Here is a 112,609-nt window from a genome sequence, read left to right as displayed (position 1 = left end):
CTATAAAGTTGCCATGAAAATCCTAACAGTTCTATCCAAATTTTATTCAAATAAGTCACGATTCCAGTTTTTTTTATAAGAGAGATGAATCCAAAAACTAATGATAATTCTAATCTAAGTCCAGTTCAAATTTGCATCAGCAATGTAGAAGATAAAACTCAAGGCAAATATATTTTAGATTAAAATGTGTGACGAATAGTCTTTCAATACTATTACTCCATAAAAATGATTAAAATAAATCTAAAAGCATCTCTGATAATCCAGCAAACTCCATAACATCTCTGCAAAACGAAGTGGTAATGAATATGATTGGAATATGTATTGCACAAAATTTCCAGCTCTACAATGCATTTGCCCACTTTTGTTTTGCGTTGTCTTCCACCAAAAATACTCACATCAACCTCATCGGATCCATCTACCAACCAAATCCAGGTTCCGCTGAATGTCACCACAACTGCTGAGAGCATCATCTTCTTTCAACGCTGCCATAACCATATAATATAATCACATTTCCAGTTCAATTCCTCCGAGTATCGTAAATAACTGGAATGGCGGATGCTATGTCGTGATACCAAATTAATTTATTTACGTTTACATCTTTTGTATGGTGGTCTTCTCTACCACAATTGATACCTACGTATTTTACGTGAGAAGGTAACGCATTGCAAAAACAAAACAAACGATTTAAGCATTTAGGGATGATTATCCAGAAGGTAGTTCTGAGAAAGAATTTGAAACAGTTAGTAGAGCAACTTGCTTTTTAAAAAAGATCTCTACATATGCAGATAGTATGAGCAGTTCAGAAAAATATTTAGATGCACATACATAAGTTTTTTTTTGCCTAGTATAGAACTAAAATTTGTTTTTGATTTCTTCTAAACGATTTCGAACCTTCACCTAAAATTATCGAAAAAACATCAACCAGCAAGTGTTCTCAAACATTGGAAAAAAGAAGCTCTCAATACCATTGGGGATTTTCACATAACAAGGTTCCTGCGCATCATCACCAGAGCCATCATGTACCAAGACACAAGACGATGACAGTCACTGCGTCTTCCATCGTAATTTAGTGCCCCGACCTAGTCAGCACCATCTCATAAAGCAACGACCGTCGACATGGCAGGCGCGTGCCAAGTCCCACTGGATCAAGCCAGCATGAAACACTGCTGTGGGCCAAGGCAATGCAATGGTGCCGTGTTTGTTTTGAAGATGCGATAATATTATGGGACAGCTCCAATCCCCGAACGATCATAATTATTTGGAACTTACCTGCCCTTGCACGTGATAGAAAATGAGCTATGGGATGGGATAAGATGATGTCATATTTTCCAATGATGGCAACAGCAATCTCAAGCAGTGGGATGAGACTTTGGAATCCTGTTCGAAGGATGGTTACGGTTCTTGGGGAATCGGTTGTAAACTTTCTAATGCACCAATTGTACAAAGGCAAGAACAGATAATTCATTGCTGGATTTTAATGAGTTTTGTTGAAGATGTTCCCGCCACAGCACTCTGGTTCAGGATTGATTAAATATATTCTTCTTTTTCTTCAACGGCTCTATATTTCAACTGGAACATTGAATGGTTTTCAACTTTAATTCAACATTTTCAGCTAAGTGTTCTATTAGCATTTTCATTATTAGTTTAGAAAGCTTTTAGAGCCAACCTTTGCATAAATATTTGTCTTGCATATGAGAAAAAAGATTGAACAAACTTTGCTCAGATAATCGAGAATCTTTTTTAACTGAACTTAATTTGTTTAGTTTTTTTTTTTAAATTGTTTGCTCCATTCATTATTGTAATTATTTTAAATGATCTGACAAAAAATATCATCGTGGTTCATCCCATGCAGTATCATTGAGCAGCATCGGGCACCACTTGTATAGTTACCAACTCACGTATCCTTCGTTTCACAGATAAAATCACAACCAGAAAAGATGCCCCACACGTGCTCAAAATTTAAAAGAATGCAAATTCTTTCACCTGACAGTCACACGTTGGTGGCCACGATCGCATTGCACAGCGATGATGATTTGACACATGAATAAATGCATGAGAAAATAAACTGCAGTCTCCAGCAACTCCGTCAGACTACAGTCCCCTCTGGAATAGTCTGGCAAATGCAATGCTGAGAACAACAGAGTTTTGTCATTCTTGGGACGAAATCGAGACTTACGTGACGTAATATGGTGAGAAATTTGGAAAACATTGGAGTCAAATCGAATACAAAATTGATGAATAAAGTTTTTTTGAGCTACGATCAATCCCAACGGTAAGAGTTTCAGGCATTAACAATTTGAAACCGTTTAAAAGAAGTTTTCAACTTTATCCTGTTGCATTCATCCAGATGAGAAAAATAAACCCTCCAAAAGCCATGAAAAATACAAAACCTCCAGCAGCCATGAATATTTACTCGACCCGTCGACCTCATGTCTACGGTGACGATGCTGACGACTGCACCACGTCTACGTCCCTGCGATTCTGCGGGCTTAGTGAGTGGTGGCAAATGTGGCATGATAAAATTGTTGATGCATTTCTGCCACCTCCATGCCGGCTGTGGCTGAACCTTCCGAACTTATGCGCGGGTGAGTATGAGCGGGTGAAATTGAATTCAGGAGGCAGCTGCACGCGCGAAGTGAATAGTGATAGCGGAGTGTCAGATGTGTGACACGCGGTGCCAAGCCAGCCTGGTGACTGAAATCTTAATTGAAAATCATCCCTAGAGGGTTCATCGGAATGGACATTTCGAAAGAGTTGAGTCTGTATTTGGTCAGCTTTGCACTCGTCTTCTATGAAAATTTTACGCAAATAGTGAAGCCAGCGTCTACGTTGTGTCATTGCCTGCTTTTACTATCGAGTAGGAAAAGTTCGTAAAGTCCTTTTTTTGGGGAAGGGCTATTTGCCATCTCACTGTGAAAAGTGAAAATTGAGAAGTTAGAAGTGATAAGTAAGAAATGAGGATTGAGAAGTTAAACTTCTGACTCGACTCCTCATCTCATACTTTTCACTGTAGAAAGTTAGTTTTTTAGTATCTTCCATTACAAACTTTTCACAGTGAGAAGTAAGAGAAGTAAGAGAAAACGTCTCACTACTCACTTCTCACTCCTCATTTCTCAAATCTAACTGTGAAAATTGAAAAGTGCGAAGTGAGAAGTAAGACATCTCACTACTCACTTCGTCATCCTCACTTTTTACAGTGAGATTTGAAAAACGAGGAGTGGGAAGTGAGACGTCTCACTTCTCAATCCTCATTCCTCACTTCTCACCACTCACTTTCCACAGTGAGAATGCGGAGTGAGTAGTTAGACGTCTCACTCCTCACTTCGCTCTTCTCACTTTTCACAGTGAGAAATGAGAAATAAGGAGTGAGAAGTGAGACGTCTAACTTATCACTGTAAAAGTGTGAAGTGGGACGTCACACTTTTCACAGCTCATTTCTCACTTTTCAAATGACATACTCGGCCAAATTTCTTATTCCGCCAAATGTCCCATTCGGCCAAATGACCTATTCGGCCAAATGACCTATTTTGCCGGATGACCCATTCGGATAAATGGCTTTCGGCCAAACGATTTTTCTCCTTTTTTAAAACGTGGTTTTCTGAAACAATCAGAAAAATCAATATGTATCGTGAAAATTTGGCTAAACTTATCGGCTGTATGATTCATGACCCATTTTTCTGTTAACTGTTAACCACAATCTTTTGATGTATTCTTCTTTCAATTTTGACGGAACCAGCAAATGCTAGTCGATTTTTTATTTTTGTTCTTTTCAGTTCCCCCACACCACACTCATTACAAGGACCATAAAAATTTGACAAATTACAAAATCAAACCAATTCTACAACTTTCAAATACACAAAAGCAATTCAGAAAAAAAAAAAAAGGGAAAAGCTGATTCTAAAAACATCATTTAGAGTCATTATTCACTCCTCCGTAATAATTCTGCACCCATTATATTTAAATAACGCCTAAAACTTTTTCCCTTCACAATCAACTCGAGACAAGAAAGTGTCGTCAGTCCACCGTCCAAAAGCATGAAGGAAACGAAGGCAGACGAATTTGCGCGCCGCCGTCTTCTTATGTCATAAAGCAAACTTGATACTTGAACTTGTGAGAGAAAAAACATTGATTTATCCACCTAGTGGTTTATTAACCATTGTGGATCAGAAATTCAATGTTTCGTTATTATATAAATCACTCGCTACCAACTGAATTCAAAAACTCACTAATGTAACTTTTCCGATGTAACAAAAGCTCATTCAGACATCACTTGAATTCGACGAATTCAATCAAATAGTACAAAGGAACAATACCGACGGATGTTGCGAACATATTACTTTTCAGTACAACTTTAATGTACAAGAAAAGCAGCAGTGCCCACTCTCGAAACAAACAAAAAATCCGAAACTGGAAAGAACAAACGGAAAAGATTTTGTCATAATTTCCGGTTGCACGCTCAAGTATTTGCGGCAGGACCTACTATCACAAGTGGAGGTGGTGCCGCTATTATTCGCGATGGGTTGCGTTGCAATTTGAGCACCCTCGAGCAGCAGCGTTTTCCTTCAGACAGTGGATGTAGGACTATAGAAGTGAGTGATAATAATGTGGCAAGTTGTTAACGTTTGAAATCGGACACTCCTTAGGAATGCTATGTTGGTTTGAATTTCAGAATGCGTAGCAATTTAGGCTTAGAGAAGGGATAGAAGAAACAGCGAGATGGAAGCTCGATTTTGGTTTGAAGTAATTATTTTGGGGAACCTTTTTGTCATATGCAAGGGCACATTACCGAAAGGTAATACGAAGATATTGTTTTTAATGCTTGGCTATCATTATTTTTGGAAAAAAGTGTATCGCTCTCTTATTAACGTCGATAAAGCTATGATAACAAATTTGCCGTTATAATCACAATGTGTAGGGTAAGACGGTATAATATGCCCCCCAAAGGCAATACCTATAATAACTTTTTACTTTTCAACGCAATTTATGCCAACTTTGTGTTATTTGGTAGTCAAAAAGTCGCAAATGCATTGCTTGCGAGCAGTCATATAAAAATATCACAAAGAACACGCAATAAAACTTTTTTGAAAAGTCGTGAAAAATTTGATTTCCAAAAGTGCCTGGCCAATATGCCCCACCGTAACCAAAGACGTTTCATAGCTCTTCATTAGTATTTTAGCTATCACATAATAAAAAGGTTACAAATGATTATGTGTTTGATGTAAAAAAAAAAAACAACAAAAGTCCATTTAAGCAGGTGTGAATTACATTTCAATATTTTTCATATCATTTGGAAGCAACTGCTGCAGGCTCGCTGCGCTTGTGTTCAGTTGGTAAGGGCATATCGTCCTGCCTACACTACTGGGGCGTTTTGACCAGTGAAACATATTTTTTAAAATCGTTATATTTTTGAAGATGGAAGCAATTTTATATCATGTTAACTACTGAGAAAAGTTATTTTGTTGCTCAACTGAGTGTTCCAGTGCAAATTTTGCGGACAGTATGCTAGAGTCGCTTGGGGGCAGCAGGGACTATGTCCAAGGGCTTGACGATCCCTCCCCAGGCCATCTGCGAGTTGTGGCGCCTGTCTAGGATGTGGTGGGGTTTGACAGTGGGCCCTGTTAAACCTCTATAAAAAGCTGCATGTATCCGCAAGTAGGCTCCGCCAAAGCGACCGTGTGCCGCTCAAAGCGCACAAGCCCAAGTCCTGGTGTTAGGTGGGACGCTAAACAGCCCTGACACGACGGCCCTCCGACGAGACAGGAGTTTTGCGCCAGCCCAATAATCCGCCTTCAAAAACAACAATTACGAACGACATAGAAGATAATACGACTCGATACAATCGGCAAAGACCTAGGCGACGAATAAAGGATCACGATTGGAAGCTTGGAACATGGAACTTCAAGTCGCTAGGCTTCGCAGGTTGCGACAGGATAATCTACGATGAATTACATCCCGCAACTTCGATGTCGTAGCGCTGCAGGAAATCTGCTGGACAGGACAGAAAGTGTGGAAAAGCGGGCATCGAGCGGCTACCTTCTACCAAAGCTGTGGCACCACCAACGAGTTGGGAACCGGCTTCATAGTGCTGGGAAAGATGCGCCAACGCGTGATTGGGTGGCAGCCAATCAACGCAAGGATGTGAAAGCTGAGGATAAAAGGCCGTTTCTTTAAACTATAGCATCATCGACGTGCACTGCCCACACGATGGGAGACCCGACGACGAGAAAGAAGCGTTCTATGCACAGCTGGAGCAGATATACGATGGATGCCCACTGCGGGACGTCAAAATCGTCATCGGTGACATGAACGCTCAGGTAGGAAGGGAGGAAATGTATAGACCGGTCATCGGACCGGATAGTCTACATACCGTATCGAACGACAACGGCCAACGATGCATAAACTTTGCAGCCTCCCGCGGAATGGTAGTCCGGCACTTTCTTCCCCGTAAGAATATCCACAAGGCCACATGGAAATCACCTTATCAAGTAACGGAAAACAAATCGACCACGTTATAATCGACGGCAAATTCTTCTCCGACATCACGAACGTCCGCACTTACCGCAGTACGAATATTGAATCCGACCACAACCTCGTAGCAGTATGTCTGCGCTCAAAACTCTCGACGGAGTACAACACGCATCGGAGTCGTCCGCCGCGCCTAAACATTGGGCGGCTACAAGACAATAGACTAGCCCAAGACTACGCGCAACAGCTGGAAGTGACAATCCCAACGGAAGAGCAGCTAGGCGCAGTGTCTCTTGAAGATGGCTGGAGAAATATTCGATCCGCCATTGGAAGCACTGCAACCGCTGCACTAGGCACGGTGGCTCCGGATCAGAGAAACGACTGGTATGACGGCGAATGTGAGCAGTTAGTTGAGGAGAAGAATGCAGCATGGGCGAGATTGCTGCAACACCGCAGCAAAACTCGACAAAACAGACAGACAAAACTCGATTTCCGGAGGAAAATGCGCCAGCAGGAAGATCGAGACCGTGAAGAGACGGAGGAACTGTACCGCGCTAATAACGCACGAAAGCTCTATGAGAAGTTGAACCGTTCACGTAAGGGCCACGTGCCACAGCCCGATATGTGTAAGGACATAAACAGGAACCTTCTTACAAACGAGCGTGAGGTGATCCAAAGGTGGCGGCTGCACTACGAAGAGCACCTGAATGGCGATATGGCAGACAACGGTGGCGGTATGGTAATGAACCTAGGAGCACGCGCGCAGGACATGCGACTTCCAGCTCCGAATCTCCAGGAAATCCAGGAGGAGATCGGCTGGCTGAAAAACAACAAAGCCCTGGAGTTGACCAACTACCAGGAGAGCTGTTTAAATACGGTGGTGAAGCACTGGCTAGAGCGCTGCACTGGGTGATTACCAAGGTTTGGGAGGATGAGGTTCTGCCGCAGGAGTGGATGGAAGGTGTCGTGTGTCCCATCTACAAAAAGGCGATAAGTTGGATTGTAGCAACTACCGCGCAATCACATTGCTGAACGCCGCCTACAAGGTACTCTCCCAAATTTTATGCCGTCGACTAACACCAATTGCAAGAGAGTTCGTGGGGCAGTACCAGGCGGGATTTATGGGTGAACGCTCTACCACAGACCAGGTGTTCGCCATACGTCAGGTATTGCAGAAATGCCGCGAATACAACGTGCCCACACATCATCTATTTATCGACTTCAAAGCCGCATATGATACAATCGATCAGGACCAGCTATGGCAGCTAATGCACGAAAACGGATTTCCGGATAAACTGATACGGTTGATCAAGGCGACGATGGATCGGGTGATGTGCGTAGTTCGAGTTTCAGGGGCATTCTCGAGTCCCTTCGAAACGCGTAGAGGGTTACGGCAAGGTGATGGTCCTTCGTGTCTGCTATTCAACATCGCTTTGGAAGGAGTAATACGAAGGGCAGGGATTGACACGAGTGGTACGATTTTCACAAAGTCCGTCCAGTTATTTGGTTTCGCCGACGACATTGATATCATGGCACGTAACTTTGAGAGGATGGAGGAAGCCTACATCAGACTGAAAAGCGAAGCTAAACGGATTGGACTAGTCATCAACACGTCGAAGATGAAGTACATGATAGGAAGAGGCTCAAGAGAGGTCAATGTGAGCCACCCCCCACGAGTTTCTATCGGTGGTGACGAAATCGAGGTGGTTGAAGAATTCGTTATAAGACCGGTAGTTCTCTACGGACACGAGACCTGGACGATGCTCGTGGAGGACCAAAACGCACTGAGAGTTTTTGAATGGAAAGTGTTGCGTACCATCTATGGTGGGGTGCATATGGCGGACGGTACGTGGAGGAGGCGAATGAACCACGAGTTGCATCAGCTGTTGGGAGAACCATCCATCGTTCACACCGCGAAAATCGGAATACTGCAGTGGGCCGGGCACATGTGGCCAGAATGTCGGACAGTAATCCGGTGAAATGGTTCTCGACAACGATCCGACAGGAACAAGAAGGCGAGGTGCACAGCGGGCAAAGGTGGATCGATCAGACTTACGGACCCTCCGCAGACTGCGTGGTTGGCTAAGGGCGGCCATGAACCGAGCTGAATGGAGAAGTCTTTATGTGCAGCACAGGCCACTCCGGCCTTAGTCTGATGATAAATAAATAAATGCTAGAGTCGCCCAAAATGTTGAGCAAACAAACATAAAAAGTTACATCAAAACTGTCGCTTTTTATATTTTGCTATTATTTTTATTATGTAATACAAGTATACTTCCACATTCACTATATATCATACTATATATTTTTACAATATTTGTTTTTTGACAGTATATTTTTCCATGGGAAAACTGTCAAAACGTACGCAAACGTACCTATTCTGCACGGTTCTTATGCACTGGCATACAGTGGCTGAATATGAAATGCTCGGCCATTTTCTTACGCTCCACATAAATAAAAAATATTTATATGGAAAAAATCTTACGGAGAAGGGGTATTGAAAAGCCCAGAAAATTTTGCTTACGTAATTAGTGTACCGCCCCTAATCACTGGGAAGGGTGCTACCAGTTTACCACACTGGGTACCTTCTCTGCCAGTTAACCACTGGATGCTACTGGGCCAATAACCTTTATTGAGAATATTTCTTTAAAAAATAATACTCGCATTATTCTCTGGTTATAAGATTTCTTTTATTGAGTCACAAATCGTCACATCCTTAATACTATAGTCTCTCTACTCTATCGATGGCTATATCTAATTACAATTTTGTTATGCTATATTCTCACATTCCATATCTTCCAATTGCCTATAAGAGATTGCACACATTTACATATCTCCAGCAGGTTTGCAAACAATACGCAAAGGTTTCCCACGAAAGCTCTCTCTCGTTGAGACTGGGCCACTATTTGCATGAGATTCTTAAAAATTCCTAAATGTATTTTCATTCGAAGGCACGGCAAATGCTGGGTAAAGCGTACCATTGGTACTTCGCGTACCTGAAGGAATAAAATAGACCCCATCTCGCGGTCCTTAGCCTCTTACCCAGCAACTCCTATCCCTACCTCCCCGCGGTGCTGGCCGGGATACGAGCAACCTTAGGGAAGATCGGGAACTATGGTCGTATGCTGACAGGGAAGGGGGGGGGGGGGGGTGCTCCTCTCCGGAGGTGCAAATCTTATTGAGCGTCTGTTCTCCATGTCAGGATCGGCTCACAACAGCGTCTGTTCTCCATGTTAGGGGCGGCTGATCATCGTCCGAGTGCCAGCGAGGGAAACTGTGCACCATGGTCCACCGGAAATAAGGAGGAATGGTCCTCCGGAAATTTAGGGGTTTGGTGTCAGGCCCTGCAAGCCAGCCTTTAAAAATCTTAAGCAACGAACAATCAACAAGAGAGTACGGACCGGAACCATCGGCGAAGACCACTGCGACGAAAAGGGACTAGCGATTGGAAACTCGGTTCGCGGAACTGCAAATCTCTCAACTTCATCGGGAGCGTACGCATACTCGCCGATGTGCTCAAGGACCTTGGATTCGGCATCGTAGCGCTGCAGGAGGTTTGTTGGAAGGGATCAATGGTGCGAACGTTTAGAGGTTATCATACCATGTATCAGAGCTGCGGCAACACACACGAGCTGGGAACAGCTTTCATAGTGATGGGCGATATGCAAAGGCGCGTGATCGGGTGGTGGCCGATCAATGAAAGAATGTGCAGCCGGTTCTTCAAGCATAATCAACGTCCATAGTCCACACTCCGGAAACACTGATGATGATAAGCACGCATTCTACGCGCAGCTGGAACGTGAGTACGACAGCTGCCCAAGCCACGACGTCAAAATCATCATAGGAGATTTGAACGCTCAGGTTGGCCAAGAGGAGGAGTTTAGACCGACTATTGGAAAGTTCAGCGCTCACCGGCTGACGAACGAAAACGGCCTACGACTAATTGATTTCGCCGCCTCCAAGAATATGGCCATTCGCAGCACCTACTTCCAACACAGCCTCCCGTATCGGTACACCTGGAGATCACCACTGCAGACAGAATCACAAATCGACCACGTTCTGATTGATGGACGGCACTTCTCCGACATTATCGACGTCAGGACATATCGTGGCGCTAACATCGACTCTGACCACTATCTGGTGATGGTTAAACTGCGCCCAAAACTATCCGTCATCAACAATGTTCGGTACCGACGACCGCCGCGGTACGACCTAGAGCGACTGAAGCAACCTGATGTCGCCACTGCATACGCGCAGCATCTCGAGGCAGCGTTGCCGGAAGAGGGTGAGCTCGATGGGGCCCCTCTTGAGGACTGCTGGAATACAGTCAAAGCAGCCATTAACGACGCAGCGGAGAACAACGTCGGATATATGGGTCGAAGTCGACGGAACGATTGGTTCGACGAAGAGTGCAGACAGATTCTGGAGGAGAAGGACGCAGCGCGGGCGGTCGCGCTGCAGCAAGGTACCCGGCAGAACGTGGAACGTTATAAACGGAAGCGGAGACAGCAGACCCGCCTTTTTCAGGAGAAGAAACGCCGCCTGGAAGAAGCAGAGTGCGAGGAGATGGAACAGCTGTGCCGTTCTCAAGATACACGCAAGTTCTATCAGAAGCTCAACGCATCCCGCAAAGGCTTCGTGCCGCGAGCCGAAATGTGCCGGGATAAGGATGGGAGCATCTTGACGGACGAACGTGTGGTGATCGAAAGGTGGAAGCAGCACTACGAGGAACATCTGAATGGCGCTGAGAGTACAGGCAGTGAAAGTCAAGGCAGCGGAGGAGATGACTACGTCAGTTCAGCGGACGATGGAAGCCAACCAGCCCCCACCTTGAGGGAAGTTAAGGATGCCATTCAACAGCTAAAGACCAATAAAGCAGCTGGTAAGGATGGTATCGGAGCTGAGCTCATCAAGATGGGCCCGGAAAAGCTGGCCACTTGCCTGCACAAACTGATAGTCAGAATCTGGGAAACCGAACAGCTACCGGAGGAGTGGAAGGAAGGGTTATATGCCCCATCTACAAGAAAGGCGACAAACTGGAGTGTGAGAACTTTCGAGCGATCACCATCCTTAATGCCGCCTACAAAGTGATATCCCAGATCATCTTCCGTCGTCTGTCACCATTAGTGAACGAGTTCGTGGGAAGTTATCAAGCCGGCTTCGTTGACGGCCGCTCGACAACGGACCAGATCTTTACTGTACGGCAAATCCTTCAAAATGCCGTGAATACCAGGTCCCAACGCACCATCTGTTCGTTGATTTCAAGGCGGCATAGTATCGACCGCGTAGAGCTATGGCAAATTATGGACGAGAACAGCTTCCTGGGAAGCTTACCAGACTGATCAAAGCAACGGTGGATGGTGTGCAAAACTGTGTGAAGATTTCGGGCGAACACTCCAGTTCGTTCGAATCGCGCCGGGGACTAAGACAAGGTGACGGACTTTCGTGCCTGTTGTTCAACATTGCGCTAGAAGGTGTCATGCGGAGAGCCGGGTGTAACAGCCGGGGTACGATTTTCAACAGATCCAGTCAATTTATTTGCTTCGCGGATGACATGGACATTGTCGGCCGAACATTTGCAAAGGTGGCAGAACTGTACACCCGCCTGAAACGTGAAGCAACAAAAGTTGGACTGGTGGTGAATGCGTCAAAGACAAAGTACATGCTTGTGGGCGGAACCGAGCGCGACAGGGGCCCGCCTGGGAAGCAGTGTTACGATAGACGGGGATACCTTCGAGGGTGGTCGAGGAATTCGTCTACCTCGGATCCTTGCTAACGGCTGACAACAACGTTAGTCGTGAAATACGAAGGCGCATCATCTGTGGAAGTCGGGCCTACTACGGGCTCCAGAAGAAACTGCGGTCGAAAAGATTCGCCACCGCACCAAATGTGTCATGTACAAGACGTTAATAAGACCGGTAGTCCTCTACGGACATGAAACATGGACAATGCTCGAGGAGGACTTGCAAGCACTCGGAGTATTCGAGAGACGGGTGCTTAGGACCATCTTTGGCGGTGTGCAAGAAGACGGTGTGTGGCGGCGAAGAATGAACCATGAGCTCGCCCAACTCTACGGCGAACCCAGTATCCAGAAGGTAGCTAAAGCCGGAAGGGTACGATGGGCAGGACATGTTGCAAGAATGCCGGACAGCAACCCTGCAAAGATGGTGTTCGCTTTCATTCCGGCAGGTACGAGACGGCGTGGAGCGCAGCGAGCGAGATGGGCAGACCAGATGCAGAACGACTTGGCGAGCGTGGGGCGTATCCGAGGATGGAGAGATGCGGCCTCGAACCGTGTATTGTGGCGTCAAATTGTTGATTCAGTGTTATCTGTTTAGATGTTAACTAAATAAATGAATGAATGAATTTTCATTCGAAAGCTTTTGGCGAGTATATTAAGGATCCGAGTTAAATTCTTCAGAAAGATAGACCCCTCGATAGTTATACACGAAATCACGTTTATGGACCCCTCGATTTTTGTCAATTCTTGACTCACCAAAACTGTCATAACTCCAACATTTCTCAACCGATCTTAGAGATCAGCATATCGTTGGAAAGAGGAAGAGTGTATCCTCAATTTGCAATAATAAAAATAGAAGCAGCCATATTGAATTTGGCCGCCATCTTTTTTTTTTCTTTGTCTGTCATATCGAGCTCGGACCTAGTTGATCCATCTCGCTAGGCTGCCATCTTGGATTTCTTTTTAAACACTATTTTTCGACAGGTTCGCAACCACCGATTTCGAATATTAATAAATCGATGAAAAGCTTAGCTTATATTATGCATTGTGTCTTAAAATCTCAGGTGTATGTTTTTCTATCAAAAGTTATGTACGACTTACCAACACTAAAATTATTGAATTATTTAATACAATAACTTGAATACGGCTCCGTTATGCTCAAAACTTTTGACCCCTCCCAATAAAACACTGTTGTAGATATGCTTTTCATTTTTTAAACATATTTGGCTTAGAATAGTGTATGAAATCAAAGAACTGACGTCGTAGTATCATATCTTCTTCTTATCATTGGCGTAAATAAGGGGGCCGAGGGGGGCCTGGACCCCTCCAGAAAATTACAAAAGTAATTCCAAAGTCAGTTTTATTTCATTTAGATATTTCTTACATATTTCTTAATTTTGATTATGAATTCTATAAACATATTTTTGTTGCGTTATCACATCTATGACCATTTGTTCAGCAAAGCATCGAAATATTTAAGTTGGACCCCCGGGATTATTTTCTCGATTTTTAAGCTTTTAAGCTTCTAATTCAGTTGCTAGCTTAAAATAATAAATTTGTTCTGCATTTGTTTGACTAGTATCCTGGTCGCAGAAACATAAAAACATAATTGTATTAAGATATAAATATTTCTGTTCTATTAAACTACCATCCGCTTCAAAAAAGACTGAAGCAACTACATCAAAATGAGCACATGTACACAAATCACCGGTCAATAAAATTTCGAACGACCATTCTTTCGAAAATCTTCGAGTTAATCGCAAGGTATGCTGCAAAACAGTTGATCAAATTCCTATGGAGCTTTTTGCTCTCGCTATATACTGCCGCTAACCGCAAGTCGAGCACATCTGTATATGGGGCTCCATATACAGATGTGCTCGACTTTCTGATTAACTGTAATATAATTCTAACTGAAAGATATAAAATTATAAAACTTAAGAATCTTTGTTACAATGAAAGAAAATCAACAACGCATTCCATTGAAAGTATTAGGACAAAACTTAGGCAACCTTCGCACTCACAACAGAAATTGCATTAAAGAAATATTTTTATAATCCTCAAAAGATCTTGTTCCTTTTTTGGCGATTTCATAAGGATCATCGGAAAACTCTTTTGTGCCTGCTTTAGTTAGAATTTGTTTTTTTTAGGATAAAAAAATATATTTAGAAACCAGTTCGTATCAGAAAACATTTCTTTTGCAGCACAATTCAGATCGATTTGGTTGCTTCTCAAGTCTCTTTGATTTTTGCAGAGAAATCTCTCACCTATTCAGAAAACCATAATAAAGCCTCTTCCTAACGTCAGTAACTACAAAAACCCTATGTTATTCTGGAATTTGATTTATGACTCATAATTTTATGACTCATGGAATTTATGACTCATAAAAACACTTAAGGATTCCAAATTTGTGTTCATCGGTACTTAACTATTTCAGCACATAGCATACATTTTGGAATTGCATGAATACTTATTGATTATGACAAAATTTCGTGGAATTTATTCCAAATCTAAAGAGTTTCAAAATTTCAAGTTTCAAAATTCTGAGATCTTTATGCATTAAGTAATCATGGAAATGCTTGAAAACTTTCAGAAATATACTCATATCGAATTTCATTTATAGATAATTCGAAGAAGATTCTTGAATCTTAGATTACACACTTATCCACATTTAGTAACATGGAGAAGACAAGTTGACACAGACACAGCGTTTTAAAGCAATCACAGCATCATTGGAAATCAATTGTATTATTCGCGATTTTTTTATGTTAGTTCTAGGACTAATGAGCGATAAACTTAGTCAAACAATTTCTATTGCAATCCATGCGCACAGTGCTTTAAATCGCCTTTGAAAATTACATTCCACCAGGTGGTGCCATGGCCCCCCCTAGACCGAGACTCTAGTTACGCCTATGCTTCTTATATATATAAAACAAAGTTGGCATTTGTACGACCGCGCATAACTCAAGAATAGACAGCTCAATTTTTGCTAATTTATATCCCTTTCTTTTTGAAAAAAAATGACAATCGAAAAAAAATCTCTCCGATGAAATGGTTTGTCGTGCATTTTGTATGATAATTTCAAATCATGTCATCTAAGTTGACATTATCATCAGATAACGGAAGGATCGATTTTTGTTAATTTTGGCTACTTAATTATTCGAAAAGTGTCATGATAAAATAATGTCAAAAAAAAAGGAAAAATTATTTTGAAAAACCGGTTTGTTTTTCAGATAAATTGTGTACGTAAAAAATATATCAGCAAATTGATCCGTTTTGGGCGAGACAAAGTTCGCCGGGTCAGCTAGTTAACCTTAAAAATAATGTGCGTTGGTCAGATGTGCCTTCAAAAAATAATTTTGTAAATCGTATATAAGTTTTTATAGAAAAAACATACACCTGAGATTTTCAGACACAATGCGCAATATAAGCTAAGCTTTTCATCGATGTATTAATATTTAAAATCGGTGATTGCCAACAAGGCGGAAAAATAGTTTTAAAAAAGAAATCCAAGATGACGGCCAAATTTAATATGGCTGCCTCTATTTTTATTATTGAAAATTGAGGATACACTCTTCTTCTTTCCAACGATATGCTGATCTCTATGATCGGTTGAGAAATGTTAGAGTTATGACAGTTTTGGTGAGCCAAGAATGGACAAAAAACGAGGGGTCCATCAAAATGATTTCGTGTATAACTAACGAGGGATCTATCTTCCTGAAGAATTTAACTCGGATCCCCAATATACTCGCCGAAAGCTTCCGAATGAATGTAAATTGAGGCAATTTTAAGAACCTCATGCAAATAGTGGTCCGGTCTCAGCGAGAATTACTCTATTGCTATAACTTGTATACGATTCATCGTTGTATACAACATTCCTCTTGTGTCTTGTCATCTTGCTTGTCAGTAGCTGAGATGAGATGTGCCAACTGGCTTCTTATTTTTCTTCTTCATTCTCGCTTTGTTCCCTGTTGTGTTTTTCAGCCACTACCATCACCGTCCCGGCAAGTGTTGTCAGAAATGCTGATTTTTTGTTGGAATCATTGAATTTTATTTTTATTGAACCATATGTAAACAGAGTGGCTTCAATACACATTAAATGACTTTGTTGAATTGTCATTTAAGTTGAGTACTGTAGCGTTGTGAAATGACGGAAATTAATCTAAGGAAATATATTATTTCAAATTGAAACGCTCATCGCCACTTTCATACTAATCATCAAACAACAAACTTCAGTTTTCTCTTAGTTTAAGATGGAATAGTACTGTAACGAACTATTTGTGATTTGATATTTAACAAGTCACTTAAAAACTAGGCTTCGTAGAAAAAGATTTCGATGGGCCATTAATTCCAAAAAATTTCACTCGTTTCATTGGCAATTTGAGTGCTTTTTACAAGTTCTCACAATTATGCTAACTAATGGTACTACTCAAAATAAGTTGAGGAGTGAAATAATACATATTTGAACTTTTGTAAATAAGTTTCCCCCAAGTTTTCATCGTGCAGAAACTATAATCATTCTTGACAACACTGCCGATGTCAGAAATAGCTTCGGTAAACAAACTGGTACGTACGCAGTTGTCAGCCTATCAGCAACTGGTTCAAAAATGGTTCCATTTCGAGATACGAGAAGGCACATCTCATCTCAGGTCAGTAGTAGTTTGCCATTTGAATAATGTGACCATACGTCCCGCATTTTCACTATTTGTCCCGCGCTGAAAAGCGTCCCGCGAAACGTCCCGCATTCAGCTTATTTCTAGATAGTGTCCCGCGAAATACAGAAAAATAGAATACATTTTTAGTCATTGCTTAGTATTTTTAAAGAAATTATTAGATTTTAAAATTTATAATTTTGACTAATACTACGTTTTGTAAGAAAATCTTATGGATCATAGAAATCAAGAATAAAATGTTCTGTTGTTGTTGTGAGCAGAGTGTAAAATAATCGAACATTTTTGGTGAAGTTCACCTTTCTTCACTTTTCCGCTCACTTTCACACATTCATAGTCGGATCTGGGCTGCAAATATTCGGTTGAATATTAGTCATTGAATATTTACGTACATTCTACAAATTGATAAAAAAATCTGAAATCTGAAACGTTTTAAATGAGTAAAGTAATTGATCACTTAGAACTGAATCCGTATTTCATCCGCGAGGCACTTTCACCGGTAAACATCAATATAAACAATGCTAATTATGTTTTTTCTGCACATAGCTAGCACACTCAGTGACAGTCGAATGAATGAGTTGATCGAATAGTCGTCTGACTATGTCATTCTATGTTTTGAACAATCATGCGATGTTTGTCAAAATTCGGACCGAAGTAGCTTCATGAAAATGAATATTTCAAGCTCTGGTTGTGAGCAGATTTTGCCTCTATGTATTTCCTGCTGCGTAATTGCTTGTATTTCGACACGGAACATCCAAAATATCACTTCATTTAAATGTCATGCGGAGCAAAATCTGGAAAATCTACTCCAGTTAGAAGATGACCTTTATTGTGTTGATATTGGATATCGATAACAGTGTTGGAAAAACTCAAATTCTTAGATCTCATCCAAAGTTCAAATCAAGCGCAAGTCAAACACCACCACCCGATTCATGGCAGAGAGAATCGTTCATTATTCGACTTGTGGTTTGAATTAGCAACCCTATAACCAGAGACCGGCGGAGTGAAAAACTGTCGAAATGGCAACGTATGAAAATACATGAAATCGTGGAAGTAATACTGGCAGCACTTGAACTTTTTGCTTGCTTCTTATGGATGCAAAAAGTAAACAAGTCGAATTGGAACCGTTTTCGACGGTTCGATTGGAAACAAGATGGCCTGTTCGCCGATCTCTTATTCTAGTATTTCTAGTTTGAATCATTGCTTGATTTCTACGTATCATTCTCAGTTGAATTAATCGAATTTACTTTCTTTGCTTAAAACAATGGAAAATAAATCCATAAGTAACCAAAAAAAAACGCGTTTATTGGGTTTTGGTTCTTTTTGAAGCGAAATCCTTTTTGGCGAATAAGCGGAACGATGCGATTCTGCATGCAAAACTCAACCACGAGGCTCTCCCTGTAGAATCGCAAGCGATCTGAAATGACCTGATTCCTGAAGGCGGAAGCTTCAACCAGAATAGACTTTTAAAAAATATTATCCAATTAGTTCTTAATCACCGTATCTACTTTTGTTAGGTAATTTGAAAAAGGTTATTAAGGTTTTTCAGGAAATAATTTATGAGATTCGATACCATTGCTTATATCGTTACAAAAAAAAATCTAACTAAATTCTGTACACTGGACGATCAACAGCTGTCATTTAATTGCAACGCTTTTTAACTGCAATTCGATAATTGCAACAGTTTAATAGTTATCGGATAGGGAACCGCTAAACCTACACAAACCAACACCACCAACAGGTAGCGGAAATCTTCACCTACACTCAGGCAAATGAACATACGAAATACATAAGGCAATAATTATGAAGGTATAAGATTTTCGAGAATCGTTGAACCATAAGTCACCCATGCTTTTCATTGGGAGCTCTTCAAATTTCATTATGGGACGTACGTGGTCCATTCGTTTCATATGATGAATTTCATAAGACACTTTTTGGTATTTCGTTCACAACTGGTTTGAAGGAAATCGTAAGGCATCTTATGAAAGGCATCATGCACCTTAATCGGATAGGGAACGCGTTTCAGTCAAGAGAACCATGCTCCCATATTGTAAAGCATTTCAAGTCGTGCGGTTGCGTTTTACATCGAGGTGGTTTGAAACAAAGATTAAGTTAAAGTGTTCAAAAGTGTCAAGGGTGAAATATATGAAGTTTACACTGAATATAAATGATAAATGTACCAACATGTACAAAAAAACAGTTTTAATTCGAATATGAATAGTAACAAGTAAATGCAATCAACGACTCGAAGACATTTTGGAACGCGTTTGACACCACATATTTGTTCATGTACCCCCTCGATGCCATGATGCAACCAAAAACGAGTTTGAAATGAATGCATGTATGCCTGAATGAATCAGAATCTGTAATTACTTTTTGACGTTAAGCACATTGAAGAAAATTTCCATTATACACGAATTAGAAATTCATAATGCAGCATAATGAATGCATATTTATACAGTAAACCCCAATGATAAATTCATAGATCTGCATTATGAATTGATTAAGATTCAATATACAAATTACGAAGTTCATAAGGCACGATTGTGGCCTCCAAAGATTACATCCGCAATTCATAAGGATTGGATTAATGTCTAGCGGATTGGATAATAATGGATTGATTAATGTCTAGCGTACAGCGTTCATAATGCTTCATGGTTATTTCATAAATGAGCCTTAGGAAAATGTTATGTTTTGTATTGACCACGAAAATCTAATTCATAATGAGTCCTTTTGAATTTCAAGCTCAAAACTTGTGGCAAATTTCCAAAAGGCAGCATTATGATATTCGATAGCCAATTTGCCTGAGTGTACCTATTGATGGTGTTGGTTTGCGTGGGAAATCTATCAGATTCGTCAAATCGTCGTTTGAATCTTTGTTTACAAAAGCAGATAAGTCGTTTTGAAAATTTTGTCTTGATTTGATTTTTTTATGTACGCACAGTACCAATAACACTAACACACATTACCGAGTATTTACAAACGAGAATTAACGAGAAAACTGTTTCGCTGCCTTTTACGTTCAAATTGTTTCAAATTAATGAGATAAGCAAAGTCAATAAGTTAATGAGTTATATTCCGAATCCCGTTAAAATCAGGAATGGTCAACTAGCAAAGTTTGATTAAAGTCATATTTGTATACTTGAAAATAGACATAGTATATGCGTATATGCGTTTTCAGGCATTAATTCTTGGTTTGGTTTAATTATCGATGAGCTACAACCGTCAACACGACTTACAATTTGTTAATTGGTGTTGTTTTTTTGTCAATTTTTCAGTTTATCAAATTGCTAAACCTAAAGCTCTCCATATTCAGAATTACGAATGAAACCTCTTTTCTGTCCTTTTCCGCTCTCCCGAAGAGTTGTGAGCTGTTTCTTCTGTTAACAAGTGAGTTTTCGAATTTTATTACTCGCATCACCTTCGGCATCCATATAATTCATGTTTTTCCGGATCCTGTAAACAATCGTTGCATCAGATTATGGGAGTCGATGATGATCGTGATTCTACCATCTTCGTTATCTTTCTGTAGAATTTCAGTGAGTCACCTTCAACGTTTGTTCATAGACTCACACCCCAGAGTTCCTAGCCCAGCGTGACAATCGGCGAGCAGCAAGCCATGACTTGCCCTCTTCTTGTCAGATCTCCGTAGCGTGCTCACACATCCACCGGAGCCGTTGCCATACTACTTCGCTTCGGTCATTTTGGATCGCACATTTGGGCGATCATGCCAGGCTATTTTCTGGATCCTGGCTGTCTAAAAATGGTTTGTACTTTGGAAAATAACAAAGTGGTTATGAAAGACCACCGGAAAACGGTTTTCGATCTTGAAAATCTCAAGGTCAGTCCTACGAGGATAAATTTAGATTAAAATTTATTTGGATTGAAATGTTCCAGCTTGGTGCCGTAAGGATACATGAAGGAGAATGATCGTATGCTACAAAGTTGTTAGGAAGGCCTAATATATTATCTTGAAGTTTATCTTGGAATAAACGGGCTTGGTAGTCATAGCGGGATTACCTGTTGCATCAGTTGTCTTGGAATTTGCAAAATCAATAAAGTTGCCGATTTTCACAAAGCTATTCGGAAGTTCGAATATTTTACGCGTAACTTATCCAGTTTACAAGGATTTCGACTGGATTTGTTGCTAATAATCAGGATTTTAGGCTTTCAGTCACATGAAAATGTTGACCAAATGGGTCAAATGGGTTGGGGTAATCTTATAGTAGGAGAAAAATGACTGCTTACCAATATGACAGGCAAACTATGAACATTGTTTGTTGGTCTATGATCGACAAACAACGAGCTGGAGTGTAAGCTTGACAAGCAGGAATAAACGAATAAAATGACAGGGGTTCCAGTATTCGTGTCGTGGTTCTGTTATCCATCAGAAAAATGGAACTCACTTCATAATTCTTCGTGTTCCTTTTTCCCCTCATGGCGTTAAGACTTCACCCATAACTGCAAGCATTGCTGCAATGGCACGCTGTTCATCCGTTCGAGTACATCCAGCACCCTTAACTACCCCGATCCATCCGAGTGATGAAAATGTTGACAGAGTCCCAATTTAATTTAAACTTCTTCACTTCCTTCTGGCAAGCCAACCGAAAGATGAGAACACCACCTTGTGGCGGGCGGGAGGACGCTTCTGGACTCGTTAACGAGCACGGTCCGACATCGTCATCGCCGTGTCTTGAGCGGTCTCGTTTGGTTTGGTGTATATTGGAACGACCAGAATGGGCAGACTCGCGACGGGTTTTTGGGGCGGCTGCGAGAGCACTGGGACTGAAGTGAATTTGAATAAATACAAACGAAGCACCCGCGTTGTCGACGGCGTTGCACAGTGTAGTAAATAACTAGTTTTAATCCGGAAAATCGGTTCAAACTATCAACGAGTTTTCGAAAGGCTTTGCAAAATAGTCGAATTTCTTCTTGATTTGAAAACACTTTAGTTGGAATGGCTAAACGTGATTTATGAAATGTTTAGAAGTTCGATACAAATAGATGTTCTAGGATTCCTTCTGCAGACCACTGTGTGCCATCGTACTCTTCTAAGGCGCCATCACATCGTTCTCGTTGATACACCGGAATTGCCATGGACAAAAGACACCGAAGTTACAAAAAAGTGTCGGAAAGCAGATGATGAGACGTGCTTGAAGAAAAGAACTTGTCCCGTCGGCGAAGGCTACGTCTTTGAAATTCGTTTGACTTTGTTATGTTGATGGAGTTGGAGATGTCTGCAAGCTCGTCTATATGTTTGCGTGAAATAGCAGTTGGTAACGAAAATGCTAATGGTTCATCTTATTCTCTTTTCAATTCCAGATAATCCCCACTGATAGAACTCCCCATGCGGATTGAACCAGTCAAGTGGAGCTGTTTTCCAGAGAGCTGTTAGATATCCCGGAACCAATATTGACGACACCCGGCTATCCTTCTTCCCCCTCCAATAACGTAGGCAGTAGTTGCAACTCTGCTGGAACAAGAAAAGATATGAATGTCGTCTGGCGAGTGTTGGTCTTCATCGGAGTCCTTTGGAGGTTTCACGACTGTGAGCAGTTTTCGCTAAAACGGTGCCCGGGAGGGTGCATCTGCGTGTCTCAAACTCAGGTGAGTAAGGAGATTCGATCCATCAGTGGAATAAGCTCCATAACATGGGAAAATCGCAAAAAATTAGGCCATAGAGAGAAAAAAAATGAAAAAGGGCAAATTAAATAAATTAGGTTAAAAATGTACTAGAATTGGAGAAATAAGACAAAAAAGGAGAATCTAGTGAAAACATAGGTAAATTTGTCAAATTAGGCTATTATTTTTTTAAAAGAATGGATATCAACCATTGACGCCAAAAAACGGAAAAATTATATTGATCTGGAATGCCGCAGTAAAAGTTGAAGTCGTTTTTTCAACTTCTGTTTGTTGAAGGGTCCTGACCTCATAACCAATCTTTTGAAAGTTCTCTGAAGCTGTTCTCGAAGCAATGCACACGGGTAAAAATCAATAACTCATGTTTCTGTGAGATAGATCCATGTAAATGTAATAGATCCAGATTGGGCAAATCAAGCATCCGAAAGATATTCAATTTGCAAAAAAGAGAGCTAACCGCGGTGGAGGTTGGTACTCGGATTCTGATGGCTTTTCCGCAAACGTGACCTTTAAGTGGTCTTGTTGTGTAGGGGTTATCACGCCTATCTAGAGAGTAGGAGGTTGAGGGTTCGAGTCCCTCCAAGACACGTGGATTCTTTTTCGCAAATTTCATATCAATTTGTCCATTTCGAAACATATGCTGTGCATATGCACAGCCAAGATATTTAACAAAAAATGGTTTTCGTACAGCCGAGTTGCCGAATAATATGCAATTAATTGCACCACAATAAACTTTTTTATTTTATTGTTAAAAACCGCGATGAAAAAATTATTTATTATTAGCTCGCAGAACTTGAGGCAAAAGGAGTTAATATTTTGACAAGTTTCAAGAATATTATTAAGGATATGAAAATCAATTTATTGAATATATTTCACAAAACATTACAATGCTTAAAATAGGGCATATATTTTAATCATTGGAAGAATAAAATTTGAAAAATCTCAGAAAGGATTAAATAGAAAGCTAATTATCTTTTCACTTTTATCCGTGTAACTCAAACATTTTGGCTAGAGGCCTGAATAAGAGAAACGCGGATAGAAAATATGACTCTGCCAACACTGCATTTGATCTTCTTCATCAAAGAACAACACATGAAAAAGAAGAAATGGTTTATGTAGATAAAATCTCACAATCCGCTATTTTATGTGTCCACATCACATAACATTAGAAACCAATAAACAATGGAATTTCATTTCATAATCTATAAATGACTTGCATATATTATTGCAAACTACAGTATACCCCCGCTGATCCGACAAATGTATGGCCGGATTATCGGGGTTTCTCTCGTTAATCCGACTGTCAGATCCATACAAATGAACTAAAACAAAATCACAGCCCAAATTTGAAAACTGACAGCATAATGTGTTTAAATGGGTGTTGATAATTTTTAATCCGGAAAATTCCGAATTAACGAGATCCGGACTAACGAGCCGTCGGACTAGCGAGGTCCGAAAAAGCGGGGGGATACAGTAATGTAAAATAAATTAAATTTTGTTTATTTAAAAATGTCATAAAATCGAATTTGGCCGTTTTCAGTATCTGAGCCAATATTTTGGCTGCTTGACAGGTCTCCTGCTCGATTGGCTGCTGTTTTTTGACGGTTCGATTGGCGGCACATACCTATCCGCGTTTCTCTTATTCAGGCCTCTAATTTTGGCTAGCCCTATTTCGGCACTCATCCACAATCTTATATATAAAAATGAAATGGTCTGTGTTCGTATCCGCATAACGTGGAAACGGCTGGATGGATTTTCTCCATTTCTTCAGCAGATATGTTGGTTATCGTTTCCGAAGGGTTTATATGTTATTTTCTTATGTGAAAATCACATGTAAAGTTAAGTAAATCGTGAAAAAGTAGAATTGTATGCAAATTTCCCATGGGAAGTTCACAGCGCGCATTTTCGCCTACTATGCAGGACAACGTCTGATGGGTCGGCTAGTACTAGTTAACAATAAGACCACTAAACTTCAACATTTATAGTTACTGGTCTTGTTATATCCTAATCCTGTACAGATTTCGACACTCGTCATAAAGACAATTGGCAGTTGCTATACATATTTTTGACAGTAACTGTTTCCAACGCTGATATTACCATTTCCGCATTTTATTTATTGAACTTTCATTGATTTAACATAGTATCAGTTTAACGTTATGGGCTTCTTAATTTTCAGAACAATTCCAATTATAAAGCTGATTACTTGGCTGTTTAGTGCTAACAGGTTCGAGAATTCTTGAATATCGACCCTACATGGGAACGATACCGAGACAAGTTTTCCTATTTTAAAGACGGAAATGCTCCGATGACAATCCGTCACTACGAAATAAGCAAGGATAGCGTTGGACCGAGCCCAACACAATGCCTAAATTGTATTGCTTTGCAAAGGTGTATAAGAGTAAGACTGTATAGATAAAAAAACTGGATCCTTTCTACTGATTACACCTGTTGGAGTGAATCCACTTGGTCTAGTTTAGTTTTCTCAAATTTATGCACATCTCTCTTCAGTTTAGGCAGATGATGAAGTTTGCATCACCTCGTTCACCAGAAATTTGGACGTAATTAGTTCAGTCATAAGTTGGCAAGTACAGAAGTTAAACAAAACCCTATTTTGACGCTGAAATAAAGATAGCAACCAATAAAATCCCCTAAACTATCGACATTATAATCCTTATTTGGTTCAAAAATTCCTCGAAAAATTTTTTGGAATATTCATCCTGGTGTTATTCATAAATTTTTCCAGAGATGCTTCGGAAAGTCTTCCAGGAAATATTTAAAATAATTCTATATGAAATATTGCGCAGTTTCCGCCTTATTAGACTCCTGCGCGAAAATTATTTGCGTGAATATTTTTCCCGTGTCACACACTAATGAATTGACACTGTTTATTGTTTATTTGAGTAAACAAAAACATGTGTGTTCGATAAATAACAACAACAAAAAACAATTACGAAGATAGTTTGAATGTATTGGTGTGCACGCTAAAATTCGAAGCAAAACGAAGTTGCGCCAGAGTCTAAAAATGGATGCAACGGGCAATACCCCAGGAATTAATTTGGTAAGTCATACACAAATTTGTACCTTAATTTTTTCCAGGAATTCCTTCGGCGAAAATTAAGACGAAACTCTATGAATATCCGAACGAATTACAAAAGGAATTTCTAAAGGATTTTTGTAAAAGAATTTTCAAAATTTTTAACCTTCCGGGACTCGCATGGTCCTGGATCGGTCACGCAGTTCCGCCTCCGTTGTAAACGACAAGCGAGCTTTTTTGGAGGTGTTGTACTTTTTACAACGGTGCGAGTCCCGTAGGGTTAATGTTTTTCAAAAATTCTTCGGATATTCAGCTGAGAATTCTTTCGGAATATCCTCCAGAGATTTCTTTGGAGAATCCTCACGAAATTACTCAAAAAATAAATCCTGAGAATTCTTGGGAAATTCCTCCAGATGTTCATTTGAAAGTCTAATAATTTGGGCATTCTCTTAGAACTTTCTTCAGAACTTCCACCAGCATATTTATTTTAGAAAACCTCAGGGAGTTTTATATGGATTTCTCAGAATTTTCAGAGGATTTCCCGTAAAAACTTTCGAAGAAACTTCTGAAAAAATTCACAAAGGATTTCCCGGAGGTATCCCAGTAAAAATGTTCCCGAAAGTATTTCTGAAGGAATTTACAAAAGATTTTCTAAAGAAAAACCCGAACGGATTTTCAAAAAGTATTCCTAATGAAATTTCTGAGAAAATTTCTAAATAAATTTTGGATGAAGTTTCTAAAAGAATTCCTTGTGCAACTTCTGGATGAATTCCTGAAGGGATATTTTCCTAGAAAAATGCCTAGTTTCTCCAGATATTTCTTCGAGAATTACGTCAGGATTTCCTCCAGGAAAATTATCTGTGTGTTCTTTATTTATAAGTAGTTAGAATTAAATTAAGGAAAAATCAATAATAAATTAAAAATCCCAGATGTGTACTCCAATTGAAATTAAAAGCGCACTTTAAAAAAAATCCGTAGATTTCCGCATACATTTTCAAATTTCCGTAGTTTTTGCCTACGGATCCGTAGATCCGTAGAAAGCACTCAATTCCGTAAATATACGGAAATTTCCGTAGATCTGGCATCGCTGTTCATAGTGCTGGGAAAGATGCGCCAATGCGTGATTGGGTGGCATCTGTGGAATTACTTTTTGGATCGTTATTATGTTTCTTCCTTTGGGTGTGGTATCGAGTATTAAAGGACTATTCCACTCAGTAGTTAACACATCAATGGTTGTGTTTCCAAGTTCTTAGTTTAATCTAGCTCTTATTTACTGGAGGTTGCCTATATATTGTGTAACTAATCAGTGATCGAAGTACTGATTGGGAAAGAGAGAGTGAGAGTATGCTAAAGAGAATCCGCATACTCGGCGCTGTCACGTCACACGCGGCGTGGGAACAGCCTTGCCTGGAAACAGTCATAAAGTAATGACCCTTGTAAAATGACACTTTCTTATGGAAAGTGCTTATGCAATGCCGAGGCCAGGACCATCGACTCAACGAGGTACTGACTAACAAAAAATTAGAGTTCTGTAGGACTTAGGCGTGGTTCGATGACAAGTGTGATGCACATGCCACACATCCAATCAACGCAAGAATATGCAAGCTGAGGATAAAAGGCCGTATTTTCGACTATAGCATCATCAACGTGAAATGCCTGCACGAAGGGAGATCCGACGACGTGAAAGAACGGTTCTATGCGCCGCTGGAGCAGACATACGATGGATGCCCACTGCGGGACGTCAAAATCGTCATCGGTGACATGAACGCTCAGGTAGGAAGGGAGGAAATAAATAGACCTATCATCGGACCGGATAGTCTGCATACCGTATCGAACGACAACGGCCAACGATGAATAAACTTGGCAGCCTCCCGCGGAATGGTAGTCTGATCCGAAGCACTTTCTTCCCCGCAAGAATATCCTCAAGGTCCCATGGAAATCACCTAATCAAGTAACGGAAAACCAAATCGACCACGTTCTAATCGACGGCAAATTCTTCTCCAACATCTCGAACGTCCGCACTTACCGCAGTGCGAATATTGAATCCGACTATACCTCGTTGCAGTATGTCTGCGCTCAAAACTTCCGACAGTGATCAACACAAGTCGAAGTCGTCCGCCGCTGAACGCCGCCTACAAGGTGCTCTCCCAAATGTCATGCCGCTGACTAAAACAAATTGTAAGAGAGTTCGTGGGGCAGTACCAGGCGGGATTTATGGGTGAACGCTCTAAGTCTGGTATTGCAGAAATGCCGCGAATACAACGTGCCCATACATCATCTATTTCTCGACTTCAAAGCCATGATATAATCAATCAAGACCAGCTATGGCACGAAAACGGATTTCCGGATAAACTGATAAGGTTGATCAAGGCGACGATGGATTGGGTGATGTGCGTAGTTCGATTTTCAGGGGCATTCTCGAGTCCCTTCAAATCGCGTAGAGGATTACGGCAAGGTGATGGTCCTTCGTGTCTGCTATTTAACATCGCTTTGGAAGGGGCATAACGAAGTGCAGGGATCGACACGAGTGGTACGATTTACACAAAGTCCGTCCAGTTATTTGGTTTCGCCGACGACATTGATATCATGGCACGTAACTTTGAGAGGATGGAGGAAGCCTACATCAGACTGAAAAGCGAAGCTAAACGGATTGGACTAGTCATCAACACGTCGAAGACGAAGTACATGATAGAAAGAGGCTCAAGAGAGGTCAATGTAAGCCACCCACCACGAGTTTCTATCGGTGGTGACAGAAATCGAGGTGGTTGAAGAATTCGTTATAAGACCGGTAGTTCTCTACGGACACGAGACCTGGACGATGCTCGTGGAGGACCAACACGCACTGGGAGTTTTTGAATGGAAAGTGTTGCGTACCATCTATGGTGGGGTGCAGATGGCGGACAGTACGTGGAGGAGGTGAATGAACCACGAGTTGCATCAGCTGTTGGGAGAACCATCCATCGCTCACACCGCGAAAATCGGGAGACTGCGGTGGGCCGGGCACGTAGCCAGAATGTCGGACAGTAATCCGGTGAAAATGGTTTTCGACAACGATCCGACGGGAACAAGAAGGCGAGGTGCACAGCGGGCAAGGTGGATCGATCAGGTTGAGGACGATTTGCGAACCCTCCGCAGGCTGCGTGGTTGGCGAAGTGCAGCCATGGACCGAGCTGAATGAAGAAGACTTTTATCTAATGTTGATAAGATAGCATAATGAGATATTGACATGATTGATATAAGAGATAAAAGATCAGACGATAATATCAATATTTTGCACTAAAATATCACAAGGAGATCAAGTTATGCTATTTGTAAGAAGTGATCAATATCATGTGCCATTAGTTTGTTCTTATCCATAGCATATTTTGATATTCAAATGATATTTCGGTGCAAATTTTTGATATTGTTGTCTGTTCTTTTATCTCTTATATCAATCAAAACCATATCATGTTTTGTTATTCTGCTCATGGCTTCTGCCCGGGAAGTGCAGCACAGGCCACTCCGGACTTAGTCTGATAATAAATAAATAACACCCAGCTCGCTCACTGCGCTAAACGCCTTCTTGTACCTGCTGAGTGGAAAACGAACATCAACTTTGCAGGGTTGCTGTCCGGCATTCTTGCAATATGCCCTGCCCATTGTACTCTTCCAGCTTTAGCTACCTTCTGGATACTGGGTTTGCCGTAGAGTTCCCGACCAGTTAGTCATAACAAAATTGTATCACAATTATATCAATGTGTGTTACAAATAACAAAACTTGCAATAATTTTGTTATAAATTCTCTGTCAAAGATGGAGGGAAGAAAAATCACGATCGTGATTAACATGGATATAATCATTATGGTTATAATGTAAACATGGTTATAATGTGTTATATTTATTTTTACCGAAAAAAATGGTCCACATATCTGGTAGATAGCAATTGAAAAAAAACGAAGGTAGCGGCTTCAGTATAACTTGAACCTACATTCAAAGTTGAAGCAGCTGGACAAAGTTATTTGCCTACATTATGGATAATCATAATCTTTTCAATAACATAATTTGTTATATTGTTTGTGCTAACAACCACGCGTTTACTAATTAATTAATCCGCTAGATTGGCTTTTCTCGGTAATATTTAAACTTCACAGCATTATTTTTCGTGACGCGTTTCGGCTTAAAATTCCCACTCCACATTAGGGTAAGACGGTATAATGCGCCCCACCTGGCCAAAACGCCCCCCTTTGATTTCTAGAAAACTATAACTAATTAAGGATCAAAATCAGTTGGTACCCATAAGTATTTGTGAACCCATCATACTATGTAAATGTGTAAGTATTTTGTATTACACAATGAAAATAATAGCAAAATACAAAAAGTTATAGTTTTGATGTAACTTTTAATGTTTGTTTGCTCAACATTCTGGAGCGACTCTGGCATACTGTCCGCAAAACTTGCACTGGAACACTCAGTTGGGCAACAAAATAACTTTTGTCAGTGGTTAATATGGTATAAAATTGCTTCCATCTTCAAAAATGTAACGATTTTCGAAAACATGTTTCACTGGCCAAAACGCCCCAGTGTAGGCAGGACGATATACCCTTACACACTGCACACAAGCGCAGCGAGCCTGCAGCAGTTGCTTCCAAATTGTATGGAAAATATTGAAATGTAATTCACACCTGCTTAAATGGACCTACGTTGGTTTTTTAATGTCAAGCGCATAAGGATTTGTAGCCTTTTTGTTATGGGATTGATAAAATACTAATGAAGGGCTTTGAAACGTCTTTGGTTAAGGTGATTAATAACTTTTTTGCTTTTTTACTAACTTTTTGAAATTAATTTTTTCACGACTTTTTAAAAAAGCTTTATTACGTGTTATCTGTAATATTTTTATATGACTACTCACGGGCAATGCATTTGCGACTTCCTTGGCTGCCAAATAACACAAAGTTTGCATAAAATGCGTTGAAAAGTAAAAAGTTATCAAGGAGTTGCCTTAGGGGGGGGGGGGCATATTATACCGTCTTACCCTACTGCTTTGCTTTCCCCTTTTTGACGTAGAGCTACGTCTGTTTTTTTTTTCATATATTGGGGTAAACTTTACGATTTCAAAAAAACGTCACGAAAATATGATAGACTTTGATCATAATTATCTCAGGCGTTTCTCGATGAATTTCCAATTTTCTTGGACCATTCAGGGCCCTCCTTATCCGTGCGGTAAGACGCGCGGCTACAAAAGCGAGACCATGCTGAGTGTGGCTGGGTTCGATTCCCGGTGCCGGTCTAGCCAATTTTCGGATTGGAAATTGTCTCGACTTCCCTGGGCATAAAAGTATCATCGCGCTAGCCTCATGATATACAAATGCAAAAATGGTAACCTGGCTTAGAAACCTCGCAGTTAATAACTGTGGAAGTGCTTAATGAACACTAAGCTGCGAGGCGGCTCTGTCCCAGTGTGGGGATGTAATGCCAATAAGAAGAAGAAGATTCGATTAAGGAAGAGTCAACGCTTCATACCCGATGTACACTGAAGTCGTTTTTTACGCGGTTTTTATTACACAAATTGTTTTTATGCGATTTTTTTCACTCGACGTTCGACACTTATGCGGTTCTTTTAGTCATATTTTGGGATTTCCGCGGGTTTCTACGTTACTTTAATTATTAACGCTTCCCATATCCACCGCGTAAAACCCTACTCCAGTGTTGCACAATATTTATGTATGATTATTTACTATTGAAAACTTGTTTACAGTTTAGCAATCGGTTTCAGTGAATCAGTCAATCTCGTAAGTACATCGCAAGCTACTTCTTCCATAACACTACATTCCAACTAGAACTTGGGCTGCTTTTCAACTTATTAATCTTTTAGCATTTCTTTTGTTATTAATTGAAAGCTTTCTATGCCCGCCTGTGCATTAGCATGTAGTATATCTTGTGTGCTAAAAACAATGGATACACTATGCTCAAGGTGTCGAGAATGTTTCCCACCCCAAAACATCCTAACTCGGATCAAGAATCGATCTCGCCATCTCCGGATTCTGCTCCTTTGTTCGCAAAGCGAACTGGAAACTCTAGCCAGCATAGACATCAAATTAATGCAGCCAGGCTTAAGCTGGTGCAGTCCATTTCTGCTAACATACATGCACGTTTTGTTTAGAAAGCTTGGGGCGATTGACAAACACGCGCCTAGAGAAACTCCCTCGGGCGTACCCAATCGAATACGCACGCTGTTGAATTTTGTAGTACACAAACAATACCCAGGCTACGAAATGGTGAGTTGACATCCGGGAAGGAGCGCCTAAAATAGCTCTGGTCATCACAAGTTCCAATACTCACGCTTCCAAGGGTCTTCCGATGACAATTGACCGCCAGCTAAGGGTTGACATCAGCTAGAGTGAGAGATAGTCCTTTGGGGTCTGTCTAGGATGTGGTGGGGTTCAACAGTGGGCTCTGTTGAACTTCTATAAAAAGCTGCATGTGTCTCCAAGCAGGCCCTATCAAAGCGACAGTGTGCCGCTCAAAGTGCACTAGCCTAGTCCTGGTGTTGGGTGGGACTTTAAACAAATTTGACCCGACTGATCGAGCGTCTGTTCACCAAGGAGGTGCGGCTCCAACAGCGTCTGTTCTGGCATCCAGCGGCTGAGTATGAAATGCTATTCCCCGGAAGCTATACCTAAGATGGCAATCCCATCCCGGTGGCTAGGGAACCTTGGGCCAACAATCTACTGTTCCCGATACATCATTTTGTTCGAAAATCAGATAATGAAAGAATACGGACTGATTTTACAGCGACGACTCTTAGCGCAAAAACGGACACGAATAGGAACATGGAACGTTTTAATCCTAGCCCAGCAGGGTGAATTGGCACAACTTGACAATAAGGCACGCCGCATGAAGCTTGAGATCATGGGACTGAGTGAAGTCCGTTGGCCAAACTTTGGAGAACACAGAACGCCGCCGGGACAAGTTCTGCTGTACTCTGGTTTACGAGGTGAACACGCTCCCCGGCATCGCGGAGTTGGCTTCCTACTAAGCGCTCAGGCACACTCTGCGCTTATGAAGTGGGAACCTATAAGTGAAAGGATAATCGTTGCCAGGCTTAGAGCACGGGTCCGAAACCTTACTATAAGCCAATGTTATGCGCCAATCGATGCTGCCGATCTGCAAGACAAAGAGTCTACAGTCAACTCAGTGCCGTCGTAGATAGTATTCCGAAAGGTGATATCAAGATCTGTTTGGGCGACTTCAATGTGAAGATCGGATCCGACAACTCGAACCATGAGCGCATTATGGGACGCCATGGTCTCGGAGAAATGAGCGAAAACGGAGAGCTGTTCGCAGAATTTTGTGGTAATAACGACATGGTGATCGGGGGATCGCTCTTCCCTCATCAACCGGCTCACAAAGTCACGTGGGTCTCCCGAGACGGCTTTACAGAAAATCAAATCAACCACATCTGCATCAGCCTAAAATAGAAACGGAGCCTTCTTGATGTACGGAATAAACGTAGTGGCGATATTGCGTCTGATCCTTATCTTCTCATCGGCGAAATAAGCCTGCGCTTTGCGCGGATTCGCCGGCAAGAGGAGAGAGTTGGACGACGGTTTAACGCATGTCGATTGGAAGACGCCATGGTGAAACGGTCCATCGTTGATGAACTGCAGACGCGTGCTGCAGATATTCCGGAAGGAGGCCAATGGACCGCCATCAAGAATACCTTCATCGGCGTCAGCGAGAATAATCTGGGCGAACTGCGCACCCAGAGAAAACAATGGATCACCGATGAGACCTGGAGGAAGATAGAGTAGCGAAATGAAGCCAAAGCCGCGATAAAGCGATCAAAAACCAGAGAAGCCAAAGTCTTAGCCCGTCAACGATACTCGGCTCTTGAGAACAGCGATGCCAGATCTACGGAAATTTCTGTATTTTTACGGAATTGAGTGCTTTCTACGGATCTACGGATCCGTAGGCAAAAACTACGGAAATTTGAAAATTTATGCGGAAATCTACGGATTTTTTTTTAAAAGGGCGCTTATAATTTCAATTGGAGTACATATCTGGGATTTTTAATTTATGAATGATTTTTCCCTAATTTAATTCTAACTACTTATAAATAAAGAACACACAGATAAGAAAATGAAATTTTCCTGGAGGAAATCCTGACGTAATTCTCGAAGAAATATCTGGAGAAACAAGGCATTTTTCTAGGAAAATATCCCTTCAGGAATTCATCCAGAAGTTGCACAAGGAACTCTTTAAGAAACTTCATCCAAAATTTATTTAGAAATTTTCTCAGAAATTTCTTTAGGAATACTTTTTGTAAAATCCGTTCGGGTTTTTCTTTAGAAAATCTTTCTAAAAATCATTTGTAAATTCCTTCAGAAATACTTTCGGGAACATTTTTACTGGGATACCTCCGGGAAATCCTTTGTGAATTTCTCCAGAAGTTTCTTCGAAAGTTTTTACGGGAAATCCTCTGAAAATTCTAAGAAATCCATATAAAACTCCCTGAGGTTTTCTAAAATAAATATGCTGGTGGAAGTTCTGAAGAAAGTTCTAAGAGAATGCCCAAATTATTAGACTTTCAAATGAACATCTGGAGGAATTTCCCAAGAATTCTCAGGATTTATTTTTTGAGTAATTTCGTGAGGATTCTCCAAAGAAATCTCTGGAGGATATTCCGAAAGAATTCTCAGCTGAATATCCGAAGAATTTTTGAAAAAAAAATTAACTTTATGGGACTCGCACCGTTGTAAAAAGTACAACACCTCAAAAAAAGCTCGCTTGTCGTTTACATCAGAGGCGGAACTACGTGACTGATCCAGGACCATGCGAGACCCGGAAGGTTAAAATTCTTTAGAAATTCCTTTTGTAATTCGTTCGGATATTCAAAGAGTTTCGCCTTAATTTTCGCCGAAGGAATTCCTGGAAAAAGTTAAGGTACAAATTTGTGTATGACTTACCGAATTAATTCCTGGGGGTATTGCCCGTTGCATCCATTTTTAGACTCTGGCGCAACTTCGTTTTGCTTCGAATTTTTAGCGTGCACACCAATACATTCAAACTATCTTCGTAATTGTTTTTTGTTGTTGTTATTTATCGAACACCCATGTTTTTGTTTACTCAAATAAACAATAAACAGTGTCAATTCATTAGTGTGTGTGACACGGGAAAAATATTCACGCAAATAATTTTCGCGCAGGAGTCTAATAAGGCGGGAACTGCGCAATATTTCATAAAGAATTATTTTAAATATTTCCTGGAAGACTTTCCGAAGCATTTCTGGATAAATTTATGAATAACACCAGGATGAATATTCCAAACAAAGGAATTTTTGAACGAGGAATTTTTGAACCAAATAAGGATTATAATGTCGATATTTTAGGGGATTTTCTTGGATGCTATCTTAATTTCAGCGTAAAAATAGGGTTTTGTTCAACTTCTGTACTGGAAAACTTATGACTGAACTAATTACGTCAAAATTGCTGGTGAACGAGGTGATGCAAACTTCATCATCTGCCTAAACTGAAGAGAGATGTGCATACATTTAAGAAAACTAAACTAGACCAACTGGATTCACTCCAACAGGTGTAATCAGTAGAAAGGATCCAGTTTTTTTATCTATACAGTCTTACTCTTATACACCTTTGCAAAGCAATCCAATTTAGGCATTGTGTTGGGCTCGGTCCAACGCTATCCTTGCTTATTTCGTAGTGACGGATTGTCATCGGAGCATTTCCGTCTTTAAAATAGGAAAACTTTTCTCGGGATCGTTCCCATGTAGGGTCGATATTCAAGAATTCTCGAACCTGTTAGCACTAAAGAGCCAAGTAATCAGCTTTATAATTGGAGTTGTTCTGAAAATTAAGAAGTCCATAACGTTAAACTGATTCTATGTTAAATCAATGAAAGTTCAATAAATAAAATGCGGAAATGGTAATATCAGCGTTGGAAACAGTTACTGTCAAAAATATGTATAGCAACTGCCAATTGTCTTTATGACGAGTGTCGAAATCTGTACAGGATTAGGATATAACAAGACCAGTAACTATAAATGTTAAAGTTTAGTGGTCTTATTGTTATCTAGTACTAGCCGACCCAGCAGACGTTGTCCTGCATAGTAGGCGAAAATGCGCGCTGTGAACTTCCCATGGGAAATTTGCATACAATTCTACTTTTCACGATTTACTTAACTTTACATATGATTTTCACATAAGAAAATAACATATAAACCCGTCGGAAACGATAACCAACATATCTGCTGAAGAAATGGAGAAAATCCATCCAGCCGTTTCCACGTTATGCGGATACGAACACAGACCATTTCATTTTTATATATAAGATTGTGGATGAGTGCCGAAATAGGGCTAGCCAAAATTAGAGGCCTGAATAAGAGAAACGCGGATAGGTATGTGCCGCCAATCGAACCGTCAAAAAACAGCAGCCAATCGAGCAGGAGACCTGTCAAGCAGCCAAAATATTGGCTCAGATACTGAAAACGGCCAAATTCGATTTTATGACATTTTAAATAAACAAAATTTAATTTATTTTACATTACAGTATCCCCCGCTTTTCGGACCTCGCTAGTCCGACGACTCGTTAGTCCGGATCTCGTTAATTCGGAATTTTCCGGATTAAAATTATCAACACCCATTTAAACACATTATGCTGTCAGTTTTCAAATTTGGGCTGTGATTTTGTTTTAGTTCATTTGTATGGATCTGACAGTCGGATTAACGAGAGAAACCCCGATAATCCGGCCATACATTTGTCGGATCAGCGGGGGTATACTGTAGTTTGCAATAATATATGCAAGTCATTTATAGATTATGAAATGAAATTCCATTGTTTATTGGGTTCTAATGTTATGTGATGTGGACACATAAAATAGCGGATTGTGAGATTTTATCTACATAAACCATTTCTTCCTTTTCATGTGTTGTTCTTTGATGAAGAAGATCAAATGCAGTGTTGGCAGAGTCATATTTTCTATCCGCGTTTCTCTTATTCAGACCTCTAGCCAAAATGTTTGAGTTACACGGAGAAAAGTGAAAAAGATAATTAGCTTTCTATTTAATCCTTTCTGAGATTTTTCGAATTTTATTCTTTCCAATGATTAAAAAATATGCCCTATTTTAAGCATTGAAATGTTTTTGTGAAATATATTCACTAAATTGATTTTCATATCCTCAATAATATTCTTGAAACTTGTCAAAAATATTAACTCCTTTTGCCTCAAGTTCTGCGAGCTAATAATAAATAATTTTTTTCATTTTTTTTCGGTTTTTAACAATAAAATAAAAAAAAAAGTTTATTGTGGTGTTTATTCATGGCGTTACACATGGTTTGTGATAATATGGACTCATTACCAAGATGCTTCCTCGGATGCTTCATATATGAAAACAGCAAACCGTTGGCGGGTGGAACGCACGAAATGACAACGGAGTCACGCCGGCTTTCGTGTTCTGCCATGCATTCTGTGATTGATAGGTAGTTTTTTTTAGCAGACTTGTTTCGATATTGAAATTTTGTTTAATAACCTCCTCCGCAGGCTATAATTCGTCATATCGGTCCTGGTTGAGATCCGTTTAAGCAACGAGAGTCATAATGAACAGCATATTGGTAGCTTCCTGATCATTCTTCCGGGAACTGCAACCCCAGCTGGTAACTGGCAATGTCCGCGGTAGCGGAACTTTCGAAGTGGATCCTTGGAATAATATTTACCAAATCACGGATGATATAAACTATTATAAGGGAGTGCTACCATGCTGCCCTTTCCATCGTACGGTAACATTAATCGCAATATATTGATTTAAATTGAATAAAATTCTTTAAAATAATATAGCTTCTGAGTTTCTTGTTGCCACAATGATTGAATTGAAACATTGTTTTGTTTTGAATAGAACGCTTTACAGAATAAAACGCATTTATTCTTCATTCGATTATACACTGAGTAATCATTTTCAATGATTATATTTGGATTAATCATCAAAAGGTTATTTTCATTTTAAGCATTGCAATGAGTGGATAGATCGAATATGGTTTTAGATTAAATTTTAATCTATTTAGCTTTTATATATTTATCCGTGTAATCTACGGAATTGATGTTGAAGCAATCTGGCATCGCTGCTTGAGAAGGAAGTAAAACGCTCATGTCGACGGGACAATCGAGCATGGGCGGACTCTCTGGCCGACGAAGGAGAGAGAGACGCAGCAACCGGGGACATTCGCCTCCTCTACGATATCTCACGACGCTTAAGCGGGGTGAAGATGAATGCAACGATGCCTGTGAAAGACGCGAATAATCAGTTATTGACCGACCAAACTGACCAGCTGAAACGCTGGTTCGAGCACTTCGAACAACTTTTTCAAGTGCCAGCTAGGCCACCAACACCTGGGCATGATCTGCCGAGGATCAGACGTCTAACACGCGTCAATAGCGAAGCTCCATCACTGCTAGAGATTCAAACAGCCATCCAAAGCATGAAATCGAATAAAGCCCCAGGAGTCGATCGCATATCAGCCGAGATGCTCAAAGCTGACCCCATGACATCCGCTCAACAACTGTATCGTTTATTTCGTAATATCTTGGGCACCGCAACTTTTCCGGTCGACTGGATGCAAGGTATCTTAGTGAAGGTGCCCAAAAAGGGTGACCTGGCGAAGCATTATGTTGCTGTGTACCGTTCTCAAAGTTCTATGCAAAATTATCCTAGCCCGGATTCAGGAGAAGATCGATGTGACTCTCCGGCGGCAGCAGGCCGGATTCCGTGCCGGAAGATCCTGTGTGGACCATATTGTCACGCTCCACGTAGTTCTGGAGCAGGTCAACGAATTCCAAGAGTCCCTTTACTTGGTATTCATTGACTACGAAAAAGCTTTCGACCGTCTCAATCACGAGAATATGTGGGGCGCCCTGAGACGCAAGGGGGTTCCTGAGAAAATCATCGGCCTCATCGAAGCACAGTACGAGGCCTTTTCGTGTAGAGTGCTGCACAATGGGGTCTTGTCCGACCCTATCCGGGTCGTAGCTGGTGTAAGGCAAGGATGTATTCTATCACCGTAATCGACGAGATTCTGGTAGGTGCCAAACCGCGGGCTGTTATGGCAGCCTATAACCATGGAGCACCTAAACGACTTCGAATTGGCTGATGACGTTGCACTCCTCGCGCAGCGGCGCTCTGATATGCAGAGTAAGCTCAACGACCTTGCCGAGCGCTCCTCTTCGGCAGGCTTAGTGATCAACGTCAACGAAACTAAATCGTTGGATGAAAACACGGTGACTCCTTCCAGTTTCACAGTAGCCGGGCAACCAGTGGAGAATGTTGAAAGCTTCCATTACTTTGGTAGCCAAATGGCGTCAGACGGCGGTACCAAGATCGACATAGGCGCACGGATCAAGAAAGTAAGGGCTGCCTTTGCGAGTTTAAGAAATATCTGGAAAAACAGGCAAATAAGTGAACGAACGATTATCACAACGATAAATCGATTAATCCAAGTAATCAATTAACTTGCGGCATCCTTATGATGTCGTAAAATACTAATTAATCGATTATAGTAACTAATTGATTACTCTCGATTCTTCTCGATTATTGAATCAACTAATTGTTGGGTAATAATGGATTCAAAATTAATCGATGATGTCGATTAGTCGATTAAACGTAGTAATCGATTAATTTGCGACATCTCTATACCCACATACTCGACGCTACGAACAAACACACAAACGATGCCTACCCGGTAAAAATCGTTTACTCATTGATGGGTAGTTTTTCTCTGCTATATCTTTCCCTCTCAGGGATTGAATCCTAAAGAGAATGAACAAGTCTCTCACTTATCATCTCTGTATACATATACGATATGTAGCATACCGCGAGAGACTTTTTTCGCAAGCTTTCGCAAGCTGATTTGGGGGCTATACCCCATGATAAATTTCTTTTAGAAAGCTCCAAATGCAGGGAGGACTAGCTCTGATGATGCATTTCAACTTATTCTACACAGCTGTGCAGTAACCAACACGAAATGAGTAAAAACAAAGCGAGACTCACCATTTTTCTGTAGGGCTGTCTATCCGATTTTGTTTTTCGCACTGTATACAAGTTTGATAAATTTGTTATCATGGCTTGTTATGATTCGGAACAGTTTTTGCCTCTCTTTTATCGTTGTTCGTTATCTATTGAGAGCGATTTCTGCAAACCCTGTTCTCTCTGCTGAAAAAATACCCATTTTGGGAGAATAAGTGGATTTACTCATTTAAATGCTTGTCATAAGACGAGTTAATACAATCCCATTGAATTCCACAACCTAATTGTATCTTGATAGATACGTATTTCGACCTCAACATTAAGGCCGTCTTCAGTGTCTCGTCTTGACTCGATTTAGTCGAGTCAAGTACGAGACACTGAAGACGGCCTTACTGTTGAGGTCGAAATACGTATCTATCAAGAAGATACAATTAAGTGGTGGAATTCAATGGGATTGTATTAACTCGTCTTATGACAAGTGAAGACATTCCACTAAAAAGCTCAAAATAATTTTCTTATCATTTAAATGAATAGATCCACTCATTCTTCCAAAATGGGTTAATTTTTCAGCAGATGGAATAAGATAGCAAAGAAAAAGTACCCAGTAATGAATAAACGTGTTTCTCCGTGTGGTAGTGCGGTAGCGAACGAAACGTACCAAGCAAAAGATCCGAAGATCCGAACAACTCTCAGTTCAGCTCATGTCGTCGTCCAGCTCGAAATTGCTGCGACATGGAAGCGAGAGCTACGCTACCAGCTCAGAACCGTGCGACACGGATCTCGATTCGGATCAGTCGCGACCTGAGATCGATTCGGATCTCAGGTCGCGACCGATTCTAGCAATCCGTGTGGTTCAAACGAACCGAACTGGGAGCTGTGCACGAATTGGATCTTTTGCTTGCGACGGGTTTTCCCGCTAGCATACTGCTACATGTGCACTCTGTTTGTAGCACCGTGCTCTGTATTTTTTACTCTCTTGTTTTTAGTTCTCTCGCATTTCGGGAACCAATATAGATGAATGCGCTCGCTTGTATGAAAATTTCAACTACGCATACGTTAGAAGCACTGCATCCAGTCAGTATGAAAGAAAACTTATGACACGTGATTTGGTTAATATACATATCAGAGACCAGGGACTGAATTATTCAAATTAACGATTTGAGAAACGTTAGCATAGCATTAGCATTAGCATTGTTACGGTGTAATTCGTAGATTGGACACTAGTGATACTCATGTTTTACTTTTGAGATCCTTATCTAGAATGCTATCAGAAATCAAAAAGGGGAGTGGTCCTTGATTCCAGTCTTAAACAAAAATAACAAAAGCATGAGGATTACTACTCCTGGCCACGCCCATCTTCACCGTAACTAGGAAGAGGAAGGAAGTGTTGATGTAGTACTTACTTAACGAGAGGCCACCGACTTAGTGACACCCTCATAAGTACCACGGAGTTGGATAATGAGGAAGGTATTCGTTGGGTCAGGATTTGCCTGTAGCTGGCAATGTAACCGTGGTAGATCTAACCCCGTAACACACCACGTAAAGGTGTCTACCCAGCATTACGGGTAGAAATTAAAGATTTGAGAAACGTTACACGCTAACTTCCATCTACTCAGTAACTGAGTAAAATTGTATTGCTCTCTCTCTTTCTATCCCTCGGAAATATTACTCAATTTCCGTCAAAAGCAAGACAACTCAAAACCATGAGTAAAGTAATCCTGCTTTTGACGGAAATTGAGTAAAATTTTCATGGGAAGAAAAGAGATGGCAATACAATTTCACTCAGTCACTGGGTAGGTGAAAGTAAGAGTGTATCAAGGTAACCAACAAAATGTAACTTAGTAACATAATTTTAGTATAGAATTAAATGTGATGATTCTAAATGAACTCGTAGACTTCAGAACTAGACGGACAGAAAAAGGCAATAAATGTTATGTGTGTGTGTGTGTTTCATCCTCTATCCCTCACCCAGCTGGGGGTGTTGATCAAGTAGTACTACGAATAATTTGATCATATCTCAAGATCCGCAATGGTGCCCTTTTTGTTACGAATACTAGTACACCCGATTCTTTTTTACACGGGGGATGCGTTCCGTGTAAAAAAAGTTTTCAGTTCAAAATTTGAAAATCCGTGTAAAAAAAGTTTTATGATTTCTCGACAAATCATGCAAAATGGAGCAACTTTGCAAAAAAAATTATGAGATTTTTTTACACGGCCGTGTAAAAAAATCCGTGTAAAAAAAGAATCGGGTGTACTTACAAAAGGATGCACATCTGAAGCAATAAAGGTTTTTCAGGTAGTGCGGAGGATGGGATGTACTAGTTACTCATAACAGGTACAGCAAAACTTCACAAGGACGCCCTTATTCGTACTAAATACTCAGGGAGTAGAAGGTCGAGAAGAGCCACCGCTACTTACTAAAGCGTGAACCGGATATCTGGGATTCCCACAATATCCGCGGCAATAGCAGCAAACGATGCCCTGTACGTATTTAGTGTTTTTTTTTGCAATTTTAAAATTCATGAAGCAATTAAAGATAGAAAGGTAAGAGTTAGAACTTGCTCGCCAGTTGAGTTCATCCACAATCAAAATAACTTCAATTTTACTCAGGATTTTACTACGCATAATTGTTAATTTGATTTATCTCAAGAATCAATAGTAAGAATATAATAGTAGAATTAGCTAATTGAAAAAAAAAAACAATAAATTAAACTAACATATTTTTTTATGGTGAACGATTTCAACTAAAATGTTATTGAACGGTTTGACGACTTGAATATGAAAGCAAATTACAAAATACTGAATTATCTCGAACGTGTGTACTCTAATCATGGAAACGCCATATCAGTCTATGAAGAGTATAAAAAAGATTTTTCTAAGGGAAGTACAATAATAGACAATGCACACAAAAACGTAACGCGGAAACGCAAAGTCTGCATCGGAAGTCGGCTGGAGTGCAAGTGCAAGTACAGTAGACTTTTAGTAAAAAAATTACTTTAAGTTAAAAAATGTAAATGTGGATGAAGGATCAATTCTGTGGAGGTTCCGAAAAACCGAAAATACGACAGTTAAAAGGCACAGTTAAGAAAGACAGCTAAAGATAATTTAAAATAATATTGGGTTGATCTCACCAAATTCAAACTGGGGTCCGATGAAAATAGTAGATTTTATACGTCCTTCAAAAAACGGATGATCTTTTTGCGGGACAGAAACCAAATTTGTAGCACCAACAACCCTGCTGGAAACCGGGTTCATAGTAGAAGATGCGCCAACGTTTTGATGACATGTTCAACTCGGATTCAATCTTGCATGCTCTCCACTTCCACATATTCCTTCATTGCTTCATCCGATCCGTGGTGATTTTACTTTATTTGACTTGCTCTTCGTTCGCATCAGGCCCGGAGCCGCTGATGTTTATTCCGAATGCTTAGTCAGGATATCGGCATCTTCCTAAATGTCCACCTGCAATAGGGATCCGTACACGTTGGCTGATTGGATGCTTTGAGCTTGACCGATGTACCAAATGGTGTCGTGATATTCAGCAGTGTTACTCTTGGACTTCACTTTTCTCACCGAAATTGAATAATTATACTTTTCCCAAACACGAGAAACAATTAAATTTAAATATAGGCGAAAATCTCAAAAGAATAAAATATGACGGGTATTTTTTCCCGCATCTCTTTTGCATGACAACCTCAGAAAAGGCAATAAATGTTATTATTTTAAAATTATTAGTGAGGTAACATTTAAAAAATTTCAAAGCAAGGCAAATAGATTAATGATGAATGGAATGAATGAATGATTCTAATTTTTGAACAATAATTTAGCATTAAAGAACTGAAGAGCTGATCTAAGGAGCTGACTCTTTTCAATGAGCTGAACGGATCAGATCCGCTCACTGCAATGAGCTGTTTTGCCTATCTCTAATGACCACCAAACGCCGTTGACAGCCCAGCTTTATCGTTGGGCTTTTCGGAGCCACCGGGGCTTAGACTAACAGTGTCGGGTGCTTAAAGCTCAAGACTCCATCTCAATGTTTTGAAAATTAACGACTGTATCGCTTGTTGCCAGACTTGACGAAATGTTTATTTTATATCATAATACTTGTAAACGGTGCACCACGGTGTATCAAATATATGGGTATTTATCGGAACTTGGACTATCGGACTTGGAATGTAACAGAAGCTTTTATAACATGTTAAAATATTTATTTCTGGTTTATTTGTTCAATACAACAAACAGCAATGATTTTTTCCAATAAATAAATCTGGCAACGGTGAAGAGATGATTATTATTATATGAATCACAGTCGAGCCTATCCAGCCAGCGATCATCAGCCGTCCCGGCCCTGTGTTTGAGGCAGGTGAAGGGACCTTCCAACAATGTTAATCTGGCAAGCTCCCATTCAACGTGTTTAGTTCATCTTCTGACAAGATTCCTTATTCTAGAGAACTCGCGACCACGCTTCTTCCGTTTGAAAATGATGCTCCCCAACATTCCAGTACTCGTCACTCCCACATCAGCAACGAAAACGGTGGTCTGCACATCTACTATCAGAATGTTCGCGGGCTTCGTACCAAAATCGACGATTTCTTTTTGACGGTATGCGAAGAAGATTACGATGTTATTGTATTAACCGAGACTTGGCTCGATGACGCCATACAATCAGCACAGCTTTTTGGACGCCACTAACCAGTGTTCAGAACTGATCGCAATCCTTTGAATAGCCGTAAAACCCGGGGCGGTGGTGTACTAATCGGAGGTTTATCAAAGTTCAATTGTGATTCTGCTATTGTTAGTGATACCCTCAAACAGTTATGGGTTCGAGTCATATGCCTGGAATTATAAACAGCATTGGGGTTGTGTACTTGCCACCTGATCGTATGAACTGAAGACAATACACAGAGAGCTGGATTGATAACGTTCTCTTTATTGCGTGTCTCGAGATTGTCTGACATTACATTTATTGATTGCTGCTGTCTAACCCTATTCAATGCCTACTACGAATACCTACAGCTCGGCCATCCTGACATCCACATCGTCCCGATGTGCATTCAATTCATTTTTCATGTTCCATAATTTCATATTGACAGGGTCAAATATTCCGGTAAAGGGTAATTGTGTCAGCTGAATACCATCAACATCACTAACAACGTAACGATTATTGGGAAGTATTTTTTAACTATATATGGTCCTTTGAATTGTGCTTGTAACTTTGATGAAATACCAGACGTAGGGTATATATGATTAGGTATATAAACTAAGTCACCCTCTTGATACTCAGTACAAATTTTGCATCCCGCATCATATTTCTTTTTGTTATAAGATTGTACTGCCCTGTTAATTGCAATAGCTTTTTCTCTTATCTTAATCAAATCTCTTTCAATGTCCGTATTTTCATTTATATTTCTTTCGATTATGCTAACTGTAGACTTCTTTTTGTTGCCTTCCGAATAGTACTTGAAAAGGTGTATTACCTATTGATCGACAAAAAGTATTATTAATATAAAGCTCTGCATCTAACAAAATAGGTCCGAAACCTTTGGATGGATTACTATCAATAAGTTTAGCTATAACAGGTGTTAAAACTCGATTAAAACGTTCTACTTGTCCATTTGCTCTTGGACATGCTGTAGCTATTAAAATATGCTTAATTTCATGTTCACTATTAAATTCTTTAAAGCTATTTGAAGTGAAACAACTTCCACGGTCAGAAATGATTTGATCAGGTATTGAATATGCGTTAAAGTAATGTTTCAAGTGTTTGATGACCTCACTTGTATTTGTAGTTTTGCAGGGAAAAAGCTTTAAAAATTTTGAAAATGCATCTATTATTACAAAAATATATTTATAATTACAGTTTCTTAGTGTCAATGGTCCATAATGATCAATATGTAATGTGTGAAAAGGTATATTTCCTTTATCTATAATGTTTAAATACCCATCCTTTTTATTATTTTTCTTTGAATAAACAATGCATCTTAAACAATTACCAATGTATTTTTTTATTCGTTCTTTTATATTTGGAAACCAATATGATTTGTTTATTACTTCGTAAATTTTTTACACACCAAAGTGACCGAAATCATCATGATACATTTTCAAAATATGGTCCACCATATTTGATGGAACATAAAATAATAACTTATTTTCTTTATTTTTCTATAAACTACTCCATCTCGCAACTCAAAATATTTGTTCTCCCTGTTCTCCAACTGAATCCGTATTTCTTCAACTTTTGAATCTAACATTTGACTAGCCAATAATGCTCTTTCAAAATTATCATTTTCATTTCCTAAAGCACATATAATAGGCATACGAGATAAAGCATCTACATGTTTCATGTTAGAAGAATTTCGATGAATAATTTCGTAATCGTATTCAGAAAGAAATATTTCCCATCTAGCGATTTTCACATTTATGTCTTTTTTCTTCAAAGTTTCTTTCAACGCTATACAATCAGTTACTATAGTGAATTTGATACCTTGCAAATATATATGAAACCTCTTAATGCTATGTACAACTGCTAATGTCTCAAGTTCAAAAGAGTGCAATTTTTCTTCGTGAGACTCCGTTCTCTTACTAAAATACATTACTGGATGTAAAACTCCATCTGACTGCTCTTGCAATAAAACTCCTCCAAACCCTAATGCACTAGCATCTGTATGTAGTTCTGTTCTGGCAGAAGGCGAATAAATTTTCAATACAGGTTCTGCAACAAGTTTTTCTCGAAGAATTTCAAATGCCTTCATTTCATCTTTTCCAAAAGTAAAATCTTTTTTATCTTTTTTAACTACATCATATTGGTTTAGAAATTATTGAAAAATTTGGTATGAATTTCCTGAAGTAACTGGCCAATCCTATAAATTTATGCACATCATGTATATTTTTAGGAATCGGAAAGTTTGTTATACTTTCTACATGTTTTCCGCTTGGCTTTATTCCTTCTGAACCAATATTGTATCCTAGATACTCAACATTAGTTTTCAAAAATGTACATTTTGTTAGCTGTGACTGTAAATGATTCTCAATTAAAATTTTTTAAACTTTTTTTTACTACGGCTAAGTGTTCCTCAACTGTTTCAGTTGCTATTAGAATATCATCTATGTATACTCTTATAACCCCTTCAGCAATTAAATTCTTGAAAATAGTATTAATAAATCGCATAAATGCTTAAGCTGCATTGCATAAACCAAATGGTACCCGAGTGTATTCATACTATTCCCAATGACTTACAAAAGCTGTATATTTTTGACAATTTTTATCGATCATTATTTATTATTTAATCAGACTAAGGCCAAAGTGGCCTGTGCGGTATATAAGAGTCTTCTCCATTCGGCTCGGTCCATGGCTACACGTCGCCAACCACGCAGTCTACGGAGGGTCCGCAAGTCATCTTCCACCTGATCGATCCACCTTGCCCGCTGCACACCTCGCCTTCTTGTGCCCGTCGGATCGTTGTCGAGAACCATTTTCACCGGGTTACTATCCGACATTCTGGCTACGTGCCCGGCCCATCGCAGTCGTCCGATTTTCGCGGTGTGAACGATGGATGGTTCTCCCAACAGCTGATGCAATTCGTGGTTCATTCGCCTCCTCCACGTACCGTCCGCCATCTGCACCCCACCATAGATGGTACGCAGCACTTTCCTTTCGAAAACTCCAAGTGCGCGTTGGTCCTCCACGAGCATCGTCCAGGTCTCGTGTCCGTAGAGGACTACCGGTCTTATCGATCAATAGATGATGATATCCACTTTTGAGATCTAGAGTACTGAAATAGTTCTTATTTCTCAAACTATCTAGGTGGTCTTCAATATGAGGAAGTGGATACCTATCTTTTACTGTTATTTTGTTCAATTCCTATAGTCTACACACATCCTCCAAGAATTATCTTTCTTCTTTACTAAAACTATTCTACTAGCATATGGTGAATTACTTTCTTGTATTACACCCTCATTTAGAAGTTTTTATTTGTGATTCTATTTCTAATTTTGAATATTAGATAATCGACGAGGTGAAAAACTGAATGGTTTATTTTCCAACAATTCAATATTCATACTATAAGATTGTTTCGGTTTCAGCGGACGACCTCCATTTTTATATACTTCAATGAAAAGAGATTTGATTTTATTAACATATGCAAAAGGAATAGTACTATCGCCTATATCTAATTTATCTTCATAATTATTCAAGAAACTTTCCGCACTTATTTCCACATCATAAATGTCTGGTCGAAAATCATTTCCGTTTTTGGCCACATTCAAGAGATTTTCATTTAAATCATTCTTCTTTCCAAAAACTATTGAATTACCATCACATTCAGCGAACAAATTATTCCTTACCATGAAATCTGACCCAAGAATGCACATCGGTTCCATGGTTGAATCTGGTACAATTTTAAACTGTGAAGTGTAAATAAAATTATTAATAACAATTTCAGTCTCAAATGTTCCTAAAATATTAATTTTTGAATGATTTAGGCCAGAAAATGATTGATTTGAATATTTGACAATTTTAACTGAATCAGGAACAATGCTATTGCGTATCAAACAAATTGGACTACCTGTATCGAAAAGTGTTGTGCAGTCTGTATAAAAATATGAAAATCTAACTAATGCATTGAAAAATGATTTTTTTTTAAGTAAACCTTTTCTCTAAATACTACGCTACCTCGAGACCGCTGTTGATCGACTGCTTCAGCTCCTAGCCGGCTATAGCTCGTCTCCACAGCTGAAATATCATCGGTTCGTCCTCCAGTGTAACGAGTATCTGATCTTGGATTTCCACCGCCGCCTCTTGGATATGGATTCTTTGGAAAACGAGCATCTTTTTGATAACACATTCTTGCCAAATGTCCACTTTCTCCACAATTGTAGCAGCAACCATTCCATCGCATACGATCTTGATAGCTGTTTGAATAATTTCCTCAATTCACCACCATCGCCCGCATTTGTGATTGATTTTCATGGCGTAAAATTGCATCCAATAACGTCTCTACTGTAGTATGCCCTGCGGTACTCAACGTCAGCCTCAAATAGGGATCCGATATTCCATTTATAACATATTTCATTACAGCTGCATCACCTAAATTGATTGACCTTGCTTTTGCTACAATGTCGCACACAAAGTGTTCATAAGTTTCATTTGAAGCCTTCACCCGTTTCATCAAAGCGCTGTGAACATCTACTTCATCAATTCGCGTTGGAAATGCTCTCGTGATTCTTTGTTTGAACTCATTCCAACCATTTATCGTTTCTTCCACACCTTCAAACCAGATTTTTGGAACTGCTCCTAATCGCATCGTCGCATAATGAAGGACAGCTCGATCTTCCCAGCCATATACATCTTTTAAACGGTCGAGTTTTCTTATCCATTTTTCAACTGTAATTTTCTCCAGATTGAACTCGAGAATAAGTCCTAATTTCTTCATAGTGTAGAAGCATCTGTTCGTTTCGTGGACCCATTCTGTCACTTATATTCGATCTTAAACTATTTGCGTTTCCATTCTGCTTTTCTTCACCGCTCATCTCAATTACATTAACTCCACGTAAGCCAACAACCGTACAAGTACCAGTTTAAAGACACATTTCGATTTCATTATCATTCATTTCCTCTTGGTTCGTAACTTCGATTTCAGGTTGGTTCAGTTTCCTCCAACGCTCGAAGAATTTTCAATTTCAACTCTTCGTCTTGGAAAGTCGCGTAAGATCATCATCCCACTTCTGAATTGAAGACAATACAGAGAGCTGGATTGATAACGTCCTCTTTATTGCGTGTCTCGAGATTGTCTGACATTACATTTATTGATTGCTGCTGTCTAACCCTATTCAATGCCTACTACGAATACCTACAGAACAATTTTGATGATATTCAACGCCATCTAGAATCTATCGAAACGGTTAATTCTACACTCAGGGCTAACGACAAGGCCCTGCTGCTCGGTGATTACAATCAATCTGCGATTCGTTGGTGTTCGGCCGAGAGTTCTCACCCGACTGTTGACTTGATACGTTCTCGTCTATCAGAATCCAGTTGCGCATTGTTGGACGGATTCAGCTTTCATGGATTGACCCAGATCAACTCAATCGTTAATTCAAATGGTCGTGTACTTGATCTCATTCTGGAAAACGATGCAGTACTGCCTAGTTGTGCAATACGCCCTGCTCTTGAACCGCTGACACCTGTTGATGTCAACCATCCTCCGCTTACCTTGGAGTTGTCGTATGTACCGCCAATTACCTTTGAGTCTGGACATGATTCGAGCAGTTGTAATTTCCGAAAAGCAGATTCCTCTGCATTGAATGAAATGCTACTTGCAATGGATTGGGATTGCATCAATTCATTTGATAACGTCGACGGTGCTGTGGACTTTTTCACCGACAGTATCGTTCGTGCATTTGCTATCCATGTTCCGATTGTTAGAACTGCACAAAAGCCCGCGTGGTCTAATCACAGATTACTAATACTTAAACGTCGCCGGTCCTCTGCACTTCGGAGATACAGCAACTATCGTTCCACTTACAACAAGCAACAGTTTAATAGTGCCAACAGTGTATACAGAAGTTATAATCAGTTTTGTATTCCCGATTCCTCAGTCGCTCACAACGAAATCTGCGTCTAAGTCCCAAGCAATTCTGGACATTTGTTAGGTCCAAACGGAATGAAGATGGTCTTCCTACGTCAATGCAACTGTATGGTGTTTCTGCTGACACTCCAGCTGACGAGCTCTTTGCTGAACAGTTTAAGACCTCCTTCAACGATTTCTCAGCTCCGCTATCTCTTGTCATCGAGGCTTCTTGTGACACTCTTCGAGACGCACTGGACTTAGGCATCTTTGCCATCAGTGATGAAGATGTGTGCCGAGCGATACGGAAACTGAAATTTTCATTCTGCGCTGGACCGGACGGAATACCGGCTGCTTTGCTGCGCCGGTGTTCGAGCGCTCTTATTAAACCGTTAGCAAAAATCTTCAATCTTTCGCTTCGAACCAGAACGTTTCCCATGCGCTGGAAATCGTCATACCTTTTCCCAGTTCATAAGAAAGCAAACAAATGCGACGTGAGCAACTATCGTGGAATCTCTCCGCTTGTTCGAAAGTTTTTGAAATCATAATAAACGACACGCTCTTCACCTGCTGCAGGCAGTACATCTCTACGGACCAGCATGGATTTTTCTCTAAGAGATCAGATCGGTCGCGACCAACTTGACAGAATTCACAACAACTTGTATTGAGGCTCATGAAAATGGGCGGCAAGTGGATGCGGTACCTATACTTAGATCTTAAGCTGCTTTCGACCGAGTGGATCATCGTATTCTACTTGGCAAACTTGAGAAGTTGGGAGTTTCCATTGCGTGTGTTGATTGGTTTCGATCTTACCTGACGGATCGAAAATTGCGTGTGAAAGTCGGATCATCTCTTTCGGATCCCTTCGTCACGCCATCTGGTGTACCACAAGGGAGTAATCTAGGACCATTATTGTTTTCGATATTCGTCAACGATGTGACACTGGTGCTACCACCTGGTGTGAGACTGCTCTATGCTGACGATGCAAAGCTTTACATTGTTGTCAACAGTCTTGAAGACTGCATTCAACTACAAATGCAAATGAGGGGTGGTGCGTGCGTAACTGTTTGTCACTCAGTATCCATAAACGTCAGAAAATAACGTTCAGCAGAAAACATATCATCTATAATTACACGCTGTCTGGGACAGTTCTTGAGCGAGTGAAACACATCAGGGATTTAGGAGTTATACTTGACGACGCACTAACCTTTCGTTTCCACTACGATAACGTGATTTCTAAGCAAGGGGTGTCTCACCCAGATTAAATTGAATTTATCTGCAGAAATTAACGAAGTAACCAAAGCGACTTTATTTCGATATCAATCGATTGCTGATTGCTGATTTTAGCAACGTAACGTATGAACCATCTGTCAAATTGAAAGATGACAGTAATAGAAAACAAGTATTATGGAAGGAAACTATTTATAGGCAACTATCAGAGAACGTCTATTAATTTCAGCAAGCAAGAAAACATGCTCATGTAGCAAGAAAACATGCCAGCCCTGAGTGAGAGTGATAGTCCCATTTTAACGAAAATAAGACTCTAGTTCTTCCTGGGTTGTTTTAGACGGCGTTTCATATCAGTGAGCTTCACCCGAAGAGATTAAGTACTCACTTAAGACTTAAGACTCACTTCACCAAAGTAGATGTTGCATATATGTATGTACATATATTTCGGAAGAATTCCAATAAACGAAACATATTCAATTTCTTGAGCTTAGTCAATAAATCTTAATTTCAATCTGGAGTTTAAACTGTGAAGGCCAGCTTTCACATCCCACATCATACGCATTTCGTCAGACATAGACGTTGTGGTAGGAAGTGCAGAAGCCCGGAAATGAACAATATATCCTCGGGTATCTAATAGGAGTTAAGAACATGAACATCCAAGTATTTCTTCATAGGACCACAGCATATCAATAAAGTCTTTTACAGGCATACGAATATGAAAGTTGTGCTGTAATTATTCAAATCAAAGTTCGAGGTCAATAGAATAACACATATGTAGACAACGGGATACAACATAGTTTAGTTTTTGTTAATATTGCTGAGCGTAATGCAATTCCCAAAGTTTTTTTTCCGCTGTTTCCTTGTGAGTCATCTCGGCAAGGGTTAGTTTACAATCTGAAATAATAAATAATAAATAAAATCAAATCAGAAATCATGTCCATTTTCTTGTTGATAGAAAAATAAACAACTTGATGTCATTGGTAACTTACATATAAAACCACGCTTGCTTGGACAAAAAATACAGTTCAGAGTAACAGAAGGTGTGTTGCAAAATTGATCAAGCAGTGGCTACGAATGCCATTCGCTTTGAATCGAATTTATTTCGATTGAAATTCGCTGCGATTGTTAGCAGTGAGACACCCTTGTTTCTAAGGCAAACCGACAACTTGGCTTTATAATGAAAATCGCCAAAGGATTCCGTGGCCCTTATTGCCTGCGATCACTATTTTGTGCGCTTGTACGATCAATTTTGGAATTTGCTGTCACTGTCTGGTGCCCTTACCAAACCACTTGGATTTCGAGGATCGAATCTGTGCAAAAAAAGTTCGTGCGCTTTGCATTGCGCAATCTCCCTTGGCGTGATGACCAACATTTCACTCCGTATGAAAACCGCTGTCGGTTGCTTGGACTGGATACCTTAGATGTTCGACGCCGTGTGGCACAGGCCATGTTCGTAGCGAAAATCCTGAATGGTGCTTTTGACTCTCCAGCAATACTTAACAGGATGATTTTTTACGCTCCTATGCGTCCGCTGAGGAGGAGGGATTTCATTCAACTTGGTACTCGAAACAGTCGTTATGGTCAGCATGATCCAGTTCGATATATGTCGTCCAGTTTCAACGAAGTGTTCCATCTCTTTGATTTTAATCTATCGCCAGCTACTCTACAGCGAGTTTTTACAGCATACTTTCGTGACACAAATTGACACTACAACACCATAGATTACTTAGTTCAGTTTTATTATAGTGATGTATTTCATGTGTATTATGATTGATGTGTTATGTGTATGTTTATATAATGATTAGATAACGATAATTTTTACCCTTTTACCCTTATAGTCATTGAGACAACAGATGTCAGATGACAATTGTTATGAAATAAATAAACAAATTTTCCCTGGGCTTGAAAAACGATTGCTTTGGTCCCATCGAACAGAAAAGTCGAAAACCTGTACATTACATACAGTTACGTTGTTCAACGTTACCTTTGCGTACAACCTAAATGGGCTGCACCTTTGAGTTTTTAATCATATAACCTTATGTGAGGCCCCTTTAGATTGAAGTACCGCTATTTATACCGTTCGAGAAATCGTTTACACCAACTCTCAAAGACGCGCCCCTCATTCAGTTTCGACTTCAACAATAAGTGGGATAATACTGATTTTGAACATGCATTGGACATATTTTTGCTTCTTTTTATGAGTTCCGAATTCGTTTTTGAACAGCAATCTAATTTCATTGCGTTTGGCATTTCGGAATCACACTTTTATTCAAAGCTCTAAACAGTCAGAGGGTTCAACAGATCCACCAAATTCGTATCCGCTTTTTTTTTTCTTATTGATCAGCATGGTGTTTCATGTCGTCGGCTTCGAAACCAGCCTAAGATTGAGTTACGTTTTTACAATTTTCTCCATTGATTGCATCCAAGAGGTGGGGCCATCTAAAAGCAAATTATAGTCATTCCATACTCTTCCGACCATCACTCATAAATATTAACAAGAATAGTAAGAACTAGAGCACTCCGTAATGCACCACGAAAAGCTGTCTACTCAGCATTACAGGCTCCATAAAATGTCTGGCTAATTGTTTCACCCCCCGGCACGGATCGCCTGACACCTTTGGGATTCGGGGTTAGGGACGTCATATTGTCAGCTTCAGTGTTGTACCAAGTCTGGCGATATGACCGGATTTACACCGTTACGCACTACTTCAGAGTATCCATATCCCAGCGTAACGGTAATGTTTGATAATTAAATAATATGGTGGACTTTGGTCATGCTGCATATTTGCACTACACTACGCTTCCAATGTGTTCTAAATAAAAAAAACGGTTAGAACACAGGTAACCAATAAGCATTAAAGTAAGCACTATAGTAGCATTATACTGGCATTGCATATGCTCCATGCTGTATATAAGCATTTCGAAAACCTGGCTGTTCTGAATAAGCATTCTCAAAGCAATCATGAGAGGCATAGTCTTAAAATAGCATTTTGAATGAACAATGTTGTTTTTCGTTAAGTGCAATGGAACAGCTACATTAGTGCCACTTCAAGGCCTTTAGTGTTCATACGTCAATCGTTTTCCAATATGGAACCATATAGCGGGGACTATTTGTCCAATGAACTTACATTTGAAAATAGAAATCGGTACGTGCAGAATGTTTTTTTCTATTCCGACCATTGACAGGAGTACTTGTCGTAAACCTGACCCTATCACTTATTACATAGTTTAGCTACATTTTATTATTCCATTGCACTAATTTCGATGGATGCATTAGAGCAGCACTACTGTAGCTGTTCCATTGCAACTGGGTATGACGTTTGTGACGGTTGCTTCTGAGATGAGTTAGATTTATTTTCAATGTTCCTGAAGGGGATTTTGTTTATGTTGGGCAAAATTATTCTCAGTACCATCTCTCTCTTATGGGCCAGCAGGTAAGGTCGATGACAACTACAGCGTCGAATGGCAAGAGCCGCGAGTTCGAATCCCGCTCGAAGAAAGTTAAAAAATTATGTTCCATTTCAAATATGAAAATACAATAACGATATAATATGAAAAAAAAACTATGTAAAAACAAGAATTAGAAAAAAAATGCCATTAAAAAACTTTTTATCTTGTTTTAAAAATTAAGCATTAATTCAGCATTGCGGATGCTGAATAAATGCTATTCAGCAAAATTTCTACTTTATCGATAAAGTAGGATTGAGCATTTAAGCAGCCATATATTGGGCCAAAACCTGCATTGAAATAGCATTAAAGGCGACTACAGGGCTTATTGGCATTTAATGTTTTGCAGTAAAGGCGCATATAATGCCACTTAAATGCTTTATATAATGCTTACTGGTTACCTGGGAATCAATCTAAATTTACAAAAAAAATTCTCGATGACTAGGTATTATGGTTTCAAATTGATTCAAATGCAATATATTTTCCTTACAAAATGGTTAAGAGTTGTTACAACTTTCTACCAAAAATACAATGTCCCAAATGGTCACTCAACAAACATCATGGAGATTTAATTTTAACCCGGAACCGTTAACCTCACATGTTCAATCAATGCGCCATTTAATGGGGGAAGGGTCATTTAGCCGAATACCGTTCGCCCGAATGCTACTAGGCCGAAAGTCATTTGGCCGAAAGGGTCATTGGCCCAAACGACCCTTCCGACCAAATGACCCTTTCGGCCAAACAACCCAAACAACCCGAGATGGGTTTCGGCCTCATGGTTCGGACTAGTAGCATTCGGCCAAATAGGTTTGGGACGAATGGGTTTCGGCCAAACGACCCTTCCCCTTTAACCCGTTTCGGCCCGGGCTACGATTTCAAATTGTAAAATCCACCGTTCTCTTGTTTTTTGACCGATTTGCATGAAATTTGGAGGAAAGATGCATTAAACCCTATATTTTTGTGTGAATGTATTCATTTGGTGATTGGGTCCTTGGGGACGGTTTTATCGAGGGGTCCCCTGGGTCAAATGGGGTCAAAAATAGGTCAGCTTCCTTTTAATAAAAGATAACTAGTAGTGAATGCTCTTTATAATGCTGTAATCGTTTTTATTCGTCATTTTGCAATAGTGGGAATGAAAACTGCACGTTTGGACCTCAAAAATCCGGTTACAGATGTTTCGGGAGCCTGGTTCCCCTAAGGAAGTGGTCATTTTTGATTGCTTCTGAATCCCAGCTTGCGACACATCAAACTTCATGATTTTGTAACACAAATATAATAGAAGACATTCGCAGAGCATCTGAGCACATTAGCCACTTCCGGAGGTTCCCTGGGAACCTGGTGCCCCAAGGGAAGTGGTCACTTTTTGAGTGGATCTGAAACCCAGCTTGCGACACATCAAACTTCATGATTTTGCAACACAAATACAATATGAGACATTTGCAGAGCATCTGAGCGCATTGGCCACTTTCGGAGGTTCCCTGGGAACCTGATGCCCTCAGGGAAGTGGTCACTTTATAAGTGGTTCTTAAACCCAGCTTTCGACACATCGAACTCCATGGTTGTGCAACGTAAGTAAAATAGAAGACATTTGCAGAACATCAGATCACGTTGACCACTTCCGGAGGTTCCCTGGGAACCTGATGCCCCAAGAGAAGTGGTCACTTTTTGAGTGGTTCTGAAACCCAGCTTGCGACACATCAAACTTCATGATTTTGCAACACAAATACAATGGAAGACATTTTCTCAGCATCTTTTCACAATGTCCACTTCGGAAGGTTCCCTGAAAACATGATGCCCCAAGGAAAGTTCCCACTTTTTGAGTCGATTTGATACCCAGCTTGTGACACATCAAACTTCAGCTCTTTTCATTACAAATAGACATTTATAGACATTAGAGCCATTTACAGAGCATCTGGACACATTGGCCACTTCCGGAGGTTCCCTGGGAAGCTGTAGCTCTCAGGGAAGTGGTCGCTTTTTGAATGTTTCTGAAACCCAGTTCACAACATATAAAATTTTCTGATTTTGCAATACAAATACAATAGAAGACATTGGCAGAGTATCTGGGTACAATGACCTATTGCGGAGGTTTCCTGTAAACATACTGCATTTCACAACCTGGGGGGGTTATGAAACCCAGCTTGCGACACATCCAACTTGATGATTTTGTAAAACCCGCCTCCCCCCCCCCAGAAAATCTGCTTGCAATATATCATACATGATTTTGCAACACGAATACAATAGACAACATAAGCAGAACAGCAAGACCAATTCGCTTCGCGAGATGCCTGTGCAGCCGGAAAAGTGATTACTTTTTTATGGTACTCCAGCTTGCGACATATCAAGTTCCTCATGAAACCTGGTGCAAAGCGCAGCTAGAAAATTGTTTAGGGGGGGGGGCCTGTTCTGAAAAAAATATTGTTTGAGAGGGTTCGAAAATAAAAATTTCTTCCGAAAATTTTGTCTCTTCCAAAACTTCCCTTCCGTGGCTTCGCCACAGGTAAGTGGATATTGTTAGGTGGTATTGAAAGCTATCTAGCAATACATCAAATATCATGGTTTTGTAACACAGATTCAACGAAAGATACTTACGCATCTAGATACATTGGCCACTAATTTTTAAGGGTAAATACGCTGTATGATATTTTGGGGCCTTCCTTAGCCGTGAGATAAGATGCGCGGCTAAACAGCAAGACCATGTTGAACAAAGCTGGATGAAATTCCCAGTTCGGTGCAGAAAAGAATGCTCCAATGTAGATTATTTGGAGAAAACAAAATCTTTCAGTTTGATGTGTCGCAAGCTGTTTTTCAGAACCAATTAAACGGCCACTTCCCAGGGGTCATAAGGTTCCCAGGGAACCCCGGAAGTGACCTATGTGCCCAGATTTTCTGCAAATGTCTTCTATTGTATTTGCGTTGCAGAATCGTGGAATTCGATGTGTCGAAAGCTGGGTTTCAGAACCACTTACAAAATTACCACTTTCCTGAGGGCACCAGGTTCCCAGGGAACCTCCGGAAGTGGCCAATGCGCTCAAAAGTTTTTTAAATGTCTCCTATTGTATTTGCGTTGCAAAATCATGAAGTTCGATGTGTCACAAGCTGGATTTCAGAATCAATCAAAAAGTGACCACTTCCCTTGGGGCATCAGGTTCCCACGGAACCTCCGGAAGTGGCCAATGTGGTCAGATGTTCTGCAAATGTCTTAAATTGTATTTGCGTTGCTAAATGGGCTTCGTGGCCGTGCGGTTAGCGACGTCAATCGTCTAGACGCATGTGCTGTGGAGTGTGGGTTCGATTCCCGCCCCAGTAAGGAGAAAACTTTTCGTAAAGCGAAAAGTTCTCCACTGGTCCACTGGGTGTTGTGTGAATGTCCTGTCCGTTGTCTAATGCTAGATGTTAAGTGTTCAGTCTGTGCGACCTCTGGTCAAAGACGGTGACCCTGTCTTTTTAAATCATGATGTGCGTCGATGTGTCGAAAGCTGGGTTTCAGAACCACTTACAAAGTGACCACTTCCCTAAAGAAACCAGGTTCCCAGGGAACCTCCGGAAGTGGCGAATGTGCACAGATGCTCTGCAAATGCCTCCTTTTGTATTTGTGTTGCAAAATCATGAAGTTTTATGTGTCGCAAGCTGGGGTTCAGACCAACTCAAAAAGTGACCACTTCTCTTGGGGCAGGGCAGGGCAGGGTTCCCAGGGAACATCCCGAAGTGGCCAATCTGGTCATATGTTCTGCAAATGTCTCCTATTGTATTTGCGTTGCAAAATCATGAAATTCGATGTGTCGCAAGCTGGGTTTCAGAATCAATCAAAAAATGACCACTTCCCTTGGGGCATCAGGTTCCCAGGGAACCTCCGGGAGTGGCCAATGTGGTCAGATGTTCTGCAAATGTCTTCTATTGTATTTGCGTTGCTAAATCATGAAGTTCGAGGTGTCGCAAGCTGGGTTTAGGAATCAATCAGAAAGTGACCACTTCCCTGAGGGCATCAGGTTCCCAGGGAACTTCCGGAAGTGGCCAATGTGGTCAGATGTTTTGCAAATGTCTCCTATTGTACTTGTGTTGCAAAATCATGAAGTTTGATGTGTCGCAAGCTGGGTTTCAAAACAACTCAAAAAGTGACCACTTCCCTGGGGGAACCAGGTTCCCGTAACATCTGTAACCGGATTTTGGAGGTCCAAACGTGCAGTTTCCATTCCCACTATTGCAAAATGATGAATAAAAACGATTGCATCATTATTGAGAGCATTTACTACTTGTTATCTACGATTAAAAGGAAGTTGACCTATTTTTGACCCCATTTGACCCAGGGGACCCCCTCGATAAAACCGTACCCAGGGACCCAATCACCAAATCAATACATCTACACAAAAATATAGGGTTTAATGCATCTTCCCTCCAAATTTCATGCAAATCGGTCGAAAAACAAGAGAACGGTGGATTTTACAATTTGAAATCGTAAACTGGGCCGAAACGTATGATTACGACTTATAAAAGTTTCAAACTATCAGTTGCAAATCAAACAAGCTGCGGCAAAGGATAAAACTTAAGTTGGAACGCAAATCAATCCAATGCATTGGCTACTTCCAATACGTTATTTGAGATTTTTGAATGGCCCGCATTCCCCTGTCTATAAGAACTATATAATGCCATGTTTTTTTTTTCAAATGATTTTTATTCGACGTATTTTGACCAGTACTGTAATTTATCATTTTTAATGAGAGGTGTCAGGCGATGCTTACATATCTGCCCCTTTCAATATCTATAGAAACCCGAAGGATAAATGGCATGTTACAAACATCTCAAAAAATATTTGTTCCGTGACAGGGCATGAAAGTGTCCAACATCTGTTTTATTTTGTGTGTATTATTCGGTGAATTAAAGGAGTATGATTGATTTATCGAATAGTCACTATTCTCCCGTGTATCATCCTTCCATGACTGTCTTTCATGCGAAATTGATCAAAACACCCACGATTCTTTCATTTGGTCGCCTGAAATAAAAAAGATGTTTGATGACGATCACAACCTTTTCTAGTGCTGACTTTCACCTCAACAGTAAAACTATCTTCTTGTCTTCTTGACTTGAAACTATCTGTGGCTCTGAAAATATACTTCAAGGATTCATTCTTTTCATATTTCTGTAAAGTGGCTACGACTCAGAAATGGGAAACAACGAGCACTGAACATTTTATCGTTTCCACTTCCATACGAGCAATTTCCATTTTAAAATTTGCGAAAAATTAAACAATCACTCCCAGGGGTAACCGACCGAGTGCTTTTGCAAACTCTGGGAGTAAAAAAAAAGTCTCACTAACAACATCAAACCTGGCAATGATGACGGCCCGACCCAACAAGGATGTAGACGTAGGTAGGCTGTCTGCATGTGAAACATTCACCAAGCGCCAAAGCCCACAGCTCCTGGGACGGGCGAGGTGTGTAGGCACTTCAGACTTCTCACGTTGCACTCTTGATAGGCGCCAGGTTTTTGTAGCTGAAAACAAATCCAACTGTTTGTGTCACAGAGCGCAAAAAAACAGAACCCAAAGCAGAAACATATCTTTTCCATAAAAGGTGCTCTGAGCTGGGAGCCGGAAAAGCGTTCTCCCGAGACAGATACTCATCTGAAAAGGGAGTTTCTCGCCTCCGTAGTTCTGCTGGGCGCACACGAGCACAAAACATTTCTGGCCTGGCACGTGGCGTATGAAATCGGAGAGTGTTTGCCACTGGCTTGCACCTTAGTAGCATGAGAAGTCTGATGTGGGATTATCATCTGACGAACTTACAGAAATAATCCGAGAAATGTCAAGACAAGGGAAAAAATATTATTTTTGTTTGCTACCAACTTGGGTGACGGAGTTTTGTCTCAAAACAATCAAACACGACTGTTTTCCCCTTTTTAGTATGTGGAAGATAGCACATTAATTGTCCATTTAGATTTGATATAACGGTGTCCATGGTTTAGTTCGGAGTATCCGTAATCCGTTTTAAGCCAATTAAGAGCAAAGTGACTTTACAGAAGAAGATTTAGATAAAAAAAATTTTCATACAATCTAAGATGGTGCTAAGACGTTGAGCTGGAATTCAACGCAACCTTTTCAAAACTGTATTAGCTTTAATATAGGTCGATAGATAAAGCAAAAACTGAAAAGGACTTACGAATATTGACATTCCATCCACTTTTACAACTAAAAAGCTTAAGGCGCTTGACCCGCATCTCAGGTATCGTTATTTCGTTCTGAATAATAAATGGGTCGAAGCCAAAACGAATAACCTTTTTATCGCCCTTTATGAGGTGAATTTTGTTTTCCTTGCCGTCAAATTCCTTCTCAAATGGCCATCCAAAAGTTACCCGCAGTCTCAGCGGAAGGGAAAATACGAAAAGCATCGTCTGTTGTCGGCTAGAGCCCATTCGCCCTCCTAGCCGGGTTGTAATGCTTCAACACGCTTCGGCTACCGGTGAAGAAGGGGTCGTCTGTTCCTTAATTTCGATGCCTCAATTTCGGAGTGCTCTCTCAGCCAGTGCCAACTACCAGATTGCAAAAGGAGTAAATTTCCGAGAATGAGCCATCGCATTAAGAGCCGAGCCCGAGTGCTCAGAGGACGGATCTCGAAATGGAAACGCTGCTATGCGAATATCGCACGGGCGGACGGACCGTGATTAGATGGGGCCGAATCAACATTTCAAATTATGACATCTGTTGTTGCGTCGGTCGTCCATTCCAGCCTCGAGTAACTGGAAGGATCAAAGCTAAAGAGGGATAACCAGCTCATAGCCCGGAAGGCTTTGTGTGAAAAGTTTTCCAATTTGGGTAAATCGCTTCAAAATGTGTTTGGGTTGACTAGACAGGTTAGCTGTAACCGAACCGGAGGACCAGGCCAGGCGTCATCATGCAGGTCAAATTTTTCGGTTTGCTTCGTTCTAAGATTGGATGGCGGAAACTCAGAAAATCGCTTCGAAATCGATCGACCTTGAAGAATTAGGGTAACTCACTTAGATTATATGACGCTCGATGCCATACCCACCGAAACAGGATGGATTACAATTATCGTATATTTTCTATCGAAATCGATACCAATTCCACTGAGCCTCATAGCACACCGAAACCAGAACGAACTCTAACGAATCGACATGTTTTCTCTTCTCCCCCAGGTCATGTGCAACAGTGGCTCACTGCGGGAAATCCCCCTGGCCCACATGCCCCCGACGGTGGAAGTCCTATCCCTGCAGAAGAACATCTTTCCGATAATTAAAAGCGACGCGTTCCTGGGACTGAAGGCACTCAAAAAGCTCTCGCTCGACAGGAACAACATCAGCACGATAAAACCGTTTGCCTTCCGTGGGCTTCCCCGGCTGCGGGAGCTCTCGATCCAGCACACCCCGCTGGCGACCGTGGCATCGTTTGCCTTCGCCGGGCTGCAGAACGTTTCGCAAATAACCCTTTCCCACAACAAAATTTTGCGCATCGAAGCGTACGCGTTCGCCGGATCGGCCGGCATCCTGCTGCTCAATTTGGCCGACAATCCGACGGTGCTGGTCGAGAAGAACGCATTCTCCAATTTGGGCTCGGTCGAACGGTTGACGCTGCCCTCCGGGATTCGCAACATTTCACAGGACGCGTTCAACGCGCTGGACATGGTGAGTTTATGGGCGACTTGGGGGGGTTCCGATTAGCTGCACAGATTTTTCGAGAGTGGTGAATTTTTAAAATGATTTTTGGCCGTTCTTGTAACAACACAGTTGTACTAAAATGTGACACTTATTGAGTTTTTGTCTATTCATGTTGTGAATTTCTGGATTGCAAAGTTGTTTCTGGATTATCCTTTATTTTTGGTAAAGAAATTTGGAATTTCTCTTAGAAAAAAACTCAAGAGGTGTAGGTGTACCATATTTACATTTACATTCGAATGCCTTTTCGAAGGAAAGTTGATGCGCATTCTCGTTTACGCCAGCTAAATCAATTGGAAAGACGATTCGAACGAATCGATTTCGTTCGAAAGAATCGGTTCGTCCGTGAACACGAAAAAGGTGAAAACCGGAGTCTAGAAAACCGCGTCTACTTGAGAGACTGACCCCGCAAGTTAACTTTCCAAACGTGTTCGGGTCAATATGACCCCGCACGTTAGCTTTCATTTAATCAAGCTTTTCGGCCGATCTTCCATTATGATTACATTCCAAATGTCTCCTGATACGTAAATAATAAGAAACCAACCAAAAAGATAGATCCTGGAGTCGCTGGGGTGCCCACTAGGAACATCTAAAATGGGACATTTCTCGCTTAACTTTTCAAAAGGACCTAAGTAACATTTTTTTCATGAATTAATTTGAATAGCGCAATCAACAGAACAACATGAAAGCTATTGATTGCGCTATTCAAATTAATTCATGAAAAAAATGTTACTTAGGTCCTTTTGAAAAGTTAAGCGAGATTTCAGTTTTAGCACCAAAGCTGGTCATTCGGCGGCTCGTTCCCCATGGTTTTCTATAAGGAAGCGAGGTATGAATATAAAATGGTCCATTGACGACTTTGACCGCTTCCGGGACTTACCAACTGCCCCAAGGGATCCTGTAGAAGGGGACATTTAAGTTTTAGCGCCAAAGAAGTCATTCGACGACTCTATTTTCATGGTTTTCGATCATGAAGCGAGGAATGAACATGAAATGGATTATTAGCGATTCTGACAACTTCCGAAACCTATGGATTGGGCCAGGTGAACTTGTAGAAGCGAACCCGTGTTAGAGGGGTTTTAGCAGCAAAACCAGCCATACGACGGCTCGTTTCTCATGGTTTTCAATCAGGGAGCCAATCATGCATATAAAATGGACCATTGACGACTCTAAACGCTTTCAGGTTTAAGGTTGCAGTGAAGCCGAACAAAAATATGAATGAATAAATATATATTTGATTAAGATAAACAATTTAAAATTCAGCTGGTCACCCTACATTTGTTCCTGGTCATTTGCTATGATTTTTCCTATCACAGCTAAACCGTTAGACAAAGAAACTCAGGTTTATATTTTTCCTGCGAGTGTAACTATGTTACAAGATTAGACAAAATAAATTCTGTTTCAGTTCAATTAATCAACCCTTTCGTCTTGAGAAAGATTGATTCAAATCAGAAGTTAGAGGATTTGAGAACTTCACAATTATTTATTTATTTATTCAGACTAAGGCCGAAGTGGCCTGTGCGGTATATAAGAGTCTTCTCCATTCGGCTCGAGAGATTTGAATGCCCACCACGAAGCGTGGGACTCCAGGAAAAATGATGGGAGAGGAAAGACGGTGCTTGAAGTTGTAGTAGACAATGGGCTGATAGTGATCAACTCTGGGGAAGCAACGCTAATCGATCCCTCCAATGGGTCCTTAGGGGCAATTGATCTAACGATAGTTTCATCGATAGTTTCAGGACTTCATCGATCGGAGTAGTGATAACATCAATAGTGTAGCAGAATTCACAAAAATAATTAAAACAAGTGCTCAGAAGTTCATACCGCGAACAAGTGCGAAGGTTGGAAAGAATTCGGATCTTTGGTGGTCTGAGGAAGTGAGAGCGAATGTGAAATACCGGAGGAAAATGTTACGAAGAGTTAAGAAATTATCCGAAGACCACCCTAACAAGAAAGAGGCAGTGAAGCAATTTCAGCTAGCAAGAAACAACTGTAGAAGAGTTATTAGGAAATCGAAAAAAATAAAGTTGGGAAGAGTTCGTTCAATCCTTCAATCCGGACACACCGATGACCCTAATCAGGCAGAATGTACATAGTTTAAGCGGAAAAAAAAGCCGTAACACCTACACTTCGACTTCCAGGGGAAAATAGTGGAGGATCCCAAAGAGATCGCTGAAGCAATAGCGGACCATTTTGAAAATGTCTACGAACCTTCAGACTTGCCAATGGCCGAACCTTCCGCTGAAGAAATTAAGATAGATGGCCAGATCAACCAAGATTCACTATGGACGAGCTAATGTGGGCCACCAGTCTCGGAAAGGGTCAAATCGCTGGACCGGATTCCTTGGGTATCCCTATGCTACAGCATCTTCCGCTCAAGACCAAAGCAGGTTTCCTAAAACTGATCAACGAGATCTGGGAGTCTGACAAATTTCCGGAAAGTTGGAAAGAAGATATCGTTATCCCTATCCCTAAGCCAAGAAAAGATCCTAAAGTGCTAGGAAATCATCGTCCAATCACCCTTACGAGTTGTGCAGGCAAAACTATGGAAAGGATTGTCAATAGGAGACTGGTCGAGGCCCTCGAATCAAATGGATTTCTGGATTCTAGACAATACGCTTTCAGACAAGGCAGAGGATTAGACATGTACTTGGCTGACCTCGAAGCATTCATTGACGAGGCGATGGGAAAAAAGGAACACACTGACCTGGCTGTGCTGGACATCAGCTAAGCATACGACAAGATATCCAACAAAGCAATCATGAAACAATTACAACAATGGGGATTCTCTGGTCGTATCCTGGACTACGTACGGGATTATCTAAAGCAGAGATCATTTCGGGTAGCAATTGGAGGAACATTTTCCACAAGAAAGGAACAAACAAACGGTGTACCGCAGAGTTCGGTTCTGATCGTAACTCTGTTCCTAATTGGTATGAGCTCAGTGTTTAACCGGTTACCAGAATGGTCTGGATCCCGCATAGTAAAAATCTTCATATATGCCGATGATATCGGAACCAAAAATCATAAGGAAAATGCTACAAGAAGCCATCGCGATGATTTCAGACTGGGCGAGAGACAGAGGATTATCTTTAGCCGCCGAGAAATGCAAGCTTCTGCATATATGTAAGAAACGCGAACATCCAACCTTACCAGAATTGATTCTGAATGGAGACTTCATCCCAACGGTAAACAACCTCACAGTCTTAGGTGTTACAATCGACCATAACTTCGACTTCAAATACCATGCTAGAAATGTCAAGAAGGCCTGTACAAATCGATTAAACTTACTTCGCATCATCGGTCATCGAATGGTGGGCGGATCAAGAAAGACGATTATGCACATAGCAAACGTTACCGTGATACCCAAGATATTCCATGGATGGGGCCTGGTCAGTAGAGGAAAAAACCGGGTTGAAAAAATACTTGAACCAATATATAACGATATGATCCGTATGTGTTCCGTAGTGGCTTTATACGCTGAATCTGGAGAGCTACCATTTGGACATTTGGCATGTCAGAAAATGGTGGGAAAGGCTTTCAAACTAGAGGAGAAGAAAGTATTGTCAAATTATGGAGGAGAATGGCGTATTACCGAACGATCGAAGAGAAGGTTTGAGGAGAATACCGGGGAGAAACTTCCACCCGTAGTTGAACTCCCCCTTCAGCTGAGGAGCGGTTGGGCATCAAAAGAGATCCCAATTGATTGGACGGTTAAAAATAACTTCAAAGAGAAGGAAGTAGCAAAGCCAAAGCGCTATACAGAGAACTGGAGCAAAGGAAATACGCGAGTGTCTAATATTTATTTACGGATGGCTCAGTGGATGTAAAGGAGCAAGTCGGATATGGTATCTGGGACGGAAATTGCGGAAAAAGCTATAATTTGCCAAAGGGTTGCACCATCTTTTCTGCAGAAGCGAAAGCATTGTATATCGCACTTCAAGCTATCAATACTGGAGAAAAAGCGGTAATCTTCTCGGACTCCGCCAGTTGCATATCAGCCATAGAATCTAAACTCACTAAACACCCATGGATTAGAGCAACACAAATGGAAATTGAGAAAAAGCAAGTCGGGATCTGTTGGATTCCGGGACACTCGGGTATACCTGGCAATGAAAAGGCGGACACACTGGCTAATATGAGAAGGATGGTTGAAACGACGGAGCTTGAGCTTCCTGCAGTAGATCGCATCTCATGGAGCAGGAAAGTTTTGGAGGACGTTTGGGAGAATAGCTGGTACAAGGAGCGTGATGTACGTCTGAGGAGGGTTAAACCCTCGACAGCTGCATGGCCAGACCGGAAATCCAGACTAGAGCAAGTGCTCTTAACACGTTTGCGAATAGGCCATACTAAGGCCACCCATGAGTGGATGCTAGAGAAAGGAGAGAGTCCCAAATGTCAATTTTGTGGAACAGCATTATCTGTGGAGCATATGCTAATTGAATGTCAGGAATACGAGAACATCAGGAGACAGTTACAGATGGAGGGTAACACCTGCCAAGTTCTGTGCTACGAGAATCTGAATACAATAATATAAAGGGAGGAGAACAGTCGGAAAAAAAAATGAGATGGGAACAGTCTTGAGCATGAGCATGAGCATGATTGACCGCCCATGGTTGCTACTCCGTTATTGCCAGGCCAGCTGTAATTACACCGAGAACCAACAGATGGTGTTTGGGACTAACATCACCCTCAATGTGTAAGAACTGGTGACCCAAAATTAAGCAATACCAGCGCCGGCCGTGTCCGAATGCAGGTCAATTAGGGAATGGGTAGGAAATGTTGACGTGATACTCGCTTTGATAGAAGCCGACGAGTCATCTGCACTTCCACGAGAAATCACTGGGATGTTGATTATATGGGGTAGGGAGTGTAGCAGGGTTCGTTTTGGTAAACGATATGCGGGGTGTTAGGTGTAGTTTGATCGAAATTAAACAAAAAACTCATTCGAACGCGCATTAGTTAATTGAGTTACCGTCCGCACAAAGCAGAACCAAATATTTCGGTGATCGCACGATCGTTCTGCGTGTTAACAGAAACCCGATTGGACGCGCACAACTCTTTTAATTGTTATTTACTAACTTGCACTACGCAGAGCAAAATATTTCGAATATCGTGCGATCGTTCTGCGTGTTTGAGATCGAGAAAACTGGAAACATGATCAAATGCGCACTCCTTCCACTAGAAATCACTAAAATGATGGATATATGGAATTGGGAGTGTAGCAGGGTTCGTTTTGGTACACGGTATGCTGGGTGTATCGTATAAATCGAAACTGAATTTGAACACTATCAGACGCGCACCTATTACTTTGTTTTCCGACCGACTCTATGAAGATAAACAGAATGACTCGGACTTCGAGAACATTCTGCGCGCCTCATGAAAACACGATTGATTGCGCACTAATTATTCTGTTTTCTGACCGACTGCATGGAGCAAAACTGCATGGAACATTCAGCGAAAATTTTCCGTGCCTTCCTAAAACAAGTACATGTAATTCAAATATACAATATGACATAAGGGATCCATCACAACTTTAGGGAAGACACTAATCTATATGTATGTTATTGTATTGTTCGATCCTTATAATTTTATTATGTTCCAGTTGAACTTTTAACATTGTCATAATGCATTTTTGCAATCTTATACATAATGGCAATGATGCAATACGACTCTAAACTACATATGTGTGCGTAATAGATTACATATAAAGAAGTGTGTAATAGCAGATCGCGTAGAACAAAAACTGTGTGAAAAAATGCGTACGTACAATGCTTAATTGTAAAAATAAGCGGTAACCTAGCGAGGGATTTGACGTAACTGCGAGAAGTAGAGCTCGTAAATAAGTGAGTGCGACAGTGGGCTTTGATGAACTTTTATGAAAAATGTCTTCATGAAACTAGGTTTTGGCGAATCCTGCTTGTTATTCTTTCCTCGATGGTCCACTGATCACCCGAAACTTCTAAGCTCGCAATGGCCTGATCCACGGAAATGTCGGTTTATCTTTAGTTAAACGTGCCTTTTTTCTTTAGCGCGAGGCTGGGACCTTATATTCACTTAACTCGGATTTATGACTTTCATTAAATAATGTAAACTAAGAAATTGGCACTAAAATTTTTACAATTTGACAGGACGTAAAAATCACTTGTGTTGTCAAAAATGAATTAAAAATATAAAAGAAAATTTCGATTCAACTTTAATAATCCATTGGATCTTAGTGAAGATCATATTGAATAATCCAATAATTTGTAATAGAGAATATAGATCGAAACGTTATAATACAAATCTCGCTTAACTTTTTAAAGGACCTAAGTAACATTTTTTTATGAAATAATTTGAGTACTGCAATCAAAAGCTTTCATGTTGTTCGGTTGATTGCGCTATTCAAATTAATTCATGTTAAAAATGTTACTTAGGTCACTTTTGAAAAGTTAAGCGAGAAATGTAATATAATGATTGTAATGTATTGAAAATAAGACGGTGGCAACATAGTTACAAGATGAACCAGTCTCGGGCTGATATTCTTGCTAATGAAGATCAAAAAAATTTGTTAGCAACCGAGTTTTCTTCTCATTAAAGCATTCAATACTTAATGAGTTTGAAATAAACGATTTCGATATTCACTCATCATCAGCAAGTACTTAGGCTAAGAAAAAACATTATCAAAATAGAATGGAATCGCGTTTAAACAAATTAAAAATTTGAAATTTATGGAAAATAGAAAGTATTTTATTATTTCGTTCATTTCATTATGAAATCTGTGATGTACTAATAACACATTTTTAAACACTCTGAATTCTAGAGTCATATAACAGAGAGACTGATAAAAACAGCCCAAGTAATCAATAAGTCGTATATCTCGCAGATCGGCCATATAGTGGGGCTTTAATTCATATCAGTTTTAAAATAGCCATATATTGGACCTATATGGCAGCTTGCCGTAATACAGTGGTAATGGTTGCTTAGGAGTAGATTTTCATTTTAATATTGCAAATTTAAAAGCAGACCATGAAGTGATGGAGTATCAATGAAACTTTCTGTGTGCAATTTACGCAAGCTAAAAAAAACTATAGAACTTGTTATAGAAGGTATTATGTTATAGAAAATTTAAATAGTTTACCTTGGATGCTGAAATTTAACCTAGGAGTTGATATGAAGTAAAAAAGATTTGATCTCACCAAAACAGCAAATTGGAAGACTTCTTAGGATCAGTAACGAAGAAATGTAAATGCCCATCGATGAATATTGCACGGTGGCCAATTGAACGTGAAACCATGAATCGTGCAAGGATCGTGTACTTCCATGAAGATGACTCTGCTGACTCCTTTAACTCTTGACACACGGATGTCTGAATGTCTTGCTGCACGGCGATGCCGGCCATTGATAAAACTTTGCATCGCGACACTTTGATTTGGCTAACTTGTTCTCACTCAGCACTTTGCTTAGCTACATGATGTGATGTATGATGACTTTTAGTAGTAACTTTCAGCAGCAATTTCCTTTCGAAAACTCCGAGTGCGCGTTGGTCCTCCACGAGCACCGTCCAGGTCTCGTGTCCGTAGAGGACTACCGGTCTAATGAGCGTTTTGTAGATTGTCAGTTTGGTACGGCGGCGAACTCTATTCTAACGGAGCGTCATACGGAGTCCAAAGTATGTACGATTTCCAGCCACTATGCGTCTCCGAATTTCTCTGCTGGTATCATTTTCGGCAGTCACCAGTGAGCCCAAGTACACAAATTCTTCTACCACCTCGATTTCGTCACCACCGATGCCAACTCGCGGTGGATGGCTCACATTGTCTTCTCTTGAACCTCTTCCTATCATGTACTTCGTCTTCGACGTGTTGATGACTAGTCCGATCCGCTTGGCTTCCCTCTTCAGTCTGATGTAGGCTTCCTCCATCTTCTCAAAGTTACGTGTCATAATATTTATGTCGTCGGCGAAGCCAAATAGCTGGACGGACTTATTGAAAATTGCACCACTCGTGTTAATCCCTGCTCTTCGTATTACCCCTTCCAAAGCGATGTTGAATAGCAGACACGAAAGACCATCACCTTGCCGTAACCCTCTGCGGGTTTCGAAGGGACTCGAGAAAGCCCCTGAAACTCGAACTACGCACATCACCCGATCCATCGTCGCTTTGATCAACCGTGTCAGTTTATCCGGAAATCTGTGTTCGTGCATTAGCTGCCATAGCTGGTCCCGATCGGTTGTATCATATGCGGCTTTGAAGTCGATGAATAGATGATGTGTGGGCACGTTGTATTCGCGGCATTTCTGCAGTACTTGGCGAATGGCGATCACCTGCTCCCTGGTGGAGCGTTCGCCCATAAAACCCGCCTGGTACTGCCCCACGAAATCCTTTGCAATTGGTGCTAGTCGACGGCATAAAATTTGGGAGAGTACCTTGTAGGTGGCGTTCAGCAATGCCATTGCACGGTAGTTGCTACAATCCAGCTTATCGCCCTTTTTGTAGATGGGACACACGACATCTTCCATCCACTCCTGCGGCAAAAAATCCTCCTCCCAAATCTTGGTAATGACCCAGTGCAGCGCTCTACCCACCGTGTTTAAATAGCTCTCATGGTAGTTGGTCAACCCGAGGGGCTTTGTTGTTCTTCAGCCGGCCAATCTCCTCCTGGATTTCCTGGAGATCCGGAGCTGGTAGAATTATTTCCTGCGCGTGTTCTCCCAGGTCCATCACCATACCGCCATCTTCGTCTGCCACATCGCCATTCAGGTGCTCTTCGTAGTGCTTTGGATCATCTCACGCTCGTTCGTAAGAAGGTTCCCGTTTATGTCCTTACACATATCAGGCTGTGGGGGCAGCAGGGACCATGTCCAAGGGCTTGACGACCCCTCCCCAGCTGTCTGTGAGTCAGGGAGAACTGCCTAGGGCGTGGTGGGATTTAGCAGTGGGCTCTGCTAAAATCCCTCCCAAAAAAACCACAAGTGCCCGTAAGCAGACTCTATCAAAGCGACTGTGTGCCGCTTCAAAAGCACAAGCCCAGAGAGTGCCACTGGCACATCAGGGTTGATATCAGTAAGACCCTGATTATGGCATACTGGTTGCGTGTACTGGTTTCGTATTTGGATATTGTTATATTGTGAAGTGAGGGCTGGCAGTCTGACATTCTACTCTCTTAGTAGGGTCGGGTGACACTGACTCGAAACGGCGAGTGGGCTAATGGCTAGGCTGTCTTCCGTCCCATAAAACCGTGGCGGGCCTTGTAGCACGCTGCCCAATCCTGCCATCCAGTTTTGCCTACTGGGTGGGAGTAGGCTCAGATGCCCTTTCCTGACTTGCGCTGATCTGGCTCTGAACACGCAAGTGTCAACCCTCGCATGGCCCTGCTTGCCGCAAGGTAGGCATAGATAACCATGGGATCACTAAAGGCGACTACTCCAGTAGGATTCGGCGGCAGCCGCAAGGGGGACCCATAAGAAATGAGTACTGAACGAAACCTATCTTTGGAGTTGAGGTGACGGACCCCTTTGCCAAAAGGGGCCTAGCGAGCTCCCCTATTAAAGAGGGGGCAAGTGGAGTAACGGCTGCTGCTATTGGCAGCACCGAAGAGTCTCCAGCGGTGGTGGGGAGTAGCCCTGCCTGCACGCCTGACGAGCCACTACCAGGGATACGGGTGGTGGCCGAGCAACTCGATGAGATCATCGAGTTCGTAAGCGGCAGGCAGAACACCAACAAGGAGCTTAAGCAGAGCCTGTTGGTGCTCCGGCGAGCTGTTCGTGTCGCAAGACAAGAACAGGTCGCTTATATCAGGCGTGTAGCGGAAGCAGAGAGGGTAGCCAAAGGTACGCAGACCAAGGCCCTCTCCTCCCCTAGCGGTGTTACTGCGGCGAAAGAGGCGACCGCCCTTACGGCCAGTGAGGGCAAGAAAACGCCAAGTAAGAAGCGACCCAAACGCGCTACCATTAAGGCGAAGCGTCGCCTGGATGGTGCACCGGAGCCTGAAGGGCGTATGCCCAAGAAGGCGAAAGGCACTAGACAGGCACAAGTTGCTGAGCCACAAGCTGGCCCCAGCCAGCCATCGGTACCCGCCGAAGGGGATGCGAATCCTTGGCAACTGGTCAGTAGGGTGCGGAAGTCGAACACCCCTCGACCAACGAAGAAAGTGAGAGACAGAGGCGAGGCCTTGTTGGTGAAAACCGACAAGGACAAATACGCCGATGTCCTTAAATCGCTGCGAGCGGCCGATAGCCTATCGGCCCTGGGCCAGGACGTGCGCAGCGTTAGACGTACCAAGAACGGTGAAATGATCTTGGTACTGAAGCGTGGCGCGCAATCCAGCGGGGTGGCTTACAAAAAGCTTGCCCAGGAGGTCTTGGGTGACGGCGCTCAGGTTAGGTCGTTGGGTGCGGAAGTGACCCTCCAGTGTAAGCAGCTGGATGAGGTCACGACCGCGGAAAACGTCGTCTCTGCCGTCAAAGAGCAGTGCGGGCACAGAGGTTGAGCGGTCCTCTGTACGTCTAAGAGGGGATTCTTTGGTACGCAGGTAGCCTATCTCAGACTACCGGTGGCTGACGCCAAAAGGTCATCGAGAAAGGGAAGCTGAAGATCGGCTGGTCAGTATGCCCAGTAAGCGTGCTCCAGCCACCTTCAGTGGACAGGTGCTACCGGTGCCTTGAGTCCGGGCACAAGTCTTATGACTGCAAGGGCCCAGACCGAAGCAAGATGTGTCGTCGCTGCGGCGAGGAGGGACACAAAGCACAGGAATGCGACAAGGCACCTAGGTGCCTTATCTGCGCCAGTAAAGAAGCAGGCCCGGAACCATGCTATGGGCGGGCCTGCGTGTCCCTTCGGAGAAGCCAATCGGAAAAAGCCGTGCAAGTAACACAGCTGAATCTGAATCACTGTGCACCTGCCCAGCAGCTGCTGTGGCAGGCGGTCTCAGAGTCGAGGATCGATGTCGCCCTCCTGTCCGACCCGTACAACGTCCCTGCCGGCAACGGCAACTGGGTGGCGGACGGGTCTAGGTCGGCGGCAATTTGCACAACGGGCAGGTACCCCGTTCAAGAGGTTGTACACTCCTCCGCGGAGGGTGTCGCGATAGCCAAGATCAACGGGGTGTTCTATTGTAGCTGCTACGCCCCACCAAGGTGGCCAATGGAACAGTTCAACCAGATGATCGACAGGCTATCGGCCGACCTAGTAGGTCGGAGCCCGTTCGTTATAGCGGGAGACTTTAATGCTTGGGCAGTGGAATGGGGCAGCCGCTGCACCAATCAGAGGGGACAAGCGTTACTCGAGGCACTTGCAAAACTCGACGCAGTGCTTGTCAATGACGGAGCCAGTAGCACATTCCGTAGGAATGGGGTCGAGTCATGGATAGATGTAACGTTTGTCAGCCCTAGTCTGGTCTCGGACCTGGACTGGAGGGTAGACGAGGGCTACACCCATAGTGATCACCTAGCAATTCGCTTCAAGATCAATTATGGTGTGCAGCGTCCGAGGGTGGGTGATCCCTGTCAGGTCCGTGGGTGGAAGTCACTTCGACAGCAAAGTTTTCACCGCGGCCCTGGGACTGGAGGCCAACACCGACAGTCTAAGCGGGGATGCGCTGATAGCTGTTCTATCACGCGCGTGCGACGCTACTATGCCGAGGAAAGCCCTGCCAAGAAATGGCAGACGCCCGGTATACTGGTGGAGTGCCGAAATTGCAGCCCTACGATCAGCCTGCCTCAAGGCTAGACGTAGGACGCAATGAGCCCGCACCGAGGAGGAAAGAGCGGTCCGCCGGGAAGTGTTTCAAGCTGCGAGACTGGCCCTTAACAAGGCCATCAAGAGCAGCAAGAGAGCGTGCTTCGACAACCTGTGCGAGGGTGCCAATGCGAATCCGTGGGGTGACGCCTATAGGATCGTGATGGCCAAGACCAAAGGGGCTCTTCACCCGGAACGGTCACCGGACCGGTTGGCGAGGATTATCGAAGTACTCTTCCCGTCCCGAGCCACAAGTCCCTGGCCTCCTCCTGCGCTGCAAGGCGCTGGGAGTGTGGCCGAAATGGTGGCTCCAGTGGCGAACGAAGAGTTACTCGCAGTGGCTAACACCCTTGCGATGAACAAAGCTCCAGGCCCCGATGGAGTTCCAAACAGTGCACTTAAGGCAGCGATCATAGCGAACCCGAACATGTTCAGGCTAGCTATGCAGAGATGCCTGGATGAGTGTTGTTTCCCTGAGAGATGGAAAAGGCACTGCAAGTTGGTACTGCTGCCGAAGGCCGGGAAGCCTCCGGGTGACCCATCGGCGTACAGACCAATTTGCCTGATCGACACGACGGGTAAACTGCTCGAGAGGATCATCCTCAACAGGCTCACCCCGTACGCAGAGGGTACGGATGGCCTGTCGAGTAACCAGTTTGGTTTTCGGAAGGGTAAGTCTACGGTGGACGCTATCAATTCAGTCCTCAAGACTGCAGAGGTAGCGATCCAACGGAAAAGGCGAGGAATTCGATACTGTGCGTTGGTGACACTGGACGTGAAGAACGCATTCAACAGCGCAAGCTGGGATGCCATCGCGCTCTCGTTACACCGGCTTAGCCTGCCGGTGGGACTGTACCGGATCTTGGAATGCTACTTCCAGAACCGTGTGCTGCTATACGAGACCGATGCCGGTCAGAAAAGTGTTCCTATTACCACAGGAGTCCCGCAAGGGTCAATCCTGGGTCCGGTACTATGGAACCTGATGTATGACGGGGTTCTGAAGCTAAAGTTCCCTCCTGGTGTGAAGATCGTCGGCTTTGCTGACGATGTAACCCTAGAGGTCTACGGGGAGTCAATCCCCGAAGTAGAGCTAACCGCAGAACACACGATCAGCACTGTGGCGGACTGGATGAGTGCGAGAGGCCTTGAGCTCGCTCAACATAAGACGGAGGTGGTTATCGTCAGCAACCGTAAGTCGGCACAACATGCAGTTGTACACGTGGGAGACGTCGCGATCACTTCAAAGCGGAGTCTGAAGATTCTTGGGGTCATCATAGACGACAAGCTTACCTTCGGTAGCCATGTCGAATATGCGTGCAAGAAGGCTTCGACTGCTGTGGCGGCATTATCGAGGATGATGTCCAACAGCTCCAAGGTGTGCGCCAGTAGACGTAGGCTACTGGCAGGCGTTGCCGCATCTATTCTTAGGTACGGCGGCCCGTCCTGGGCAAAAGCACTGGGGGTAACCAGTTACCTGCAGAAACTGGAGAGCACCTACCGCTTGATGTGTCTCAGGGTGATATCGGCCTACCGCACGGTATCGCGCGACGCATCCTGCGTGATAGCGAGTATGATGCCAGTCGGGCTGGTCATCCGGGAGGACGAGGAGTGTTTTGACCTACGTGGCACCAGAGGAGCCCGCGAGCGTACCAGGGTGACTTCGGTTGCCAGATGGCAGCGCGAGTGGGATAACTCCTCGAAAGGTAGGTGGACCCACCGGCTGATTCCTAACATATCAAGCTGGGTGGGGAGACCCCATGGGGAGGTTCACTTCCATCTGACACAATTCCTGTCAGGCCATGGCTGTTTCCGACAGTACCACCACAGGTTTGGGCACGCGGAGGTCTCCGTCTGCCCTGACTGCCCAGGTGTTGACGAAACTGCAGAGCACATACTGTTCGTATGTCCTCGTTTCGACGTCGAAAGAAGAGCAATGCTAGACGTTTGCGGCCGGGACACAACTCCGGATAATCTTATCCAAAGGATGTGTCAAGCGGTGGAGAAGTGGAACGCAGTCTCGACTGCAACCACTCAGATTGCCTGCAGCTTGCAGAGAATCTGGCGCGCCGAGCAACAATCGACAAGCATGACTAACTTGTGATTGGTAAGTTAGAGCGAAAGTGCCGAACGCGAAGAAGTGTGTGAATGGTCTGCCCATGCAGAGGTAATGGCGCAGCGGGTGGCAACCGAGATCGTCACCTCGAAGCATGGCTGAAGGGTGAATGAATAGGTGTATGTATGGACTGCACACGCCGCGCTGGGAGTAGCGCAGGAATGTTGGTTCCTACGACTACTGATACCCCGCGGCGTGGCAGAGGAGTGTGGGGAGCATCCAAGTCAGTCTCACATGGTACGAAAGGAAATGAGTTGAGTCGTGTTGAGCTAGTCTCATATGGCATGAATGAGGTGAGTCAGACTCACATGGCATGTCAGAAGTGGGAACCTAAGCGAAGAGTCCCACAAGGGATGCCAGAGGGAGTGTTAGGTCGAATGACTCGAGTAGAATGTGTCAGCGCGAACCGAATGAAAGAGGTGAGCAGTCTCACATGGTACGATAAAGGTGGGCATAGAATTAGTCCCACACGGCATGAGAAGGGTGGGCACAAAAGTTAGTCCCGCACGGCATGAGAAGGGTGGGCACACAAGTCAGACCCATAGGAGCGTTAGCGTGTGTGCAAGCATGGAGTGTATGAGCATGAATCAAGGGTTTGGGTGGGCATACAAGTTAGACCCACATGGCATGAGATGGGTGGGCACACAAGTTAGACCTGCACGGCATGACAGAGGTGCAACAGAGTATGTAGGGTGTGTTTGAGGGTGCGATAGAGCGAGCACCCAAGTCAGTCTCTGCACGGGATGGGTGCCTGTGTGAGCGAGAACGAGCGAGTACGTTTAGTACTGCCATCCCCAGAAGTAGTACTGAGAGGTAGTTCCTGGGGAAACGATGGTGGAGCCCAAGGAGTTTAGTCGGTATTACCGGTATGGTCGAGTCCGACACTCCAGTACACTTCCGTGTGGTAGTTTGGCAACTACAATGCACGTGTACTGGGTTAGTGTGTAAATGCATTCTCCCTTGCAAAAAAAAAAAAAAATCAGGCTGTGGCACGTGGAGAACTTGACGATACACCTGTGAATTTAATGTTTATGCTAAGTCACTTTAGGAAGGAAGTTTTTGAATTGGATTAGTTGGTTTTTGAGTATTTTGGAGGGTTCCGTTTGGGTGTAAAATTGTGGTCTGTTAGGTCGGACTCGCTTTTGATCATTTCCGCGTGTTTGATGGACTCGCCCTGAGTCTCGCCGGGCATACAAATATTACTGCTTCACAAGCACACAATTTAATTGTCTATTTGGCGCTTAAATGAAGTCAGTCGAAGGAAACCAGAATTGAACCAAATAGATCTTGAACCGTTTCATTTGGCGCCCAACGTGATGCAATTTGAGAAAATATGGCTTGCGAACAAATTATATGATATTGAAATTGAATTGAGTATACATTGTGCTTGCGAGCGCATTTGGGCTAAGACTATTGAAAATTGAATTGGAATCATATTTGATTTTGCTAAATTATTTTCGGAACTCGGAAATTAGGATTAGTACTTACGTTGGGTTTTTGGTTGAAATCGTCGAATTGGGATACGTTAGAAATTCGCTGGAATAATTTATCTATCATTATGTATTCGGTTCAATTAATCGATCATACCTAAAATAATAATCTAGTATAAGTAAATTGGATTTTTGAATTGAGTTTGATTTATATTATATATAGCCAAAATGCCTATCGCTTCTAGCCCTGTACGATCCCTCCTCAGGCCATCTGCGAATTGTAGGGCTTGCCTAGGATGTGGTGGGGTTTGACAGTGGGCCCTGTTAAACCTCTATAAAAAGCTGCATTAATCCGCAAGTAGGCTCCGCCAAAGCGACCGTGCGCCGCTCAAAGCGCACAAGCCCAGGTCCTGGTGTTAGGTGGGACGCTAAACAGCCCTGACACGACGGCCCTCCGGCGAGACAGGAGGTTTGCGCAGGCCCAAAAAGCCGCCTGGAAAACCAATAATTACGAACAATATAAGAGATAATGCGACTCGATATAATCGGCAAAGACCTAGGCGACGAATAAAGGATCACGATTGGAAGCTTGGAACATGGAACTGCAAGTCGCTAGGTTTCGCAGGTTGCGACAGGATGATCTACGATGAATTACATCCTCGCAACTTCGACGTCGTGGCGCTGCAGGAGATTTGCTGGACAGGACAGAAAGTGTGGAAAAGCGGGCATCGGGCGGCTACCTTCTACCAAAGCTGTGGCACCACCAACGAGCTGGGAACCGGCTTTATAGTGCTGGGTAAGATGCGCCAACGCGTGATTGGGTGGCAGTCAATCAACGCAAGGATGAGCAAGCTGAGGATTAAAGGCCGTTTCTTCAACTATAGCATCATCAACGTGCACTGTCCACACGAAGGGAGACCCGACGACGAGAAAGAAATGTTCTACGCACAGCTGGAGCAGACATACGATGGATGCCCACTGCGGGACGTCAAAATCGTCATCGGTGACATGAACGCGCAAGTAGGAAGGGAGGAAATGTATAGACCGGTCATCGGACCGGATAGCCTGCACACCGTATCGAATGACAAAGGGCCAACGATGCATAAACTTCGCAGCCTCCCGCGGAATGGTAGTCCGAAGCACCTTCTTCCCCGCAAAAATATCCACAAGGCCACATGGAGATCACCTAACCAAGAAACGGAAAACCAAATCGACCACGTTCTAATCGACGGTAAATTCTTCTCCGACATCACGAACGTCCGCACTTACCGCAGTGAGAATATTGAATCCGACCACTACCTCGTTGCAGTATGCCTGCGCTCAAAACTCTCGACGGTGTACAACACGCGTCGAAGTCGGACGCCGCGGCCTAACATTGGGCGGCTACAAGACGGTAGACTAGCCCAAGAATACGCGCAGCAGCTGGAAGTGGCACTCCCAACGAAAGAGCAGCTAGGCGCAGATGGCTGGAGAGATATTCGATCCGCCATTGGTAGCACCGTTACCGCTGCACTTGGCACGGTGCCCCCGGATCAGAGAAACGACTGGTATGACGGCGAATGTGAGCAGTTAGTAGAAGAGAAGAATGCAGCATGGGCGAGATTGCTGCAACACCGCACGAGGGCGAACGAGGCACGATATAAATAGGCGCGGAACAGACAAAACTCGATTTTCCGGAGGAAAAAGCGTCAGCAGGAAGATCGAGACCGTGAAGAGACGGAGCAACTGTACTGCGCTAATAACACACAAAAGTTCTATGAGAAGTTGAACCGTTCACGTAAGGGCCACGTGCCACAGCCTGATATGTGTAAGGACATAAACGGGAACCTTCTTACGAACGAGCGTGAGGTGATCCAAAGGTGGCGGCAGCACTACGAAGAGCACCTGAATGGCGATGTGGCAGACGAAGATGTAGCAGATGGCGATGGACCTGGAAGAACGCGCGCAGGACATAATTTTACCGGCTCCAGATCTCCAGGAAATCCAGGAGGAGATTGGCCGGCCGAAGAACAACAAAGCCCCTGGGGTTGACCAACTACCAGGAGAGCAATTTAAACACGGTGGTGAGGCACTGGCTAGAGCGCTGCACTGGGTCATTACCAAGATTTGGGAGGAGGAAGTTTTGCCGCAGGAGTGGATGGAAGGTGTCGTGTGTCCTATCTACAAAATGGGCGATAAGCTGGATTGTAGCAACTACCGCGCAATCGCATTGCTGAACGCCACCTACAAGGCACTCTAACAAATTTTATGCCACCGACTAGCACCAATTGCAAGAGAGTTCGTGGGACAATACTAGGCGGGTTTTATGGGCGAACGCTCCACCACGTACTAGGTGTTCGCCATTCGCCAAGTACTGCAGAAATGCCGCGAATACAACGTGCCCACACATCTTTCATTGATTGACTTCAACGCCGCATATGATACAATCGATCGGGAACAGCTATGGCAGCTAATGCACAAACACGGATTTCCGGATAAACTGATACGGTTGATCAAGGCGACGATGGATCGGGTGATGTGCGTATTTTGAGTTTCAGGGTTTCCCTTCGAAACCCGCAGAGGGTTACGGCAAGGCAATAGTCTTTCGTGTCTGCTATTCAACATCGCTTTGGAAGGGGTAATACGAAGAGCAGGGATTCACAATTTAGCAAAAAAGTTAATTTTAGGAAATGACTTCTGGAAGGTTTTTCAAAATAACTCCAGCTGTAGAGAGAAATGGATCTTACACGACTGGAAACAAATTCTATCGGTGTCGAGCGATAAGGCATAAATTGTGTCGATCAATATTTTGCGGAAGAAAATGTTGAGATCAATCTAGTTCTGTGTGTAGAACAATCCACTGACATCATTCCACCAATTCGAATGGAGGAAGATACGAGTCTAGATTTGCCGTCAATTGAAACTCCCAAGAACAGCGAGCTAACCTGTATCAAAACCGAACATGACCTTACTGAGAGTCAAAGACGTGAACTCTTGGAAATTGGGAGCCATCTATAGGGTGATGGCCAGCTTGGACGAACAACAGTTCTGCAGCACAAAATTGAAATTCTGGAAGGGGAAAAACCGAAGAGACCACCACAGTATCGTTGGTCTCCGGCGGTTGAAAAGGAAATGCAAAGGGAAATATACCGGATGAAGGAGCTGGACGTGATAGAGCCGTCAACCTCATTTGATAAGCCGAAGGAGCGAAAAATTATTAAGACGGCTTTTGCCAAATGAGTTTAATCGTTTCTGGAGAAGTTCCCGTGGAAATTATCGGGGATATCTACATTAAATAATTTTCTGGAAATTTTCTGGTGGATTCTAAGAAGATTTTCCGGAGATGTTTTTTTTATAGAAATATTCGGAACAATTTCTGGAACATTTTCTGTAGGAATAACCAGACAAGTTTATGAAGGAACTCTTTTAGGACTTTGCAGAAGAAATCCTGAATTCGAGTAGAATTCTTGGATAAATTTTGAGGGAAATGCCTGGAAGAATTTCCGGTACAGTTCTCGAGAGCTGGATGGGAGAGGAATTCCATGTGAATTTCGAATGGAATTCAAAAAAAAGTTTAGGAGAGTTCTAGAAATAATTTATTATAAGTTCTTGTACCTGTGAAACAAACTAACAGAATTCTAATGTGAATTTCTAGAATAACTTCTAGTGGAATTCCTGGCGGAACTTCTGAAAAAATTCCCGCAGGAAATTATTGATCAGTTACTGGATGAACTTTGGGGAGAATTTCGGGATGAACTTTCGAAAAAAAAATCTGATCTGAATTCGATCGAAAGAATGCCTGCAGGAAAATCCGAAGGAATATCTGGAGGAACTTCCAGAGAAATTCGTGGATAGATTTTCGGAGAAAACCCTAGAGGAACTTCCGGAGGAATTCCTGGAGGAGCTAACGGCTTTTTTGAGCAACTTACGGAGGAATTCCTGGACTAATTTCCGGAGGATTTCCTGGAAGAACTTTCAGAGGGATTTCTGGAGAAACTTCTGGAGAAATGTATGGAGTAGCTTACTGAGGAATCTCTGGAAGATCTTTTGGAGGAATTTCTGGAGAAACTTTCGGAGAAATTCCTGGAGAAACTTCCGGTGGAATTGCTGGAGTAACTTTCGGAGGAGTGCTTGGAGGATCTTCCGGAGGAATTCTTTTAGATTTAATTTTAAGAAGTGAGCCAGCCTAGGACTGAAAACCTGACAAATAAAGACAAAAAAAAACAAAATAATTTGGCCCAGTTGTCTGAACTCAAGATTTGAAGTACTTAAAACATCCAGATTGAACATATCTGAATCGTACATCATGCGCATGGCTTGGAGAACTCAGAATATCTGGTTTGGACATATCCAAATAGTGAATCATGCACATGGGGTCTACGGGCATGTATGGATCCCATAGGTTGCTATTGACTTTGTATTGACATGCGTTGATCAGTTGACATTGTAGATCAATTGGTCTAAACCAGAGCATGAAATATTCATTTTCATGAAGCACATTCGCTTCGAGTTTTGACAATCGTGTTTTGATTATTCAAAACATAGAATGACTTACTCAGTTTACTTCTTCATGGATTCAGTCAATTGATGATCACTGAGTATGGTAACTGCGCGCGAAAAAAACATAATTAGCCATGATAATACTGACCTTTGCTGCTGAAAATGCCCTTCAATTGAACGTCGGGATTAGATCTATGCGTCTATTTATTTAAATCATTAAACATGTGTTCAGTTTTACAATCATTTAATAATTTGTAAAATTCAAGTAAATACTCACTGACCCATATTCATTCCGAAAATTGACGGTGCAAAGCCGAATATGAATATGTTTAGAAGTGAAGTGACAAAGAAGGCCGATGGGCTTCACAAAAAATATTCGAATATTTACAGCTCTGGTCTAAACTAAAGAATGATTTGTAGAACTTAGAACATCCGGTTTGGACATATCTAGATATTAAATTATGCGCATTGTCCCAGAGGGCTATTGGTTTCGTATCAAGCGTAATTGATCTGGTAGACCAAGGCTGAAATCCAGGATGGTTTGGAGAACCTAGTGCATCTGTAGAATCAGCATCCATTATTCATCATCTCTGAAATAGTATTGGGTACATTTTTGAGAAAAACAGCAATACAATCGTTCATGCGCGATATTCTTGTGCAGTACACGTCCATATAAAATTGGCCATCTGATCCTTCCTTAGACGATTACAGGATTTAGGTGGGGCCGATTAACAATCAGGGGTCAGTTTCGGAAAGTAAGCCTCGCATGGTGCGTATGGTTGGTAGTGTTAGAATGACTAAAGTCTGGTGAAGTCTGTCAGGAGTGTCGGGGAGCGGATACCTCTGTGACACCTCAGAATTAGGGTACACGAAAGTCTCGCTATGCCTGGTAGGAGTGTCGGGCTTCTGCGGCACATCAGAAATATGAGACATGAAAGGGTCTGCCTCGTAGGTGAGGTAGGAGCGGCATAGGAGCCACCAACCTAGGGTCGCCTCCGGCTTGGTAGACAAGTGGTGCCACCCTGTTGCAGAACGTTGTGAACACCAAACTGAATGAGGACTGTCTATGTTGTGAGATAGCAGCATGGGGTACCTCCTGCAGGGTACCTGTAAGACTCTTGCAATCATTCGAGCGGCATAGGCAGCTGAGTGTTGGGGCACATGTGGTGCATGGGGAGTATACTAGGAGAGTTGAGGCACATACGTGCACTTGTGTACGTCATGTAAGGGAAAGGGTCATTTGGCCGAATGCCACTAGGCCGAACAGACCATTAGGCCGAAACCCATCTGGCCGAAAGTCATTTGGCTGAAAGGGTCGTTTGGTCGAAAGGGTTGTTTGGCCGAAAGGGTCGTTCGGCTGAAAGGGTCATTTGACCGAAAGAGTCTTTTGGCCGAAAGGACCGAATATACCATTTGGTCGAACAAACCATTAGACCGAAAGTCATTTGGCCAAAAGGGTCGTATGGCCGAAAGGGTCGTTTGGCCGAATTGGTCATTTGGCTGAAAGGGTAGTATTGCCGAAAGGGTCATTTAGTCGAATATGACTTTTTTCCGAATAGTGAGAAGTGAAAATTAGGATTGAGAAGAGAGACGTCTCACTTCTCAGCCTTGATTTTTTTTCTTCTCACTGTAGAAAGTGAGAAAGGTGAAATGATTAGTGAGACGTCTCACTACCCCCTCCGCACAACTAACTTTTCACGGTGGGAAGTGAAAAACGGAAAGTGAGAAAGGAGACGTCTCTCTTCTCACTCTTCATTTTTCTCTTCTCACTGTAAAAAGTGAGAAGCGTGAAGTGAGTAGTGAGAAGTGAGAAGTGAGAAGTGAAACGTCTCACATCTCACTCCTCATTTATCACTTCTTGATGTAAAAAGTGAGAAGCGCAGAGTGAGTAGTGAGACGTGTTACTCAGACTCGTCTCAGACGAAGTGAGAAGTGAGACGTCTGACTTATCATTCCTAATTTCTCACTTCTCACTGTGAAAAGTGAGTAGTGCGAAGTGGGTAGTGAGTCGTCTCACTACTCATTTCGTGCTTCGCACAATGAGAATAGAAAAATGAAGAGTGAGAAATGAGTCGTCTCTCTTCTCCTAATTTATCACTTTTCAAATAAACTATTCGGCCAAATGCCCTATTCGGCCAAACGACCTTTCCGGTCAAACGACCCTTTCGGCCTAATGACCCTTTTGGCCAAATGACTTTCGGTCTAATGGTCTGTTCGACCAAATGGTATATTCGGCCAAACAACTTTCGGCATAGTTGCATTCGGCCAAATGACTTTCGGCCAAATAACCCTTCCACGAAGGAGTTGGTTTTAGTGGGTCGGAAGTGGTGACCCCATCCGCACACTACCTGGGTACGCCTCCCCAGGTGTCTGGTTGCAGATTTCTGTTACCTTCATTAAAAAAGAGTAATTCTACGGTGCCATGCATACGGTAGCTATTCAACGCAAGTGGCGGGAAAATTGATTATTCTCATTACGACATGGCACAGCGAAGGTCCTATACAAAATTTTGTAAAGCTATTTCCAGAACCACGTACTATTAGAGGGATTGGTGTACGTTAGAGTAGTGTTCCTATCACCGCTGGAATCCCCCAGAGATCCATCTTGGGTCCTGTACTATAAGCTCTTGGAAATTGAAATTAGGGTGGGCGGGCCAATCTGATTCGCCTATTCTAAGTGTCTGGTTGCAGATTACCTTACCGTAGAAAAAATGTAGCAGCCAAATGAATTATAAATTGTTTCAGTTGCTGATATAATCATCCATCGTTAATACAATAAAAATCGGTCGTTGGCCGGGCTCGTATCCAGAATATCAGACAATAACAATGATTGGCGATATGCAGCTAGGGACCGACAATAATTTATGCACTGACCAGGAATCTTTAGCCTTGATTTGCTAAGTGCTACTCCAAGTTTGATTTCCATCGCAACACAAGCAAGAAGTTCGTTTATTTTCTGCCCGGCCTAGGTTCTTAGTCCCAGCTTGATTACATTCATTACATTACATTCACGCCTGAAAATTCCTGATAGGAATTCTGCGTTACAATATAGTTCAATCATCATCAAACACAAAATCCATCCAATGATCCTATACTATCATTCTATAAAACTGAAATAATAGAATTTCGTGTTCTCAATAGCATTGTTAAAATTAATTTATAAGTCCGACAATAACCACGTATTTGATTTTCTGCTCCTTCTCCCAGGTCGGTCACTTAAAACTCTCGTTCATGGACCTCACCGAAGTCAGTGCGTTCACGTTCCGTGGGCTGACCAATGTAAAGCTGCTTTCCCTCCAGGAGTCCGACCTCGGTGTCATCAGTGCCAACGCCTTCGACGGACTGGACCACGTCGACACGCTCAGCATCCTGAACAACAAAATTGATGCCATCCAGGAGCTCAACATCACGTACGCCAATCACATCAAAACGCTCCGATTGCAGGGCAATCACTTACTGGAAACACCGGAGCCGGGCAGCATCATCCTGGAGGGGCTCAGCCAGCTGCACGTGGTAGGTAACTATTTCCCCTGCGGTTGTCACATTCACACCCTGCTGGACAGCCCGCTGGCGAACGGGTCCTACCCGAGCGGGGAGGACTTCCTTTCGAAAAACTACTGCATCTCCCCGCTGGAGTACAACGGTCGGAAGATGAGCAAGATCGATATCTTCGCCATCGGCCGGTGCCACGAGCAGGTGACGCGCGAAAACCTGGAAGCATCAGGAGCGGCCAGCCGGCAGCACTACTGGACTATTCTGCTAGGGAGGAGACGACCGGAGGTGACCGGTGGCGGATCTAGCTTTTCCAGCGGGAATTGCTGCAGCAGTAGTGGCAGTGGCAGTAGCTGGTGCGGTTGGCATTGGTGGAATCGAATCAATTATTCAACAGCCGCACTGCTGCACCTGCTTTCCGCACTGGCACTATTAGGCTATTTTAAATATTTCAGGCTGAAAATCAGTTGAACAGAATAGGCACGTGCAGCTGCCGCCAGAAGCCAATTGTTTATATTTAGTTGTCACACGCTTAGGAGAATTATATCCTCGTTGGGTGGGCTCGCTTTCGTGATGAAAAGGGTTGACCCCGCAGGATGCGCATAGGTATAAAATAGGTAGGGTTCTTGGGTCATTCCACGTTGGTCTACACAATGTACACAAGAGGGTTAAGGTTAATTTCGAACCGTCGAAACAGTGCGAACGAATTGAAACCGGTCAATGACTTAGAGCAATCAAACAAATTATCGACCACGGAAATACTGGCAGTGTAGGAAAATGTTAACCACCCCTTGGGCGCCAATTGTAACAAAGTGCTTCGACGTGGAACGACACAACACCACCAATCAACCGGCAACAACTGTAACAAATGTAGAATAAACGCAAAACGACTGTAATAATTATGCTGTGCAACTAATTTTCTCCCCGGATCCCGGATGCGGACAAAATGCAGCCGTTGCGCAAAACTCCTAAAATGTCATGCCCGTAATTGGCGGCACACAATGGATAAATACAGGGCACCTGCACAGGTATGGTACGGCGGTAGCAAATAATAGATCAGTTTAAAATTGTTGAATGTCGGTACGGGAGGGAGGCGTTCCACGCGGATGGAACACAATAACGCAGGGCTTAAAACTAATGACGTGAAATGCGAAAAGCTTTAGAAATAATGAGCATCCCATGCAATGCAGTCCACCATTGACTATGGGCTTAGTTGGTTGCTACAACGAATAACAACGGAGAGTAAGTACCTGCCTAGTAGGGCAGATTGGGCGACACAATTGACTTTCGCGCGGATAAATTGGGTGGAATTAATTGGTTCTAAGATTCAACAATTTAATAATTAATGCATGGTAATTTCAAATATGAAGCTTTTCTGTCACTATCAGGCATCAGGAAGGATTCCTGGATATGTTTATGTTGTTTTGAGATCCCAGATAGTTTAGTCGGTAAAGGCACGGCATTACCAAGCTAAAAATGACCTTTTTTCGACATTTTTCAATTTTCAATTTAACGTCCTACATGTTTGTCAAACTGAATCGAAAAGGTTGACGATAGCAGCTTTACTTCGATGGAAATCCACATGCACGGTGGATTTCTGTTTACCTACAGAAACATAAAAACCGCCAATTGCAAGTGTTACATTTTCATTACCATGTGATGTGGTTTTTTCGCACCATCATTTGCGGTTTTTGCGGATCTGTACAGCGAGATCAATTGCATCGGATTTTGATGCTAGCTGTTGTGACTAAATGATTAAAATGCAGCATATCAGTCGTAATCCAGGGGTTCCGGATGGAATTAAAAATGAAGCGACTTTCAATTAGTTCGCAGTGCTGCATCAATGTCGGATGCAACATTCAGCCACAGAAAATAGATCGGCAACTTAAATTTGGAAAAAAGTGCAAGAAGAAAGCATCAACTAAAATAAAATACCACAATGCAAAAAAACACACATTTTCTAGTAATATCAATTATAGTTATAGAAACCCCTATTTTTTTGTTTCTTGTTTTAGAAACCTTTCCTGGCGTAATCTGGAAAAGTGACGTATACGCCATTTTCTAAAAATGGCGTTACCAGGTACTACTCTTCCAGCTATTCAACAAAAAAGTAGAAAACGTTTATGTTGTAATTTGGCGCAAACGCCATTTTTTCTGATCACGGCAGTTTCTATTCTTTTAAGAACTTTTTTTTTCTAATTTAATTTTGTTTGTCACCAACGAACTATAATTTCTAACCTTAACATAATTTCGCTGGCAGCTTTATTTTAGTTTGGACGTCTGTTCATTGTGATTCAGCTGTGTTTCTAACGAAGTGGAAATGACTCGTGCCGCCATCATTGTCCTCGGTCAGATTCCCAACATTTTTTAGCCTTTCGCTCGGTGGGATGACATCAAAGTTGGTTGAAAATGGTTGACAGACATCCCGAAAATGAAATTGAAACAAAACTAAGTATAAGGAAAGAAGATTTTGTCTTGAGGATTCAAAATATTTTTGCAGTTATCAAAGGGTTACACCACTGTAGAGCATACAAAAAAGGAATATTTGAGAATTATGATCTCAAAGTCATTGGTGTAATTAGGCTTTCGAAGGCGTGTAGAACCTAATCATAAAAATGAACTTGATTGTCCGCCCGTGGTTGCTAGTTTCTCCATTATGACTGGATCAGCTGTTCTTGCACAGAGAACCTTTGCTTCGAACTAGCACTCATCTTCAATGTACAAGCACTGGTGATCTCATTTGTTGAGTCACACTGACGCCTGCCACGTCAGAATGCTAGTCATTGTGGGGAAGGGGGAGGAAAATGGTGAAGCAATCAGTCACCCACTACAAGCCGAATATGCCTCTGCACTTTTTGCACGATTTCATGCAGAATTTATTGGAATTGTTGGGATAGGTTCAAGGGGCAGAGGTTCGTCTTGGTTATCGAGTTGCCAATGTGATAGGAAAGCAAGCGATGAAACTTTTTTGATTGCTTTCGTTTTTTAACACTTTTCGTTCATTTCCAAATCTAGCAGTTACTGATGGAATAGTCAAGTTGGAGGTGATAGAGAAATGGAAACGGTATGGAAGTCTATTTCCAGTTCCAGTGATGGCTAGAACTCTATATGAAACATATAGAGAAAGATACAAATAAGAAATATGAAACGAGCATGGGATTGTATAACGATCTCCGGCGTATGAGGCAGAAGCAGTAACCAAAGAATTACCAAATCTGTAACGAAGGCGTAACCTAACCATGGAATTTAAATAAGACTGGGAGACCTATATTGACACAGAACTAACACTGATGGGTGTGTGGTTGGCAGGCATAAAAAGGGTGGCTGACAGCCGGTCTGACGATGGGACAGTCGACGAGAGGCAGCCTTATGGCGAGGTGGAAACGGCCAAAAAAAGACAATCGACGGTCGGCCGGATGATGAAACGGCCTAAAAGCATTGGCGTAACTACAGGGGTGCTAGGGGGAGCCTATAGCCCCTCCTGAAACAAAATTAGCTTCCCCAAGATTTCTCGCCACTTTGCATGAATATTACTACTTATCCAGCTCTCTGATCATATATAGGCGTTACTGCCAGGAATGAGTTTTCGAACTTCGAACAATTGTTATATCTTACGATAGGAATGTTAAACACGAAAAATAGTACGGAACACAAGATGCTTAGCTTACCGGCATATTTCTAAAAAATCCTGATTCAAAATTGGAGTTTTGCGAGTATATTTAATTAAACATAGCGTGTTCATAGTTCTTAAATATGCATGGCCTTTCTGGAAGAATTATCAAAAGAATCCTTCCGCAAATGTGAGAGCCAAATACTACGTATCATATGTCTGTATTGATCCAGATATTTTAAAAGCATTTCTTTCTGTAGGTTTGAATGGTATTTTGGGTTATTTTACTGCTATTTCCAGAAAATCAATTAAGAGATTCCAGAAAGGCAAAATCTTAAGTTTTCAAGAAGAGGTAACAAACAATTAAATTCTGGATGGATGGATGGATAAAACTCTTTAAGTTGAATAAGCTAGTTTTTTTAGCTGAACAAGCCAAATTGTGGTGAAATAAGCTTTTTATCAGCCTCCAATGCTTGTTGGGTAGGATTTGTCTGCATGGCTTTCTAATCGCATAAAGTTTTTCTGGAATCTAATGACAGAAAATTCGTCACTCACACTCAACTTCCTGTGAAATAATGGTTCTGAGACGAACCGACAATGCGCCTTTCCAATCACAGGCAAAATCAGAATTGATAATAATAATAATTAATAAAATGCTGGTCCTGAAAAGAGTCGATTTTCAATCCACAATGCGTCTTTCGAATTTACAGCAATCAAACGTTGATCAAAACCTTGCGTTAAAAATTTGGAAGCTCGTAAAGCGAAAATGGTACACGCTAACTATCACCTACTCAGTGACTGAGTAAAATTATATTGCTCTCTCTTTCTATCCAACGGAAATTTTACTCAATTTCCGTCAAAAGCAGGACAACTCAAAACTATGAGTAATCCTGCTTTTGACGGAAATTGAGTAAATTTTCGTTGGAAAAAAGATATGGCAATACAATTTTACTTAGTCACTGAGTAGGTGAAAGTTAGCGTGTACCATTTTCGCTTGACGAGCTTCCGAATTTTTAACGCAAGGTTCGGATCGACGTTTGATTGCTGTAAGTGATTCGAAAGACGCATTGTGGATTGAAAATCGACTCTTTTCAGGACCAGCATTTTATTAAAAGAAAGGGTTGATAGCAAACAATGCAGTAGAGAACCCGAAAGAGGCCGTAGGCTTTGTGGAAGGCCGCGCGCACAATGGCTTTTTGCGGTTGCAATGGACCTGAGGTCGCTAAACTTCAGGGCGACTGTAAGCCATTAGCCCAGGATCGAGTCCAGTACTCCAATCGGCTCATCAAGAAGGAGCTATAGCCCATCACATATCAAATAGGTAGACGCCGCCAAGTGGTTGGTCGATAATATGGCCGACCAGTCTGTGAAACTTTTATCTAACTCGGAAGAAACGCTCCACTGCCTCACACACTCAACTTTTACTTACTCAGTGACAGAGTAAAATTGTATTGCCTTCTCTTTTCTTCGAAATTTTACTCAATTTCCGTCAAAAGCAGGATTGCTCATAGTTTTGAGTTGTCCTGCTTTTGACGGAAGTTGAGTAAAATTTCCGTGGGATAGAAAGAGAGAGCAATACAATTTTACTCAGTCACTGAGTAGGTGAAAATTAGCGTGCAACCTTGCCACGCGAACCCCCGTATATGAATGAGGCAGAGACGACCGCTTGCGCTTGTAATATGTTGAGTAATGCTTGCAGTGCTCCCAGTAGCATTTACAGTCTGAGCTGAGCTGAGAGTTGTTCGGATCTTCGAATCTTTCATTTGGTACAATCACGGTGCGCCGGTAGACCGTTATAATAAAATAAAAATGTACATCAAAACCAAACACAGGGCTCGATTCCTGAGGTCATTCTGCACATCCGGACCAATTTTTAAAAAAATCCCTAGTGGGAATCTTGAGAAATCTTGATTTTTTACTAAGAAATTTCAAAAGAATCTATATTTTAATTCAGCAATATCCCCAAAATACCTACAAAGCCGTCCAAAAAGTGGTCCAAGTTGTTTTCAACCAGTTTGCAGTTGTTGCCTTTATTACAATTACAATTATTTACAACTGACTAAACTCACCAAACTGACTTAGGTATGTGTTTTGTATCGCTTGAAGCCGTATATCTTTAATAATGATATCTCTGGTTCAGAACCTTTCAAGAATTCACGTGCAGACTGGATTCTTTGTTGAACTCTAAAGACGAGAACATTTTGAGCATGAGAAAAACCTTGGGAATTAAGTATTCTATTCAAATAGAAGATTGTATTTTATTTTTTTTATTGTTTATTTGTTATGAAATGTATTCGAGCATCAGAAGAAAAGATCAAACTTGGGGTACGGAAGAAATTGGATGAATGAAACCGACAGCTTAAAGATTTGTTTGAAGTAGTGTAGTTGTTTAGCATTATATAACAGGTTAGATCTTCGTCGGATGCCGTAACAATTGGAATTGACGTAAAATTCCGCAGATTACTACGATTTTCAAGAGTGAGCTTGGATCTAATGACATCTCGAGAACCAAAGAAAACATCAAGGAAAATTGCACAAGACGAAGAAAGAATTTTGCAAGCTGTGTTCATATTCTTTTGGTTTCTGGTAACGACGAAGACAAAATATTGAACTTTTGCTCATGTTCGCCACTACACATCAAGTTTGGAGTTGTTAATATGATTTTTATGTTGCTCGAGAAACGCCAGATTGGGTGAACCAAAAAATTGCACAGGGTTCACTGGAATCCTGATCTATCGGGTTACGTCACGTTAAGTTACTCTACCTAAACATTTACAATTTCCTAATTAATATTTCAATCATCAGGTTCTAAATAATTTCAAAAGCGTGTACGAAGGATACAGCTGTTTGAAACTCGAGCAGTACTCAGAAAGTAGCTATACCTGGACGGGTACGATAGGTAGGGCATGTTGCAAGAATGCCGGACAGCTAGATGTAAACAAAGGACGTTTTCACCGCTGCTCTATTTTCGTGGTCTATTTCTAAAAGTTCCAAAAATAATGACCACTAAAATTAGACCAAAAATTCCCATTTTCACCGGTGATGTTTCAAACTGAATGTTTTTGATTTGATCACTGTATAAACTGTATTTTGCAAAGTATACGCATATTTCTATTCGTGTGGTTTTGACAGAACATGTCTAAGGTGGCGCAATCTGTTCGTTTCATAGCGGCAGTTTTTGCTTATTGATTGGTCCATTCACAAGTAGGTATGTTTTTAATTTTATAGATACTGGAAAGGAATTAATTGGGACATTATAAATACATTATTTTTAGCTGGATGATTTCCCAACAAGTTTAACATTGGCGTCGTTCCGTGAACTGCTCGGAACACCGTGATTAAACATTTCGATGCAATCAAGTTACGTAGAATTGATTTTATGACCCGCTGCACCCTTTACAGCGGTATGAAGGTCTTCGTCAGTTTTAGCGTTCCCAGGAGATACAAGTTTAGTGCGAACAAGCTCCAAATTACCTTCTAGTTGCAACTCGAACTCGTCGAAGCACATCTCGCTACGTTGAATCCCAAACCGGAATCACCCTCGGTCACAATAAATACCTAGCGCTCGCCAAAGCTCCCCTTTCGGCGTTTGTGGTTCTCATCGCCATCGCCATCAGGCCCACATACTTGAGCACATCGGTGATGCCCTTGCGCTGCACGATGATCATTGCACGAAACAGGCCACTTTCAATGCAGAACAGCGCTTCGGCGGTTAGAGAAAGGCAAATTGTCCCGGGCGATGAACACTGATGGGAACAAGCAAAGCAGACGATACCGTTACGAAGTAAAATTTATTTTTTGACACTGATTGGGAAATGCAAATCCAGATTTTCAGGACATTCAATTGTATTATTCAAGCGTAAGACTTCTTGCTTTTATGTTTGCTTCCATCTTTTTCGAGTTTGAAGTTTCTCCAGGAAGCCCACCTGGAGTTGCTGCAGGAATTCAACCTAGATTGACCTGAGGTAGGGGGTCCCGTAGCGTAGTTGGCTACACGTTCGCCTTACAAGCGAATGGTCATGGGTTCGATACTCAGCCCCATTCACCAAACCCTCGTCAGTCGCCGGATCCGCAGCCCATACGGTGGCGTTCTGGGGTGCACGCCTTACCGTCACGGCTGCCTGATGACGACTGACAACTTGTTCTTCTCGGAGGCATTCCTCCAACGTTACCCGGATAAATGGCAACCGAACAATGCAACGATCATTGGATAGACGACATGGACAAACGGACACAATGGACTCACGATGAGATGGACAAGCAACGACAACAATAATGATAATGGAAAATCTAAAAATAGATTCTGTGTGGATTCTGGCAGCAGAATGCCACAGTAGATCTTGGCACAGTATCGGTTAAGTAACTCAGAGTGCCTACCAAGTAAAGAAAGGAATTTAAAAAAAAAAAGTTACCTGAGGTTCCTCTAGGAATCCCACCTATAGTTCATCCAGGCATACCTCATGCAGTTCCTACAGGAATTTCGTCTTAGAGTTCGTTCGAGAATTCCTCCTGGATTTTTTTTTCCAGGAATACATCCTGGAGTTCCTCTTTGACTTCCTCCAGACTTCCTGAAGTTCCTCACAGAATTCTTCCTGAAATTTATGTAGAAATTCCTCCTGGAGTTTCTTCCAGAATTCCTCTTGTAGTTTCTCCTGAAAATCCTCCTGGAGATCCTCCAGGAAATCTTCTTTTAGCTTCTTCAAGAAAACCAAGAGTTCCTCCAGAAATCTCACCTGGTATCTCACCTGGAATTCCTCCAGGAATCCCACCTGTAGTTCCACCAGGAATCCCTTCCGGATTTCTTCTTGGAGTTCCTTCAAAAATTCCTCCTGGAGGAACTCCAAGAGAAATTCCTTAAGGATCTCCAGGAGGAATTCCTGGCAAAACTCCAAGGGGAATCCCTAGAGAAAATCCGGGAGGAATTCCAGGAGAAACTTCAGTAGGACTTCTTGAAGGAACTCCTGGAGAAACTTCAGTAGGACTTCTTGAAGGAACTTCAGGAGAAATTACTGAAGGAACTCTACGAGGAATTTCTGAAGGTCTGAAGATCGAGGAATTTCCAGGAGGTCTACAGGAGGAATTCCCGGAAGAACTGGAATTCCTGGAGGAACTCTTCTGCAACTCCAGGTGGAATTCCTGGAGGAACTCCAGGAAAAAATCCTAGAGGAGCTTCAGGAGGAATTCCTGAAGGAACTCTAAGAGGAATTCCTGATGGAACTCTAAGAGGAATTCCTGAAGGAACACTTAGAGAAATTCCTGAAGTAACTCCAAGAGGAATTCCTGAAGGAACTCCAGGAGGAATTTCTGAAGGAACTACAGGAGGAATTCCTGAAGGAACTCCAGGAGGAAATCTTGAAGGAACATCCGGAGGTATTTCTGGAGGAATCTCCGGAGGAATTCCTGGAGGAACTTCCGGAGGAATTCTTGAAGAAGCTTTCGGAGGAACTCCAGAGGGAATTCTTGGAGGAACTCCAGGGAGAATTTCTGGAGGAGCTCCAGGAGGAATTCCTGAAGGAAATCCAGGAGGAATTCCTGAAGTAACTCCAGGGTGAATACTATAGCAACTATAGCAGGAATTCCTGAAGAAACTAAAGGAAGCATTCTTCAAGGAACTGCAGAAGGACTTCCTGAAGGAACAACAGGAAGAATTCCTTAAGGAACTCCAGGAGGAAATCCTTGAAGAACTCCAGGAGTAATTCCTGGAGCAACTCTAAGAGTAATTCCTGAAGGATATCCAGGAGGAATTTCTGAAGGATCTCCAGGAGGAATTCCCGAAGAAACTCCTCCTCCTAGGTCATTCCGGTTCCCAGATACCATTTTCCAACTCCTGATTGCAAAATAATGATTATTTGATAATGACAACGACAATTTGGCTATCACGGGGTATACTCCGTTATAGCCTGTTTCGGAAGTGCAAATAATTCCTAAACTGGTTAGAAAGTTCCATTACGGGCAGAACATGCCCGATATACATCCCTGAGTTGATCAATAACATTTTTAGGCAATTTTTATTTATTGATGGATCCTGTACACCTCTGGTGGTGCAAAGGGCCGACTTGAAAGATCTCCATCCTGAGCGTTGCCCGGTTATGGCTTTCACCTGTTGCCAGGTTAGATTTCGGTCGACTTCTTTTATTTCTTTATTGAGGCTTCTCCGCCATGAGCCTCTGGGTCTGCTTCTGCTGCGATGTCCCGCTGGGTTCCAGTCTAATGCTTGTTTACAGATTTCGTTTTTGCCCTACGTAGAGTGTGGCCGACCCAGCCCCACTTCCGATCCTGAATTTCTGTTGCTATCGGCCTCTGGTGACAACGACGATGGAGCTCGTTGTTTGAGATCCAGTAGTGAGGCCACCAGGCCCGAATTATATACCGTAGGCATCTGTTAATGAATACCTGCAGCCGTTGAGTGTTTTCCACTGATACACACCATGTTTTGCTAGCGTATAACAGCACAGATTTCACGTTAGAATTGAAAATTCGTATTTTGGTGCGTTCACTTATCTGCCTATTTTTCCAGATATTTCTTAAACTCGCTAAGGCAGCCCTTGCTTTCTTGATCCGTGCGCCTATGTCGATCTTGGTACCGCCGTCTGACGCCATTTGGCTACCAAGATATTGGAAGCTTTCAACATTCTCCACTGGTTGCCCGGCTTCTGCGAAACTGGAAGGAGTCACCGTGTTTACATCCAACGATTTGGTTTTGTTGACGTTGATGACTAAACCTGCCGAAGAGGAACGCTCGGCAAGGTCGTTGAGCTTACTCTGCATATCAGAGCGCCGTTGCGCGAGGAGTGCAACATCATCCGCCAATTCGAAGTCATTTAGGTGCTCCATGGTTATGGCGGTTTGGTTCATTCACGGTCAATCGCATCTACCAGAATCTCATCGATTACGATGAGGAACAGTAACGGTCATAGAATACATCCTTGCCTCACACCAGCTACGACCCGGATAGGGTCGGACAAGACCCCATTGTGCAGCACTTTACACGAGAAGGCCTCGTACTGTGCCTCGATGAGGCCGATGATTTTCTCAGGAACTCCCTTGCGTCTCAGGGCGTCCCACATATTCTCGTGATTGAGACGGTCGAAAGCTTTTTCGTAGTCAAGGAATACCAAGTAAAGGGACTCTTGGAATTCGTTGACCTGCTCCAGAATGATACGGAGCGTGACAATATGGTCCACACAGGATCTTCCGGCACGGAATCACGGAATCCGGCCTGCGGAATCCGCCGTAGAGTCGCATCGATCTTCCCTGAATCCGGACTAGGATAATTTTGTACAGAACTTTGAGAACGGTACACAGCAACATAATGTTATCGCCAGTTATCGCATACAGTCAGGTCACCCTTTTTGGGTACCTTCACTAAGATACCTTGCATCCAGTCGACCGGGAAAGTTGCGGTGTCCCAGATATTACGAAATAAACGATGCAGTAGTTGAGCGGATGTCATGGAGTCAGCTTTGAGCATCTCGGCTGATATGCGATCGACCCCTGGGGCTTTATTCGATTTCATGCTTTGGATGGCTGTTTAAATCTCTAGCAGTGATGGAGCTTCGGTATTGACGCGTGTTAGACGTCGGATCCTAGGCAGATCATGCCGAGATGGTGATAGCCTGGCTGGCACTTGAAAAAGTTGTTCTAAGTGCTCGAACCGGTGTTTCAGCTGGTCAGTTGGGTCGGTCAATAACTGATCATTCGCGTCTTTCACAGGCATCGTTGCATTCATCTTCGCCCCGCTTAAGCGTCGTGAGATATCGTAGAGGAGGCGAATGTCCCCGGTTGCGGCGGCTCTCTCTCCTTCGTCGGCCAGAGAGTCTGCCCACGCTCGCTTGTCCCGTCGACATGAGCGTTTTACTTCCTCTCAAGAGCCGCGTATCGTTGACGGGCTAAGACTTTGGTTCCTCTGGTTTTCGATCGCTCTATCGCGGCTTTGGCTTCTCTTCGCTCCTCTATCTTTCTCCAGGTGTCATCGGTGATCCATTGTTTTCTCTGGGTGCGTAGTTCGCCCAGATTGTTCTCGCTGGTGGCGATAAAGGCATTCTTGATGGCTATCGATTGGTCTTCCACGCTGCCACCTTCCGGAATATCTGCAGCACGTGTCTCCAGTTCTTCAACGAAGGACCGTTTCACCGTGGCATCTTCCAGTCGGCGTGTGTTGAATCGTCGTCCAACTCTTCCCTCCTGCCGACGAATTCGCGCAATGCGCAGGCGTATTTCGCCGATGAGGAGGTGATGATCAGATGCGATATCGGCACTACGTTTATTCCGTACATCAAGAAGGCTCCGTTTCCATTTTCGGCAGACGAGATGTGATCGATTTGATTTTCTGTAAAGCCGTCACGGGAGACCCACGTGACCTTGTGAACCGGTCGATGAGGGAAGAGCGATCCCCCGATCACCATGTCGTTATTGCCACAAAATTCTGCGAATAGCTCTCCGTTTTCGCTCATTTCTCCGAGACCATGACGTCCCATAATGCGCTCATGGTTCGAGTTGTCGGATCCGATCTTCGCATTGAAGTTGCCCAAACAGATCTTGATATCACCCTTCGGAATTCTATCTACGACGGCATTGAGTTGGCTGTAGAAGTTCTACCTGTCTTGCAGATTGGCGCATAACATAACGGTTGGCGCATAACATTGGATTATAGTAAGAATTCGGACCCGTGTTCTAAATCTGGCAACGATTATCCTTTCACAGGTTCCCACATCATAAGCGCAGAGTGTGCCTGAGCACTTAGAAGGAAACCAACTCCGCGATACCGGGGAACTTGTTCACCTCGTAAGGCAGAGAATAGCACAATTTGTCCCTATGGCATTCTGGTTCTCCAAATTTTGGTCAGCGGACTTTACTCAGTCCTAGGATCTCAAACTTCATGCGGCGTGCCTCATTGGCAAGTTGTGCCAATTTACCCTGCTGGGCTAGGGTTAAAACGTTCCATGTTCCTATTCGTGTCCGTTGGTTTCGCGCTAAGAGTCGTCGCCGTAAAATCAGTCCGTATTCTTTCATTATCGGATTCTCGAACAAATTGATGTTTCGGGAACAGTAGGTTGTTGGCCCAAGGTTCCCTATCCACCGGGATGGGGCTGCCATCTTAGGTATAGCTTCCGGGGAATAACATTTCATACTCAGCCGCTGGATGCCAGAACAGACGCTGTTGGAGCCGCACCTCCTTGGTGGACAGACGCTCGGTCAGTCGGGTCAAATTTGTTTAAAGTCCCACCCAACACCAGGACTAGGCTAGTGCGCTTTGAGCGGCACACGGTCGCTTTGATAGGGCCTGCTTGGGGATACAAGCAGTTTTTTATAGAAGTTCAACAGAGTCCACTGTCGAACCCCACCACATCCTAGGCAGACCCCACAGGACGCACCCTCTCACTCTAGCTGATGTCAGAAGGACAACAGTGCCCAGGCTGCACTACCAGCTAAGTACGCAACCCTTAGCTGGCGGTCAATTGTCATCGGAAGACCCGTGGAAGCGTGAATATTGGAACTTGTGATGACCAGAGCTATGTTAGGCGCCCCTTTATTATTAGGCAATGCTCACCAATAAAAAAAATTGTTGGGCAATGCTCACCAATAAAAAACCTGCCCCAGAACAACCCGAAATAACTCCGGGACCAAGTGGCCTATTCTTATTTTGAGTCACCTGTCATAATTTAGGAACATATTCGATTCTTCTGAGAAAAAAATATACAAATCAGTTCAGAAGCACCAGAGATATTCAATTTTCAAGTTAATTTTTGCCCCTACCTTCAGACTTATACCGAATAAGGGTTAAATAGCGTTTCGTTATAACTAGATTAATTTTGGATAGATATTTAGTTGTTAAACAACATCCGGCAACAAGTTTATAACATATTTTGTTATATAAATTTAGTGCAGCATAATAACGAATGTTGATATAATTTTGATGACAACCTTCTAGTCGGGTTGTCGGCTGTGATCCTCAATGCCTCCGAGCTGTGTTTTGTGATCATACGAAGGTAGTCTTCAACCCCATCAACAGCAGAGGAATGACAATGTTCAGCAAATGATCGTTGTCAACTGTGATCTGCTCTTGTTTATAAAAAAAAAACCCTGATTAATCCACCTAGCGGAGATGGTACCTTTCTCGTGCATTTTAAAAAATAGTATTTTTGCCATAACTTTTGATCCCATTATCCGATATGACCAATTTTCAATAGAACACAATGGGACAGAACTGCGTCGAATGCAACTTGTTGCGAAGGATAATTGCCTGAAAAATTAGTAACATTTTTGCTTCATTTTAACACTATGGGTCTCCGGGCCATTTTATAAAAAGTTTATTTTTTTTGGAGCGATCATATAGCCTTCACGTATACTTAGTATACGAGAAAGGCAAAAAGAACAAGTTCTTTATCGGTTTATCACATTCTGGGAAAGCGCCGATCTAATTGAGAAATTGTTTTGGGTCACACCACGACGGTTTTTGCAGCGTGTTGCAATTCACTAAAGCTTGTAAATTATTCGAATAAATATATACTTTAAATACTACTTATTATTGCTCTAGGATATGATAGATAAAGTTTTTAAGAGAACTTAAATCTATTGGAATTTAAATCAAACTTAATTGCAAAAAAACTAAAATGGGAACGGTGTCTACCTTATATGCACTGTGATCGTACGCACTTTTTTATATTTCGTATTCTTTTTATTCGACAAATTTCGAAAGTATCATTACGGCTGATATGTGATGTCATTCGTATGTTTAAAATACCAACCAGTTTAACTGCGAAAATTATGTGCTTGTTTTGTAGGCTCTAGGTATATCGGTACATTTTTTATGACTGCTAATTCCACTTGAGTGCAATAAGGTGGTTTCTATTCACTGCGGTAGTGAACAGGCAGTGCAAAGGAGACGCACGGCACCTCGTCTCTATAAACATTCAGTGGAGAAAAAGACTTGCGCGGTAATGGCATAACGAACTGGAACTCTCGGACAACTTTCAACGATCGGTTACTTTCTCTGTCGATATCAACTTTCCTCCATTAAAACCGGAGGCAGACTCCTCCATTCTGCACGATAAGCTCCACAAACTGATATACAGTTCGAACGCCTCTATCTAACTTGCCCCATCGGGCTACAGCACCGTCTCCAAGTAGTTACTCAACATCTATACAACTTCAATGCTTTTGATGGATCTCTGGATGAAGCACATCTTTCCCTTCCATTTTATTGGCAAACTCTGGCATCTAGTTATCCAGTGGATGCGTAAGAATTTGACAGTCACTACTCGGCGTTTCAAATAACTCGAGGCTAGATTCGAAGAAGTGAAAATTGAAGTTAAAGACATAGCGGTCAAGGAAGGGTCGTGAAGGTATAGGAAGGACGAGATGAAAGAATAAGTGCAACCGTGATGCAGACTGCAACTGGACTTCTACAACGAAGTGAATTTTTCAAATTCCGTTTGCTCTGAAATAATTCATTCTGACAATTTGTCACATATCCTACAAACAAATTTTTCAGATTTTGATTTTGCAACCGTTTTAGGCTCGGGTTTCTGACAGCACTCAGCATCCGGCTTTTGAGCACCGCATACCGGACCGCCCGTGACAACACAGGCAACAGGATGAACCACATCATAAAGTGCAAACCGCACTAATTCCACATCCATTTTAATTAATAATAAAAGCTAAAACGCTTCGACTCCACGATAGAACCGCATGGTGCAGGGCAACAAATTACCATGACAAAAAAATACCCAGGAAGTGTGGAATTACTTTCATTATTCACGCTTCATGTAACAAGATACCGAATGAACAATAAATGAATTAATTTCCAATGACAACTATATTATTGCCTTCAATGTGCCCAAAGCACGACGTAAAGATAGAACAACTACAACAAGTGAAAACCATTATATTTTATTCCGATTCACTACGAAAAAAAACCGAAACCATCAATCCATTGTTATGGCTTGTAAAAAAATCGAACTAAAAGCACAGCCATTAAATTTTCAATCGCATTCCAGTGATCTCATTACGATTATATCATCATTTCCGTTGCAAAACAGCACAGCGAGGAAGCGAGAAATAAAAAATCGATGCACCTGTCATAAAACAAATTGAAAAATAAACACTGCAAAACCTCAAACGGTGGCAAATGAAATGGCGGTGGCTTTGATCGTAGTGCGGTCGCGTTACGGCGTGAAAGTCACGAACAGCGATTTAAACACGCACATTCCATTTGAATCGGAGACGTGCTTTGCCGCTCCTCACCGAACGGCTGCAACGCGGTGCAATGCAATGTAGTGAACACTAATGTTTACTCAAGTGAATGGGCTTTCGTTGTTTGCTAATTAATTAGTATTGTCATCGATGTTGATCTTGTAACGAGATAGGTAACTTTGAAAAAAAAAGTTCGACGGGAAGAATGATTTGTTTGTGGGCAGTGAGTTTATTTTATTCGGACAGCTCCATCAATGTTAATTGCCGGTTTTCCGGGTATTACCACCCGACATGGACATTAATTACTATTTTTACAGTTGAAATTACGATTACAATTGAAAACTTGATGCGCATAGTATGTGTAAAATTTCCATACAAGTCAAACCTTAATTTTTCAGCTTCATTTCCAACAATTAAATGCTATATCAGAATCAAGCTTGGACCTATCAATTGAAAACAAAATTGAATAAAAGCATATTTCTTAAGACCAATATTGAGAAGACTTAGAACTAACTTAGAAAGCTAAATAAAATATAGATTGTAGTTAAAAACTTTTCGACAAAGGTAACATTGACGAACGATTTTCGTATATGTTGATCCAGAAGCCCGGAACCAATAGTACATTGGAGATACAGGTATCCATTTGGTGGCCTTGAAGCAGGAGCTAATGTCGTTGAATGCACTGGTGTATACCCCAAAAGACGCGAGACTTCCGAAAGTTTAGCTAGGATAGTCAACTAGATTGAACAGAACTCCGGGTAACCTACCAAGGCAAATATAAAATTAGAGCGCTGTAATCCAGCTTGAGACCTTAATTGAAGTTTTCGATTGCAGAATTTTCAAACTTGCGGTATTTCCCGGCTCGGAGCCTAAGTCAGTCCAGGCCGACGTAATCTCTTTCATTTTTCGCAGTTGTCGCGCACTGTCTTTCTAATCCCCCACTGGGACGGTCAACGCTAATCGTCAACCCCAATATTTGACTCCGACAAGGTGATAGGCCGTGATATTGCCAGGCACTCCGCAGTGTCCCGAGATCCAAGCAAAGGTCGTATTTGGGACCATGTCGGGCTAGGATGCTCTGGATCCAGGGGCGGTCTTAGTCCTGACACCGCTCTGACGCACTTACTAGCGGTCAGAGTGAAGCCCAGTGAGCTGGCTTAGCGAAGAGCAGCACTGACGGCGGATTATATTTTTATCCACGTGTTATATTGTCGGCATAGATGAAAATGTAAATGTTCGGGGGACCTGAACGACACACTGTTCATAGCGACAAGGAACAACGTCACTGTCAGAAGAAGATACTCCGCTCTCCGCCGGGAAATTCCCAGAGCCCTCCTACAAAACGTCTCCTAAGTTTGCAAAGAATGTATTGCATAAGTACCGTACCCTTCTGCTTCTAATGTGTCACGCAGTTGCCGGTTCACCAACCTCTCGACAACCTCAGCCAGATGGGATGGTACTTGGTGACATCCCGGGAGGAGATGCTGTTCACAGGAATGGGGATGACCAAACTTTTTCACCACTCATTCGGGCAGGTTTGGTCAGACCACATTTGGTTGACAAACTCTAGGAACCGGATCTTTACGGAAGGCGATAGGTTTTTAGTTTTATATTATATCCAATCCCGCCAGGACCGGAGGACTTCTGATCACTGTTGGAGATGGTGAGTGACAGCGTGGAATAGTCGTTTACCGGAGATAGCCTGACAAGGTACTCTCCAAGCGCGTTGCTTACCGCGGGGGATTGGTAAAGGTACCACCAGGTGTATCGAGGTGGATTGGAGGATGGGAGTAGATCCTCCCACTGTTTCCCATTGGCTTCAAGTATTACTGATCTGCATTCGTAGTGCTTTTCTTCATAGACTTGAAGGACACTCACTTCATTGGAATGACCAACGGGAACTCTCCACAGCACTTATCGTCCGACCGCCAGCGGAGTGCTTTTCGTTCTGGCCGGGTGCTGGTTTATGGAATGTAGGTAACGGCGGCATAAAAGACGGTTTGGGTGAAGTCGGACGTGTTACGTTGAAATTTGCATCGAAGGTGGTAGTCATATGCCTCCAGTCGGTGGCAACATCGTATCGCCATCTTGCCCCCCGCGTGATATCCGGGGATGAGGCATGGGCGGTGACCGAAATCGGAAAGTAGTAGCTTCGAATAAGTCTGCAGACATTTCCCACTTGAAAGCGGAAAGTATAGACCAATGAGAAGTTGGGTGAACCGTTGCACTATGGGGAAAAGGTTGGCCATTAATCGGAAAATTTACTGTTTCCAATTTGTCTAATTTATATATCATATGAAAGTATATACCCTAGATAAGAGAATCGGAAAATATTGAAGCGCTGTGTTTATTCAGTCAAAAGATATGGGCTGGTGAAGTGAAAAAAACTGATAAAAATAAAAAATCATTACTTACTTTGATTTGTATGTTATGAAGTTACCTTTTCACCAAATATAAGGATTTATATACCATTTCAAAGCTTAAAACTTTAGCTTACCGATAGATTGGTTTGCTTTGCACGCGCAGTTTAATATCAAAAAGATGTAGAAGAAAAACTTTAATTATCATAATGCTTTGCTATACAATGGTCCCGCAAACCTAATGTCCCCGAATGTCCCCTGATCTGTAAATGGGGTATTGAAATATAACCCTAGTACTACCTTCTAGTGAGTGATTTGCGCTTTTACGAGAACGCTGCAATCAAAGTTTTCTTGAAAATTCTGGTTTTTACTCTCTATACATGGTAATGATTAGAAAATGAACAACATTATTACTAGAAATTAAGTTGTTTGCTATTTTATGCATGCTGTATTGGAAACAAAAAAAAAATTACCGAAATTTTTTTAAAATTTTTTTGCTTTTTCGCGGTTGACATTTTTTGAAGGGTTAACAATGGCCCTTAAAGGGTTAAAAAAAAGGTTCTTTAATATTCCTGCACATAAAATATGTTGCATAGAAACAGTTTTCATTGAAAAAATATTTTTGGCCGCCCATTTGTATCAGAATTCCCCATAGTGCGTTGTTGAGAGTTGAACGATTTGAGCAAGGGCGGTACCTCGCGGATCAGACCTAGAATCACCTCAGACCGGGTGGTGCACGCTCATGACCCAAAGAAGAAGAACAAAGGAAGGAGAATCGTCAATTACATTGCTTAACTTCCTTCTGATGCCTGGTAGATTGCCGCAGGGTAGATAAACGTTTACCACTTTTACCGAGACAGTAGGTTCGGAAACGGACTTCGACAACTGGCATGTCTTCATTGAACTGGAGAACGTGAAACGGGACATCCCGATGGACACCTATTGCCACGGAATGCCGGATGCTTAAACCCACCTCAATAGTTTACTTGTACTTCCTCATAGGGGGCGATCCAAGAAGTCAATTGCGACCCGATTGACCTCCTGCAGGCCAATAATCGTGCTTTCACAGCTCAAACTTGGGAAGGTTATTTCAGAATCCGTTGATGTTCCCTTAGCGACAGTAGTTGATGTTCAGCGGAAGTTGGAAAAGGATCAATATGTTCGACATACGAGTCAAGTTGTGTAGGTCAGGGGAGAAGAAACCAAATTGTGTGTTGCGTTGGTGTCCCTTGGATGTATCCGGAGGAGTGTTGTTATCGACAAGAGATTCTCGTGTGTCAGATTTTGGAGATTCCCGTACCTGGAGATAGGGTCGGAAGAAGATGCTGGAAGATGTAGGACTTACAACCCAGATTAGAGTGTGCTAGGGAGGTTAGGTACACTGTGTTTGTTGGGACGTATTGCCCGGGTTGGAGTTCTCGTCTTTTCCCGTGTTCCCATGTTCTGATTTGGAATTGACGTTTACCAGTGCCCCGACTAACCAGGACACCGTGGCTGTTTTCTTTGTCCGATACCGCCTTCAGACGTCGTGGTCGGTCCAAAAGTGTTGGTACGTTTGAGGCTGTAGCGTGTGGTGTATTTTGGGAATCTATGACAAAAGGTCGAGAGATAAAAGGTAAGGTCGAAAGAACAAAAGGACGAAAAGACAAAACGTCTAAAGGAACAGAAGGTTGAACGGACCAAAAGATCGAAAAGGACAAGAGGTCGAAAGGGACAAAAAGTCGATCAAGAACAAGTTGATAACAAGTTGAGTGTATTACCGTTAGCGTTAGCGTTGATAACAAGTTGGGTGTATTCCAAAAAAATATGAAATACATTTAACTTCAAGCAGAAATAACACCCTCATCACCTCAATCAAAGTTGAAGAATGAGCAATGAATGAGCAAAAAGAAGGAGTAATTACTATGAAACAATATTATGAATATCTAGATAGTTCTGTGAGAGATAAAAAAGATTGTTGATTTAGGAAATGAATAAAACTTGTATTGCGCGAGACAGAGTTGTCCTATACAGTTGGCAAAAAAGTTGCTCTTTTAACTATTTTTAGCATTTAAATAAAATTCATTCAAACTGTGCAAATAATAGATGAATATGATTTATACACAGACTTCTTTCCGTTCCCGTCTTATACACTGTTTCCATATTCGCAACGTTAGGATCCAGCTGCTTCACGAATCCAGCAATATCCAACCAGGATGGTTTTCTGAATGTCAAAACTGGGCACTACGCAACCACCTAGGTGCACGTATTGAAAATATACCAGCGTGTAATATACGCCTGTGCATTTGATGCGCGGCATGAACTATTTTGACAGACCAAAGTGACATTTAGAAAACTCAACATCCATCTGTTGGTTGTACTCACTGAATGAATTTTATTTAATTGTTAAAAATTGTGAAAAATAGAAGAGCAGAGTTTTCGTTAACTGTGTAATGCAACTCTTGTGCTAGACTGACTCTCTCCGTTTCAGTTCCTTGTCCATTTCGACCTTTTGTCCCTTTTCACCTTTTGATCTTATTGATCTTTAGTTTCTTTCGATCTTTTGTCCCGTTCAACGTTTTGTTTTTTCGACCTTTTGTCCCGTTCGACGTTTTGTCCTGTCGACTTTTTATCCCTTTCGACCTTTTGTCCTTTTCGACCATTTGTTCGTTCTACCTTTTGTCTTTCGACATTTTGTCTTTCGACCTTTTGTCCTTTCTACCTTTCGTCTTTCGACCTTTTGTCCCTAATCCGTATGTTGGTGCTTCTTGAAGAGGTGGTTAGGTGTTTAGGCTTTTTATTGGTTGTTCTGAGCCCTTTGGAATCAGGTGATGTTCACCCTAGTTATTTGGTCTCTGTTTGAATTCTTTGGTTGTGATGGATCAAAGACGTCCTAACCTAGTAATATGTTGAACGTGTAGGCTAGGGTGGCTCAAAATAGTATGGGAAAACCTTTGTTCAATTTTTTTGATGGGCCGCCCTCTTTTTCGGTTCTATTTGATGCCCTGATGCTCTGGACAAAATTTCAGCCAAATCGGTCAACGTTTGGGCGGTGCTAAACTCGTTGGAAGTTTATATGGAAAAATGTATGCAGAAACATCCAAAAACAGTAAATTGCAGCTGGACTACACAACTTACGATGAAGAACTATGATACTCATTCAGAACTTGGAGAATTTAATACAGAATGTTATGCAGAAAACCGCGAGAAGATTCGAATTTGCCCAGCTAAGTTATTAGGATTTCTCTGCAGTGGGGTTTGAGCAAATTTCGTTTCTTTTACCTTTGAAAAGAAATAAATTCACCCCTACAACACTCCAGTAAAATGCTAATATCTTTGCGTAATAAACTCTAATCTTCTCGCGGTTTTCAGCATAACATTCTGTACTTTATTTTACAAGAACTGAATGAGTATCATGGTTCTTGATCGTAAATTGTGCCGTCCAACTGCAAATCACTGTTATTGGATGTTTCTGCATACATGTTTGCATATAAACTTCCAACGAGTTTAGCACTGCCCAAACGTTGACCGATTTGACTGAAATTTTGTCCAGAGCATCAGGGCATCAAATAGAATTGAATAAGAGGGCGGCCCATCAAAAATTTGAAAAAGTGTTTTTGAGCCACCCTAGTGTAGGCGTTGTCGTTTGCGAAGACTGGGAAACTGAGCGAATAGTAGGAGAATCGCTGTTGATTGCCGCTTCAGATGGATTGATTGCTTGGACGTTTGAATGGGAATGGGAGCATGAATCGCAGCTATTTTTGGGGAAGCAACTCTGCTGTCTCTTTACCTTTTATTTGTTCGTTTTCAATACTGAGTGTCTATACCTCAGGGCGAAGATATTTCACCTCCTTGCTGGATCTCCTTGCTTGGATCTTAATTAGTAGGGCAGAAACGTCGTCAAATACTGGATTTGGCTAAGTTGTCAGGTTTGTGGTGATGTGGGATGTGATTTCTTTGGACAGCTTCGGCGTTGACCATCTTCTCTTTTAAGGCAGCGGTTATCAACCTGGGGTACATGTATCCCATGCTTTGATAATTTTTAAAATTTTGATTCTAAAACTTTGTGTTGTACATAATATCCCAAGCAACACAGGCAAATAGCTGTTTGTTCCTGATAAATTGCATTGAAGACACTGGCAATATATCGAGTCACATAAAACCCCTTCCCAGTTCCAGGAATACACAATGTTTCATTTCTGTTTCAGTGGCGTTGCAATATGCCACGCATCTAACTTCTTGGGTGATTTGAATTCATTGTGCTTCATATCAGAAACAAAACATAAGATGCAGTATTAATAACTCTTCGATACATTGCTACTACGACAATGTTTCTGATATGTTGCAAAACACTTTGAGTTCAGCTGAGCAGCATTTTATTTTGACAGTCCCTTGCATGTTCCGTATAAAGGTACAATGAAGCTACAAATGACTTTGTTGTTTATGTAGTGCACTTGTAGCAGAATTTCCAAATAGAATTATTGGTGTGATGATTATAGTAGAAGGTTACAATTGTCATGGTCCGTGGTTCGATTCCTAGTAGGTTTTTGTGTTTTATTTTCATTGGAGCCGCAAGATGTTGCAAATAGGCTCCACCTCTTGCGTTTTTTGTGTCACAAAGGAGTTCCAAATACGACGCGTAGTGCTGCTTGGGGCATGGTGATCAATAAATCAAAATGTTGCCTACCACAACCAGCACAGTCAGTGTATGAAAGGCTGTAGGACAAAAGGTCAGAAGAACAAAACCACGAACCAACAAAATATGATTTTTTTTTCATGTAATCTATCTCATTGCGAAAAGAGATGTAAGCTTAAAGTACTTTTTTCGAAAAGCCGGATAGCTCTGTTACAAGAGGCTTGGAAGTAGGGATGAATCGATACAAGTAAATACGAGTAAATACTCGATACTTTTGATTCGATACCAAGTACTTCTGGAATCGATACTTTTATACCGATACCAAGTAAGTATCGAATTGAAGTAGTTGAATCAATTGAGTACTCAATTCAAAATCTATTAAATATTATAAACTTAAATAGAAACACTCGTATTTTTCCGTAAGAATCTTTTAAATGTTAGTATTTAAATCGAATAAATACGTTCAAGTAGTTAAGAAAATTATTTTGAGCCTTTTAGTGGAATGTCTTCACTTGTCATAAGACGAGTTTGTACAATCCCATTGAATTCCACCACTTAATTGTATCTTGACAAATACGTACTTCGACCTCAACAGTAAGGCCGTCTTCAGTGTCTCGTACTTGACTCGACTTTAAAGAGAGTACAAGACACTGAAGACGGCCTTACTGTTGAGGTCGAAATACGTATCTGTCAAGATACAATTAAGTGGTGGAATTCAATGGGATTGTACAAACTCGTCTTATGACAAGTGACGTTCAAGTATTTATTTTTTGCTACGAACATTATTTTAATCTTTTAGTGGAATGTATTTACTTGTCATAAGACGAGTTTGTACTATTCCATTTAATACCATTACCTTATTGCACCTAAGTCAACTCTCCTTAGCCGTGCGGTAAGACGCGCGGCTACAAAGCAAGACCATGCTGAGGGTGGCTGGGTTCGATTCCTGGTGCCGGTCTAGACAATTTTCGGATTGGAAATTGTCTCGACTTCTCTGGGCATAAAAGTACCATCGTGTTAGCCTCATGATATACGAATGCAAAAATGGTAACCTGGCTTAGAAACCTCGCAGTTAATAACTGTGGAAGTGTTTAATGAACACTAAGCTGCGAGGCGGCTCTGTCCCAGTGTGGGGATGTAATGCCAATAAGAAGAAGAAGAAGAACCTAAGTCAACTGTTGAGGTCGAAATACGTATCTCTCAAAGGTACAATAAAGTAGTGGAATTAAATGAAATAGTACAAACTAGTTTTATGACAAGTATTTCCTGCTGCTTAACACTTATTTGTGACCGATCCTTTCCGAATTTTCTTCAAAGTCGATAATAAATTACGCAAATATCTTGGGTAATATTGGATCTGCACTAATATTTGCAGCTGTTTTCTAATTATTCAGAATTTTACGTCTATATGAACATGAATTAAAAAATACGGCAACTATAAATATAATGATTTAAATAACAATTCGCTTACATCTAAAATGTGTTCGCTTTTTACACACTATCGAGATAAGTTAATTATAAAATCGTTGGACCAATAGTAATGGAAAGTGCTAAACCATAAATTATGAATGACTAATTGTGAGTGAAAACATAAATTTACTTCGAATTGATGAGTACTTATATGATACAAGTGGGTATCGATACTTTTAATTCGATACGTTAGTGGTATCGATACTTTTATTCGATACTACTTGAAAGTAAAAGTATCGATACCTTAGTGGTATCGTTTCATCCCTACTCGGAAGCCCTCTAAGTCAGCGATTCTCAATCTTTTTCTTGGGAGGTACCCCTTCGAACTTTTGCATTAATTTTGTTACCCCCTATTTTGTGCTATAAATGAAAATAAGCGTAACTCATGAGATCCATGAAAAATGGACCTGAAAACTAATGGGATATGTGGCTCTCCATAAATTGGGGTGAATATTTCATTATTCCGCGAAACTTTCCAATTCAAATTAAGTGTATACATCAAACTTCTGAATATCTTGAAAGTATGCTTTTGAGCCCGTTGAAGGGAGGTTTCGAAAACTTTGGAAGGGAGAGTTCCGAGCTTCTTTAAAGGCGGGTTTTCAGCTACTGAATATCTTGAAAGGACTTCTCTGAGCTTCTTTAAAGTAGGCTTTTAAACCTCTTCAAAGAATAATTCCGAGCCCTTTGAAGGGAGCCCTAGTAGCACAATTTAGACCGATTTAGTTGCAGCAACTCATATGTGACTGAATTTGGTCGTACAGTGGTTACAGTGACTCGTTTATGACAAGTGTGCTGCTTGGGAGGTTTCCGAGCCTCTTGAAATGGGGCTTCCGAACCTCTTGAAAGGAGTTTACGAATCTCTTGAAAGTTGGCTTTCACCCCTCTTGGTAAAAGGCCTCTGAGCCTTTTGAAGTAACGCTTCCGAGCCCCTTTAATGACGGCCTAAGTGGCTCAAAGGAAGATTCCTGGAATGTTGAAAGGTCGCTTCTGAGATACTTGAAAGAACGCTTCCAAGCCTCTTGAAAGGCGCTTCCGTGCCTCGTGAAAGGAGTCTTCTGGGCCTTTTAAAAGAAAGCTCCTGACCCTCTTAAAAGGAGGCTTCCGGGCCTCTTGAAAGGAGGCTTCCGGGCCTCTTGAAAGGAGGCTTCCGGGCCTCTTGAAAGGAGGCTTCCGGGCCTCTTGAAAGGAGGCTTCCGGGCCTCTTGAAAGGAGGCTTCCGGGCCTCTTGAAAGGAGGCTTGGGCCTCTTGAAAGGAGGCTTCTGGCCTCTTGAAAGGAGGCTTCCGGGCCTCTTGAAAGGAGGCTTCTGGGCCTCTTGAAAGGAGGCTTCCGGGCCTCTTGAAAGAAGACTTCGGGCCTCTGGAAAGGGGCCTTCCGGCCCTATTGAAAGGAGGCTTCCGGGCCTCTTGAAAGGAGGCTTCCGGGCTCCGAAAGTGTCATTTCAACAGGCTTGGAAGATTAATGTAAAAGTAAATTTGAATTGGAAAATTTCACGGAACAACAAAAAATTTTAACAACTTTTTCGATAGAAACCAATTGAGAGCCATATATCTTTTTAGTTTTCAGATCCGTTTCTTCATATATCTTATTAAGTAACCTTATTTTGATTTTGCTGAATGTTGAATGCAAAAGTTCAAAAGGGTACCTCTAAAAAAGGTTGAGAACCGCTGAGTTAGAAGATCCTTCTGGCCTCCGGGTAGGTGCTGCCGTAAACGACTTCTAACCTCTGGACCTAACATCGCAGCTGGGACATGATCGACTCGAGATGCAATGATACTCTGTTGCATCTATCGCAGAATTTCGGGAGATCACACCTCTGCTGGTCCTCTGTGATTGGGTGGGTACACGGAAAATTCCCACAGATGCAGTTTTGGGTCTTGCAGTAAGCTTTGGTGCGGCCGATTAACCAACAGCCAAAACAACGCATCGCAGATGAATGGTAGGACCTGGTTGGGCACCTCTAGAAACCGATGAAGATGTACTTAGGTCTTGAGGTCCATCGGAACGTAAGGACGAGTATTCACCCTTTCTTCGCCGACTTCTTTAACAATGCGGTGGACTTCTTTCACACCTTGGTCTTCTATATCCACACGCAATTCATCATTAAACCCGGTTGTGCAGCGGACGAAGGTTTGCTTCGACTGTCGTATCGTCCTCCAACATCTGCAGTTTGGTCAGCTTGTTAAAGTGACTTTGATTTCTGGCTTTGAGTGCGTCCGTCCTACCACCACTGTCCGGAAAAGCTAAACCAATGCTACCTCCTAGGAAGCGATAAACGGTTTTTTTTTTATCAGGAAGGTAGTTGAGGGGAGGGGTTTTCCGTCGACACCTTGGTCATCCAAACTATCCTTGAATTGTGGACTTAGGATCTACAGCTGCAAGAAAATCTTTTTTTAGTACTCAATCTTTCAATATGCATTCAATTATATCCATTACACCTCATGGGACGTCTTTTGATATGGTTGAATACGTATCCAAGCTTGGAATGATAAAAATAAGCTTGTGTCGTGGCTGTCTGGACTCAATGACGGTTCGGATGACCCAGGAGATCCCAAAACAATCTTACCATGTCTCTTGATTTTCACGAATATGTTATAGATATAGTTGAATACATACCCAAGCTTGGAGAGACGAAAAAAGCTAGCATGGTAACTGTAGATCGCCAGCTCTGG

General features: G+C 42.1%; 1 protein-coding gene across 1 annotated transcript; it reads left to right on the top strand.

Annotated features, from left to right (window-relative positions):
- Nucleotides 1-22,331: 22,331 nt before the first annotated feature.
- Nucleotides 22,332-86,159, top strand: LOC134204916 (chondroadherin-like). The gene is made up of 3 exons (XM_062679723.1): nt 22,332-22,479; nt 61,943-62,428; nt 85,404-86,159. Exons 1-3 carry the CDS (start codon nt 22,363-22,365, stop codon nt 86,157-86,159), a joined length of 1,359 nt encoding a protein of 452 aa, XP_062535707.1. The 5' UTR covers nt 22,332-22,362.
- The last annotated feature ends 26,450 nt before the right edge of the window (nt 86,160-112,609 follow it).

The sequence above is a fragment of the Armigeres subalbatus genome, unplaced genomic scaffold, assembly GCF_024139115.2.
Source record: "Armigeres subalbatus isolate Guangzhou_Male unplaced genomic scaffold, GZ_Asu_2 Contig956, whole genome shotgun sequence".
Classification (NCBI taxonomy): domain Eukaryota; kingdom Metazoa; phylum Arthropoda; class Insecta; order Diptera; family Culicidae; genus Armigeres; species Armigeres subalbatus.
The sequence above is the reverse complement of the archived record's forward strand: the minus strand, read 5'-3'. Positions and strand labels throughout refer to the sequence as shown.

Excerpts from the sequence above, each read along its gene's own strand:
- LOC134204916 (XM_062679723.1), top strand. The coding sequence starts at position 22,363 with ATGAATGTCGTCTGGCGAGTGTTGGTCTTCATCGGAGTCCTTTGGAGG. Across the intron at positions 22,480-61,942 it reads TCTGCGTGTCTCAAACTCAG|GTCATGTGCAACAGTGGCTC; the intron begins GTGAGTAAGGAG and ends CTTCTCCCCCAG. Across the intron at positions 62,429-85,403 it reads CGTTCAACGCGCTGGACATG|GTCGGTCACTTAAAACTCTC; the intron begins GTGAGTTTATGG and ends TCCTTCTCCCAG.